Consider the following 117,072-nt stretch of genomic DNA (forward strand, 5'->3'; position numbering starts at 1 on the left):
TTTTAAAGATTTGTTTTGGGCTTTTCTGCTTTTATTGATAGTTTCAAGTGAAGATTGATTGATTGAGAGAAGGGGAGAGACAATAATATGCAGCAAAGGTCGTCATGAACAGGACTCGAACACGCAACGCAACGCAACGCAACGTCAGGCCAGAGCCTATGCTGGCATGCACCTGGACCACTAGACTAGGCCACCGGGCGCCCCCACCTCCCTCTCTTTTTCTTCTGAGCACAGAAAAGAAATTCGAAACCTGCAGTATGACAAAGTTGATTCTTATTTTTACAAGAGTACTAGATTACACAGCCTGGACATGATGTACAAGTAAACCCCCTGCCCACATGACACTAGTATTATGTCCCAGGGACATATCTATCCAACCCTTGATGCTGAGTGCCAATGCCAAGGAGGCATTGGGTATCATTTTTATAATCTTTGGTATGTTTCCGACTCGGCCATGGAATGAATCCTATAACCTCATGGTCACAGATATTCTAAGTTCCAGTGAGCTGTTGTCAAATCAGCTCCTTCCACAATGAAGCACTGTCTCTGTTATTACGAGGCAGGATTCCTTGCATTTCCGTAACATAAGACACAATACGATATTTATCATCAACAGTGTTCATTTCGTCAACCAAAACTCTGACGGAAAATAGTCAGTGACTACTATAGCTTTTTTTTAAATGACAAACTAAATTAAAACTAAGCCATGCTGACTAAATCTAAGACTAAATATATTGTCAATTTCTTCAACAAATAAAATTAGACTAAAATGTTAAGGAGCTACTATAGTGGAGAAGAGATCCAGTAGAACTAAGAGACAATTTAATGTTTGCTTGGGTGTATAGTTGATCTACATTCTAATCTACATGCGCTGCAAGACATGCTATTTTCAGCATGCTACCAAGTGTAAAATCTTCCACTGTCTACAACTCTACAACAACATCAATGCCTGCCAAAATACATTTGATTTTAGTCAACAAAATCAACTGTAGATTTAGTAGACTAAAATATGACAAATCAAAGGGTACACACACACACACACACACACACACACACACACACACACACCCACCCACCCACCCCTGTGGCCTAGATATATACCTCCCTATGAAAATAGCTGAGTTGCCAGAGTCACAAGATGGTCATTATTCACTGGAGTGGGACTAGTTAGTATCTCCAGGGGCATCTGAGCCCCACATGAGGCCCCCTATAGCGCTGAGACATGTCAGAACACAACAAGAATGGTGCAAGAAGTGCTCACTTTTTAGTTCACATGCTAGCTTCAAGAAACTTATAGATTCTGTCTGCATTTAAGTTGCAACACCCAAGCTTTCTTTGACAGCTCAGTCATCATCTTGTCTGATCGTATGAAGACATGATGGGGGTATACCGGGGGTCCGCAGCAAAATGTGTTAATATTTGTTTGTCATGTTTATTTCGAATATGCCAATAAAACAGAAACAATTCCTTGCATTTCACAAGGAAAAACAATTTAAATAAAATATAAAATATAAATAAAATATAAAAATAGCAGCAAGAAGAAATAAAAGGAAAATTAAAAAAAAGAAAGAAATCTAAGCATATCCGAAAAGGAGTGAGAAGATATAGCATCACAATCATTTTATTGCCCATATTTTAGGGTAAATTCAAGAAAGTCGCACCTGTACGTAACGCTCGGATAGATTACATACAATACATGCTCGGATGGATTACATAACAAAACAGCCACTGTTGTGTTATGAGCTGTCTGTAAACTCAGTGGCAGAGATGATTTGTTTGTGCTCATAAGTCTGCCAGCACACGTAAATCTCTCCACGTGCTGCATATGTGCCGTTTAGAAAACAGGTGGTAGGAACATGTTGAGTGATTAACAATGAGTACATGCTTCCAGACGCATATTGGAACACAAACAAAAGCATGACTAGTCTGTCACTAGTCTGTCACTAGTCTGTCACTAGTCTGTAACTAGTCTGTCAGTCACTAGTCTGTCACTAGTCTGTCAGTCACTGGTCTGTTACTATAGTCTGTCACTAGTCTGTCACTAGTCTGTCACTAGTCTGTCAGTCACTGGTCTGTTACTATAGTCTGTCACTAGTCTGTCACTAGTCTGTCAGTCACTGGTCTGTCACTAGTCTGTCAGTCACTGGTCTGTCACTAGTCTGTCACTAGTCTGTCACTAGTCTGTCACTGAGTTGAGTTTGACAGAAAGGTGCTCATAACATTACATCAGTGATACGTTGTTTTAAAACAGTTTTAACAGACAAATGTAATGTGCAATATTGGTGAATTTACCACTGTGTAATTATACAATCATGGGACCTTCCTGTGTCATGAATGGGCTGTGAATGGAGGGTGTTGTTCCATGGACTCCACAAGAGAAGATCTCTTGCACAATGCTTCCCAAAGATTCTCCCAAAATATAAAAAAATGTCAGATCAAAACAGCTAGCCCCTCCTATATACAGATTTAATGTTTGCTTTTAGGTCAATGTTTGTTTTAAAAACGCCATTGACAATGAAGGGAAAATGTACGTCATCTTGTCCCTAACACAAACATTAATAAATGCCATTAACAAATAAAGATAATTTTATGTTTGTTTTGACACTGTTTGTTTCACATCATCATTACATCACCTAATCATAGCAACATGAGTTAGACTTTAATTATTAATAGATTAATAGATGTTGCAAGATGATAAGAGTGTCCCTCACTTCACACGGGTGTGATTTTTCTGCTATAATTAATTTAGCTAGGGACCCCCTGGAACTGCCTCAGGGACCCCCTGGTTGTTCTAGTTCAAGTTACTTTACTGCAGTACTGTCTGTTAAGTAGGCTATCACAGTATGTTGAAACAGCAGTCAGTCTCTCAGCAGTCAGCACAGCCCTGCTGTGCTGCTGTGTTAATTTGAGTGTGCATGTAAAAGGTGTTAATCATGGCACAGCAGGCAGATTGCAGACCCCCTGTGCATTGCAAGCAAGGGTGTGTTGTGTTCAAGGGTCTTGTTGTAGCAGAGCGGCTGAAAACCTCAGCCCGATGACCTAAAACGTCTAATATCTCCCCTGAGTCATATGGAATTCCTTCGCTTAGTGGTTAAGAAAGATGTTGGTATAGAGCTGTCGCCTCACAGCTAGGAGGTCCTGTGGGCGTGTTCTCTCTCATATTATGAGAAATACAGCATCTAATATGCAACATGACATGACATGACATGCAGGAGGAGAGAGAGCAGGCAGGAATGTGAGGAATTGGAATGAGGCTCTCAGTCGGACAGTCCAGCCTGCTTGATTCCTCCAGACTCGCATCTATCTAATGTACGTGCGAGTTGAGGATTTGTTTTTTGCTTTATATAAGTAACGTTTAAATAAAGTATTATCTGAGTGTTATGTTGCAGGATGAACATGTTACAGTATGTGTAAAATGTATACAAATACAAACTGGATCTATCATCTAAACACCCTGGATCTAAAAGGCTTAATCTAAGCAGCCGTGGCACAGTAGCTGAATGAACCTTTAGACTATGGGTTCTGTTGGCCTTGGCTGAACGTGCTGCTGAGAGAAATACACGTGCCCATTCAACACGCTTAAACCCTGGCATTCAACACGCTTAAACCCTGGCATTCAACACGCTTAAACCCTGGCATTCAACACGCTTAAAACCTGGCATTCAACACGCTTAAACCCTGGCATCCGTGTTCATTCAACACGCTTAAACCCTGGCATTCAACACGCTTAAACCCTGGCATTCAACACTCTTAAACCCTGGCATTCAACACTCTTAAACCCTGGCATTCAACACGCTTAAACCCTGGCATTCAACACTCTTAAACCCTGGCATTCAACACGCTTAAACCCTGGCATTCAACACTCTTAAACCCTGGCATTCAACACGCTTAAACCCTGGCATTCAACACGCTTAAACCCTGCCCATTCAACACGCTTAAACCCTGGCACCCGTGTTCATTCAACACGCTTAAACCCTGCCCATTCAACACGCTTAAACCCTGGCACCCGTGTTCATTCAACACGCTTAAACCCTGGAATTCAACACGCTTAAACCCTGGCACCCGTGTTCATTCAACACGCTTAAACCCTGGCATTCAACACGCTTAAACCCTGGCATTCAACACACTTAAACCCTGGCATTCAACACGCTTAAACCCTGGCATTCAACACGCTTAAACCCTGGCATCCGTGTTCATTCAACACGCTTAAACCCTGGCATGATTCAACACGCTTAAACCCTGGCATCCATGTTTTGGGTATAAAAATAGCAAAGTAAATTGCAGATTTACAAGCAGACACAAGAAGAGCGTGCAATGTGATCTGCTAATTTTGCTATTCAGGAGAACTTGACCGTTGCTGTCGGGCAGAAACCTCATTTTCCATATTTCAACTTTTGGTGTTTTTCCTGTAAATTGGTTTCCGTAATTTAACCCAGAGCCTTAGATATAGACAGAGTTACACAAACTGCGTTCACTTCATGGGGCTTCAGTCCAATGGAGGCTCTCCTACATAGACTTCTATTGAGAATGGGGACAACCAACTGGGAGAAGTCCTGGACCGGGAGTAGGCAGAAATGCCTTGGACTCAGGCAACAGCCCAGCTTTAATGATCTTAAATCCCTTTATTTTAGATTGTTTTGTAGTGAAAAATAGTACAACATAAACATTAAAGAGACTGTAGTTGTTACTGTACAATACTTTAAAACAGTTGTCATGTTTGCACACATGCTTAAAATAGCTCTTATTTGCGCCGCCCTCGTTGAAAACAATGTATTTCCAACTCCAGCTTGTCTCAGTTCAGGCTGCATTAGAACAGAGCTCGAGCACTCCGTTTCCGCCCCCTCAATGTCGTAACTCTTCTATTCGATGGCTCTGATTTAACCCAACTTGATCATACTGCAGCGTCACACCAAAGCATCAAAAGTAGCAGATCTGCCAGCTCAAAACGTGATGCGAATTGGCGTGTTTCGAGCTAGTAGATCTGTAATCTGAGTTCCCAGAAGTTTTATTTTTCGCCACTAGGCGGGCGAGAAAAAAGGAACTTCTGGTAAAAAAGGAACGTATCCCTGTGAGGGAAGTACGTTGCACTCAGAATCTGAGCGGACACTCCCCTTTCCGGTCTGAGGCACTGTGCATACCATGAAAATAGTCCGAAGGGAATCCAATTCCAAATTGAATTGTAGTAGGCCACCACCGCTCAAGGAGCAATTGTTTCCCTTCCGTCTTATTTAGATGTAGCGCCCACTCCATGTGGAACCCGCCCCTGTCTTTGATTCGCATTTCATTTGAAACGCAACGCACTGGGCCACGCCCCTGCTGCACAGGATCTGAGGCCAATTTTCCTAGACTAGTAGATCTGCTACTTCTGCTGTTTTATTTGAATTTATTTGAATCCTGAAAAGTAACAGTTTTGGACATAATGAGGTTTCCACCTGACAGATGTGTTGTTTGTATGTGCAAACGTATTCAAATATTAATCTTTAAAAAATAGCAAAGGAAATTGCAGATTTTACCAGCAGATACAAGAAGAACGTGCAATGTGATCTGCTAATTTTGCTATTCAGGAGAACTTGACCCATTTCCAGTGGCCGTGTGGTTAGAGTGTACGCCCCGGAGACTGCGGGAGGTCGGGTCGGGCCATACCAAAGGCTATAAAAACGAGACCCAAAGCCTCTGTGCTAAGTGCCTGTTATCAAAGGTTATAGATTAGGAAGTCCCTGTGACATACAGTACAGTACAGTATAGGAGGTGTCCTGGTACATGCATCAAGCCGCCTCACTCTACAGAAACAGGAGATAGGCTCCTGTCTGTCTCTACTCACCCTGTGCACCTCTTTGGTGGGCTGTGATGGACAGTTTAGAAACCTACATAGTGCCTAGCTCTGGTCCATAGCTCTAATGCGTTTCATTTAGAGCTGTGTTACTCTCAACTTCTGCCGCTCGCATGAATGCAGACCAGCCTCTACTCTTTAGCGTAAATAAAAAGAACGTTTTTGCTACTCACCAAAACAAAGGCTAGTTGTGTCATTAGAAAGCCTACTTTCCTTAGTGGACGCACTCTGAGCCCCCCCCCCCCACCACACGTATAAACTGTACTTTTTGGGCAGAAAGGGATTTTTTTTCACCGGAGGAAAAATATTCTCAGTTCTCTGGGCAATATCGGTAGAAGGCGCAGCGGAGTAACTAACAGTATTTTTTTCCCGGTGGAAACAAAATCCCCTTTTGGCCAAAAAGTACAGTTTATACGTGTGGTGGGGGGGGGGGGTGGGGGGCTCAGAGTGCGTCCACTATAAGGAAAGTAGGCTTTCTAATGACACAACTCGCCTTTGTTTTGGTCAGTAGCAAAAACGTTCTTTTTATTTACGCTAAAGAGTAGAGGCTGGTCTGTATTTATGCGAGCGGTGGAAAGTTGAGAGTAACACAGCTCTAAATGAAACGCATTAGAGCTATGGACCAGAGCTACATAGTGCCTACCATTGCTACCGATGTCATCATCAATGGGGATTCCAAACACGATGGTGTCGAGCTTGTAGATCGTTTCTAGTATGAACTAACCACCTTTTTTGAAGGAGAAATGCTGTCTGCAACCGTCCATGATAAGTACATCTAAAGAGTTATGTCTTAACCCATTCTGACCTGAGATCAGATTCATAACGAGGTTTCCACTGGACACACACTGGTCTGATGAACCCATTCTGACCTGAGATCAGATTCTAAAAATGTCAGTCTTTCTTCGATTTTTCAAAAATAAGCAGACCTACAAGCTCGTAGCGCGCCACTCGGTGGCGCGCTATGAGCTTGTAGATCTGCTATTTTTCAATAGCTAAAGCATAACATGATGCTGACACCAAAAGGGGTTCCCGTTCAGAATGGAATAAAAAGGCCACACACACTGATAGCCAAAGTGCAGATTATTTATTAGGATGCAGAGTAGAATAGAAACCAACGTTCATCCAAATAAATAATCGGCACTTTGGCTATCAGTGTGTACGTGCGGCCACTCTTTTGTCTTTTTAAGACATAACTCTTTAGATGTTTCTGCCGTGAGCTGGCACCACTACCTGCAAGACTGGTGTGCGTTTAGCATCCTCCTGCAGCATGATGAGTGCATAACAAATATACCTGAAATATATCAAATTTTTATAAACCTCCTCCCCCACCTGTCAGCTCTGCTCCCTGGGAGGGAAACGACTGCTTGCCCTTGAGTCACCTGGAGTCTCACTGCTGGACACCAACTCACTTATTTATTCATTGCAGTATATTAACAGACCAGCTGTCTTTATGAAATGATACTCATGAATGAATGAATGCAATGTAGTTAGGTAATAATAGGTTTAACTCGTTAAAACCCGGGAAAGCGTCAGTGTCATTTTAGATCATAACCGATATACCGTTAACCATTGTTTTATGCTTTGGCTATTCAAAAATAGCACTGTATATACAAGCTCACACAGTACAGCACACTTTTAGATCTGCTATTTTCGAAAATCGTGAAAATGTGCGCACGTCTTTGAAAATAATAAGTATTTTATTAATATGAATACAATACTTTTTATAGATGGGGGGTCATATCATTTTGGGGCTCCTTTTATTGACATGAAAAGGTTTGAGAATCACTGACATTTTGAGAAAACAGTTTAGAAGGCATTTGTAGAATGGGCCTCAGCTCTCAATGGGTTAATATTGTGTTTTGGTGGGCAGAAGAGGAGGGGGGATGTTCAGGTGCTACTCAGGTGGTAGTCGGGTCTATAAATAGACCTTTTGTGTAAAGAAATGGGAAACTGTCATAATGTTTACCATTAAGCTAATAGAGCATGATAGATCCTGTGTCTATAGGGATCAGCGAGACGAAATACAACCACCTCAATATATTGTATTAACATAGGCTATACTCTACCATACTGACCAGCTCAGTGGCCTTGTGGTTAGAGTGTCCGCCCTGAGACTGGGAGGTCGGGGTTCGATCCCCGGCCGGGTCATACCAAAGACTCAAGCATCAAGGGTTGGATTAGGGGTATAAGTCCCTGCGACATACTAGCGTCATGTCCACGGGGTGTACGTGTACTTGTACATCAAGCTACTTGTACATCACGCTACAGAAACAGGAGATAGGCTTTGGGCCCCATGGCTCGGCAAGGCTACTTACTACTACTTACTATAAAAAAGTGACATAGTGCTTTGATGTATGAAAAGGGCAGTGCCTTTTTTTTAAGGCCTCCTAGTGTGAACGCTTTTATGCAAAAGGTTAATGGTTGAATAACCCTGTTGCCTTCACTATATTAGTGCAGTTACATGAGTGACCCAAATGTGCGGTGCTGGTGGTGATGCCACAGATCCCATGAGGTGTCATGCGTACAACACTAGGCGCTTGTGTTTAAACGTTCAACCAGCAGGAACCAGCAATGCGGAACATTGTATGTTTTGTATATATATCGGTGTGTTAGGCAGAAACCTTGTATACTGTATATATTATATATTTCAACTTTTTATGCTATTTCATAAATGTATGGCCTATGGCTGCCATACTATACACAGTGTCACACAAAAGTAGCCTCCATGTGTCACACAAATGTAGTACGATCAAGTAGGGCGTTAATTTAAGGAAAAACTCAAAGATTTTGTCCCAACAGCTACAAATTGGAAAACGGGTGTCGTTCACACCGTTCCCCCAATTTCCTGATAAGTAATGCTTTTGGACACCTGACAGCAATGATACTTATGTAAGCTAGTGTTTGGGTACAGTGAGTGTGTGTCTACAGAGCTAGTGTTTGGGTACAGTGAGTGTGTGTCTACAGAGCTAGTGTTTGGGTACAGTGAGTGTGTGTCTAGAGAGCCACTAGGGTGCTCCAGCAGGCTGTAAGCTAGTGTTTGGGTACAGTGAGTGTGTGTCTAGAGAGCCACTAGGGTGCTCCAGCAGGCTGTAAGCTAGTGTTTGGATACAGTGAGTGTGTCTACAGAGCCGACTGGGTGCTCCAGCAGGCATGGAGGTGACTCACTGTGATGAAATGGAGGAACATGGAAGTGACTGCACATGAACATGGAGGTGACTCAGTGTGATGAACTGTGACAGGGTGGGACAGGGTGCTCCAGCAGGCATGGAGGTGACTCAGTGTGATGAACTGGGACAGAGGGAACATGGAGGGAACATGGAGGTGACTCACTGTGATGAACTGGGACAGAGGGATCATCTCCTTTCCTTCTGTGATGGTGTAGAAGAGCAGGTCCTCGACGCCACATATCAGCGTATTTCTGTAAAGGCACAACACAAATATAACAAACGTCAAGTCACGGCGTGCGTGTGTGTATGTGTGTGCGTGAACCGTGAACCTCTCTTAAACGCTGTCTCATAACTTGGATATAAGTCCACCGACCGGGTGTTTATAGCTATCTAGCTATATATCTCGTGTTGTGTTTACAGCAGACTCCTCACTCAAATGTGCACTTTCAGTTTGGGCACATACACATTGCCCCAACATTTTATTTACCTGCCATAGTGTCAACCCCTCCTTACCCCTAGCTGTGTCGGATCGGTGGTTAGACTGGCATATTTGCAGATACCGATATGACCTGATATGACCAAATAAGGGCCGATCCGATACTTTTCCGATACCGATATCAGTATCGGGACATTCTCTAATTGAAACCATAAAGGAAACAGAATGCCCACAACAGTATAATGAAAGCACTCAGTAATGTCCTTTCATTGATTGATTTGCCTCACTCGGGACTCATGTAAAGGGTGTGTTTCCTCAGTGATCATGGTTAATTAAACCGTAGATTGATTTGTTTGCTGGTGCCAGGAATGCAAACGAAAAGAGTACGTATACATGTATGATTGGATGTGCCATAAGTCAGCACTAAGAGTCAGCGCCCAGCTTCAATCGGTAATGCTTAAAGCTGCTCGCGAGATACTCACTAGTAGCTAGTAGCTACCAACATCTAATATTCAGAGGAGGTGATGTCACTTAGGTGGAAGGTATAAAATACAGTATTCAAAGAGATTTTATTATACTACTAGCAGCAGTCTGTACCATATGGATATTATAAAACATAGTAGGCCTATCTAGGAGTATATCGAAACCTCATATGTCCACACTCTCTGATATTTTGAATATTCATATTGACCCCGATCCTGTACTAATTATTCTGGGTTTGTCAGACTCCATGCCTATATGTTGACGAGAGCACAGAAACAACTCTTCTCATATGGTCTGATTACAGCAACAACAAAAAAACTGAAAAAGGAGGAGGCTCCTGCATTTAAGCATTGGCTAAATTAAATTACTTAGTACACTTCATCTTGAGAGAATAAGGTATTTCCTGAGAAACAGGGAGAGATAATTTGATAAGGTTTGGCTGCCCCTTGTCCATTACTTGAGTAGAAACAATTAATAGACAGGATACCATTGATATGGTTGACTGTACGCCATTTTATTTTCAGATGTTTTCCATGAGCATTTCATATCATCTTACTATTTCATTCTATAGTATGCGGTGTCACTGAGCAGTATTGGTTTTTCTTTCCCTTTTTTGTTTTCTACAAAAGAAAAATGTATCTCATATCATAATGTTTGTGTAACAATTCATAATCTGTTCTCAATAAAAACCTATTTGACAATAAAGAAACCTCATATGAGGTTTTAGTAACAGTTTTGGACATATTGGGCTGTATTTTGCGTGTCTTAAGTACCTGGAGGCGTGATCAATGCCATTTGGCTATTCTGAGTGGCCAAAGAGCATTGACCACGCCTCCAGGTCTTTAGTTTACTCAAGTTAGGTAATAAGACCTGGTATACTTAAGACACGCAAAATACAGCCCATTATGTCCAAAACTGTTACTTTTCAGGATGCAAAGTCAACAGCATCAAAAGGAGCAGATCTATCCCACACACACGTCAATCTGCCAATCCATACAACCGAGAAGGGCTTTCAGCATCCCTCTCTGGGATGACCACACCCACCCCAATTTGTCTCCCCCCTTTCCCCTCAGCTCTCTCTTCCCACTCCTCTCCCCCTTTCCCCTCAGCTCTCTCTTCCCTCCTCTCCCCCTTTTCTCTCTTCCCCTATAGCTCTCTCCCAAAGCCCCCAGAACCGAAAGGAAGAACTGAAGCAACAACCTTCATGCCAGCTAGGACTCCAAGGTCAGTGACCCCATCCTCCTAAAACTGTCACTGTGTGTGTGTGTGTGTGTGTGTGTGTGTGTGTGTGTGTGTGTGTGTGTGTGTGTGTGGGTAGTCTATGTAAGTGTAGGCTATAGTAGTGTTTGTTCAGTATCAGGAGTCTCCTTGTCGATCCAGCTCTTTAGTAAAGTAAAGAGAATATACATTTTCGGGTCAGGTTAAGAATTGCATCCAGTCAGGAGAGAGATTAACTCACACAGAAGGAAACGGTATCCTGCTGCCCTACACAATAAACAAGTGATGACACAAAGAAATGATGAGCATGCAGACAACATTGGAATTAGAACAGGCCTTCAGCTCTACACTCGGTAGAATCTGCACCTGGCTCGCTCGCTGATAACAAACTATCTTTACACCTGGGAAAAACTGAATCCATTAATCTCTTTGGATCAAATAGTAATCTCAGCGAGGCAGATGGCTTCTTGGTTAGAGTGGGTGACAATATTATCACACGAAAAGATGAAATTAGCTACCTAGGTTTCATCCTGGAGGCTAATCTTTCCGGTGATAAAATGGCCACCAACGTAATCAAAAAAGTCAACCAAAGAACAAGATTCCTTTACAGGATCTCCTCACTGGTCAACAAAAACACATTGAAGACCCTAACAAGAGCCCTGGTACAAGGTTTCTTTGACTATGCATGCACCTCTTGGTACCACAGCACCTCCAAAGGCCCTTAAAACAAGGCTCCAGACTTCCCAAAACAAACTGGTCAGGCTCCTACTGGGCCTCACCCCCCGAACCCACCTCACCCCCCGAACCCACCTCACCCCTGCCCACTTTGAGAGGCTGGAATGGCTTAGGGTCAACGACAGAGTACAGCATCTTGCAATGGGTCTGGTCCACAAGATTCGATGCACCACCAAGATACCCAATTACCCATGTACCTGTAGATACTTCCTTAATGTCAACAAAGTCCACACCCACAACACCAGAGGGAGTGCAACCCAGTCCCCACAAAGGGCAAAATTATTTTCGCTCCTATGTGCCACCAAAATGTGGAACACCTACCAACAGTCATTAAGACATGCGTATCCCTTGAAACCGTGCTCAAAGGGCACCTACGGACGGCTGCAATTCAAAACTGGCCCCGTAAAATCTGACCCAGAACACTATTTCACTCCTTGGCCTGAACAATGTTGAAAAACAGGGTTTTTCATTTGAGTGACTGAAGTAAAACTGTTCATTTGAGGGACAGAAGTATGGCTCGTGTGGGACAAGTGGGATGGGGGGACCCCGTACGTCCCCGTCCCCCCATCCCACTTGTCCCACACAAGCGATACTGGAGTACCGGACTAGCAACTTACTACTTGAGTAATTGCTATTAAATGCCTTGATGTCATATTTGACCATAGGCATATTGGCTATCATTTATAAACTCCTCTGGTGTCTCACATTTTGTTTTAAAATCATGCTTTATTTTTATGCTATTTTAACAGGCTTAAAAACACATCTTGCAGGAAGAGACAATGAGAGAGCTTTACAACAGAAGGCCAACTATTAGGGGACTAAACTATTAGGGCATTTGAACACTGATGCCTGCCAGTCACAATAATGTGGGACAGGGTCTCAATTTGTGGGACGCCTGAAAAGTCTTGGAAACGATCGAGGGAGGGACTGTCCCACGCAAAGAGGGATCCGACATCTGCGGTCACCCATAGCTCTAAATCATCACAATAAAAAAAGCTTTCAATGTTTAACAACAAAAGTAGAAGATCCACCGAGCTTGTAGATCGCCTATACTTTTGACACTTTTCTGTGAGTGTACACACGGCTGTCGCTGTAGTAGGCTATGATCAAATAGGGGGTTAATTTATGGAAGACGTTAAGGACACAAAAAACTTAAATGGATATAGGTTTCTATATCCGATAGCAACTATATCAAACTGTAGGTCTAAGTGAAAAGTATCCCCAGCCTCCAGGTATTAAACCTACTTGTCGTCATCCATTTGATGTAAGCCTCTGTGTTGGCAGAGCAGCGATGCAACAGGTTGCTGCGTCCGGCCGCTGGACTTCACTGTGTTCTGCACCAGCTGGCGAATCCCCGCGTGGGTCGACCGTAAAGTTTTTAGACAGTGCATTTTAATAAAGTAAGACTGTAAAAGTCGACACTATAATAATAACGATAATTAATTGAAACTATACGTCAGTAAGTGAGTGAACCTCCTATTGCTTGTAATTGTTCGAGGACTTAGCAGAGTATGTCAGCTGGCTTCCCACTCCCTGCTCGTTCTTCGTTCAGATAGTCTACTACTGTAGCACCTGTCATGCTCGTCTCTAGGGGAGGAGCTGGCATGCAGTTACAGTTGAGTTCATATAGTGACAGTTAAGCTGATGATACTATCTCTGATTCTCCGACAATTCAAAACAAACAAAGTGGATCATCGATGACTCAGTCGGGGCCATGCAGGTAGGTTATGTTGTTGCGTATACGATTGCCATTACATTAATTAGCTTCAACCATGCAGTTTCACCCTAGTTTGTGTGACATCCTAGCCTAATATCCATCCTAGCCTAATATTTAGATTCTCGTAGAAGTATTTCTCGAGAATCTGCTCTCTACGCGTCAGAATCGAAAACACTCTACGAGAGTCTACATCTTGGGCTAGGCCTATCCCTGTTAGTGTTGCAACAACACAGTCCCCGACCCCAAACATATTTTACAAAAACCTCCACAGTTTAAAATGAAATTGCCCCTCCTCCTCTACATATTATTCAAAAAGAGCACATGTGACATCTATAAAGCTATATGTGCTTGTGGGTAGGGTATTTCCGAACAGCCACAGGCCACAAGTTGGCCTATATAGCCTACTGTAAGCAGTTAACAGAGGTTCACTAGTCACTATCAAAAATAGCTGCTATCAGCATGCTAATACGCTACTGTAGGTCTAATAATGCTACTGGTGAAATTATAATTGCACCAGACATCACATAATTACTATAGTGGGTAAGCATTTTTTTGTCTTGTTTCTGTTAACTGTATTGTCCTGTCTGTCTTTGTTTTTGTTTTATGTTATGTTTGTTTGTTTTTGTTTTGTTTTCTTGGTTTTTTTTCTCCCTTCTGTTTGCTTTGTTGTATTATCTTACCTATGCAAGCCATTTATTTTTTAGAAGGGTAGGCACGTAAGCTTAGGCTTCAGCCTACACAAAAAATAATAAAAGCACTGTATTGATATGTTATAATGACCAAAATAAATAAAACTCTACTCTACTCTAGATGCATATAAGCAAACATGTTTTGTGTTTTAAACGTCTTTCCCACCCAGGGGGTCGGTGGAGACGATATTGCAGTTTGCACAGAAGATATTCTTTTGGACACCACCTGCTGCCAGCTCTACAGCTGATCTACAGCGACATCTTGTGGTGAGTCAGTCCACCATGCAGTTATTAAAAGTCCACTGACTGTGCTTTCTGCCTGGCCGGAAGGGGGCGTCCTCACTCCAGAACATTAGCATTAAGAGGCTGTGATTCTCTTTCTTGTATTTCAGTTGCTGTTTGCCAAACAAATAATGCCTCTCCTTTCTCAGAAAGCCAGATATTGTATCAGTTCAGTTTGTATCGGTGTTACATGCAAGGTGACGTGACATTTTACGCACCACACAAAAATCAGTGACTATAATAGGATCTAAAGTTGTTCTAAAGTGATTAGGACATTCAAGTAAAATAGAGTGTTTGCACAAAGTAACAGGAGTCTCCACATCTCTCCAGTTTCTTTAGTAAACAGAAAATACTATGTTTTCAGGTCGAGGTATCAATTTCATCAAGAGAGAGAGATCAGGATAAACAAGTGAAATTGAAAGTGATTAAATGAAAAAAATTAGCGGACCAAATTGGAATTGAAGCCGATAATAATACTGACTGGTGAATTTGGTGAGCCACCTGGAAATGTATTTTCTGTATATTAAAGAGCTGGAGCAGATGTTACTGAACGAACACTATAGCAATGATTACTATCAGTATTGAAGAGATTTCACCTTTTAACAAAACAACTTTAAAAAAAAAAACCATCACTCTAACTTAATCTTCCACTCTTTCTGACTCGAGCCAACGTTTTGTAACTCAAATCTTTGCTTGTCCGTTTAGAAATCTCTCAGTATGTCTGTCTTGTAGCCCCTCTGCTAATACCGTAATTGTGTCTGAGTGGGGTGGGGTCTTCCTTTTTACGGCAATTTAAATTCTTTCGAGGGACATAGTCAAGGATGTCGGCACCCCGACTCACCTACGTATATCCTGGCATCATGGCTCACAGTCCACATCCATATCGTGTTTCTGAACATACAGATGGTAGCCATTCAAGTCCTGTCGGTGTCATCAGTGAAGTCTCTATAAGTGGGGTCTCTAAGTGGGGTCCGGGGACCCCCGGGGGCCCTCGGGAGGTTCCAGCAGGTCCCCAGCAGCAAAGTTAGGGACAGTGGGTTCAACCACTTTAAGCTGTGCATAATACAAAAGCAGGGCTTAAAGTTCTCAGTCCTGCATGGGGACTGATGTCAGTCCTGAGGATTTCATAGGGGTCATTTAATGAGATCAGTGCAGATTTGCAAAAACATCATTTTCAGTCTTGCGATTTTTTTTGTGGCTTTAAGCCGTGTACAAAGGTAGTGTTATGTAATGCCCACTTACACTGCAATTTGGTGTGATTATTCTCATGTTTCACAGTGTCTGTGTGTGCGGTGTGGGTTGGCGCATCAGTGTTCCTGTGGCCCCCTGGTTTGACTGTTGTCATGTCAGACCCCTGAACAGTGTCCCTGACATGTGGCCCCCTGGTTTAACTATTGTCATGTCGGACCCCTGAACAGTGTCCCTGTGGCCCCCTGGTTTGACTGTTGTCATGTCAGACCCCTGAGACCCTCTGAAAAAACACACAGACGTAATGCCTGCTAATGAGAGAGGGGGGGGGGGGTACTTGTGAAATGGGACCTTCAGCACTATGAATACTTTTACTTTTGGTACTGTAAGTACATTTTGATGGCAATACTTTTGTACTTTAACTCAATTCCGTACTTTAACTCAATTAGGACTTCTACTTGTAATGGAGTATATCTACCGTGCAGTATTGACACTTTTACTTAAAGTAAAGAATGTGAGTACTTTCTCCACCAGACCCCTGAACAGTGCTTGTGCCATGCAGGTTTGATGCCTCACATGTTATTTCTATGACGTCCACCATCAATTTTAATATACAGTATAGGATAGCAAAAAATACGGGGCACTGTGTGGTGCAGTCCATATAAACGTAGACACCCTTTCTGGCTCTGGAGCGTATGGCGTAAGGGAGGGCAAAACTTTCCCGAGATTCCTTGCGGAGCACCGCGGAAGCATCGTTCGTTCGTCCGTGTAGATCTACACAGGCAATCTGGACATCAGCCAAGAGGTGGTATCATCGTCCAGTTCAATTAGGCCGCTGACTCCGTGTGGTGGCTTGAAGATCGGGCATTCATCGATGATGTGTTCAACAGTCTGTGGTTTTAGATCGGGCATTCATCGATTATGTGTTCAACAGTCTGTGGTTTTAGATCGGGCATTCATCCATGATGTGTTCAACAGTCTGTGGTTTTAGATCGGGCATTCATCCATGATGTGTTCAACAGTCTGTGGTTTTAGATCGGGCATTCATCCATGATGTGTTCAACAGTCTGTGGTTTTAGATCGGGCATTCATCCATGATGTGTTCAACAGTCTGTGGTTTTAGATCGGGCATTCATCCATGATGTGTTCATCAGTCTGTGGTTTTAGATCGGGCATTCATCCATGATGTGTTCAACAGTCTGTGGTTTTAGATCGGGCATTCATCCATGATGTGTTCAACAGTCTGTGGTTTTAGATCGGGCATTCATCGATTATGTGTTCAACAGTCTGTGGTTTTAGATCGGGCATTCATCGATTATGTGTTCAACAGTCTGTGGTTTTAGATCGGGCATTCATCCATGATGTGTTCAACAGTCTGTGGTTTTAGATCGGGCATTCATCCATGATGTGTTCAACAGTCTGTGGTTTTAGATCGGGCATTCATCCATGATGTGTTCATCAGTCTGTGGTTTTAGATCGGGCATTCATCCATGATGTGTTCAACAGTCTGTGGTTTTAGATCGGGCATTCATCCATGATGTGTTCAACAGTCTGTGGTTTTAGATCGGGCATTCATCCATGATGTGTTCAACAGTCTGTGGTTTTAGATCGGGCATTCATCCATGATGTGTTCAACAGTCTGTGGTTTTAGATCGGGCATTCATCCATGATGTGTTCAACAGTCTGTGGTTTTAGATCGGGCATTCATCCATGATGTGTTCAACAGTGTGTGGTTTTAGATCGGGCATTCATCCATGATGTGTTCAACAGTGTGTGGTTTTAGATCGGGCATTCATCCATGATGTGTTCAACAGTCTGTGGTTTTAGATCGGGCATTCATCCATGATGTGTTCAACAGTCTGTGGTTTTAGATCGGGCATTCATCCATGATGTGTTCAACAGTCTGTGGTTTTAGATCGGGCTTTCATCCATGATGTGTTCAACAGTCTGTGGTTTTTAGATTCGGGCATTCATCCATGATGTGTTCAACAGTCTGTGGTTTTAGATCGGGCATTCATCCATGATGTGTTCAACAGTCTGTGGTTTTAGATCGGGCATTCATCCATGATGTGTTCAACAGTCTGTGGTTTTAGATCGGGCATTCATCCATGATGTGTTCAACAGTCTGTGGTTTTAGATCGGGCATTCATCCATGATGTGTTCAACAGTCTGTGGTTTTAGATCGGGCATTCATCCATGATGTGTTCAACAGTCTGTGGTTTTTACGCATTCGCAGAGATCAGTGGCAGACACTCCGATCATGTGCAGGTAGAGTTCGGTCTTAGCCGCTCCAGAGCCAAGTCTGGAGTAGCGGAAGCATGAACGACGTGCGTCACAGAGCGCATGTTCGCGTCTGTAAGTCCCGGAAAAGATGCGCTGTGATTGGCCAGTAATCACTTGAGTGGCAGCGTGACGTACAGTAACGTGCCTTCCAGAATCCACACTTCCGGCGTACTTCCTTCCCCATGTGTAAAAGTCTTCCGCCCCTCCTTCAACACACATCGCTCCAACAAACTGCATCTATTTTTTTAATATCTATGGTGCAGTCGGTAGCGCCTCACAGCTACAAGGTCCCGGGTTCGATTCCCGCCGGGGACACTGTGGGCGCTGGGGGTGTGTTCTCTCCTCCGTGTCATCAGCATGTTCTCTCCGTGTCCCCTATAGCAGCGTAGGTATACCCTCACAAAAAACATGCAGTGATCCTGGTCTCTAAACTGCCTCCCCCTGGCCAGCCGGGGCGTCTGATGGAGGGGAAAGGAACTGGTTCCTTCCACGCGTTGGGTGGAAGCTCCCCCCCTGTCAGGTGATAAGAAGCGGCCTGCTCACTCCTCACGCATTGAAGGAAGCATTAGCTCAGTTAGGGGCTCTCCCCAGTTTGAGTGTAGCACCCAGGATTACAGTTTAGGCAAAATGGCACTGGGTGAAAAAATCGTGGGGTAAAAGGTTATACACAGAAAAACTAAAACTCCCATGACATGACGCCAAATTGAAAGTGGTCCATGTCAAGGTCGAAGTCAGGTTCATTAGTACAGTATGTCAACTGGGCAATTCATCTTTCTATCACATTAGCCAGAAATAGCAGATCTACAAGCTTGTAGATCTGCTATTTTCTTTGAAGATGTTTGATGTACAGGGAAAAGAAGAGCAGACCAAACACCGAGCCAAAGCTCAAGTTCACAAAGTATTAAGGGTTTAAAGGAGAATGCCATACTAGAAGGCTTTCTTTATTTGTAGTTGTTGTCCCCACCAAAGAGGCCCAGGTGTTATTTTGTGCAAAAGTGCATTATTTCCCCTACCATAATCCCTCAATGGGGGTTGGGTTGTTGTGCTAATTCGCTTATTTCCATCTAAATAAGTAGTAAATTGTGCCGCTTGGGATACTATTTACATTATAAAGAGAGGATATATACAATTATTTTTTATTTTTGAGCGATGGAAATAAGCAAATTAGCACAACACCCCATAGCCCAATGCAATTCAATGCAATTTGTTGAGGGCTAATGTGCTTTTGCACAAAATAACACCTGGACCTCTTTGGTGGGGACGTAACGACTACAAATAAAGGTAAGAAAGCCTAGTATGGAATTCTCCTTTAATTAAGTGTTGAAATGTCTGAAAACACACATTTAACATGAATCCAGTATGTAGTGGGTCCCTGCATGCTTCATATCTCTCTCTCTAAGGGGTCCCTGCATGCTTCATATCTCTCTAAGGGGTCCCTGCATGCTTCATATCTCTCTCGGCTAAGGGGTCCTAGGCCTGAAAAGAGACCTTGAAGACCCCTGCTCTAAAGGTCACGTGTCTCCTCAGAAGGGTTACAGGGCAGGCTATATAACCCATGGCCTCTTCTCCAGTCGCTATACCTCCGCTCTGCCCCGGCTGGGTGTAGCTTCTCTGTTTTCAAGGAGAAAATGTTTTCCATTCCTGGGCTCAATGAATGCCAGCTTTGTCCCCCTTTCTGCCTCCATCTTGTGAGAAATCCCCCCCCCCCTCCTCAGTCGCCTCCTCCCCAGTCTCCTGCCGCCCCACACCATCCGGCCCGGGGCTGCACAAACTTTACCTCCCAACTCAACCCAACCCCACCCCACCCCACCCCACCCCACCTCACCCCACCTCAACCAGCCCACCCCACCCCACCCCACCCCACCTCAACCAGCCCACCCCCATTTCTGGTCTCACACAGGAAGAGAAACACAGCGGTTGGGTCTGGGAGGGTGGGCTTTGATTCGGCTCTGAAGAAATGCCTCGGCTTATCCCATTCTGACCGGGCACCCATTTTGGTGTTTGGCATCATGTTATGCTTTAGCTATTGAAAAATAGCAGATCTACAAGCTCATAGCGCGCCACCGAGTGGCGCGCTACGAGCTTGTAGGTCTGCTATTTTAGAAAAATCGAAGAGCGACTGACATTTTTAGAATCTGATCTCAGGTCAGAATTGGTTAATCAGAGCAGTGTGTGTCCGGTGGAAACCTCGTATGAATCTGATCTCAGGTCAGAATGGCTTATAGACCTAGTGGGGTTGGGGTTGTCAACTATACTGTTGTACATCCTACTATAAATGTGCCACGTCTCTGTGTGTGTGCGTGCGTACGTGCGTGCGTGCGTGCGTGTGTGCGTACGTACGTGTGTACGTGTGTGTACGGTTGTGATGCACGTAACTCGAGAACCGTTTGACCCACCGACTACTGCCAGGTATCGAGTCGGTTAGACCCACGGTTCTCCAGAACCACCGCAAAAGGCTCTGGCCAGGCTCTGCCAGTGGGCCTAATATGAGGCCAACTCCTTTCACCTGGTCAGGATCTGCCAGTGGGCCTAATCTAATGAGGCCAACTCCTTTCACCTGTGCAATTTCCAGCCTCTGCCTCAGCCAATTGAGGGTCAATCAATCAGGCTCTGCCAGTGGGCCCAATTGATTGCCAAGTACACTTTTCATTTTGCAGTCTTAACACACACACACACACACACACACACACACTCACACACTCACACACTCACACACTCACACACACACATACACAGATCTCCATGTGGGACACCGGCTGACAGTTAAAACGGGTGCTATGACAACGTATATCATTAGGTTCCCAAGTTGCATCGTTCCCACGTAGGCCGCTGGCCGACTGCGACGGGCACGTACAGGTCTAGGACACCAAAATGGAAACCAGTCCCCAGGACTTGTTTTGTGTTATCCTTTTAGCCATCCTTTCAACCACTTGAACCCCACATCTATATACTCTGGGGAGGGGAGGGGGGGAGTACCTGGAAATGTTACTTAAGTACAGTACATATACATGTACAGTACTTAGGGCCGATTCATACTCCTATTTTACCGCTAGTAGTGCCAAAATTATTTCGACTTGTCAGAAATTTACAGTAGCACCGAAGAGTCGACTTTAGGACGGTACCCGCACCACGGAACCTCAAATGACGTCACATTGTAGGCTCTACAGAGCCGAAGCGACTTTTATTCGGCTATAAAATAGGAGTATATGAATCGCGCCTTATAGTTACTTTACACCACTGAGCCTATATTATGTATATGAGCTGTTTGAACTTGTAAGATCTGTGTCGATTGATTGATATTCCCAAATAATAAGTGTGTCATTTCAATATGGGACACGCCTTTTACTTTCCAAATAAGGGATAATTATGTATTTCAAGGGACTAGACCACCTGTGCCTGTCGGCCACCGGCCTACTTGGAAACGATGCAAGTTGGGAACCTGTATGCGTTGTCATAGCACCCGTTTTAATCATCTCCCTTTTGTGCCCATATACTGTATATGGAGATCTCTGTATCTGTCTGTCTGCTTGTATCTGTCTGTCTGCTTGTATCTGTCTGTCAGCTTGTGTCTGTCTGTCTGCTTGTATCTGTCTGTCTGCTTGTATCTGTCTGTCAGCTTGTGTCTGTCTGTCTGCTTGTATCTGTCTGTCTGCTTGTATCTGTCTGTCTGCTTGTGTCTGAAGAGTGCAAACTGACTGGGATTTTAAGTAATCAAACGGCAGGTGTGAGGTTGCCATGGCAATCAATTGACTGAGGCAGGCAAAAAAAATCACACCTGTGTGAAGTAAGGGGCGCTCTTATCATCATACATCATAATTCATCATCTCATTCGGGCCTCATTATGATTTGCGTCCTCACCTTCGTCTTCGATGTTTGTGTTTACGCAATGTTTGTGTTTACGCAAACACTCAGAGCTGGCCATTCATTGTCAATGACATTTAATTTTTGTGTTGGGACAGTGACGTAAAACTGGCCATTCATTATAAATGGCATTTAATGTTTGTGTTAGGACAATGTTTGTGTTTACACACACCCTCAAAGCTGGACATAGATGGGGCTAGTGCCCCTCAAAAAAACAATTAGATGTCTCATTGGCCGCTGCAGTTAATTGGATCCATGTGTGTCGACGGGTGGAAGTGTGGAAGGCACGCTACGCCATTTATTTTTATTTTTTATTTAACCTTTATTCAACCAGTAAAATCACATTGAGACATGCTGCCACTCAAGTGACTACTGGCCAATCAGCGGGTCATTTCTGGGTCAGACCAGAACATCCGCTCTGTGACGCACAGCTCATGCTTCCACTATATATGCTTCGTAAGGAATCCCGTGAAAGCTTTGCCCCTTCCCGAGAACACACGCCCCAGCGCGTATGTCTATGGAGGCAGAGGCTGGGAATTCACCTGTAGAATTATCTGGCCAGGCTGTGGCACGCTCAAATTTAGAGATAGACCAAAGATAGAGATACCATTTGATTCCAGACGACCTCAGGTTTCTATTTCTATTTGTCATGCCTACATTTTCCATCCATCACTTCAATGTGAATGGAAATGGGTTACATGCCACATTTATGCCAATCTCATGCAGTTTTGGGCAAGAACCATGCAGTTTTAATTTATACATGCAGTACACATGTGTAATTTCCGCCTATTGTAAAAATGAGACAACTTTATTGTATCTATAGCTGCATGAGACCACTGTACTGTTTCTATACCACTGTACTTTATCCATCTGTAGGAGACCACTGTTCTGCATCTAGATATCACTGTACTGTATAGACCACTGTACTGTATATATGCCACTGTACTTCATCTATCTGTAGGAGACCACTGTGAATCTAGACTACTGTGCTGCATCTATAGACCTCTGTACTGTATCTATAAACCACTGTACTGTATATAATATAGAACATTAGATGCAGTACGCATCTACAGACTCCATACATATATAGACCACTGTACTGTAAATAGATCACTGTACTGCATCTCTACTAAACTCAACACGACATATATTTATAAAAGCACATTTAAAATAACCAGGTCACCCAAAGTACTGTACGGGTTAGAATACAATTGAAATAGAAACCAAACCAAAATATTGGCATCTGTAAATGAAGATCATGGACTGCCAGGATCAATTTATACGTTGTATGAGCTAAGTTTGTAATATATCACACACACACACACACACACACACACACACACACACACCGCACACACACAAGAAAAACATCTTAATGTGCTCAGTTTCCAGTTTCAGTCGAGTCTACGAAACTTTAGATTGCCTTTATGGTGATCAGATTCTATTGAGCAGAGCTGCAGTGCGCTGAATGGTGACTGCAGAAGCCCTTATTAGCCACAGTTAAATCCATTTCAGAGATTTAATGCATCATTTAATACATGAGTAAGTATAAGTATAGCCTTGCCGAGCCATGAGGCCCATAGGGGCAGGAGCCTATCTCCTGTTTCTGTAGCGTGAGGCAGCTTGATGTACAAGTACACCCCCTGGACATGACGCTAGTATGTCGCAGGGACTTACCCCCAATCCAACCCTTGATGCTGAATGCCAAGCAGGGAAGCATTGGGTCCCATTTTTACAGTCTTTGGTATGACCCGGTCGGGGATGGAACCCCAACCTCCCAGTCTCAGGGCAGACACTCTTAATACACATTTAATAAGAAAAGGCTACAGGCCATTGGCTATGTATGTGTCACTGAGGCTAAATGAAAAGGCTACAGCCCATTGGCTATGTGTCACTGAGGCTAAATGAAAAGGCTACAGGCCATTGGCTATGTATGTGTCACTGAGGCTAAATGAAAAGGCTAAAGCCCATTGGCTATGTGTCACTGAGGCTAAATGAAAAGGCTACAGCCCATTGGCTATGTGTCACTGAGGCTAAATGAAAAGGCTACAGGCCATTGGCTATGTGTCACTGAGGCTAAATGAAAAGGCTACAGCCCATTGGCTATGTGTCACTGAGGCTAAATGAAAAGGCTACAGCTCATTGGCCGTGTGTCACTGAGGCTAAATGAAAAGGCTACAGCCCATTGGCTATGTGTCACTGAGGCTAAATGAAAAGGCTACAGCCCATTGGCCATGTGTCACTGAGGCTAAATGAAAAGGCTACAGCCCATTGGCTATGTGTCACTGAGGCTAAATGGAATTCCTCCCTCTTTGCCAAATTGACGCTCATTCACATTCCTCCATTTCGGTGACACTGTGACACGACCCTGGCAGGGACTAGAGATACATCACACACGCACGGACGGACGGACACACACACATACACACACACACACAAAGGCCTTTGAATTGAATTGAATTGAGTTGAGTTTGGGGAGGACGACGACAGAATGATATTATAGTATAGCTTTGGAATGATGTACAGTATCTGGTGAGAGGACGTTGAAGTGTACAGTATAATTCTGGGTACACTATAATGATGTACAGTATCTGGTGAGAGGGCATTGAAGTGTACAGTATAATTCTGGGTACACTATAATGATGTACAGTATCTGGTGAGAGGGCATTGAAGTGTACAGTAGAATTCTGGGTACACTAATGGAGGTCATTAAGGCAGCTAGCTGATCATTGCTACTTTCTTCAGTCAGTGACACTCATAGTGTTGCCGTCGGGCAGAAACCTCTTATATCCATATTCTAACTGTGTGTGTGTGTGTGTGTGTGTGTGTGTGTGTGTGTGTGTGTGTGTGTGTGTGTGTGTGTGTGTGTGCGCGAAATCAATGCCCTATACTTAGCTATAGGGCAACTATACGAGCTTGTAGGTCTGCTACTTTTGCTGTTCTTGAATTAGAATCCTGACCTGTTTTGGACATATTGGTTTCCACCCGACAGAGACAGGAAACCTCATAACTCCATTTTTGCGTTTTTTTATTTTTTTTTCCATAAATCAGTGCTATTGAACACCCTTTACGTCTGTGTGTTGTTTCGAAAATATTGAACCAATGGAAAGTAGTAAAAAACGCATTGGACAAAACCTCTTAACTCCATTGGACCCTCAAACTGTCTGCTAAAACTCCACCACCTTTCTCCTTCTCATGAAAGTAATTGACAATATCTGAAGTCACAACACCAACTTTGATGAGGCAGTATTGCATCGTTTAAAAAAAAATAAGGTTTTATAAATTTCCTTTAAAAACTTTTTCATTTCCTCAAAAATGAACATTTTGAAGTTATGATGTTTCCTCCGGACAGCAGAGATATCATACATTTAACCATTTAGTGCAGCAAATGGACTACAGAACAATACTTGGTTCTGATGGCCAAGCATCAGAACCATGAGAGTGGGCTCAAAGCCAGACAGTAGCTGTGTGGGCTCTAATAGCTCTATGCACAGCAGCCATATTGGGAAGAAATGGGCCTCTTCCTTCACAGGTGTTACCAATGATACTAATGAAGGCTCTGCCTCTGTTCCATTTAGTGTATCGTAGTAGTTATCAAACCTTTATTTTTATTTCAAGGACCTCCATTGCTCTGAGAGTGTACAAATGGATTCCGTTCATACACAGAGGGGAACCCCCTCTGTATGGTGACAAACTTATTAAGCCATCGAGAGGCTAAAAGCGGAGAAATGTACTGCCAGAACTCACTTCTCCGTTTTGTTCATTTATTAAGCAGGGTATATTAAAACGATTGATTTAGCGACATCATGCCAAACCAAAGTGCCTTACGGTTCCTTTAGAAGAGAGTGTTGGTGACAGGTTAGACAGCTCGATGAGTTGCTATGGTTACTATATGGTCACGTGGTGTTGGGTGGTACGTCGTCAGACAGGTAGTAAAGTCAGCTGTTCACCCGGTGGCGTTTCATGAAGGAGAGGGGGGGTGAACGACGGGGAAGACACACACTGTGTGTCTGTGTCAAGGTTATAATAGTTAACTAAAACTAACTGAAAAACGAGACGAAGGCCTGCGCGTTTCGGCTCGCAGGCCTTCGTCAGTGTCAAATTGACACTGACGATGGTATGACTGCTGCTGCGGAGCACTATCTTTATTAATAAAGACTCTTACTCGACTGGAAGTGCGGATTTAACTCATTTTCTATGTGTTCTTTTGGAATCTGCACCCGCAGCACACGCCTGAAACTATATAAAACTGTCCTGAGTAGAGCGGGCCTTTTCCCCTGAATAGGGCTATGGGTCAGACAGACACCACTGTGTGTCTGTAATATAGTCTGTGTGGACGTACGGCAGACCAGGCGGACACTGTGCCCAAAACCTAGACACCCTCTAGACCCCTGGAGCCTCGTACAGTCCACAAACCCCCTCCCTCTCTCTCTGTCTCTCTCTCTGTCCCTCTCTCTCTCTCTCTTCGTCACCATCTCTTCCCATTCCCCCGACCCCCTGACCACCGCCAACCCCCCACCCATCCCCCCCATACCTTCCCCCCCCCCCCCCCCCCCTCCTCATCACCCACCCAGTGTGGCGGTCGGTCAGTCGGGGCTGGGCGGGGCGGGCTATCCCGGCTGCCCCTGCCCTGCCATCTCGCAGCATTCCAAGGGCCCTCTGCTCGGCTCCGCTGCACACAGAGGCCTATTGTGTGACTCTGTTCTACTGGGAGATGGTTGGGAAGCTAGGAGCTCCTCTACTACGCTAAAATAAAACCTGTAGTAGAATGGATAGTGTATAGTGGTGGGATAAGTGCTCCCGTTGTTGGACTTGAGTAAAAGTAGCCGATACCGCAATGTATAAGGCTTGGTAAATAAAGTTCTGTATTCAAAGTTTTTTTAACTTGATACAAAAGCATTGGTGTCGAAATGTATATACTACTAAATGCTGGATATGAAGGTAGCCTACTGGGGGCTCATAGGCTCAATATGTCAGTTTGACACAGTCAGTATAGATCTCGTGATCTTTTGTGGCCAGATGTAATTTCTTGGGGTCTAGTAGGACTATAGTAAATAATAAAAAAAGAAATCGCTATACAATGTTGTAAAAAAATACATATTTAGCCCCATGCTCTAATGCCCCCCTGTCAAAAACAGCTAAAATCCCTAAAACGAAAGAAAGCAGCAAATGAAAAAAACAACAACACTCATCTTTTACTTTCTCTAATAACAACCTAAAGCATGAACCTTGGTTGAAAAAAACTAAAGTTGTCCTTTAAAGTAACAAAAGTACTCAATTATATTGCAGAATGTCCCAATTACGATTATCTCAAATAATTGTGATTATAGACGATTATGTAGCTAATAACTGTGACAGGCCTAAGAACCAGTGGTATATTATAAAGTACAGTGTACATATTGTGATAGTCTTCAGATTATAACATCAAACATCGAGTCAGGATTTATTTAGCTCCTCCACTTCCTTCATTATACTGCTGTTCTCTCTCCATCCGTGTTTCCTTTGGAGAAGTGCCATGGTCATATTATAGTCACTTTATACATAGTCATAAGCGTATACTTCTTCCTTATGATTTCAGGTGCATGGCTTAAAATAGATGTTATGAATTTGAAGAAGTTTGGCCAAAGTGCAATAGGCCTACAAGGTCAAAATTAAAAAATTAAAAAAGGACAAACGGATAACACAACAAGGCATACAAGAGGCAATCATGCATTACAAAACAGAAATATAAAGGGCTATAATAGAAACATCATGGCCAGGGTTTACACAAACTGGGTCAAAGGCCAATGTGGAAAAAATAGTCTCCTCGGAGCACAGGTCTCCGTCCAGGTCACCACTCAGTTCACACGGGTGTGATTTTATATAATCTACAGTATATAATCAATTTTTTTTAATGCTGATTTCATTTTTTTGGTGCAACCACTCCCTTACGGAGCTGTGTGTGCTGTTCTATCATGTGACATTCGGTGCAGAGCAGGCTGCTTGATGGTGAATTAGTATTGTAACGTTCTCCTTGGCTTTTAACGCTTCAGACACAACATCTTCCATATACAGCCACAGTAGACTACTAACTTACACAAAACATCTTCCATCTACAGCCACAGTAGACTACTAACTTACACACAACATCTTCCATATACAGCCACAGTAGACTACTAACTTAGACACAACATCTTCCATATACAGCCACAGTAGACTACTAACTTAGACACAACATCTTCCATATACAGCCACAGTAGACTACTAACTTACTACAGAACATCTTCCATATACAGCCACAGTAGACTACTAACAGAACATCTTCCATATACAGCCACAGTAGACTACTAACTTACTACAGAACATCTTCCATAAATACAGCCACAGTAGACTACTAACTTACACAGAACATCTGTCATATACAGCTACAGTAGACTACTAACTTACACTGAACATCTTCCATATACAGCCTCAGTAGACTACTAACTTACACACAACATCTTCCATATACAGCCACAGTAGACTACTAACTTAGACAGAACATCTTCCATATACAACCACAGTAGACTACTAACTTACACAGAACATCTGTCATATACAGCCACAGTAGACTACTAACTTACACACAACATCTTCCATATACAGCCTCAGTAGACTACTAACTTACTACAGAACATCTTCCATATACAGCCACAGTAGACTACTAACAGACAGAACATCTTCCATATACAGCCACAGTAGACTACTAACAGACAGAACATCTTCCATACAGCCACAGTAGACTACCAACTTACACAGAACATCTTCCATATACAGCCACAGTAGACTACTAACTTACTACAGAACATCTTCCATATACAGCCACAGTAGACTACTAACTTACTACAGAACATCTTCCATATACAGCCACAGTAGACTACTAACTTACACACAACATCTTCCATATACAGTCACAGTAGACTACTAACTTACACAGAACATCTTCCATATACAGCCACAGTAGACTACTAACTTACTACAGAACATCTTCCATATACAGCCACAGTAGACTACTAACTTACTACAGAACATCTTCCATATACAGCCACAGTAGACTACTAACTTACTACAGAACATCTTCCATATACAGCCACAGTAGACTACTAACTTACACAGAACATCTTCCATATACAGCCACAGTAGACTACTAACTTACTACAGAACATCTTCCATATACAGCCACAGTAGACTACTAACAGAACATCTTCCATATACAGCCACAGTAGACTACTAACTTACTACAGAACATCTTCCATATACAGCCACAGTAGACTACTAACTTACACAGAACATCTTCCATATACAGCCACAGTAGACTACTAACTTACTACAGAACATCTTCCATATACAGCCACAGTAGACTACTAACTTACACACAACATCTTCCATATACAGTCACAGTAGACTACTAACTTACACAGAACATCTTCCATATACAGCCACAGTAGACTACTAACTTACTACAGAACATCTTCCATATACAGCCACAGTAGACTACTAACTTACTACAGAACATCTTCCATATACAGCCACAGTAGACTACTAACTTACTACAGAACATCTTCCATATACAGCCACAGTAGACTACTAACTTACTACAGAACATCTTCCATATACAGCCACAGTAGACTACTAACTTACTACAGAACATCTTCCATATACAGTCACAGTAGACTACTAACAGAACATCTTCCATATACAGCCACAGTAGACTACTAACTTACTACAGAACATCTTCCATATACAGCCACAGTAGACTACTAACTTACACAGAACATCTTCCATATACAGCCACAGTAGACTACTAACTTACTACAGAACATCTTCCATATACAGCCACAGTAGACTACTAACTTACACATAACATCTTCCATATACAGCCACAGTAGACTACTAACTTACACAGAACATCTGTCATATACAGCCACAGTAGACTACTAACTTACTACAGAACATCTTCCATATACAGCCACAGTAGACTACTAACTTACACAGAACATATTCCATATACAGCCACAGTAGACTACTAACTTACACAGAACATCTTCCATATACAGCCACAGTAGACTACTAACTTACTACAGAACATATTCCATTTACAGCCACAGTAGACTACTAACTTACTACAGAACATCTTCCATATACAGCCACAGTAGACTACTAACTTAGACAGAACATCTTCCATATACAGCCACAGTAGACTACTAACTTACACAGAACATCTTCCATATACAGCCACAGTAGACTACTAACAGAACATCTTCCATACAGCCACAGTAGACTACTAACTTACTACAGAACATCTTCCATATACAGCCACAGTAGACTACTAACTTACTACAGAACATATTCCATATACAGCCACAGTAGACTACTAACTTACTACAGAACATATTCCATTTACAGTCACAGTAGACTACTAACTTACTACAGAACATATTCCATTTACAGTCACAGTAGACTACTAACTTACTACAGAACATCTTCCATATACAGCCACAGTAGACTACTAACTTACTACAGAACATCTTCCATATACAGCCACAGTAGACTACTAACTTACTACAGAACATCTTCCATATACAGCCACAGTAGACTACTAACTTACTACATAACATCTTCCATATACAGCCACAGTAGACTACTAACTTACACAGAACATCTTCCATATACAGCCACAGTAGACTACTAACTTACACACAACATCTTCCATATACAGCCACAGTAGACTACTAACAGACAGAACATCTTCCATATACAGCCACAGTAGACTACTAACTTACTACATAACATCTTCCATATACAGCCACAGTACACTACTAACTTACACACAACATATTCCATATAAAGTCACAGTAGACTACTAACAGACAGAACTTCTTCCATATACAGTCACAGTAGACTACTAACAGAACATCTTCCATATACAGCCACAGTAGACTACTAACAGAACATCTTCCATATACAGCCACAGTAGACTACTAACTACTAACCACTAGAAAAAAGGACAGGTGTCTTTGATGAAGCTATCATGGTTAAAAGGGAGTTTGAAGTTGGAGCAAGTTGAAGCAATGGGTTTGTAATAAGGGGACGGGGCAGCTAAAATGTATATCAAATATCTAAATACTGAATTGAGCAACTTAAAAACTGTCTGTTTGTGTCCAAATAAGCCTGAGTAGACGATAAAATGACAAAAAAAATGAAAGTGAAATATCCCTTTAAGAATATTTTGATACCAATACTTAGTAAAATAGTAATTTTTGAATTCTGGACTTTATACAGGACCCCTATAGAGCGTCGCAGTCCCGCCCCCCGCTCGAGAGACCCGGAAAATAAATCCCCGTTCATTTTCCTCATAGACTAGAAAGTATTTATTTAAAGACGTTTACGCCGCGGACAAAGCCAACTGTTGTCTAAAAGAATTAGAAAGTAGAAAAAAACGGCAAGGTTACAACACTTTTTTTTCGTTGTTTTTCTTCTTTGTAATTATTTGTTTGGTCCAAAATATTGTGTGTGTCGTCATGATTAATTGTCACGACAAGAGTTGGCTTAAAAGGTCTTTAAATAAATACGTTTTTAAATGTCTATGGGGGGAAAATGCATTGGGATTCATTTCCTGGGCCTGGCGTCGTCATGAAAGGGGGCGGGACTGCGACGCTCTATACAGGACTAGAGGCTGCAGTCATGTGTCTCTAATGGGGATCCTTCAATAAACATAAACATATACTTGCAACAGAGTATTTTTTACATACAGTATTGATATTTTAAGTAACCAAATTGAATACTTGCTCCACCACTGAATGTCAACATGAATGACCAGAGAGGGGATATCAAAAGACCCCCCCCTTCCCCCACACCCCCTCCCCTCCCTCCCTCCCCCCAGCAGCCAATCCCACCCTGTGTGTGCTGTTAATTAACCCCGTGTGGACTGGCTGGCACCCCGTATTGGTACAGCTGGGTTTGCTGCTGTAGTGTAAATTCCTGGTGGTTTTGTCAGTGGGGGTGGTCGGCATATCAGGAGTGTTGGTTCAGCTCTAACTAACGGAGGCATGCGGGATTCAAACCCCTGGCCTGAGCACACGTTTGACCAAGAAGAACACATTGTTGTCTCCGACAGCAGCTGTCCTCCCTCACTCTAAGGTCACTATCCTGTCCATAACTAGCCTAGCCCCCCACTCACTCCTTTAGGACAGTGGTTCCCAAAGTGGGGACCCCCAGGGGTACCTGAGGGAGTTCCAGGGGGTCCCCAGCTAAATGATAGTTTGGAACCAAATGGACCCTTATGGGTCTGTAACTCAGAGAGTGTACAAATGGAACCCATTTGGTTCCATTTGTACACTCTGAGTTTAATTAGCATTGATTTTACAATATAAATTGGGGGTCCCAGAGATAGAAATGCTATTAATTAGTGGTCTGTAGACTAATGCACGTCAAACTGGGGGTCCTTGAAATGAAACGGGTTGAGAATCACTGCTAGAGCTGTAAAAGTCTTCTCTTATGGCATGTCTTTTCAAATGGGGGTCCGTGGGATAATTAGTGTTGGGGGTACTTGACATGAAAAAGTTTGGGAACCCCTGCTTTAGGATGCTTCACAGCTTCTCTTAAGTTCTGAGTCCCCTAGGTTCATAGTTTTACACTGGCCCCTGGGCGCAGTCCGAAGAAAGAGAAAAGAAAAACATCGGACAAGGCAAACAAGACTAGACTAGGACGATAACTCAGTCACTCTGTCAGTCAGTCACAACAGGAGTCAGGAGGGAGTAGAAACTAAACACACAATCCACAAAAACACAAAACAACAAGTGACTTTTGAAAGGTCACTCAATCAATAAATCAATGCTTTGACTAATTTGATGTACATTAGCCGAAATGTATTTCAGTGTTCATTTTGACAGCAAATGTTGATAGTCTATTAAATAAAATTCCATTTGGTTTTAGTCATGATTAGTCTATTGAATGAAATTCCATTTTGTTTTAGTCAGTCTTTTGAATTAAATTCATATTTTAGTAATCTGATTCAACTAAATCTGCAGTCATCATAGGTCAGTTGTAACACATTGAATGAAATTACACACCCTGAAGAAGCCGATATGTTATGGTGTATTTTAATGTCTCTAGTCCAAACCCACCTGGACCTGGATTCATATGCCTTTGATCATCATTTTTCCCTCTCTCCAAAGACTAAACTTTTTATGGCAGTCAACACAAGTGAAAAAGGAACAAACACTGCAGTCTTCAATAGCAGTGACCAACTTTTAGGAAAAACAGCAACGTTTGGGCCTATGCGGCCTTCATCAGGCTACCTTTATGTTGGGCACCGTACCCTCTCCTATGCACCTGGTGCCTGTAGGTGTGCAAAAGCCTTGCTTTTTATAGTCAACACAAGTGAAAATGAACAAAACAAAAACAACATCAGAATGAATCACAGAAACAGAAAAAGAAGTGTGATCTTTATTGAATCGTGGCCCAAGAATGGTGATAAAGAATGGTGATAAAGGTGATGTGATGATTCCAACCGCTAACCCCAAAGAATAGTGAATCTAGACACTCTTAGAATAGTGAATCTAGCCACTCTTAAGCCCCATTCAGACCGAAGAAGCAGAAGCTAGCTTCTGCTTCTTCGGTCTGAATGGGGCTTTACAAGCTCACAACGGACATCACATTTTGATGCACTGTGAGGTTAGGTTGTATAGGTCAGATTCTTCGCTGTGAATCGTTATAACCGATTCTTCCCGCGTATCTGTTCTCTCTCCCGCTGAACGAGAACGCTGACCCAACACAGAACTGACCTGGGATCTGTTTGTTGCTGCTTGGGAGTTGAGCAGGAAAAGGCTTCAAAAAGGTTCTTTCCTGTACGTGTGAAGGAATGGAGGAGCTGTGCAGAAGGTCACGACCCTCTGGAATGACTGTGCATTGCTGCATGACAAAGATCTCCTTTCATCTCACTGGACTGTGGTTCTATCTGTGGTCATGCATCGCAGAGACGCATGACCACACAAAGTAGCAATACCACAATGTAGAAATATTATGTGACGACAACAAGTCCACATATTTAACATTTGGCTTTAGTAGAAAAGTTAAGCGCAGTAAAACGGACCGGGGTTGCAGTGGTTTCTCAAAATTCAACCCAGAATTGCACTTTTCAATGACTTCTGTATACGGTCTTACAATTATTCGGCGCATTCGTGACAATCGTCTTTAGTGCTTTTGTATAAGTACTCTAGTCTAGTGAGTTAGTATAGAGCACACTATTTATCTAACTTAACCCTTTCCTCATGTGCAGTGATATTCTCGGGTTTACGTTTTGCAACCATGCTCTACAGCAGGGGGGTTTTTGGCCCGGGGACCCCCGGAAATGCTTTGGCAACGTCTCGGGGACCCCCCTCCCCCCCTTGCCCGCCCCCTCCCGAACCCCAATATAAATGGACTGCTACAATAACCTTAATAATTATAGAGACAATACACCATAAATATATTGAAACCAGATATAATCATTAGGTGCATGCATGTACTAGTATGTGTACTATATGTAAACTCTTCATTTACATTTTCCAGCCATTCAGTTGCAAAAATAAACTTTTTTTTTTAAATAATTTGGGGACCCCCCCAAAATAATTTGGCGTCGTGACCCACGGGTTGAGAGCCCCTGCTCTACAGCAGTGGTCTGCAACCTTTTTGACAAGTATGTTTTTATTAGTCAGTGTCAGTGTGCCATATTATCAACATTACATTTAACTAGAAAATAATGCTCCTGAAGAAACAGTGTGGGCTTGAGTAGCTGATGATGATGTAATGTATTGACCCACATGGCGACACATCCTATTGGTTGACCCACATGACATCACAGCCCAGAGGGAAAACCGCCCCGGGAATAATTTTGATAACAACGGTTGTTCAGACATGCTGTCAGGCTGGCATTGAACATTGAACCGGACCCACCACGCCGGTGGCCCGCTCCAAATTATGATGATTTTAACCCATTCTGACCTGAGATCAGATTCATACGAGGTTTCCATTGGACACACACTGGTCTGATTAACCCATTCTGACCTGAGATCAGATTCTAAAAAATGTCAGTCGTTCTAAGATTTTTCAAAAATAGCAGACCTACAAGCTCGTAGCGCGCCGCTCGTATGAGCACGTATGAGCTTGTAGATCTGCTATTTTTCAATAGCTAAAGCATAACATGATAACACCAAAACGGGTTCCCGTTCAGAATGGGTTAATAGCAGAGACCTCCACCGTCAATAGACATACAGTACATGCATGAACTATGATGATTCTAATAGTGGATAGACCTCCATACTGTAGTGTACTGTACACAACTGTCCACAGCCCACCTGACGGAGTGAATAGACAGAAATGATGTCATAATGAGCATTAGTGAGCACCAATTGGTTGAAAATGGGTGAAGTGCTCCTTTTTGACATGAACATCTAATAAAAACTAATTGCTGTGATGTTTATTCTCCCGTTGGACTGCTTCTCACAGCACTGTGTTAACCAGGCCCTGTCTAAACAGGGACACAGCTGAAAGTACATTTACTTAAGTACTCTACTTTATTAACCCATTCTGACCTGAGATCAGATTCAAAAAATGTCTTCACCATCAGACAGTTTTCTGAAAAAGCTATGTTTCTATGTCAGTCATTCTTCGATTTTTCAAAAACAGCAGACCTACAAGCTCGTAGCGCGCCACTCGGTGGCGCGCTATGAGCTTGTAGATCAGAGTATTTCTACATTGCAGTATTGACACTTTTACTTAAGTAAGACCAGAGTAATCTAGTAAGAGAGTGGCGACACGATCTCAACGCAAAGCGGGTGCTATGGGCTTATTGGGCTATACACTTTTTTGACTTGAGAGCTACTTTCAAAATGACCAGCTCAACAAGATCTGTTTAGAGCCTTTTTTTTATCACTGGACATTTTGAAACATGCATTATTTTGTATCTTAAACAATTATCAATTGAGTGATCCATCGATGTCACAGCACGGTTAAAAGTGATCATTCTTATTCATGTAGGCTTCCCCAATTAAAAGAAAGTAAACATTTAAAATAAAGAATGGAGAATTAAAACATGAAATGACAAATAGAAAGGAACATAAAATGCATGAAAATAACACCAGGTTAAACTGTGTCATTTTAGTTTAGAAGTAGCCTACTACATAAAAGTACTTAGGCTATATTTAAAAGTAACATTTAGTATAATACAATAAAAAAGGTAGAGCTTTCCGGGCATTTGCTAGATAAGTCTGTTATTGTGGCTGCTGATTGATTGATTGATTGATTGATTGAATTATATATTAACAGTTTGCAGAATTACAGTACATTTCAAGCACAAAACTCAATACAAAGACTGTTAACTGTGAGTGGACGACCCAATAATGAAGCATTACACTTGTTTACAAGAGGGGGTCCACCATGTTCAATTCATCAAAACATTAAGAGACGTACAAATAGACACTTCAATACAGTCAAAGAACAGAACAGGAATTCATCATATTCATCATTATTCATCATGCTGATGCTCAACACAGCAATTACCTACAGAAGCTGTATTTAATTTGGCCGGTAATAACTCTACAGCCAAAGGCTTATACACTCCACACTCCTGTAGTGGCCGTATACCTAAGCAGAGATATAATTTACTAACTTTCTACACTCCACACTCCTGTAGTGGCCGTATACCTAAGCAGAGATATAATTCACTAACTTTCTACACTCCACACTCCTGTAGTGGCCGTATACCTAAGCAGAGATATCATTTACTAACTTTATACACTCCACACTCCTGTAGTGGCCGTATACCTAAGCAGAGATATAATTCACTAACTTTCTACACTCCACACTCCTGTAGTGGCCGTATACCTAAGCAGAGATATAATTTACTGACTTTATAACGGCTAATTTGTGTGCATCTCTCTGTGGTCGTCCTCGTTCCAAACTGTGGTCCATGCCTTGCTGCACCGTTCACTAGATTTGTCACGTGAGCCAGTGGTTCACAAAGTGGGGTTCAGGGACCTCCAGGGGTCCTTGAGGTGTTCCAGGGGGTCCCCAGTGAAATGAGAAATAGCTGTGAAACTGTTAAAAGCTGAAAAGTTTAAGCTCTAATTTCAGTGTTGATTTCGTAGACTAAAATGATGCCGGAAAATGTTTGTCGACTATCGTTCGTCGACTTTTTCCACTGACGAAATAGAAATAAAAATGAAATAAAAACTAAGCTATGATGACCAAAAATATGACTATTGAGACTATTGGGACCATTGGGTATAGTCTCAATCCAATAAGAGATCCAGTAGAACTAAAAGACGAGTCATTTTATGTTTGGTTGTGCTCAGGCATTGCGCTCTGAAAATAGCAGAACTACAAGCTCACAACGTGTAGGCTACAGTAGATTGTCTATACCTTATGACTGTCAAAAACACTGCTCTATGTTATTGTTCAGCTATTGGAAAACATGTCTGCACCGTCCCCCTTGGCCCGTTCCATAACCCATCCCTGGTGAAAACATGTCTGCACCGTCCCCCTTGGCCCGTTCCATAACCCATCCCTGGTGAAAACATGTCTGCACCGTCCCCCTTGGCCCGTTCCATAACCCATCCCTGGTGCCATGGATCTACTATACCTTTTGATTAGTAGTTCCTGGATCACTTTAACCCATTCTGACCTGAGATCAGATTCATACGAGGTTTCCACTGGACAACACACTGGTCTTGATTAACCCATTCTGACCTGAGATCAGATTCTAAAAAATGTCAGTCGTTCTTCGATTTTTCAAAAATCGCAGACCTACAAGCTCGTATCGCGCCACCGAGTGGCGCGATATGAGCTTGTAGATCTGCTATTTTTCAATAGGTAAAGCATAACATGATGCTAACACCAAAATGGGTGCCCGGTCAGAATGGGTTAAGACGTCTTCCCTAGTGTAAATGTTCATAGTGTATTGTCACATTACAAACAGAGTGCTTTTGCTTTACTGCCCCGAACACAGGGGCAAAAGAATAATAATTCTATATCTATTATCTATATATTATAACAGAGACGGACAACTTACGGCATCAACTTATTTATTAGCACATAAATAAGTGCTAATAAATAAGTTTGATGCAGTAAGTTGTCCGTCTCTGTTCCCTGGAGTGTGCGGTCCCTTCCTTGGAAGGTTTTTCTCTTTTTGATGTCTATGTCTGCTAACTAGACGTGCACCTCCCACGGGTCTTTTTGGATGTGCATGAGTCCCTTTTTTGTCTATATATTTTTGTCTATATATATATATATATATATATATTATAAGTATTTTTGGGTAAGCGAGGCCTTGCAGGTCAGGGGGGGAAGGGTCCTGGGAGAAAAGCATCCCCCACAGATGTAACAGAACAGTGGGGCTGAGGTGGGTGGGTAGGTGGGTGCCGGGTGGTGGGATGGGCAGAGGAGGAGGAGGAGGAGGAGGACGGGGATCCGGTTCAGGTTTCACCTCCACTGGGGGTCTAGGGGGACGGCCTGCTATAGTTCCCAATATACGAACAACCATAGGAGGTAGGGTGGACATAAAACCGCGCTGAGTTGCCCTGACGCGGTGGGTGCAGAGTGCTGGCAGTTTGGGGGCCCCGCGTTTTTGGATTCCACTGAAGATCCTGGGAGGGTTTTTTTTTTGACTGCATGGTTCTGTCAAGTCTCTGATATCCGGGGAAGAACGACCATCTCATCTCACCACCACCTCCTCTCCTCTCACACACCACTGCAGCAACCCACTGAGTTGAGACTCAGTTTATTTCTTCACCCCAAAGGCACCCTGTGCATGTCTAGCATCTAGACATGTTCAGCTTTGTGGATTCAAGGACTGTCCTGCTGCTCATAGCGTCCCAGGTGGTTTTACTAGCCGTTGTCAGATGTCAGGAGGAGGATGACCGTAAGTTTGATACACATTAATGACTCTTCAATTTTTCACTTTGCAAAAGAAAAGAGGGTCTGGGGATTTGTCATTTACAAAGTTTTTACCAGTTTAATTGATTCCCCCCCCCCCCCCCCAGAACAATAGTGGAACAATTGATCAAAAGCAAGTGGCTTTGGTGTAAATATATGACGGAAATGGATTTGCTTTGGTTTTCTTTTGGTTTTTTATTCTTATGACGAGCAAACAAAAACAGCTGCTGGGAATGTCTTGTTTCATTATGACCTTGTATTATTTAAAGGCTATTTCATGCATTTAAAAAACCCATATATATCTTCTGTTAATGTTCAGAAGCATAATGAACAGGTTGTTGTTGTAGAGGACATGCCTCGGTCCTGACAGGAGCAAAGGTGAGGCTGTCAGGGTCCATCTGTGAGGAATGGAGCACCAGGTAGAGGTGAACAAGCATCCTTTTGTTCACCTGGTGCGTCTGGCTCTGCTTGGTTTTCTGCTTGCTGGTTTGAAAACTTCTATTCTACTTTCACTGACAGTCTGTAGACTAGAGGACAAATCATTATGGGTTTTAGGGTCAAGAAACCAGTGATCTTTAGCCACTTATACTTTTAGGGTCAAGAAACCAGTGATCTTTAGCCACTTATACTTAGTTGACCGAAGTTGACCGATGTCCTTCAGGGTTAACCCCTCCTGTTTTCCCTCGACAACAAATAATAGCTGAAATTAGCCAATCTACAAGCTCACAACGTCTGCGCTTGTTTTTATTTTTTGCCAAATGTTTGCCCCTATAAACAGGGGACACTTGGGTTCATATATCTTTTTCTTGCACATTTCATAAATGATGCTTTTTTGGGATTTGAAACGAGGGCTTTGTTGTTAATTAATTGCAGTCTAGGGCTAAACCAGAGTCACGGGTTGTGGCTCTAATAAGAGTTGGGGTTTCCTAATGCGAGGTGATGGGGTCAGACATTGCTTGACCTTTTAGACTAGCAGGCTCAAAGGGAACAGCCAGAGGAGTGGCGAGTTTATAATTCCATCACGGCAGAAACCAAAGGCAACACAGCAGAAAAGATTATATGGAAGATGGACGTTTAGAAAGAGCTTCACAAACCTTGTTTGATGAAGCTGCACTTTCAGCACATTATTCTGCCTTTTCTGCATTTTGGGCACATTTTATGCCATCCCCGGTATACATTAGCTTCTATCAATGCATGGCATCCCAAATTAAATTACAAGTACGTTGGGAAACAGGGGAGAACAAGGGAACTCTTGGCCCAAAGCCACTGCTTGCCTGCTGTGCAGAGCGCTAGGTTAAACAAGATCTTGTAACATGTACATGCTAAGAATCAATTTCACATAAACGCTCAAAAAACAAATAGCATGGCATTTAGAGTATATAGGCTGGGGACCGCCGGGACCAGAAATACACACACACACACACACACACACAACACAAGCTGGCCATTCTTAAATATGCCCCCGTGTGTTTGAACTGGCTCTTGACACAGTCTCCGACATCCAGATGCCGGAGAATTTTGAGAAGGAGCTCCTTGTTGACATAAGGCAGCAGCTTGTCAATTGTGCACAGTCTCTCCTCTGGCTGTGAGAGAGCTTCATTCATGGAGCTCCGCAGGGCCCAGCAGGTTAAACACACAGCCTGGAATACCTTGAATAGCCCCCACACTTTAACCACTTGAGCCCCTCGCGGCCCTTACTCTGTGAGGCAAACATTTGGTGAAAATGACAGATGTACAGCAAAAGCTCAAAACTTGTCGCAAATCGGGCTATTTTCAGCTACGCTTCTTTAGTGTCGAAAGGGGGAAAGGCAGGGGGACTTTGAATAGACCTCTATGTTTGGGTTTAAGTGGTTTTACTGTAAATGCATCTCTTGTTGGTATAACACCAACGATACACTGCTATGGAATTATTTGTAAAGGCTATAGGGACCTGAAATTCAACTCAATTCTTAAAATATTTATTTTTGTTTGGTTCCTCATTTAAGCTTTAGGGCAAAGTGGAATAGAATAGTATGGTTACTGTTTTGCTAGAAAATAGGACTATATAGTTGTTTTATTAGGTACTCAACTCGATACAAGGAAGGGCTCTAAGCTCTTAGTCAGGGGGTTCAGCAAAAGTATCTACAAACGACACAACATGACACATTATGCATTGACGACAACTCTCTTGAAATGTTGTTTTGCTCAGGAAGCAATATGAACGCTAAAAGGTTCTCCGCTTCAATCAATGTTTGTTATGTTGTGTTGGTTTGTAATATATGTGATATGATATGACATTATGGTATGATGTGATGTGATACCTCCTATTCATACAGGTGTCCAAAAAAAATGTAATATCACGGAAAAGTTAGTCTAGAAAACATAATTTAATTTTCAAAAATGTATTTTATAGTATTTTAAAGTGAGTGGCAAATCGAGTGGCAAAAGTTAAATGAAAAGTGTGTTTAAATGTTGTTTAACGTGGTTTAATGCAACCAGACAGGACTTTTCTGTTTGGATGTACGGTATGCGCTTATGTACGGTTATGTACGGTATGCGCTGTCGAGGCCAGAAAGTAGTTTTTTTTGCCACTCACTCAGTAGGCATTCCCACATAACTTCCGGGTATGATCATGATGATGATGATGGGAATTAACCCTTTCTGACCTGAGATCAGATTCATACGATGGTTTCCACTGGGGACACACTGGTCTGATTAACCCATTCTGACCTGAGATCAGATTTTTTTTTAAATCAGTCGTTCTTCGATTTTTCAAAAATAGCAGACCTACAAGCTCGTATCGCGCCACTCGGTGGCGCGATATGAGCTTGTAGATCTGCTATTTTTCAATAGGTAAAGCATAACATGATGCTAACACCAAAATGGGTGCCCGGTCAGAATGGGTTAAGGAGCTTTACAAGTGGACTTTTGAGATACTGGATTTAGATTTTCATGAGTTGAAATCATCAAGATAAAATAAGGCTTGACATATTTCACTTTGTGTAAAAGGATCTACCGGTAGAATACACAAAAGTTTTTCTTTTTGAATCACATTAGGCCTACAGAAATAAATGAACTTTTCCACGATATTACTTTTTTTCTCCACAAGCACCCGTATTATGCTTTGTGTGTGCAGCTGGCTTAATTTGCAGAAAGATAACATATCTTTCTCTCTCTCTCTTCCCACGTATTACATTTCATCCCTCTCTTAAACCACACCCACCTCCATGTCCCCACCCACTTTATATGACTCCTCCTACTTCCTCATTTTACCCTCCAACCTCAATCTTCATCTTCAACAACCATTTATGCCGTGTCACTAAACTACTTTTCCCCCCCCAACACTTTCTCATCCCAACCTTCCCTGCACTTTGCTGTCTGTCTGTCTGTCTGCCTTCTGCCCGCTTGTTACACTGCCCCCCCTGGTGGTCACGACACAAACCACAGAGGATACAGCGGGAGGCTGCATCCAAGATGGCCACCACTATAACGATAAGGATGTGTGGAAGCCGGAGCCGTGTCGCATCTGCGTGTGCGACAGCGGGTCGGTTCTGTGCGACGAGATCATCTGCGAGGAGATGAAAGAGTGCGCCAACCCTATCTTCTCGTCCGGAGAGTGCTGCCCCATCTGCCCCGCTGACGCCACCGCTCCCATCGGTTGTGATTTATTTATTACCTCTCCATATAAATAAATTACTTCTGTTTAACTTTGCATCTCACCCTGGCGGGCAGCTATAACACTTTGGATGGTGGAACTTTAACTGTCCCGAGGACAGCTAGGGCCTCGACCTCCTCCCTGAGGCCTAGCCTGTCAATGACACTTGGTCGACACAGTCAAATCCTGGACGTTAATTCAACTTTGAGAGAGTATACAAACTCCCAAAGTGTGCGCGACTGAAAATGGACGTTTGGTTCCTTGGCTTAGAGTTGGAGACCTTTTCCTGGTCCATTATTTGTTCACTCCCATAGTTAAACTATAACCCTCAGGATTTGACTGTGTGTTTGTTCAAGACATGAGGTTCCCATTCATTCCAAAGTGGCCCTTTTTTTCCTGCGTGCTTACACATTGAAATATGCCACTATATATAAGGGCTAATTTTACCGATATTAATCTGGAAGACGTGATGAATGTCGTCATGGTTTTCACATGAAAATCAGTTATAGCACCAAAGTATAAATTAGGTTTAAGAAGCTGTGTTCCTCTGAGATCTCAATTGTTGATGACAGAGATGAAGTAGATGGATCCTACAGCCTTGTACCAAGACTGACAGACTGTCTTTTGTTTTATTGATTCTGACATTTATGTCACAATCGAGGGAAATAAATCTCTCTCGGTCTTGGTCCAAGGCTGGTTGGGTGCTTTGCATCAGTGAGTCAAAGATTGGTAGATTTGTATATTGATTGATAGATTGGTGAATGTGAGCCCAGAGTCAATCCAACTATATCTTTAATGACTTCATCTCACCACTCAGTTGGTCAAGGTGTCAAAAGGCTTTTAGCCTAATGTATACTCTAGTCTACAGTGCGACAGCTGTCGCCTGCCGACACCTTGGTATGATGGAGTACGCAGTAGGCTCTGGGCCTTTTGACGGACCACTGTTATCACGGTGGTATCTTTAGAAGCGCTATAGTTTCTCACGTGACAGGATGTCAATCATGTCACAACGTGACACTTCCTGGCACGGAAGTCTAGATAGACATTGCATTCATTTGGTTTCTAATGTATACATTAATTCACTTATCTCGTGCTTTTAGCTGAAGGCTTAGATCATTTTATAACTGACTTTCAATCTGGTGTCTCTATTTTGGGTATGCCATCATAGGTGAGAATTTGCCATAAATCGCGAACTTATAGCAGATATATACAAGCTCACAGTGTGTCATGCTGTGACACGCTGTGAGCTGGTATATTGACTGCATGACACCATAGTTCAACAAAAATAGGGATTGAGTGATTGATTAAGCTGTCAAAGATACAACATTTGGTATATAATAATAGACCTCATTTACATATCAGCTGCTACTTTGCTTGAATTTATATTCACTTTTTTTTTTGCGATACTGAATTGACTCAAATGCTTTCTAATCTACCCAGCCCCGCCCATATTAAGGTTATAATCTGTTTAACCACCCGGTCTCTTTCACAGCTTGGTCTCTGCTGGCTTTCTGCTTCAACCCACTAAATTGCAGAGCTTTTCATTAAATAGGCCTACATCTGGACGGGTTAAATAGGCCTACATCTGGATGGGTTAAATAGGCCTACATCTGGAGGGGTTCATTAAATAGGCCTACATCTGGATGGGTTAAATAGGCCTACATCTGGATGGGTTCATTAAATAGGCCTACATCTGGACGGGTTCATTAAATAGGCCTACATCTGGATGGGTTAATTAAATAGGCCTACATCTGGACGGGTTCATTAAATAGGCCTACATCTGGAGGGGTTCATTAAATAGGCCTACATCTGGATGGGTTAAATAGGCCTACATCTGGATGGGTTCATTAAATAGGCCTACATCTGGACGGGTTCATTAAATAGGCCTACATCTGGATGGGTTAATTAAATAGGCCTACATCTGGACGGGTTCATTAAATAGGCCTACATCTGGAGGGGTTCATTAAATAGGCCTACATCTGGACGGGTTAATTAAATAGGCCTACATCTGGAGGGGTTCATTAAACAGGCCTACATCTGGATGGGTTAAATAGGCCTACATCTGGAGGGGTTCATTAAATAGGCCTACATCTGGATGGGTTAAATAGGCCTACATCTGGAGGGGTTCATTAAATAGGCCTACATCTGGAGGGGTTCATTAAATATGCCTACATCTGGACGCGTTAAATAGGCCCACATCTGGATGGGTTCCATACATTTGGGATTGGTGAATGATCTTTGAGTGGTCAGAATATGTGGTGAACATTCAGTGAAAATAACCAAATATAGCCGATCTACAAGCTCACAATGCGTTGCTATGCAACACGGTTTGTGCTTGGCTGTAGAGGTGTAGAAGTAAATGAATTATATGGTTTAAATCACTTCCAACCTGCGCACCATGTGTTTTTATATGAAGCACACTGAGTATGTAGATCTGCTATTTTTGAAAATCTGCTGAAAATATAAAATGGTTATAGTTATTATCAAACGTGAAAGCAGAACACTCTACCAATTTACCAATTTTAACGTTGTTCTTTATCTCCCATCATCCATTCATCCACAACATCAGAGATGTCGATCGGTGCCCAGGTGAGACAATACACTCATATCCACCCACACACTGGCAAATATAACAATGAACCAAGTTGTGAATTATTGAAGCCATTTTTGTGCAAATACTTGTACTCTGTAGCACTTTTATGATTTGCCTCAAATTATGTTTGTATTATTATTATTATTATTATTATTATTATTGTTAGAATTGAATATTAGAAAGTCAAGTGAATTAATTTGTGGAGGTACGTCTCTCATGCTGTTGATGTCTTTTCTGAATCAGGGACAGAAAGGTGAACCAGGAGATATTGCCGATGTAAGTATGACTGTTTCAATCAATAAATGAATCAACCCTATAGCATTCTATGCTGGGGCAAACATCAGGCGAAGACAATGCTCATACAGTATATTCACTTAAAAACATTTATTTTATACTTAAGCTACAGTACATTAAATCACGTTCATGCTCCTTTTGTTTTCATGCCGCAGTGTCACATTTTTTATTGCTATTTTTATGCGTATTATTTTCTGCTATGCATTATGTCCTGGCAGACCTTTTTATGCACGTTAAAATAACAGATTTAAAGCAGCTGTAGCTGCTAAACTCTGAATGTACAACCAACTTTCGTTAATGGGTTAATTTAGGCCAATTTCTCATTTCATTCCCATGTCTTTATGCTTCATTGTACAACGGTGTGGAAATAGAAGATCTATACGCTTGCAACGCGTCACATCCACAACGCATGGCAAGCTTATAGATCTAATATTTCTGGGTATACCGGTAGCCTTATTTCCGATAAGGGCTTAGCTGGAAGAAACCCTGCATTCCTTAGACATAATCAACCCACACAAATCCTCCTAATACCCATTAGTTACTTTCTTGTGAGTCTCCTGCACGGCCTGTGAACAAAGCCCTACCTAATGGAGCTGATGTTTTGATCTAAACTTAAATCCTGTCAAATTGACATCCGCGTCACGCTGCGCTTTTTCCTTTACTTTTCACTGGAAGAGAAGAAATGTCCTTGAATGAATGAATGAATGTTCAAAAACCTGACATGATTTTAGTCTTTTATATCAGCCCCTCAAAACAATTTAACTAAGCCTTCTTTTCTCCTCCCTTGTGTAGGTTGTAGGACCTAGAGGACCAGGAGGCCCAATGGTAATTATTAATCACAACTATTTTTACACTTTATGACACTTTCTTTGTGATTTTGGACAGATTGCCTATTATGTCGCGGCTGGATGCATCTTCCACAATTCATACCTGGGCTGTGTGTACTTCAATGATGCGCCATGTATTTTATTCTGAGTAGCAGGTTTATATAAATTATTATTATCTGTCTGAGACAACATTTGTTTTGTTTTTTGTTAGGGGCCCTCGGGAGAGCAGGGAGGACGCGGAGAAGCCGGCGCAAAGGGTGATAAGGTGAGGAACAAACGACACAAGTAATTCACCTTTTTTCCCAAATGTATTCATTTGGTAACCATGTGGACCACTTGGTCAGGGGTGCACATGGACTCTTATTAACCCATTCTGACCGGGAACCCGTTTTGGTGTTAGCATCATGTTATGCTTTAGCTATTTAAAAATAGCAGATCTACAAGCTCATAGCGCGCCACCGAGTGGCGCGCTATGAGCTTGTTTTTCTTCTTCTTCTTCTTCTTCCGCCAAAAATAGCAGTTCTGGCTTCATCGGTTTTCATAAAACTTGGCAATATGGTAGAGGGCTGTGCCAAACAGGGCCGAACAACTTTCGTGTTCTGACTTTTGACCTCTGACCTTTAGATCACCCACCATTCTGAATTATTATGAAAAACAGTTCAAATCTATCTCCTCCCGGGATCTTTGTACAATTTGTAGGTTTTATGAGAATTCTTCTTTGCCCCTAATACATACATGCAGCGTCACATGTTTATGAAACTTTACAGTATGGTAGAGACTAGAGAGGGTCATGCCAAATAGCACCGAAACCAGTCTTACTACAATTGGCCAAAAGGGGGCGCTATAGCAATCGTTTGAAAATGAAACCATGGAACGGGCATAACTCATGCCTGGTTTGGCCAAAAGCCGTGGCACTTGTTTCCACATGTGCCTTGAGTCATGGGGAACACATCTGTCACTTTGACCAGTAAGCTCTGCCCTCAGATTCTCACCATTTTGAGCAGTTACTAAAAGGTTGATTTTTGAGGAATTTGCGTGAAATGTTCTATACACAATCTATGGACCATTACCTGAAATCGCAGTTGAACAGAGGTTTGTAAGTGAACAAACATAATATAGCAGCAAGCAACAGGCACTCTGCATGTTTGGGATTCGAACAGCTGCAATACCACTGGGTGATCTAAAGTGGCACTGTTGAGCAGCCTAAAAGGGCTTATTGCTTGGTCCCGTCTTATCACTGCTTGCAGCTATTTTGGGTCTTTACGTTTGAGAGTTAAATAAACACTGGGTTGCAGTTTTTACGTATACCAGGTTTAATGTTTGTCTTTAGTTAAAGTTTATTTAGTAAACACATTGGATATAAATGGAAAATTTACATCATACTGTGTTGTTTACGTCATATTGTCTCTTTATTGTTAATGGCGTTTAATGTTTATGTTGGCACCATTTGTTTTACATCACCTAATCAACATGAGTTAGACTTTAATATATTAGCGCCCCTCACTTCACACAGGTGTGATTTTTACTTTTTGTGTCACAAAAGCATCAAAAGTAGCAGATCTACAAGCTTTATAACGTGACGCGAAGTGACATGTTTGGAGCTTTTGTAGATCTGCTGCTTTTGATATTATTTTTTAATTTGAAACGGCGCCATCTGTTGGAGGACTCTTGCCGCAAAAAAAAGTGCATTTTCAACAGGGAGCACCTTTATTGAAAGCCAGTTTGACCGGAACAGCAGCAGCTTTACCTCTTCATTAAATATTAGCAACCCTTCATGGGGTGCGCCCGCTTTTCCGACACACCGAAGATCCGAAGCGGGGGGACATGCGATGCGATGCGAAAAAGCGATGGTCCGACATGCGCTGCTCCCGTGCTTGCGGTTAGGGTTAGGTTAGGATTGAGGTTTCGGATCAATAGTATGTCGGAACTAAAGCCCAACAATTCTACCTTCTCACAACTAGCAGTTCTCATTCTGTTATTGAGTGACTCTCTCACTCGGCAGTTAACATATTCATTTGGATTTGAATTTGCAATGCCTTTGATGTGAGGATTGGAGATGCACTGCTTATTTAATCTGTCAAAATACTTAATATTAACATTGACTTTATCTTGTTGGATTCATTCCACATACATAATGCTTCATAATTATACAACCACCACGGAATCGATTTAATTAGGCCAGCCGCCAATATCAAAACAAGGGGCAAAATGATCCATCGATCGCTTTGTAACTCCAAGTAAGTTTCATTCATTGTAGTTTGTGTAGTTTATGGCTTTGATCTGAAATCATAGTTGATGCAGACACATGGTAATCCACACGGCAGTAGAAAACATAAGGTTAATAAATAATACTGATCCATGCCAGGCTGCCCAGAATTACGTTTTTGGTTGTGGTGGTGATGTCATGATGATTTGGTCTAGGACCATACTGTATGCACGGCAGCCATATTGGCATGACATTAACCATTGAAGGCTCTGTTCCATTTAGTTTAACAGAGCTTTTCAAAGTGAGCCGGCATTCACAATATCAGTACCCTGACTCATTTTTGACCAGAATGGAACACAACCTTAATTAGTATCATTGGTAAGACCTATAGTAACATACAGTCCAATGTCATGTCAATATGGCTACCGTGCCCGTGCGTAGGACCTGTTGGTTTGAGCCATATTCACCATGGAGGATTCAAACTAAACCTTTTTTCCATTGAACTCAATGGGCTGCAAAATAGTCTGTCTGGTTCTGATAACTATTAATAAATATTATATCTGTAAAAAAGCATCCTCAAAAATTCAGCCGGTTAGAACTGGATCAGTTTAATATTGAAACCCATCATATCATATCTAATATGCAAAGAATGTTCTATCATTATTCAATGTTGAAACAATAGATTCACCAACATCAACTATCAGACTATCAATGGTTCCCACAACTTTTAGCTCAGGAACCAAACTAGTAAAAAATAGCATAATCTACAAGCTCACAATGCAGTTCCCTAGTTCTTAAACACTTTCAATTGAAAAGTGAAAGTCTTTTTGAAATTACAATTTATGACAAAATATATAGGAAACAAAAAATAGAGGGATATTCACTCAGGAACCACGGAAATGGATCTGCGACGCGCAAATGGGTCCCGACTCCCGACCCACCGTTTGCGGAAGTGCAACCGAGCGCGGAGCACTCAATGTTAAACCCAAGCTGTGTTACGGATGATACTAATGAAGGCTCTGTTCCATTCTGGTCAAACAGAGTCAGGGTACTGTCTCCAACACAGTAGATACTAATGAAGGCTCTGTTCCATTCTGGTCAAACAGAGTCAGGGTACTGTCTCCAACACAGTAGATACTAATGAAGGCTCTGTTCCATTCTGGTCAAACAGAGTCAGGGTACTGTCTCCCACACAGTAGATACTAATGAAGGCTCTGTTCCATTCTGGTCAAACAGAGTCAGGGTACTGTCTCCCACACAGTAGATACTAATGAAGGCTCTGTTCCATTCTGGTCAAACAGAGTCAGGGTACTGTCTCCCACACAGTAGATGCTAATGAAGGCTCTGTTCCATTCTGGTCAAACAGAGTCAGGGTACTGTCTCCCACACAGTAGATACTAATGAAGGCTCTGTTCCATTCTGGTCAAACAGAGTCAGGGTACTGTCTCCCACACAGTAGATACTAATGAAGGCTCTGTTCCATTCTGGTCAAACAGAGTCAGGGTACTGTCTCCCACACAGTAGATACTAATGAAGGCTCTGTTCCATTCTGGTCAAACAGAGTCAGGGTACTGTCTCCCACACAGTAGATACTAATGAAGGCTCTGTTCCATTCTGGTCAAACAGAGTCAGGGTACTGTCTCCCACACAGTAGATACTAATGAAGGCTCTGTTCCATTCTGGTCAAACAGAGTCAGGGTACTGTCTCCCACACAGTAGATACTAATGAAGGCTCTGTTCCATTCTGGTCAAACAGAGTCAGGGTACTGTCTCCCACACAGTAGACACTAATGAAGGCTCTGTTCCATTCTGGTCAAACAGAGTCAGGGTACTGTCTCCCACACAGTAGATACTAATGAAGGCTCTGTTCCATTCTGGTCAAACAGAGTCAGGGTACTGTCTCCCACACAGTAGAGTCACGGAGATGCATTATCATTTCCACCCGCCAGCTGTTTAAAAAACAGGAAGTGACTCCTGCTCTTAGCTGCATCTTGCATCCTCGTGACGCGACTGTCTGGGAGTACGGTCTGGGTGCTGCTATTGGTCATGTCGGTTCACTGGAAACACTATTGTGTCCTTGACCTTGAGTGGGTTCCAAATGGCTCCGCACGGGTTTCCATTTGTACACATAATTGCAATTCTTTGAGATAATCACAATTTATTTTCTCATCACTTCCATGTTGAAAAAAAAACACACCCCGTCACGATGTTAGCTTGCAGATCAGCTTTTCCGACTATTCATGTTTTGTTCTATTAACAAAGTATAATACTATTAACTTAAGTTATTCGTCATTCTGCCCTGTTGTTTACAGAACCTGAAAGCCAAACAGAAATGTAATTTTTATTCACAATAATTATTCCAATGTTGTTCAACAATATCAAGCCTCAACGTCTTGCTCTCTTTTCCCTAGGGAAATATTGGACCTCGAGGCAGAGATGGTGAGCCCGGCACCCCGGGGAACCCAGGACCCCACGGACCAGCAGGACCCCCTGGAACCCCAGGACTTGGAGGGGTGAGTCAGTAGTTTAGGGGACAGGAACCACAAAAACATTCTTCTCCAGTTTTCTGAAATAAATATTTTCACGATTTTAGCTAAATCATAACATAATGTTTAAAAATACCAAAAGGGGTTCCCACCCAAAATGATTTAAACAACATTCGGAAGCAAGCCCAAAATAAGCGACTATACACTGTTTTTCGAAAAAATCCCCCCCAAAATACAACCCACAACAACCCATATTTATAAAGCGACGTTACAGAAAGAACAATCCCAAAGTTTCTGGTACTCTGTTTCTGGACAGAGTTGTTTATAACGGATTGTTACATTTTAGCTAAGAAATATAATCTATGCACGTCGCTCTAATCATTTATAGCACAGTTAGTTTAAAACGTTATCAATATTCCCTTCTTCCATACAATACTCAGTTACAACACTGATGTAGAGAGTTTAGTTCAGCAGCAGATTCTGGTTGGCTGTGCTCTGTCTAGACGCCACACAGCAGCAGATTCTGGTTGGCTGCCAAGTCTGTCTAGTCACTACACAGAAGCAGCTTCTGGTTGGCTGTCGCTCTGTCTAGTCACTACACAGAAGCAGCTTCTGGTTGGCTGTCGCTCTGTCTAGTACACTACACAGAAGCAGCTTCTGGTTGGAGCCTGTCGCTCTGTTTAGTCGTTTTAGTTTGCTTTGCTGGTGTGAATTATTTGGCGTAAGTAGGATTTCATTAACCACATGGAAAGATGTTATCAGATCCGTTCATAGGGAACGAATAGCTATGAATAGGTGGCTAAATCTATAAGAAGTGTCAAGAAAACCTATTCAGCTGACCTATTAGATCCATTTGGTAGGACATTTGCTACGGCCCAAATATCTCATGTGATGAAAAAGATAAATAATACATCCTTAATTGTACTAGGAAATTGGAGATTATGTTAAACAAACAATTGAATCATGTTTATTGTGGTAGAGAATGATTCAGTTACCATGAAAACAGTGATTAAGTTAATATTGTTCTTTGTTGAAATGTAATGCCACACTAGGACACTTTGGGTCAACCAGGGGACCGGTAAACCTCTTAAACTGTGTCCCGTTAAAGTGATTAACGGGACTCCCAGCCAGGGTCTATCCTTGTCTCCTCAAATTTTTCACCAAATCAATTTGCTGAAAATCGATCTATTTCTGCCAAATGTTCACCTATTTTAGCTGGATTCATGCATACTCGGGAGAATTTAAAAGTCCACAGCCAAAAAGTTTGAGAATCGCACTGAACTAAACTATATTGAGCCAATCTGTGAAGCTTATGGATTTGGGGTTGGCCAATCAGGGAAGCCGACACAGAAATAGACAGAGACAAACATTTGTTGATTTTCGATTCTGGACAACCACCGGTCAGAACGAATTCCCACTCGGCATCTGGGCATGACGCTAGTATGACTTACCCCAATCTAACCCTCGATGCTGAGTGCCAAGCAGGGAGGCATTTGTAGTCTTTGGTATGACCCGGCCGGGGATTGAACCCAGGTCCCAGTCCCAGGCCGGACACAATTCATGGCGATTCGATTCAATGATTTAAAAAATGATACAGTATCTATTTAGCAAAAACAATCAGTCTGAAACATGTGGCTATTGCAGGTTTTTTAAGGGAAGATTTATTATTATGGAAATAAATACGTAAACAGCGATTCTCTTGGTAAATACATGGACATTGTATTTGAAAACATGGACAAACCTGTACCTTGACATGAGCATAGAGATTACACCCATTTATCGATAGACTTTGGGCCGATTCATACTCCTATTTTAGAGCCGAATAAAAGTCGGTTCGGTGCTGTAGAGCCTACAATTTGACGTCATTTGAGGTTCTAAAGTCGGCTCTTCGGTGCTACTGAAAATTTCTGACGAGCCGAAATAATTTCGGCACTACAGCGCCGAAACGGCGGTAAAATAGGAGTATGAATCGGCCCCAAATGTATAGCGATATGGAATGGGAAAATAATATTCTTTTGAATTTTTTAAATGTATAAATACAACACACAAGTACTTAGTATCGATACAACCAGATACTTTTACGATTCAATACGATACATAGTCAATGATACGATATGTTGTTGTGTGCATATTGATACAGTTGAATTGAGTAAATTTAAATCGATGCAGTTACTGTTTCGTTACACCTCTATAGTGTAAAGGCATTCGTTCAGATGGTGGACGAGTTATGCCCAGGACAGACAGACACACACACACACACACACACACACACACACACACACACACACAGGTTTCTGAAATGTATACATAGATTTATTAGATATGATATGCCCAGAGTAGGCATGCTATAGTGCTCCTGTGGTTTATAGATTGAATAACATTTTTGTGTTTATATATATTTTTCCCCCCTATAGAACTTTGCTGCTCAGATGGCTGGTGGCTTCGATGAGAAAGCTGGAGGCGCGCAGATGGGAGTGATGCAAGGACCAATGGTATGTGCTCTTCATTCCATGTACTGATGCAAGGACCAATGGTATGTGCTCTTCATTCCATGTTGTACACAGCAACACTTGCAATATATACTTATTTTTTAAATATACGTATATTTGAAAGAACATTTGAATGAAATCTCAGAAACATTACTTAATGTTTGGTAAATTAACACTTAGCTTTTCTGCAAGTATTTGATTTGATTTGATTTATTTGATATATTCATGATACAATTCATAGAAGAGCAGTACAGAATTATCAGGATTGCACAAAAAGTCAGAGGACTTATTTCCATTGTGATCCAAATAAATAAATAGTTACAGCATATGATAAGAAGAACATGTGTACTAACATTACAATACTAATGACATTTACAACCGGCCATCATAGATCAATAAACTAAAAACAATAAATAGATATATAAATAGTACCCAATAGTACCCAAAAATAATGCCATAAAAATAGATAGCAGGCCAGCGGTGAACAGATAGAAACACTGCCACCTCGTGGACGTATAGTGTACCTGCACTCCCATGATTACATACAGTACACAGTTAGTATTCATTGAAGTGCACAAAGAGTGGTATTGTATAAGGTTATGTGTGCTATTATAAGCTTATATGTGCTTACATTGTCTAATAATGAACTATTTGCTCAATGGTTAAATGTTTTTGAAGTTGTAAATGTAAACAGTACAGTAAAGTACAATATATGCAAGCAATAATGTAAAGAAAGTCGTGACATGGCTTGTTTCCTTTGTGGTCTTAATAATTCCCGTCTTTTCTCTATTTTTACGCGTGTTATTTAAGGTTATGATAATGATATGACATTTTCTCAATGTCCATTTGGTTAAAAATGATGGTTTACACATTAATAATTCTATAATTCATTCATATTCATAATTCATGTCTTCTCTCTCTCTCTTCCAGGGCCCTATGGGTCCCCGTGGGCCTCCTGGCCCATCTGGAGCTCCTGTAAGTACAGTAGAACACACATTTCACAACAACACACACCATATTGTCTAATTTCAGTGAGTATACAATGCCAGTATTGTATTGTAACGGTTTCCTCAGTAGCTTGGGGTGCCAGGCAGGTGTGTACCTACCAGAGAGGACTTAGCCTCTCCTTTTTTTATGTAGCCAGGTGGTTTCAAGGAAACTGACAAATGACTCAAATAAAATATAAGGAATCCTTAAATGTGATGGATTAGAACAGGATTTATATTGAAACCAGGGGTTATGGTGACTCTGGCCGTCACAGTATACTGGCATTGTATATTGTGCCTCTATACAGGCTTGTATATCTGATATTTTTGATAGTTTTTATATAGTAACAGTTCTGGACATATTTAGGTTTCTGCCCGACTGTGACGACATCAAATTAATAATATAAGAACATAACAGATGGCATGATACTTTAAGAACTTTAGTTTTATAGTTTAGTTGACTGGGGTCACCCAGGCCTCTATTCAAGGCCCCCCTCTCTTTCCCCCTCTGAACCAAATGTCGTCACTGAAAATAGCCAATCTACAAGCTCACAATCAGCACAATACTCACATTGCAGTGCATTGTGAGTTTGTAGATCTGCCAAGTTTTTGCTGAATGTTTTAAATAACAATTCTTCTTTAAAGTATTATTATAAGCCTAATATTGAACCAGTTCAGAATGTTTCCACTGAAAATGGATTGGTTCAGAACCCTAAAGCCCAATTAACCCATTCTGACCGGGCACCCGTTTTGGTGTTAGCATCATGTTATGCTTTAGCTATTGAAAAATAGCAGATCTACAAGCTCATATCGCGCCACCGAGTGGCGCGATACAAGCTTGTAGGTCTGCTATTTTTGAAAAATCGAAGAACGACTGTGACATTTTTAGAATCTGATCTCAGGTCAGAATGGGTTGATCAGACCCAGTGTGTGTCCAGTGGAAACCTCGTATGAATCTGATCTCAGGTCAGAATGGGTTGATCAGACCAGTGTGTGTCCAGTGGAAACCTGGTATGAATCTGATCTCAGGTCAGAATGGGTTAAACCACACCAATCCTGTTGCACGTCGGCGCATGGTGGCGCATGTCGACGCAAGTGATTCAATTGGTTAAATTCAATGGTTGCAACTACATGCGTCCACATGTGTCTAGAGTTGGCATGGCGACCCATTAGTGTGGTTTCGGTTTAAAGTTGGTTCGGAAATTGGACCAAAAGATGTCCACCGGTTCGGTGTACCAGGGTTCCTATAGAATCTAGAACAGAACCAGTTCTAGAACCACAGTTATTTTGGTGGAAAAAGGGGCCATATTGACATTAGCGTGATACTTGAATGGAGGACGTTTTTCTGTTCAAGGACCCCATAGCTGAGAGAGAGAGAGAGATGAAGCAAGGACCCCACTAGCCACTACATATTGTATACAACTGTGTTGCAGATTAGATCTTTTCAAAAGATTTCATAGAGTTTCATAGACTTGTTTAACAACATATAATGTTAACGTATATGTTCGGACATTTAAGCACTTAAACCGTCAATAATTAGTAAACTTGACATTTGGCTCTGTACTTGGTTAAATGAAATGTCTTTTTCCCTCTCTGCGCCAAACCACTTTGCCGATCTATAAGCTCACAGCGCGAGGCGCATTTAGATCGGCTATTTTGGGCTAAAGTTGTCCTCAGAATAGGGATGCTGGGCAGCTGGGATTGAAGAAGACCCCCTGCTTTAATGGACGCCTGCTGCCTCTTAAGCGATCATGTGATTTCTTGTGATGATGTATTTATTATCTTGTGAAAGCAGGCAGCAGAACTCCTGCTGGGATATTATTCACCAAATGAGTAAATGCCTCTCACTTTGTTCTGTTCTCTCTCTCTCTCTCTCTCTCTCCCAAAGGGCCCACAAGGTTTCCAAGGTAACCCAGGAGAGACTGGAGAGCCTGGCGCAGCAGTAAGTTTCAGCTGCAAATGATTAGAATGAAACTAATGTACCTCTTATGTGTTAATTATCTCTGGTGGTACAATACATCCAGATCAATGTACAGTAGGCAAGGTAATCACACGGGAATACAATGACATTCAGGGTATATCAGGGTGTCCCTCTTGTTAAATGTACTGTACATCGCACCTTCGTGATTTAATTAGCACTCGTATATACACTTATAAAGGTTATGTCTGAGTCGATGTTGTTTCTAAATACTCTAAAATAAAAGAGAACTTCAGCCATTTTCAACCTCATATCTTCATATGATTGGTCCTCACTAATATAATAGTCATTATAAGATGGAACCATTTCTGTCAACTCACTCTGTGTCTCATTGGTAAGCTGCATGTGGACAGTTCAGAAACCTGCCCACCATAAGTGACATCATCAATGGGGATTACAAGATAATATAAACTACAGACTTTCTCTTCCTGGAAAATGTGTGAAATAGAAGCTTTTGTTCTTGCATTCATTTGAATTATTGTCTGAAATGTCACTTGTGTGCAGGTTTAGACAGAAATGGGTTCCATCTTAGGATGAGCATTGGTGAGGACCAATGATATGTATGGAAGATAAAGGCTAAAGTGGTGGTCCGTTAATTGAATACTTGATCATGGTATTTTACATGAGTCTCGAAGCAGTTCAGTGGATAGTGTGTGTGTGTGTGTGTGTGTGTGTGTGTGTGTGTGTGTGTGTGTGTGTGTGTGTGTGTGTGTGTGTGTGTGTGTGTGTGTGTGTGTGTGTGTGTGTGTGTGTGTGTGCGTGTGCGTGTGCGTGTGCGTGTGCGTGTGCGTGTGCGCGTGTGCGTGCGTACGCTCGCATAAACACGAATGCACAAACATCAGTGTTAATGTATGGTTCTTGTCTTTCGTTAACAGGGAGCTATTGGACCTCGCGGGCCATCCGGACCATCTGGGAAACCAGGAAGTGATGTACGTATTACGTATTTAACCCATTCTGTACAGGAACCCCTTTTGGTGTTTTATAACTATTGAAAAATAGCAGATCTACAAGCTCATAGCGCGCCACCGAGTGGCGCGCTACGAGCTTGTAGGTCTGCTATTTTTTTTAAAATCTTAAAAATGCGGCACACATCTTTGAATATATATTCTTTCAGGAGACTTTTTTTTATTTTATTTTTCGACGTCAGGCCTAAATGGGATTAATCACTTTTGTTGTGTTGGGACCACCAGACAAACACACACACATAAAAGCCAACTTTAAACACAACCACATCGTAACGATGTCCCACTAAACAAAACAGAACACAGTTTTCATCGATGCAACATTATTTTTTTTAAGTCATTGATTTTATTCGGTGATTGTGCATAAATAAGTTCTTGTTGTACATTAGGACTGTTGCGATGATACAGTCGGTGTCATCATCATCAAAGACGAAAACACAATAAAGCCACAGGAGGCTTACCGTACTTACATTATGGTGATAATCTGATCATAAAAACACCACACAACGTGACGTACAACAATACAATATTAAAAAATAATGCCAATCCCAAATGTACCCAAATCCTTGTTTTATTTATTTAAGCTTTATTTAACCAGTAAAATCCACATTGAGACTAAAGTGTGAACTGGCCAAGCGAGGAGGCAAATAATGTCACACAGCTCTGCCAGTACCAAGAAATACAGGACAACACATTTAGCCATTTACAGTACCCACTACCTAGGAAGCTCAAGGAAATAATATATCAAGGAATATCTATCAAAATGACCAATAAAACGAATATAAAGACTAAACAATGTTTGCTACTAAACTAATATATGACTAGACTCATGACTAGAGCAAACATTTCCTCTGCGTTGTATGTAATAGTATTCCCCTACATTTTCAAAAATGCATAAACATCAGAAAAAAAAGACAAAACGACGTAATATCGGCAGCAGAGCAGTAGAGCTATACATAAATTAATCACTTAAAATTAAAACCTAAAATTGGAACTTAAATCAATACAATAGTTTTGTAGTCGGTTCTTAATAATCAGTAATCAGAGAAGCACTTGTTTTTGTATTTTCTTTGATAATATCATTTTCCTCCTTTAGTCCTTTTATATTTGCAACTATCAATACTTTTCTTAGCAATTATTCTCTCAATTATTTGTTTTATAATTTTGTAATATAGATGTTTACAGTATTTGTTACCTTCTCTATTTTATACATCTCCCACTGTGTTGCACTATTTTGGTAAACCCTTTTTTCTTTTTTTTTAATGTTTTATAATGTCTATTCAATCGATTAGTTTGATTGGTTTTGCACCAGATTATTTCCAACTGTTGCACCCCATAGATGACAGTAGGTCTTATTCCAACACATAAACCAGTCTCGAGAATCACTTAACAATGTTATGTCTGTTTATTGAATTGAAAGGTATGATTTAGCCTTACATATACATGTTACATGTATTTCCCACCAGGGGGCACTGTCCGTCTCCCAACAACAGATAAAGAGCAGAGCTATTCTAATCACATCACAGACGGCAGTACGATATTTATAGTAGTGGACAAATTACTCAACCCAAAATATTACTCAGCAGATCTACAAGCTCACTACAGATCACAAAGCAATGTCATTGTTACTGTCCAACACGGCCTACTGTCTTAAAACACAACATTGGATAAAAGTCTTTCAAGTTTCAACGTAATCAACAATAAACTGATAGAGTGAAGAGCTTCTTTATATCGAATTATCCATTGTGTGGAATTAATATTTGTTCTCATGTTATTGTAAGTTGTCCTACACCTGGACATGCATGTCTAGTGGATGTGTATATGGTGCACCACTGTCTCTTAAGCCATCAATCAAATCATTTCAAATGCCCTAAAATCATTGTGTTCTCTGTTCATTTCCAGGGAGATGCTGGCAAACCTGGAAAGGCTGGTGAGCGTGGAGCTGCAGGGCCTCAGGTGAGCCAATAAATAATTCACCTTCTCATTCATTCATTCTTCACTGAAATGAATTAACTGACAGTTATTGCTTCATGATTACAACCTTACAGGTGTGTGACTATAAACTAAACCCGTCTTTGGTCACACTCAGGTTGACCATTACTAGCCCATTTTGGGCTAGTAGTTTATGCTATGCTATATGCTTTAGCTAAAGCATTATGCTATGCTTTAGCTATTGAAAAATAGCAGACCTACAAGCTCATACGAGCTTGTAGGTCTGCTATTTTTGGAAAAATCGAAGAACGACTGACATAGCTTTTTCAGAAAACTGTCAGGATGTAGAAGACATTTTTAGACATCTGATCTCAGGTCAGAATGGGCTAGAATGATACATTGAGAGGAAGAATAATATGTCTGGACTGATGATTTAATCTCACATTAATGTCTCTTTATCTGCAGGGCGCTCGAGGATTCCCCGGAACGCCTGGTCTTCCCGGTATCAAAGGACACAGAGTGAGTGATTGTTCCACATGCAAAACAGTATAGAGTTAGACAGTTAATTAGTGGTTCCTATAATGATGATTAGACAGTTAATTAGTGGTTCCTATAATTAACGATGGTTTGTTTTGTCTCTGTAGGGTCACCCCGGTCTGGATGGAGCTAAAGGAGAGACCGGAGCTGCAGGAGCCAAGGTAGGAGAGTTGATTGATTGATTGATTGATTGATTGATTGATTGATTGATTGATGTTTTGATTGATAGAAATGCACATATCTGATGAAACAAACACGAAACAGGATTATACACATGATGAGAGCTTATTATTTGACAGATTTAGGGAAGGGGGAGGAGGGGGTATTACATAAAAAGAAAATCAATAATAAATACATTGATACAATTTCAACGATAATTTAGTTATAGCAAAGAACAACATGGGTTCTTAAAGCCCAAACCACACCAAATGGTCGCGTCGGGACAAAACGGTTTTACGGTAAACCACACCAATTCCACTCACTGAGTTGCAAGGAGTTGCATTGGTGTGGTTATGACCTTAAAAACTGTTTTGTGCCGACTCGACCCTTTGGTGTGGTTTGAGCTTTGAAAGGAGCCTATAGCTGTTACAACTCAACTAATGGATATAGTTACTTTTAATAAGGTCCAGCTGTTATTATTCAGCTTCTTATGGAACACTTGAAGTTAACAATGTTATGTTCCTGATATGGCATTTAGAGCTCCTGTTTTTTTGTAATTATTATTCTTTTTTTTAAATGTTTGAATAGTTTATTAACAGTGTGTAGAAAGTGATGCTACAAGAAACACAAAGCCAGGGGGCTTGTTTCCATTGTGGTCATGTGTATTCAATTCATCAAGACATATATAAGGACATACAATACTATATACTAATTTATGTTCAGTTATGACGTCAGTCACTATAATGCTACTCAGTGGCGTGCACAGACATTTAGAGGGGCAGGTGCTCAAGTGAAAAAAGGGCACCTTGTGCAGCGCGTGGATCCGGCCGGTTGCCTTAATAGTTTATATATGTTGGGGCATGAATAATATATTAGAACCTCTTTTTTATCAAGAATTGATCAATGTCACCATGGTCCACATACTGTACAACACTGTACGTACGTACGGAAGGGGAAAAAAAGAAAAGGGCACATTGCTGTCCAGAGGGCGAGGGCAGGTGGTGCTCTAGCACCCCCTGGTGTCTATCTGTGCACGCCACTGATGCTACTGGCCAAGGCTCTGATCCATATAGTCTGTCATTGACTTAACATAATATGAACGGATATATTAATAGTATTGAAAGTGGTATTCATTGAATCTAAACTGTCTGTTCTCTTCTGTTACAGGGAGAGGGAGGTAACGCTGGAGAGAACGGCGCACCCGGACCCATGGTAAGTTGTTAATGTGGTTAGAAACATATGGCTTTTTCAGAAAACTGTCAGGATGTAGAAGAATTTTGGTATAACAATTTACACATACATTTTAGGCACTAGGCAGACATTTATGATCCTAGTAGGCTACAGAGAAAATAAAACAAATGGGATGCTTCAAAGAAACTATAGGATAGCAGGTGAACAATGAACTTTAGCATCTGTCTAAAAAACACAGTGCTATCTGCATAACGTTGCAAGTTGCATAATGACGACGCAATTCGAACATTCCTTAGAATACCCATAGGGGGGCAGTGCTTAGTCAGATGTTTGTCACTGCAGGAGTGAGGACTTTTAATTAAAGCACTTCTTCTAATAAAAATCATGTTCAAGTTCATGCAATGGCTGGAGGTACAGTATCTTGTGGCGCTCTCTAGCCCCATAATGAGCTAAGGACGAACTGGCTGAATTGCCTGAATTGAATTACCTCCTGTGGCTCAGGAGGTAGAGCAGGTCGTCCAATGATCCCTGGGTCGGCGGTTCGAATCCTGGCTCCTCCTCCTCCTGTCCACATGTCGAAGTGTCCTTCATGGGCAAGACACTGAACCCTACATTGCCTCCAATGAGTCGGTCGGTGTGCATTGCATTGCATTCTGTACTTTAGAAACTATATAGCATGTCAGGTAAACAATAATGAACCTAGCATCTGTTTATATCTCTCTATTCCGTTGTATAAGTAACTGACTGAGGTGTGTGTTGTGTACAGTATAAGTAACTGACTGAGGTGTGTGTTGTGTTCTTTAAGGTCCAGTTGTATAAGTGACTGACTGAGGTGTGTGTTGTGTTCTTTAGGGTCCACGTGGTCTTCCCGGTGAGAGGGGGCGTCCCGGTGCTGCCGGTTCTGCTGTGAGTATCAGTTATGACATCTCATCATGTTTCACTTCATAGATAATGCATTATACTGTTTGTACGGTAGGCTCTCTTCACTTTAATATGGTCTATTATATGGGTTAAAATGGGTGAAATTGCATTTAACCCATTTTTGGTGTTTCAAGCATTCTGTTATACTTTAGCTATTGAAAAATAGCAGATCTACATGGCTTGTAGGTTGCTTGTAGGTCTGCTCTTTCAGAGCGAACGTTTTTTTTTATTTCGACGTCAGGCCTAAATGGGTTAAGTACAGTACACGAGGAAATGTACTTACGGTTGTGTAATATTACTTTTACAGTACTAATGTGGTATGTTTTGTACAGGGTGACATTGTACTTTTCACTTTACATTATATACAGTACTAATGTGGTGTATGTTTCCTACAGGGTGCTCGTGGTAATGATGGTCTGCCTGGTCCCGCTGGTCCCCCTGTAAGTATATTCTACTTCCATTATCATAACCATAAAGTGTACGGTAGAGTATGTTAGGTAAGCTAAGGGGTAATAGGCTATTGCCGCGCCAATAGTTAAATAACAACATTTGGTATTTTCTTGCTTTTGGTAAATGAAAGTATTCCATAAGTGTAGAAGCTGGCCTGTCCTCCCAGTGCAACACGCCTCGCCTCGGATAACAAGCAAGGGTTGATGAAATAGAATACATTTTGGCTTTATACTGTATTATTGTCTATTTCTCACTTCAAACGTTTTCAAAGTCATTCTTGAGAGCAACGTTTAGTAGTAAGTTGTAAATGACATTGTTTGTTTACATGGCTGTCATGTTGGATGCAGCATAAGATTCAAGCAGCGCAGCCAGCAGGTGCTCTGGGGCTTTGATTAGACAGAAATATCACACCACTTGAATCAAGCATTCTATATTGTTTATTTGTTTATTTGGTCGGGACAGTGTACATTGATGAACATTACATTAAAAATGCAGTGTAAATATACCAGATTTAGCAAAATTAGCTAATTTCCATCTGCAGTCCCCAGACATCAAACATCAAACAATACAAATTCAACCAAGCTGTCTAATAATACAATACAACAACTGTTGTTGTTGCATGGTCAACCAATTGGTCGGGTAGGACGCCTACTTTATTAGCTCAACATAAAACAAATGGCGTGCAGATTGCGGGTATATGAGTCGTATGACATGACAGTTATGAATTGAAACTTTAAACAATGTTATCCTTTAAAGAGATTGAAACTAGAGAGTGATACGATGTGTACGATAATAACCCGTACCTTATACCCGTACCTTATACGTACGGGTTTATAGATGGGTACGATGTGGATTCTAACCTGGAACCTTCTGTGTTTTCCAGGGCCCTGTTGGCCCCGCCGGAGCCCCCGGTTTCCCAGGATCCCCAGGATCCAAGGTTGGTTTTCTCTCTCTCTATACGTTAATCTTTATCTTTATCTTTAAGGTTTGTTTTCTCTCTCTCTATCTTTTTCTTTTCTTTTCTTTTTATGTCATTTACGATTATGTGTCCAGTGCTGTCACCCAATGTGTTCGTTCGCTCGTTTTCTCTCTGTATGGACATGTACAATTAAGCTATTTAGCACTTACCAGACGTTCTTAACTTCTTATGCAGAGTAAAGGTCATTACAAACTGGCGAATTAGCGACGCGATGCGAATAAGCGATCTGAAAATGTGAAATATTGCATGTTGCAGTTCGCCTGCGAATCTCTGCAAAATACGACACCAGAGCGAACAAATAAAGAGTGAAAACGGTCGCATTTTCGCACATTCGCACATTCGCCACTGATGTGGAAGCTTGCATGGACTTCAATTGGTTTTTTTTAAATGCGAATTATTCGCACGAATATATCGCGTCGCTAATTCGCCAGTGTGTAATGACCTTAACTTACAAGTGTGAAATCAGAATAAGCAAATTGAGCTCATTCGATAATATGTTACTGTGAGAGTGAGGTCTAAGCCAACACCAATTCGGGATTCCTGGATCGCTGCCCTCCACAATGTCCTATCCAACATCAGGTTGATACAGATACACAACAGATACAAAGCAATCTGAGTAACAACAAGTATAGGCCTACAGTACATAATTATGTGCTGCATAACACTAATATCTATCAAAAAAATCACATGATATCCTTTATCTCTTATGCCGCCAACCATTAGTAATCACTTGTGATGGAAGTGAGAAGGTTCTTCAGAGGTCCCCAAACGTTTTGGCCATGCACCCCCTGTTACCTCCTGACCTAGCTGACACACCCCCCAACACTCCAAAGTCTTGTTGTATTTTGCCGAAAATGATATATTTCATATGATTATGCCAAATAATCACAGAATGTCACTGAGAGACACACAGCTGCTGTATAGTATACTCCAGCAGCTGCTCTACAGCTCTATACATCTCCTTACAACGGTGTTTACCGGATTTTGTGCTGAATAACGCCATTACCCTTTGTAATGTCACGCACCCCCGGGCCTAGACCTAGAGGGTGTTCGCGCACCACAAGGGGTGCATGCACCACAGTTTGGGAACCCCTGGATGTCTAAACTATTTTATGATGTTAAAATAATATATGATCATCAACAAAAACCAACCAAACAAAGAGACAAGATATCAAAATAGTTTCTAAATTCATTACCATTACAGGTATCCATCACATTATAATTGCACATGTATAGATTAGGCTGTAGATTACATTTCTGATTTCTGATTGTACTTTGACCTATTTAGATATCATGTGTTGGTTTTTAATTTCGCACCTTTACAGCGATTTGAATCATCATTTAATTCAGCTACATAGCACTGCTATTGCTTTTATACAGCAGTTCTAATATAAATTATTGATAAAATAGCTAGAAAAAACAGTCTATGCTTTTCATTTTTGTTCATTCTGCCTCGTCAACAAATCTAGTGCTTTTAGGCCTTAAAGCCCTATAACATACTTTGTCAAAATGTTTAAACAATTTTAATTGTTAATGTGGTTAACATACAGTACATATTTTAATTAAATTATTAAATAGTGATTATATGCAGCATACATACAGTATCAAACATAACAGACTATATTTCCCAAAAGGAAATGCATGTATTTATTTAATTAATTATAAGCAGAAGCAGAGATTTAAAAAAAAATATCCCCACCGGACATAAACATTAATCACGTGATGTGGAGGTATCAAAAACAAAGGTATGGATTTAGCACCTCTCGCCCTGATCAGCACTCAGGGAATGCCTCTCTCTCGTCCATCACATTTCTCCACCAGAACTAATTGAACTAATTGGCCCAAAGCTAATTGTACAATTACAACGTACAATTGTAGGCATTTAGCAGATATGCTCTTATCCAGAGTGATATAGATATGATATGATAATAGTACTTTATTGTCAGTTCACACTGAAATTTGTCTTGCGACACAGCAGCCAAGTATGCAGAATCCATATACACACATTTGACATAACACAAAGATCAAGACAATTTACATACATAAAGACATGAAGACAAGAGCAATATCCACCGCTTAGATTATCCTGTGGCTACTACAACTCCTGATTAAGCCGAGTGTAAGAGTGACTTACAAGTACCATATTAGAGTAGGCAGAGTAAACATGAAGTCTAGTCGACAACGATATATAGGCACATATTTACAAAGAAACCATTGGTTTAGCAGGTAAACGATGAACCTACTGTATGGCAACTGTCTAAATATCATGCTATCTAAATAACATTTGTGCCCATCCAAGATATATCCGCAGGTTAAACTATAATCTAAAAGAATGGGTGCAGATAAGCGAGAGAAGTGGTATGATAATAATGAATAATAATCGTATGTCCTGTTCAGGGAGAGGCTGGACCTACTGGCGCCCGTGGATCTGAAGGCGCACAAGGACCCCGTGGAGAGGCTGGTACCCCTGGATCTCCCGGACCCGCAGGAGCGTCTGTAAGTTACTTAGAGCATCAATCTGATCATCTATCTCATGTAGATATCGTCATATCTGTATTGATCATCTGTCTCATGTAGATATCGTCATTCTGATCATCTATCTCATGTAGATATCGTCATTCTGATCATCATATCTCATGTAGATATCGTCATTCTGATCATCTATCTCATGTAGATATCGTCATATCTGTATTGTATCATATACTGATGTCTATCTCATTGTAGGGAAACCCCGGTACTGATGGAATCCCTGGATCCAAAGGTTCTGCTGTAAGTATTCTCTTATCCATTTACAATGTAGACATTTAGCAGACTAAATCCAGAGCGACTTACATTAAGCATAAGGTCAACGCGTACAGTATATCAGATGCTTAGAGACAGTGTAGTCACTGTAGTGCCTCAGTAATCTATAGGATCACAGGTAAACCAAGTCTAAACATTATAATAATATTGACAAATAAATAATCTGTACATTGAAACTATACACACTATAGGACGCCAGGTCGACAAATGAACCTAGCATCATGTTAGTCAACATAACATGCTATCTGAATTACAATTTAACCCTTTGTATTAGCCTGCAAGGTCTGAACTGAACCCGTCTCTCTGCCTCCCCCTGTAGGGCTCTGCTGGTATTGCTGGCGCCCCCGGATTCCCAGGCCCCCGCGGCCCACCCGGACCTCAGGGAGCGACCGGTCCTCTGGGACCCAAGGGACAGTCGGTAAGTCACCCTATGGGTGTCATACGACCAGACTTCTTCTGTGATATCAGGTCGTTGCATTGGTGCCAACATGTGATATCATTCATGGTACCAACATGTGATGTCATTCATGGTACCAACATGTGATATCATTCATGGTACCAACATGTGATATCATTCATGGTACCAACATGTGATGTCATTCATGGTACCAACATGTGATATCATTCATGGTACCAGCATGTGATATCATCCATGGTACCAACATGTGATATCATTCATGGTACCAACATGTGATGTCATCCATGGTACCAACATGTGATATCATTCATGGTACCAACATGTGATATCATAATATTGGTACCAACATGTGATATCATTCATGGTACCAACATGTGATGTCATTCATGGTACCAACATGTGATGTCATTCATGGTACCAACATGTGATGTCATTCATGGTACCAACATGTGATGTCATTCATGGTACCAACATGTGATGCCATTCATGGTACCAACATGTGATGTCATTCATGGTACCAACATGTGATGCCATTCATGGTACCAACATGTGATGTCATTCATGGTACCAACATGTGATATAATTCATGGTACCAACATGTGATATCATATCATTCATGGTACCAGCATGTGATATCATTACAGGCCGTTGCATTGGTACCAACATGTGATATTCCAGGTCGTTGCATTGGTACCAACATGTGATATCATAATAATTGTTCATTTTTTTATCTTCACCTTCTCTAGGGAGACCCTGGTATTCCTGGATTCAAAGGAGAGGCTGGACCCAAGGGAGAGCTGGTGAGTTTGATTAAGTTGGTCTTTAAGTTGATTATGGGCAAACATGCCCTAATAACTAGCATTATGAGCTGTGCTCACTGCTATTAATGTACTTCAACTTTAAACATCTTCATCTTGTGCTGCTCTATAGGGAGTCGCTGGTCCCCAAGGTGCGCCCGGACCATCTGGCGAGGAGGGCAAGAGAGGACCGAGAGGAGAGCCCGGTGCTGCTGGACCCCTCGGACCTCCTGGAGAGAGAGTACGACATAATCTGAATAATCTGAACCCAGAACATTAGGGTTGTCCCGATCCCGATCCCATCACGTGACCCATTTCGGTTATTCGGTTATTTTCAAATGATCCGAATCGGAAACAGGAGAAAAGAAATGTGATCAGGACATTCCTATAGTATCAATATAATTATCCATATCATGATTTTAGACTGGATATCGTCTGTGATTTTGGATATTCTACTATTGTGATCATATGGCATAAGTGTTCTATAAAAATATAAATAATCGATCGGGGAAAATCGGTATCGGATCGGGAGCAAAAGAAACGTGATCGGGACATCCCTACATAACGTTATACGATATTGATCACCTCATACGAAGTGATCTGAAGGTTTGTCTGACTGTGGAAACGTCTGTTTTCTCTCCGTTGTCCTGCAGGGAGCTCCTGGTAACCGTGGTTTCCCCGGCCAGGATGGTCTTGCTGGTGCTAAGGTGGGTTTCCGCTTCTTTCATCATGGAATATAATTCAATTCATATCATAAACTAACTAACTACCACTGTATAGTACAGTGAAACTATCTGTGATATTGTCTCTGTCTCGTTGGAAACCTCATGTGTCCAAAACTGTTAGTTTTTCAGGATTCAAATTCAAAAGCTGCAGATCTACAAGCTCGAAACACGTGACTTACAGATCTGCTACTTTTTATCCTTTTGTTGTGACACTGTAGTGTGATCAAGTAGGGCGTTTACTTTACAAAAAAACTAACTAACCATTAAACTATGATAAGAGATAAGAGGTTCCTGCCTGACAGCAACGATATCCTTTACCAGATATGACAGGACATCATTTACCAGATGGAACAGAAAGACATACAGTAATTAAAAAATTGACTTATTTTCCTTGTCTTGCAGGGAGCTGTTGGTGACCGTGGTGTGCCTGGTGCCGCTGGGCCTAAGGGTGGTACCGGAGACCCCGGACGCACAGGAGAGTCTGGCCTCCCCGGAGCCAGAGTGAGTACTCTCTACCCTACTACTAATCATCACCCCAAAAACCAACCTTATCTCTTCATTAGAGAACCAACAGAGCCCTGTTAGTGATGACTCTGTCTGTCCCACACATTGTATTCTTACTTCTCCTGACCACTTGGGCAGGAGACCTTTCTGACCTGTCCAGACATACGATTAGAATGGGCAATTATAGTGACTTACAGTTACATTAAGTCACTGTAGTCAACAAACAACAACAAGGCAAATAGTCAGAAGTGGAGTGAAGAGAGAACAATGTCGTGTGTCATAATTATAGGATAACAGCTATTGTTAACATAGGCTATCTAGTTCTAATTTCAGCCCATGTTTAGTTTCAGAGTTGAATGTCTGAATGTTATTACATCATGCTAGTGTTATGACAGATATACTGAATATATTTTTGAGGGTAAGGTAGCTTAACAGGGGTTTGTGTGTGGGTAAAATGTTCACGTAAATAACACCGCCCGAATGTTCTGAATGTCTCTTGCAGGGTCTTACTGGTCGCCCCGGAGATGCTGGTCCCCAAGGCAAAGTTGGACCCGGTGTAAGTAGCCTACCTCTAAACCCAATCTCCTTCCTCCTTTCATGGTTGTGAACAAATGCAACATTTCAGTCCAAGCATAATGTAAGATAAAAGTAAAAAATATGAGTACTTCTTCCACCACTGGGAGGGAGTAATCTACTAAGGTCGTCACATTATATGTCTGCACCCTGTTATAAATAAAATGTACTGGGACCATGCAGCCTGAATTGGTCTTGCGGTGAGAGTGACACCCCTTAGTTCCTGACTTTTAACTTTAGTCTCTGTTGAGCACCCAGTTGTCCTCTTCCCTGTTTTTATTTTATTTTACATTGTAACTTTTCAGTTTTACAGTTTTCATTAAGCATAGAAGAGGAGGGTATGGACAGGAAAAAATGCAGTACAAAATGTTATGCTTCTTTTTCTATTTTTGTACAGTACATACAATTACATAGACAGAAAACAGACAGGAAACAGGACGGTTCTGCTACTACATGGACAGAATAGTTTTTGAGTTGATTTGAGTGGTTACAAAACTGAAACTAAACTAAAACTAAACAAAACTAAACGAAAGACAAGACGAAGCTTAAGAGAAGAGAAGAGAGATATGAGAAGTTATATAAGTTAGTAAGTTATATTGTAACTTTAAGGTTTTCCTCTGGGCTGTAGTGTTGATGTCCTGCCCTCTTGTTATTTTAGGGTGCTGCTGGTGAGGATGGTCGTCCCGGACCCCCAGGGCCTCAGGGAGCTCGTGGTCAGCCAGGAGTGATGGGATTCCCCGGACCAAAGGGAGCCAATGTAAGTATCTGTAGTAGTAGGTTGTGATGAAATGACATCTGACAAAATAGCTGATCTACAAGCTCACACGACAACACACCAAGATGTGGTGCGTTGTTGTGGAGCTTGTATTGTTCGCCTAATGTTCATGCTAGGGTTCATGTGGTTAAAGATTAGTTAGAAGGTCACAATAAACGTTGGATCTAATGTAATTTATTTTCCTCAACAGGGTGAACCTGGAAAGCCAGGAGAGAAGGGTCTTCTGGGTCGTACTGGTCTCAGAGTAAGTACACGTTTATAAATATTGTTGTAATAAATACGTAGTGAAATATATTTATATTTTTTGGTGGTAGTGTAGATGATCCCAATATTAAAGGACTTCTCCTTGTGTTTCTCAACAGGGTCTGTCTGGAAAGGATGGTGAGACTGGCGCTAGTGGACCTCCTGGGCCCGCTGTGAGTATTATTATTATTCTCTTGATTCTGAAAACTGGATCCATACTGGTGTCACGCACGAGAAATAGTCCATCAATTATTATAAATAGTAGATTTATAGTAGAGTGTGTCACCGCATGCAATGAAGTTTATAGAGTGAACCATCACATGCCAACCTGGCCTTACCCTAGTTACTTACAGTACTTTACTGACAAATCTAAAAGCCATGAGTAAAAACATTAACAGTTACTATACATTAAAACACATTCAGCCCCTAAAATAGCCGTGACATTACCTGGTATGATAACAATCATTTCACGCTTGTTTGTAATACCATTGTTGAGTGACCTCTGAGTGACCTCTGAGTGACCTCTGAGTGACCTCTACAGTGTTCTTAACATGGTTTCTGTCCTTTTAGGGACCTGCTGGAGAGAGAGGAGAGCAAGGACAACCGGGACCATCTGGTTTCCAGGTGAGGTTTACGTTACGTTACTGTATCGAATATCAAATATAGTAGTTCAAACCCTGAACCAATGAGGTGAGGTTACGTTACCGTATCGAATATCAAATATAGTCGTCATACCCTGAACCAACGAGGTGAGGTTACGTTACCTTATCGAATATCAAATATCAAATATAGTAGTCATACCCTGAACCAATGAGGTGAGGTTACGTTACCGTATCGAATATCAAATATCAAATATAGTAGTCATACCCTGAACCAATGAGGTGAGGTTATGTTACCGTATCGAATATCAAATATAGTAGTCATACCATGAACCAATGAGGTGAGGTTATGTTACCGTATCGAATATCAAATATCAAATATAGTAGTCATACCATGAACCAAGTCCAGTAAAACATCACGTTATCATTACGTTACCGTATCGAATATCGAATATCAAATATAGTAGTCATACCCTGAACCAATGAGGTGAGGTTACGTTACCGTATCGAATATCGAATATCAAATATAGTAGTCATACCCTGAACCAATGAGGTGAGGTTACGTTACCGTATCGAATATCAAATATCAAATATAGTAGTCATACCCTGAACCAATGAGGTGAGGATACGTTACCGTATCGAATATCAAATATAGTAGTCATACCATGAACCAATCAGGTGAGGTTATGTTACCGTATCAAATATCAAATATAGTAGTCATACCCTGAACCAAGTCCAGTAAAACATCAAAGAAATAGAATGCAAGAGAGAAACCACACTAAGCGCTGGAGAGCATTAGTCAGACACTGGGATATTTGCATAATGAAAATCATTTCTCAAGGGCGAAATAGCACGCCTCTAAGCAGAGGGATCAAATAATCTCGAGTCCCAAGTCAGCACAAGTCTCAAGTCAAATCCCGAACCTAAATATTAAAAGTCAAGTGAAGCCAGAACAAATGATGAGTTGAGCGCAGAACCGTTCTTATCTTAATATCTCAGTACAAACACCCTCTTCGGTGCATGTGGCATTGGGACTTTTACGGGATATCCAGATATTCCAGTCAAGAAGGCATTTATTAGTCAAAGTGTTCCAAGTTAATAAGTCACTCAAAGTTCCTGCCCACCACAGCAGAGACCATAGAGTTATGATATCACAGATAAGCACCCGGAAGAACGCTCTACTTCCTATTTTTCTTGATTTGAGCACCAATTCTGGTGTCCCACATTTGACCACCAGGCGGCAGCAACTTCACTGTTAATACTGCGGTTCTGGCCTGTGGCTTGGTCCATATAGCAGAACTGCACCAGTACCTCCTACAGGTTGGTCTGGGCAACTGGCAGCAGAGCTGTTGAACAGGGTGTCTCTCCACACCCTACATCCTCCCGCTGAGGCTCCTTACTGGCAGGGTGTCTCTCCACACCCTACATCCTCCCGCTGAGGCTCCTTAAGCGTTATTCATAGTCTGGATTTTCGGTGGTGAGGTGACCACCGAAAAACTACAACATGACGTCACGAGCCGCGGTGAAGAGCAAACCACCGCCCCAGCCCTCTCTGTTTTTACTCACCACCGCTCAACGTTATTTCAGCTCCGGTGGTCACCTCACCACCGGAGCGGTGGTCACCTCACCACCGGAGCGGTGGTCACCTCACCACCGGAGCGGTGGTCACCTCACCACCGGAGCGGTGGTCACCTCACCACCAAAAATACAGACTATGAATGAGCCTTTACTGTCCTCACAGTGAGGCTCCTAACTGTCAGGGTGTCCTCCTTAAGGCTCATACATAGTCTGGATTTTCGGTGGTTAGGTGACCACCAAACTACAACATGACGTCACGAGCCGCGGTGAAGAGCAAACCACCACCACCGCTCCAGCCCTTCTCTCTGTTTTTACTCACCACCGCGCAACGTTATTTCAGCTCCGGTGGTCAGCTCACCACCGGAGCGGTGGTCACCTCATCACCGGAGCGGTGGTCACCTCATCACCGAAAATCCAGACTATGAATAGGCCTTCAGGGTGTCCTCCTTAAGGCCTATAGTCTGGATTTTCGGTGGTGAGGTGACCACCGAACTACAACATGACGTCACAAGCCGCGGTGAAGAGCAAACCACCGCCACCGCTCCAGCCCTTCTCTCTGGTCGCGGTGGTCAGCTCACCACCGAAAATCCAGACTATGAATAGGCCTTTACTGGCAGGGTGTCTTCACGGTGAGGCTCCTTACTAGTGGAAAATTTTGACCCATTCCGAAAAACAGCTTTGTCCGTCACTGGCTTTGTCCCTGAGGGTATGGTCTATGTATGGTATGTTTTTTTTTTCCAGCAAGGCTTTGTAAAACAATGCTCATTTCACTGCTGTGACTGTCACCTCCCATATGATGTGACAAGGGTTCCCAAACACAGATGACATTCCAACTTCCTGGTGGCATTACTACTTTATTGTAGTAGTTAAAGAAAATAATTGGCAGAAATAAAAAACTAAATCAATTCACTATAATCCAAATGTAGTCAAGTCTCAGGTAATTATCTTCATACAAATCAAGTCAGATATCAAATAAATTAATTCACACTCAATTCACAGCTCAAGTTATGTGATTCCTATGCCTTTAAGCAGTAACCATGTCAGACATTAAGGATATGATACAGTATATAAGATGGAGCCTAACCCTTACGCTGGGTTTAAGAAGATGACCTTTTAAATGACCTTTTGTTGTTGTTTTGCAGGGTCTTCCTGGACCTGCTGGGCCCCCAGGAGAGGGAGGAAAGCCTGGTGACATGGGTGTTTCTGGAGAAGCTGGAGCTGCTGGCGCTACAGGACCCAGAGTGAGTGTCCATGTTCAGGACCGGTTCTTTACAAGACCACGTTACGTCACTGCTTCCCAAACAATGCCACATCTTTATGGGTCCTCTTTTACTTTATCTCCCGTTCATTGTCCAGAACCACTGCATTAGATGGTACTGTATGTACAGTACCTCCCTCTCATTGTGTTGTTTCCTGACAGGGTGAGCGTGGCTTCCCTGGCGAGAGGGGTGGTGCCGGACCTCAGGGTCTCCAGGGACCTCGCGGACTTCCGGGAACGCCAGGAACCGACGGACCCAAGGTCAGTACTGTGAACGCGAGACGTCCGAAACCACGGAGCCACACGAGATACGCTTCTGTCCGAACCACGGAGCCACACGAGATCCGCTTCCGTCCGAACCACGGAGCCACACGAGATCCGTCTCCGTCCACAGTCCATTATCGACCGTGTATCAGCGTCTTGTCCGGGGGTTTCGTTTGTCCTCCATACTCAGACTGTCAGCCAAATCACATTTGTGTCCTATCCAGATTATAATCCAGATTATAATCCAGATTGGAATCAGACCGGTTTTGATCAAGTCTGAACAGCATGATAACACATGAATAACAGTCGGTCCTAAAGATTACATTTAATAACAGTGTGGACAGTCAGTCCTAAATATCACATTTAATAACAGTGTGGACAGTCGGTCCTAAAGATCTCATTTAATAACAGTGTGGACAGTCGGTCCTAAAGGTCACATTTAATAACAGTGTGTGGACAGTCGGTCCTAAAGATTACATTTAATAACAGTGTGGACAGTCGGTCCTAAAGATTACATTTAATAACAGTGTGGACAGTCGGTCCTAAAGATTACATTTAATAACAGTGTGGACAGTCGGTCCTAAAGATTACATTTAATAACAGTGTGGACAGTCGGTCCTAAAGATTACATTTAATAACAGTGTGGACAGTCGGTCCTAAAGATCTCATTTAATAACAGTGTGGACAGTCTGTCCTAAAGATCACATTTAATAACAGTGTGGACAGTCGGTCCTAAAGATTACATTTAATAACAGTGTGGACAGTCGGTCTTAAAGATTACATTTAATAACAGTGTGCACAGTTGGTCCTAAAGATTACATTTAATAACAGTGTGGACAGTCGGTCCTAAATATCACATTTAATAACAGTGTGGACAGTCGGTCCTAAAGATTACATTTAATAACAGTGTGGACAGTCGGTCCTAAATATCACATTTAATAACAGTGTGGACAGTCTGTCCTAAAGATCACATTTAATAACAGTGTGGAGAGTCAGTCCTAAAGTAAGTAGGTCGGGAGTGGCTTATTGTCAGTATCAGCTGGTTACACGTGGGAGACTGTCCCTGTTACAATGCGCGCTAGACCTCTGGGAGATGGAGTCTGTCCCTGTTACAATACGCTAGACCTCTGGGAGATGGAGTCTGTCCCTGTTACAATGCGCTATAGACCTCTGGGAGATGGAGTCTGTCCCTGTTACAATGCGCTATAGAATCCTGGGAGATGGAGTCTGTCCCTGTTACAATGCACTAGACCTCTGGGAGATGGAGTCTGTCCCTGTTACAATGCGCTAGACCTCTGGGAGATGGAGTCTGTCCCTGTTACAATGCGCTAGACCTCTGGGAGATGGAGTCTGTCCCTGTTACAATGCACTAGACCTCTGGGAGATGGAGTCTGTCCCTGTTACAATGCGCTAGACCTCTGGGAGATGGAGTCTGTCCCTGTTACAATGCGCTAGACCTCTGGGAGATGGAGTCTGTCCCTGTTACAATGCGCTAGACCTCTGGGAGATGGAGTCTGTCCCTGTTACAATGCGCTAGACCTCTGGGAGATGGAGTCTGTCCCTGTTACAATGCGCTATAGACTCCTGGGAGATGAGTCTGTCCCCGTTACAATGCGCTATAGACTCCTGGGAGATGGAGTCTGTCCTTGTTACAATGCGCTATAGACCCCTGGGAGATGGAGTCTGTCCCCGTTACAAAGCCCTATAGACCCCTGGGAGATGGAGTCTGTCCTTGTTACAATGCGCTATAGACTCCTGGGAGATGGAGTCTGTCCCTGTTACAATGCGCTATAGACTCCTGGGAGATGGAGTCTGTCCCTGTTACAATGCCCTATAGACCCCTGGGAGATGGAGTCTGTCCCTGTTACAATGCGCTATAGACCCCTGGGAGATGGAGTCTGTCCCTGTTACAATGCGCTATAGACTCCTGGGAGATGGATGCTGGGATGGAGCGCCACACCTACCATCAACTCCCAGTACTTACCGCACGACTTGCCACACTCAAACCGTGCTACTCCTTCGATTGAGTATGAACCCATGAACTTGTGGTCCAAAGGCGAGAGCTCTACCGACTGAGCTACCCAGACACAACATAAAGACCACATTTAATAACAGTGTGGACAGTCACATTTGAGAAACAACTCCCACCAACGCCTTTCATTGTCATCTTAGTAATAATAATAAATATTAATAATAAGACAATACATCCATACTCATCCAGAAGCACCTCTTTCTCTTCCACCCTGCAGGGAGCGATCGGACCGGCCGGCTCTCAGGGAGCCCAGGGCCCACCCGGCCTCCAGGGCATGCCAGGAGAGAGAGGAGCTGGTGGTATCCCCGGAGCCAAGGGAGACAGGGTGAGTAACGTTAGAGTTCATTCACCATGCGGAAGGCATGGCAATTCAAAGTTATTCCCTGATAACTTATTAGAATTGCCAAAACATTCAGTAATAATGTTGATATCCTCTCTGTCTAACAGGGTGACAACGGAGAGAAGGGACCTGAAGGAGCTGCTGGAAAGGACGGTGGTAGAGTGAGTACCTTAATTAAACCACTTAACCAATATACATATTGTATATTTAGTCTATAGACTCTGAGGAGTCTATAGACTAAATATATAGTCTATAGACTCTGAGGAGCGTAACCATCTCTTCAAAGAGCTGCAGAACAACCTGCTGGAAGGTTCCAGACAGATTCTCGGTGTGATGTTGATGCTTCAATGACAGATGATCTGATCACTCAATAACTTGTCTCTTTGTGTATCTTCTCTCCTGTCCATCCATGTTCCTCCATGTGATCTCCTCAGGGTTTGACCGGTCCCATTGGTCCTCCCGGGCCTGCTGGTCCTAACGGTGCCAAGGTGAGAACAGCCATATCACATTTTATTGGCGGTTTGATCAACTTTGTATTCAGATCCACATAGTTTGAATATTGATATTAATGTGTGTTTGTTCCCTTCCCAGGGTGAGACTGGACCTTCTGGACCAACTGGTGCTGCTGGTGCCCGTGGTGCTCCTGTAAGTCGTTAATTTCATCTACTAGATGTAGTGAGTTTGTTTGCATATTAATGTTGTTGTCTTTTATAAAGGAATGATTTTGTTCCCGAAGGTCAAAGGCCGCTCTCGTTCGAAACACACAAGCAACTCTTAAAAAACAGTGTTGTGTGCCCTAATGAGTTTGACAAAACCCCACAAAGATCGGCCAAATCAATAGAAGAAGCACCTTTTGTTTTCACCTCCAACACACTCATGTGACATTGATTCCCTTCCCCTATATTCACACATACTATGGTGTGACGTCACTGTAGCTAAAGAAATAGCATAACAAACAAGCTAAAAAAAAATAGAATGTCGTGCACGTACAGTAGTGTAAATGGCCATCCACACCAAGAATTATAACTAGTGGATAATTACCATTATTGGATCATCATCATTATTGTTATTATTATTATTATCATCCCATAATCTTGCCAGCAGGACGTTATTGAAAACGAGCACTTCCAAACTCTTGACACTTGGAAAGATAATCACCTGCACGAACTTTCTTGACAGAAAGTAGCTCATGAGATGTCTATGGTGGATTATTATTAAACCAAATCTTTGTGCATACAGAGGATATTAAATTCAGGCTTTTCGTTCACCTGCAATGTTGGTGAGTTTAATGTTGTTTAATGCAATCAGATGGACTTTAATGAATGGGCTGTCAAAGGCAGAAAGTAGTTTTTTGCCACTCAGTAGGCGATCCCGCATGACTTCTGGGTACAATGATGTCACGCGCCATGGATGCTAGTTATAGGGTCCATGTTGTTCATATTTCATATGTGGATCTATAAGCTTGTCTTGACTGTCCTGTGTTGCTGTGGTAGGGTGACCATGGGTTCATATTTCATATTTGGATCTATAAGCTTGTCTTGACTGTCCTGTGTTGCTGTGGTACTGTAGGGTGACCGAGGGGAGAACGGACCTCCTGGACCTGCTGGCTTCGCTGGACCCCCTGTGAGTAAAACTACAATCCTCAGTGTTATCTGTTCAAAACTGTTCATGCAAATCAACATGTCAGCTCCGCTCCGAATGCTGTGAGAGCTGTGAGATAGCAGATCTTTGACGGCATTTTTATCTGCATTTATGTATTTGAGATCATTGAAATAAGTATGTATAATAAAACTATTGTCAGATTCCAATGTGTGACACATCATATGAAAGCTTACATTACAACCTTCAATTTCATAACCTGAGATCAAATGTAAAAAATGGCCATGCCATACTATACCACATTTGTTATCACACACTGTCACTCACATACAGTACACTATAAATAGTAATCACACATTTATGCTATACTGTCTTTAATCGTCTTTAATTGTGTACCTTCTAGGGTGCAGATGGACAGCCTGGTGCCAAGGGAGAGCTTGGAGAGGGTGGACAGAAGGGTGATGGTGGAGCACCTGGCCCCCAGGGACCTTCAGGGGCCCCTGGACCTGTGGTGGGTACTCAGCATGTCAGGCAGACCTGATTTAAGCAATGCATTTAGGCATTTAGCAGATGCTCTTAATCCAGTCTGCCAGGACCTTTAACCTTAAAAAACATGTCAACTCAATTTCATTGTAACCAAGATATTCAATAGAATTTAGAAATTCATATTTTTTTAATGCCAAATTTGGCCAAAAACTGCTAGCCTAGCCATCAGCAGCAACAGCTGATTTGTATTATCTTTCAAAGCGTTCCCAAGTGGCAGTGACTGGTGTTAAACGGACACAAATATGTTATTAATTATAGTTATGTCTTTGTTTTTCAGGGACCCACTGGTGTTTCTGGAATCAAAGGAGCGCGTGGTGCTCAGGGCGCTCCTGTAAGTCACTGTTGTTTTATTTCCTGCTCATGTCTAGTTGTCTACACAGGGAACAGATGTTAAGCCTAGTGTTATACTTAGTTAGTTCAGTTGCATGCCAATGTTGTGTACCGAAAATACCAACTCACATTGTGTTGTGATGAGACTTGTGAGTTTGCAGATCAGCTAATGTTCTCCAGACCTTATATATTCCAAATTTACCAAACAATGTATGATGCTAAATACTGTACTGTACTGTACTGTACTGTACTGTACACTGTACTGTGTACTGTACATACTTTATGGCTACAACAATCCCAACTGTCATTGGTATGATTCGGACTCTTAATTGGTATAAATATGACTGTCAATAGTATAATTTAGACTCTTGTTGGTACTGTATCATCTGAATTGTAGTTGGTAACATTTGGACCTTCATGTCATTGACAGGGTGCTACTGGTTTCCCTGGTGCTGCTGGACGAGTTGGAACTCCTGGTCCCAACGTGAGTAATACTATTAATATATCACACACCATATCTGAGTAATACTGAGTATTAATATCTGATTACCACACACCATATCTGAGTAATACTGAGTATTAATATCTGATTACCACACATCCTAACTGAGTAATACTGAGTAGAGTATTATCTGATCATCATGACACAGTTATAACTCATTTCTGTTTCTCCATCTCTCTGTGTGTGTGTGTTGCAGGGTAACCCCGGTGCTGCTGGCCCTAGCGGTCCCTCTGGTAAAGACGGCCCTAAGGGTGTTCGCGGAGACGCCGGAACCCACGGCAGAGCTGGAGACGCTGGGCTGCGTGGACCCGCCGGGTCCCCCGGAGAGAAGGGAGACGCTGGAGAGGACGGTCCCGCTGTGAGTCCCACTGACTGACTGTATCATGTACATCAACTGTTTCAGTTCATTATAAATTACATTACTGTACTATACTAGCAAGCTAACTTAAAGCTACAAAACGTGTAGCATGTGGTGTTGACCTGGCATGTGTGCGTGTGTGTCTCTACAGGGTCCAGATGGTCCCGGAGGCCCTGCTGGTCTGGCTGGATCTCGTGGTATTGTTGGTCTGCCTGGTCAGCGTGGAGAGAGAGGTTTCCCTGGACTCCCTGGACCTTCTGTAAGTCTACTTCCAACGGTTCTCAAACCCCACAATTCTTTAAACTGGGGACCCCTCAAAAGTAGGACATTTTTTAATGTAAGAGTCACTTATAGGACCTGTAGAGATTGTAGGCATTACATCTACTTTGACTCGCCGAACTACAAGCTCACCATATCAATATAATGCCCATGCATTGCCCAGCAGTCCTATTGTATACTGTATGATATTCAGTTATATGAATAAAGATATATCTGTTGGTCTCAGTGTGAATTAGACTTGACACAAACACTCAGTTAGACTAACTAACACTCACAGGATAGTGTATCTGTTTATCTGTTCAATCTAGTCATATCACAATATTTGGCTATACAGACAGACAGTGAGGGCTATGTAAGAATTGTGTTATGAAAACTCATGTGATACGACCATAATCTTACAGTAAGCTTTGACTTGCAAAACTAGCTAAATCTCCACCTTTAGCTGGATTATACAAACATTGATCCTATTACAAGTTTTTGTTGGATCAAACCAGAACATAAATGCATTATTCCATTCAGTCTGAGCAGAAGCAGGAATAAAAGATCCCCACCAGACATAAACGATAATGACCAGAGGAGGGGTGTCAACCCATTTAATAACCAGGTGGACAGTCAGTCCTAAACATCACATTTGAGAAGCTATATGTGAAGAGAAATATTTGAGAATATTTGCCTGCATTCTATAACCAAACCTGAGTGTGAATCAGAGTTGTGTATTTCCTGTGTTTCAGTGTGATTTATGCATTTGACTGATCAGTGTGTGTTATGGTGTGTTTCAGGGAGAGCCCGGTAAGCAGGGATCTACTGGTTCTGATCAGTGTGTATTGTGGTGTGTTTCAGGGAGAGCCCGGTAAGCAGGGATCTACTGGTTCTGCTGGCGACCGTGGAGCCCCTGGGCCCGTAGGACCCCCTGGACTGTCAGGACCTCTTGGAGAGCCTGGTAGAGAGGTAAGAAAGCAACACCAACAGTCAGAAATACCGTAGACACAACTAAATGTAAAAAAGAATACGTTTTAGCAGGACGATGAGACCGAGGCAACAGTACATCCACGTTTATTTGTCAAATGAGTTGAGCAGAGGAGCCAAAAACCATGCTGTAATTAATAAATGTGTTGTTACTTTCAAAATGATAATGATTCAAGTAGAAGTGGAAAGATCTGCTTAAGTATTGAGTCACTTCACACAATCTGATCGTTTATCTATCACTATGCAAAATACTGTATACTTGCTGATATCTTTAATAATAATACATGTACTGAATTCATTCCATTGAAAAGGATGAACAAGTTGCATAATTTATGATGACGAAACGTGTAGCATGTGGTGTTGACCTGGCATTTCATTGTGTGTGTGTGTGTGTGTGTGTGTGTGTGTGTGTGTGTGTGTGTGTGTGTGTGTGTGTGTGTGTGTGTGTGTGTGTGTGTGTGTGTGTGCGTGTGCGTGTGCGTGTGTGTGCGTTACAGGGTAATGCTGGAGCAGATGGTCCTCCTGGCAGGGATGGATCTGCAGGAGTCAAGGTGATTACACACCGAACTGATCCCAGTTCAGCCAGGCTGCATATCAGCATATTATTTGACATTCACAGATGGCAGTATAGCCTCTAGAGTCTAAATGTTGTGCTCGCTGTGTAGATTATTTGTTGGTTATACCTGCTGACCTGACAAGGAGAAGGCTGAACTGAACAGTTATTTGTCATAATGAAGATTTATTTGTCCGTCCGTCCGCCCCCAACCCCCCGACCTGTCCCTGTCCCGTCCCACCAAATTCATGTTCCTTGTTTTCACCCGTAGTCGGCAGGCAATTTAACAGAGCCAAAAGCTTTATTAGAACAAAATATGTTTGTGCCAGTGATTTGATTCCAATGACATGAGAGTCATGTCATTGGAACGTCACGCCAGCTCCCGCTAGAATCAAGAGCATTTACACGAGAATTGATAACATAACTAGAAGCCAAAGCCTTATTGGATTCCCACTCTCAACAACTTCGGAATCGATTGAATGACTGTTTCTCGACCACCATCCCTAACCCATGGGCCTGTGACCCCCGTTCCTAACCCATGGTTCTGTGTCTTCACCCCCGTCCCTAACCCATGGTTCTGTGTCTTCACCCCCGTCCCTAACCCATGGTTCTGTGTCTTCCTGTAGGGAGAGCGCGGTAACACCGGACCCGCTGGTGCACCTGGAGCTCCAGGATCCCCCGGAGCCCCTGGGCCCGTCGGACCTCTGGGCAAGCAGGGAGACAGAGGAGATGGTGTAAGTATAGCATGTAGCATGTTACAACCACACACACACATGCTGTGCTGCTCAACTAACATGACACATTTATAGTGACATGCCCAATATTCTGTATGAAGTGATTAATTGAGAGAACAAACACTTGTATTTCAGGGTGCTCAAGGACCCGCAGGACCCGCCGGACCAGCTGGAGCTAGAGGCATGGCTGTGAGTAATAATCACACGAGGAAGAGTGCTGTTATACTGTGTTATATATACAGTATATAACAGACCAGAGTGCTGTTATACACTGTAGGACAGTGTTATATGTACAGTATATAACAGACCAGAGTGCTGACAGACTAGCACTACAGTACTATAATGCACAGGTGCCATTTGATGCATGGCTGAATCCTTTTTTCATGGCTGAATGTGTATTTTCCAGGGACCCCAAGGACCACGTGGAGACAAGGGAGAGGCCGGCGAGACAGGAGAGAGGGGACAGAAGGGTCACCGTGGTTTCACTGGCCTGCAGGGTCTTCCCGGACCCCCAGTAAGTCAATTTACAATTACAATTTACAATTACAATTTAGGCATTTAGCAGACGCTCTTAATCCAGAGCGATTTACATTAAGTCACACACTCGCTCGCTCACAGCGGCAGCGCCCACATTTTGGGGCTACGTGAGGTTACATATCTAGTGTAGCGCATGATGATCATATACATACAGTATCTGTATCTGTAGCGGTTCTGCCGAGTTTTAACTTAACATTTGTGCCCAACAGGGTCCCGCTGGTGACGCCGGTGCTTCCGGACTTGCCGGACCTTCCGGAGCCAAGGTGAGTTCGCCAGGATTCAGTTCAAGTCTTTGTTGTAGTGTTCTAGTAATGCTTCTAGTAACACTATAGGGTACAGCTAATAAACCACAACCACATAAAGAGTGTTCTAGTAATACTTCTAGTAACGCTATAGGGTACAGTAGTGTTCTAGTAATGCTTCTAGTAACACTATAGGGTACAGCTAATAAACCGCAACCACATAAAGAGTGTTCTAGTAATACTTCTAGTAACGCTATAGGGTACAGTAGTGTTCTAGTAATGCTTCTAGTAACACTATAGGGTACAGCTAATAAACCGCAACCACATAAAGAGTGTTCTAGTAATGCTTCTAGTAACACTATAGGGTACAGCTAATAAACCACAACCACATAAACAGTGACAACACAGTACACGTGAAAACAACATGACAATCCTAGGGGGAAAAACAAAAGAACAACACCAGCAAGACAGTGTACTGTTCTGTGTTAGTCATCGATCAATCGACCGATCATCGCTGTCCTTGTTATAGTTAGGAGAATAAAAAATCCCCCAGGCTTGTCTGTCTTGCCCTGGTTGATATTTACAGTGTAGACTGTAGTGTAGAGAGACAGGAAGCTAAGGAGAGAGAGAGTCAGGGAGTGACATGTAGCAAAAGGTCTGCCAGGAAAGTACAGACAATGAAAGCCAGTGTGTGTTTAATTAGCCACCGCTGTGATAAGGGCGGCGGACAGCTGTAATTAATTACCTTCCATGACGACAGAAGAAGACAGAGCGCTATCTCAGGCTGGAATGAGCTCAGCGGCATACTGTACGTCGTAATGAAAAGGATGGAAAGATAATAGCGTCATGTATTGTATTTTTGTATTTATTTATTCAGCACAGTTTAAAAACAACACAGGGAACATATAAAATATAAGAAGGGTAAAGTGCTAGGCTGAGGCAAAGAAAAGCCCAAGGGGCGGGGCTTATACGAGGCCTCTACCTATATGAATTATAATGAAATATTGTACATATATAGATATAGAATATCCAGAAAACATGATTGCAGTATATAAAACATGATCAAAACAACAAAACAAAAACACAACAAGAACATATTATTGTTGTATGTGTGCAGGGACCCCCTATCCTAATGTATTATTGTTGTATGTGTGCAGGGACCCCCTAACATCATGTATTATTGTTGTATGTGTGCAGGGACCCCCTATCCTAATGTATTATTGTTGTATGTGTGCAGGGACCCCCTGATCCTAATGTATTATTGCTGTATGTGTGCAGGGACCCCCTGATCATAATGTATTATTGCTGTATGTGTGCAGGGACCCCCTTAACATAATGTGTTATTGCTGTATGTGTGCAGGGACCCCCTGGACCACTTGGACCTGCAGGTAAAGACGGAAGCAACGGAACGCCTGGACCCATCGGACCCGCTGGACCACGTGGACGTTCTGGAGAGTCTGGACCTGCTGTGAGTTGGCACGCATCATCATAAGCACTGTTGTAGGCCTACTGTAAAAACATCATCATAAACACTGTTGTAGGCCTACTGTAAAAACATCATCATAAGCACTGTTGTAGGCCTACTGTAAAAACATCATCATAAGCACTGTTGTAGGCCTACTGTAAAAAACATCATCATAAACACTGTTGTAGGCCTACTGTAAAAACATCATCATAAGCACTGTTGTAGGCCTACTGTAAAAACATCATCATAAACACTGTTGTAGGGCTACTGTAAAAACATCATCATAAACACTGTTGTAGGCCTACTGTAAAAACACCATCATAAGCACTATTATAGGCCTACTGTAAAAAAACATCATCATAAACACTGTTGTAGGCCTACTGTAAAAACATCATCATAAGCACTGTTGTAGGCCTACTGTAAAAAACACCATCATAAGCACTATTATAGGCCTACTGTAAAAAAAAACATCATCATAAACACTGTTGTAGGCCTACTGTAAAAAAACATCATCATAAACACTGTTGTAGGCCTACTGTAAAAAACATCATCATAAGCACTGTTGTAGGCCTACTGTAAAAACATCGTCATAAGCACTGTTGTAGGCCTACTGTAAAAAACATCATCATAAACACTGTTGTAGGCCTACTGTAAAAACATCATCATAAACACTGTTGTAGGCCTACTGTAAAAAACATCATCATAAACACTGTTGTAGGCCTACTGTAAAAAACATCATCATAAGCACTGTTGTAGGCCTACTGTAAAAAACATCATCATAAGCACTGTTGTAGGCCTACTGTAAAAACACCATCATAAACACTGTTGTAGGCCTACTGTAAAAACACCATCATAAACACTGTTGTAGGCCTACTGTAAAAACACCATCATAAACACTGTTGTAGGCCTACTGTAAAAACATCATCATAAACACTGTTGTAGGCCTACTGTAAAAACATCATAAGCACTGTAATAGGCCTACTGTAAAAACATCATCATAAACGCTGTTGTAGGCCTACTGTAAAAAACATCATCATAAACACTGTTGTAGGCCTACTGTAAAAACATCATCATAAGCACTGTTGTAGGCCTGCTGTAAAAACATCATCATAAGCACTGTTGTAGGCCTACTGTAAAAACATCATCATAAACACTGTTGTAGGCCTACTGTAAAAAACATCATCATAAACACTGTTGTAGGCCTACTGTAAAAACATCATCATAAACACTGTTGTAGGCCTACTGTAAAAAACATCATCATAAGCACGGTTGTAGGCCTACTGTAAAAACATCATCATAAGCACTGTTGTAGGCCTACTGTAAAAACATCATCATAAACACTGTTGTAGGCCTACTGTAAAAACATCATCATAAACACTGTAATAGGCCTACTGTAACTTTTATTTATTTATTTTATTTAACCTTTATTTAACCAGTAAAATCACATTGAGACTGCGTCTCTTAAACAAAGTGGGAACTGGCCAAGAGGCAGAAATAGAAATTACACTTCAATACCACATCGTCAATGTTACATTTTGAACCAAATACAACATCCATAATACACCTTAAAGTACCTGTGCATAAATACAACAAGTCACCTGTCCTACTTTTTAGTAGCAGGGCCAAATACACAATCTACCTACACGATCTGAGCCGATATCCAAACATGTGCAGGTGTTGGATCGTACATCAAAGATGATCCTTTTGAAACTTCTCAAGGGAACTTTCAAAGCCAACTGTACTGTACTGTACAAACAATGCTATTGTCTTGACACCACAACCCTTCTGTCCACTCCTGAAACCTCTTTAGGGTCCTCCCGGTAACTCCGGACCCCCCGGACCCCCAGGACCTCCCGGCCCCGGCATCGACATGTCGGCCTTCGCGGGCCTGTCCCAGACGGAGAAGTCCCCGGACCCCCTGCGCTACATGAGAGCCGACGAGGCGTCCAGCTCACTGAGGCAGCACGACGTGGAGGTGGACTCCACGCTCAAGTCCATCAACAACCAGATCGAGAACATCCGCAGCCCCGACGGCTCGCAGAAGAACCCCGCGCGCACCTGCAGAGACCTCAAGCTGTGCCACCCCACGTGGAAGAGCGGTGAGTTCGTTAGTTAGTTAGTTAGTTAGTTAGTCAGTTAGTTAGTTAATGACACCATGGTCCCAACTGACTTGTATCCCCGCGTCAAACCAGTCCTCAGTGACTACTGGTCTGAAAACCAGATTTGGGTTGAAAGAAATCCATATTAGTGCTTTAGAGATAGACTAAGCAGAGTGCAAAAAAACAAACAAAATTGTGGTTATTTTGCCTATAATGTGATATGCCCAAAATAGGCACGCCAGATTGAAAAGAGAGACATATATCGGCTGCATAATTGCTTACACACCTAAAACGGATATACAGTTTGGGTGTGGCTCTATATATACCTTTATTGAAAGGATAAGCGCCTTGAGATGTCACATCTCATTTTAGAGGGGGTCCTCAGCACAGATACATTGTACAATACAGTTCACAAAACAATACAACAGTACAACCATACATACAGACAGACAGGACAAAACAAAACAGAACAAATAGTGGAGAGATAGATGTTGGCCTGCCCCAGCCTGTATGATTTATTTTGATTGATTTAATTTATTTGATTGATTAGATTTTTTTTGAAAATAAAAGCCTGGGTACTAGATAGATAGTCTGAAGGGAATCATGGAGAATCATGGACACATCCTGAACACTCTTGTCTGTCGTTGCTGTGCAGGTGACTACTGGGTCGACCCCAACATGGGCAGCATCGCCGACGCCATCAAGGTCTTCTGCAACATGGAGTCGGGCGAGACCTGCGTCTACCCCAGCATCGGCCAGGTGCCGCGCAAGAACTGGTGGACCAGCAAGGGCAAGGAGCGCAAGCACGTCTGGTTCGGAGAGACCATGAACGGAGGCTTCCACGTAGGTTCACATTTGTGCTATACGCTGTCTAGTTTATCTCCTCCTCTCTGCTGTTCTGAAATGATCCGTCCATTCACCGTGTTGGATTTCTACCGTTTAACAGTCGATCAATTGATATGAATGAGACCATCTAGTCCAGTGGTTCCCAAACCTGAAAACGACGAGGGGACCCAGTGAATGGGTCCCGACCCAGTAGTGTTTGGGAACCAGTGATCTAGTAGATCTGAATATGACTTGGCATCAATTCTTTATGATGGCGGGCGGCAGTGGCTCAGGGGTTGAGTGGCCAGTAGAGAGGCTGGACGGATTGGATGGCAACCGTGAGGTTCCCGGTTCAATCCCGGGCTTCCCCCAGAGTCAGTGTCGAAGTGTCCTAGAGCAAGACTCTAAAACCCCTGATTGCTCCCGGTGTGCACGTTGGTGCCTCCAATCTATGTAAAGCGCTTTGGATAAAAGCACTATATAAATTATAAATGCTCCATTTACAATTCATGAACGTGGTTATATCGATGATTAAACCCCATCCGATTGGTTCTTCTCTTCGCCCCCGCCCCCAACAGTTCAACTACGCTCAGGAGGGCCCCGCCGCCAACGCCGCCAGCGTCCAGCTGGTGTTCCTGAGGCTGCTGTCCACGGAGGCGTCCCAGAACATCACGTACCACTGTAAGAACAGCGTGGCCTACATGGAGCACAGCACGGGCAACCTGAAGAAGGCCCTCCTGCTGCAGGGCTCCAACGACGTCAGCATCCGCGCCGAGGGCAACAGCCGCTTCACCTACGGCGTGCTGGAGGACGGCTGCAAGGTGAGGAGAACACGCCCGCCACGGCACCAACATGCGGGAACATAACATGTTCACTTAGCCTAAAATACAGCTCAGTGGCATTGTGGGTAGAGTGTCCACCCTGAGACTGGGAGGTCGGGGTTCCATCCCCGGCCGGGTCATACCAAAGACTGTAAAAATGGGACCCAGTGACACTCAGCATCAAGGGTTGGATTGGGGGGTAAGTCCCTGCGACATACTAGCGTCATGTCCAGGGGGTGTACTTGTACATCAAGCTGCCTCACGCTACAGAAACAGGAGATAGGCTCCTGCCCCTATGGGCCTCATGGCTCGGCAAGGCTACTTACTTAGCCTAAAATACACTACAGATCATGTCTCTTTAGCTTTGAGTATTATGTATGTGTGTCTTGGACGTTGTTTAAAGGTAGTGTGACATTTTAAGTTAAGTGCTAGTAGTAGTAGTAGTAGTACGGGTATGGGCTTTAGTTCAGACATGCTATTGGTCTGACTGTCATTATTAGACAGACAACCTATACCTCAAAACCTAACCTAACCATAACCGCAAGCACGGGAGTATAGCGCATGTTCGAGCGATAGTCCAACCGTTGTTCCTGCATGTCGTAGCTTTGGTGTGTCGGATCTGCGTGTGCATCCCAGTAGTAGTAGTAGTAGCAGTAGCAGCACTAGTTGTTTTGTAATAATTGTAAAACAACAAATCAGATTTGTCTCTTGAATCTTGTGTAACATATTCCTCTTGCTCTCCAACCCACAGAAACACACAGGCCAGTGGGGCAAGACTGTCTTCGAGTACAAGACCCAGAAGACGTCCCGTCTGCCCATCGTGGACATTGCTCCCATGGACATTGGTGCTGCGGATCAGGAGTTCGGCGTGGAAGTAGGAGCCGTCTGCTTCTTGTAAAAAAAACAACAAAAAAACATTGGAATATCCATCAGTGGCCATCAACAACAAAACAAGTTTAAAAAAGAAACTACGAAACATTTATCACACAACTTCCACAATAAAGAAGACATGGAAATTATAAGAAACGGAGAAAAAAAAGAAAGAAAATTGATACTTTTTTCTCTCAACACAAAGAAGTAGTGCTGTTCCAAGTTTTTTGTACTCCCTTGGATGTTCAGCACTGAAAGGGCACCGGCAATATCCTTTTTTTTTTGTACGCAACGACACAAGCAAGCGTTCCCTGTCTGATGACCCCCCCCACCCCCCCCCCCCCCCCCCCCCCGCCCCCGCGTTCCTGAGATCCAGTCATGTTTCCACACACATGTATAGAGACGGGGGAATCCTTTCCGAGCCAGGAGGAGAACCGGGAGATGGACCGACCCGACCCGATCGAGTGAAAACCAAAGTGATGGAGACACAACAAGAAGAAACATGACTCGATGTCACTTATTTATTTTTGTCTTAAAACCTTGAAACGGGTGGCGGGGTTGAGGTAGGACTGGGGCGGGTTTTTTTTTTTTTCTTTTCTTTTTTTTATAGAAGACGAGGCCCCTCCCACTACAGAACCAAGCCACACCCTCTTCTCGTCTCAGTCCTACGCCATCTCCTGTCCCGCCGTCTCGTCTCGCTCTCCTCCCGTCCCCGAACTAAAACACGGCATTTTTTTTAATCCATGTAGACCAAAAATAAACAGTACAATTAAAAAAAAAAAAAAAAAAAAAAAAGTTCCAGCCCGCTCCAGACTTTATCCATCCACATTACGGGAGCGGAGAGGTTTTGTTTTTTTTGGTGTGTATTATAAATGCTTGGTTCTATTGTCGTAAAAAGTCTGTGTTTATACAACCAGATGGTTATATATATATATATATATATATATACACTGTATATATATATATATATATATTTCCACATTCCGTGTACATACATGTGTCTGTATGCGCACCAACACTTTCTACAAAAAGTGAGGTTTCATTTGCGATGTATGTTTCATTTGTCATCTACCCCCCCTTTGACTGCCCCCATTAGATTAGAAGTTGTTTTTTACCCAGTTTAGTATCCCTCCTCCCCCCCCCCAAAAAAAAACCTTGACAAATTTAAGGGAATAATTAGTTTTGCTTTTATTTTAGTCATCCTGATTGTTTATAAAAGCTACCTCACGCTGAAAAAACAAAGTGAAAATGTGTGACCTTTTATCCGACCACACAGATGGGGCTGAGCAGGCTATCTTAACTTGGGGCTTCTCTAATCTTCACAACAAGGTGCTATCTATGACTTAAAGAATCCATTGTTCCCCAGCCCCCCCCCCCCCTCCCCAATTCCCACTAACCTCACACACCACACACACCCCCCACCCTGGAGGGACTGGTGCAGAAGGCCAGGCCGGCCAACATTTTGGGGAGAAAAAAGGGTCTTTATAAGGCGTGGCCTAGCTCCTCTGAATTCTTTTTGCCCCCCAAACCTTGAACCATGGGACTCCAATAAGGAAAGCCACTCAAAAAAAAAAAGAAGAAAAAAGAAAAGAAGAACAATCAGGGTGGGTTGTCTCTGTGTGTGTGAGGGTGTGTATATTTTTTATTTTTTTTGTTTGTATTATTAATTTTATTATGATGATCACAATCTTTTTATTTTGTTTTTTTGTTTATTTTGTTACACTTTTTAATTGATGTAAATTGGAAATAAAAGGAAAAAAAAACAAGTAACAAATTAAGCTGTTTTTTTTTTTTTTTTTTTAATTGAGCTTTTGAATAAAAACAGAACTGGAGTGGGAGGATGCGTTTGTTTTTTTGTATTCCTTTCAACAACCAAACCTTTCATGTGTAGTTCGTTGAATTTGTCTTTGTTTTTTTTTCTTTTTGCGATAGCTGTTTGTTGTCAGTTAATCTTGTACGTGAGTGCACAGTGTTTGCGCGTGTGTGTGTGTGTGTGTGTGTGTGTGTGTGTGTGTGTGTGTGTGTGTGTGTGTGTGTGTGTGTGTGTGTGCGTGCGTGTGTGTGTGTGGTGTGTGTGTATGTGTACTGCATGTGTTTTGAGAGAATGTGCAATGCAGTGTGTATTTTCCTGAGACTCAACAACAGAATTGAAAGTACTGTATACTGCACGGGTTTCAGGGTTTGTTTGAACTATAGGCATAAATAAATAAAGGAAAGGAAATGATAACAGTGAAGTATTTTGTACTGTAATGATTGAGTAAACGGCCCCAAGATCAGTATTAAACGGTGTTATCATGACAATATTGAGTTTCGATTATACAACCAATGTATATGTAAAGACAGGACATTATGTTTCTTTGAAGTAATATACCTACTGTACATGTTAGGAATGCACCAGTAATAAAAAGAAAAAACAATTCATTAACAACAATAGAATTATAGACTTTTCATTTCTTTGTTTATACTAGGGTTGAATGCTTAATATATACTCTAAGGTTGAATGGCACTTCTGCAATAATTCAGAATGAACCTGAATGGCGTTCCTGACATAGTGTCGGCTTTGTCATACAAAAGAAACCAGAAGACTTTACAAACAACAAAATTAAAAGAAAAGGAAAGAAATTAAGAAAAATTACAAAAACCTTTTTAATGTCACAATCCCTTTAAGAGGTCAATTATTGTTAAACACCGGCATACGGCTACTTAATTTACAAGGAGTCTACACAATTAGAGCATGATAAATTAGTCTTATGTTGATCAACGTTTCCCTGTTATCTCTCTTATGGTGCAAAATCTCATCAAATGCTGAACAAATACTGGGACTTGAATCACTTGATATGAAGAAGTTTGAAAACACTAGACCAATGACACTAGAGGGCAGCATCCCCCTGTACTCAACAGGGTGGGGGTGGGCTTTTGGCCCCTGTTTGTTTGAACTATAGGCATAAATAAAGGAAAGAAAATGATAACAGTGAGTGGAATTGTGAAGTATTTTGTTGTACTGTATAACGATTGAGTAAACAGCCCAAGATCAGTATTAAACAGTGTTATCATGACAATATTGAGTTTTGATTACAACCACCAATGTATGTAAAGACAGGACTTTTCATTGCTTTGTTTATAGGGTTGAATGGCGACATAGTGTCTTTGTCATACAAAACAAACCACAACTAAATTAAAAGAAAAGGAAAGAAAAAGAACCGACCCACTCGTAGCAGATGAATATGGCTGGATAATGGATATGTTCTGGAATGGGGCTGTTTATGATGTAGTTCTACATGGAACTATATGTACTGTTACTGTATAGCAATGCCTTCAGTTCAGTGGCAATGGCAGACGGGATTTCTCCTAAACTCGTCCAGGTAGATCGAAGACAATAGACCTATACAACAAGTCAAATAAGTAGTAAAGCATCAAGGCTGAAACCTTGGCCAAATAAAGGGAAATTGTTACAGGACAAAAATGTGATACAAAAGACAATACTCAGACTGTAGGAGCCATTAGAAGAGAGGTATTATTTGTATTATTATTATTACCAGTATTATTTTTGACCACCTGGTGGCGGGCTTGAGAAACACAGCTTATAGAAGGTGACCACTTATAAAGGAGACACAGGGGCACTAGGAAGGAACTAGACACAGGGAACCAGGGAGCAAACCGTTCTTACCAGTAGCAGCAGCACAGCAGCAGCAGAACAGACTAACTTGTAAACATCTACTAAAAACATCACTGGTATGTTCATGCTCAATTTAATTTCTGATAAATAAATAACACTCAAACTGGATCAAAGACTGGACATCCATCTGTTACAATTTTCTGTGTGTGTACTGCGTAGGATCACTCCCATACCTGTGAGGTAACTGCTAAGGAGACTGGAAAGTGGAAAAATGGCAGTTACACAGACAACAATACACAAGACACCTTCACATAATACTAATTACCATTGTACCATTGTAGAATACTACAGAAGCACCTGGAAGTAAGAAAGTGACTCTGGTGATGCGAGGTTAATCACCACTGCAGCCCTTTTGTCTCCACCACTAGTGGTGGAAAGTACACAAAAGTGTACTTTTTTGAGGTATTTACTTCACTAGAAGTGTAGGAGCCGATCTACAATAGGCCATCACATCATGTATGTGCCATCATGCCATGTCTGACATTCCTGTTAGTGTGCTTTGTCACCCTCTACAGACATGGCAGAGAGGACATACATACCTGGACATCAGAGGGCCAGGTGTAGTTGATTGGAGGTTCACAGCTCTGTTTTTTGTTGCTCCTATCCACACTTTTCCTGGGCTGTGTGTGCTCCAGTTCCTGACTGTTGATTTCATTGGATATCATTGGTCATCTGACCAGTTTCATTGGCTTTCATTGGATCAAATTGACAGGAACTGGAGCACACACAGCCCAGGAAAAGTGTGGATACCATCCTTCTATTCTAAGTTACAGTTTATATGCTTTATTTTGTTTTCAACTTGGATGAAATAAACCTTTTGAGTTCAACTTTAACTTTCCGTCTGGACATTCCTCATTTCCCTGTTTTGGTCACGTTTGCTGCACAAAGCCATGCAGTCAGTTAGAAAAAGGTACTCTCAATCAACCACCACAAGAACAAAAGGTCTCTACTCTACAAGAAGTATCTCAGAGGCAAATATTGTAGCCTATACTTTTTACTCTAGTACAATGATTTGACAGCTTATATAGTTACTGACTGTTACTTTGCATATTTGGATTATTAAGACAAAGGAAATATTTGCACATCCACTTTGTTCAGATGCAGGTCAGGTGCATTATTGGATCTTTAAGACAAAACATACATTTACAATGTCGGCAATGTGTGAGGTGTCCAATTGTCCCTGAGCAAGGCACTGAGCAATTAAGGGCTTATATTTCTTGCTTATTTTGTTTTGTTTCATGTCAAGGACCCACAAATTCATATTACTAGACGTGTGTGCCCATCGACCACTGGCCTACTTGGGAACGATGCAAGTTGGGGGAGGGAACCAGTATGCAATACCCGTTGTAATAGAACCCGTTTTAACTGCCTGTCTGTGTCCCTTTTGTGCCAGATCTCTGTATGGGTATAGGCCTACTACTATTCCCACACGAAGATGCAAGATGCAGCTTACAGCAGGCGTGCGTCTTCCGTTTTCTTAAACAGCTGGTGGATGGAAAATGAAGCTTATTGTACCCGGCTGCAACTTGCAGCGTTGACCCAGAAAACCGGAAACGCTTCTTTGGCCATGCTGCACGTTGCAGCCTCACACGAGCTTCATTTTCCATCCACCAGCTGTTTAAAAACCCGGAAGAGATGGCTGCTGTAAGCTGCATCTTGCATCGTGTTGAACTAAGCGACTGTCTGGAAGCGGCTATAATCTGTCTGTCTGCCTGTGTCTGAGTACAAACTGACAGTAGGCTACACCCAGACATAGGCAACTATAGGCAAGACAAAACAATCGCTCGCGGCAGGAGTCTCTTCCTGGTTTTTAGACAGCTGGTGGATGGAAATGAACAAAGCGTTACCTGTTTTCTGGCCGACGCAGCTTTTTCCCGTGTGGGTGGAGCTTCAATTTCCATCCACCAGCTGTCTAAAAACCTAGGAAAATCGCACCATAAACATTGTACTATTCTCTTTTTTTTAATATATCCTTTTTATTATTTCAGTTCAGGGTCAGCAACTCTCATGCACCTCTAGCTGCAGCTCTGCTGGAACACTCCATCATCGCAGTTCCTGTTTACACTGAGCATGTGCAAACCTCCCGGCAGGAGACCGGGCCACACCTCCGTGCACCTTCCTCTTTATTTTTCCTATAGCTAAAAACTGGGAAGAGACTCCTGACATGCCTAATGCCTATAGTCGCCTAGGTCTGGGTGTACTGTGACTGTGAAAAGTGGACTGGTTAAGTCATCAAACAGCAGGTGTGGGGTTGCCATGGCAATCAATTGGCCGAGGAAGAGACTGGGCATTCTACAGTTGAGGAAACTTAGGCTAGTAATTAGGTCCACTGGCAGAGCCTGACCACAGCCTTTTGTGGCTGTGGTCCCACTCCTCCACACCCCTGGCTGCCGGACTATTAGAGCTGGTTGCTTGTTTCTCTCGTAAAATCTGCTTAAAAGCACTCAGCCAGCCGGTTGAAGCTGAGAACTGGATTTCCCCTGGCTGTGGGATAGAAGGACTAATTAAAATGTTATGAGACAGCAACCGAAATGGTGGCATGAGCATCAGTGAGGAGGACCAATTATATTAGTGGTTCTATTTCCGTGGCCCCTCATCTAGCTGTAGCTGTGGCAGAGAACATTTAGTTTAACATTTTTTTTAAAAGATCTTTAAAGTAGCAGATCTACAAGCTCACAGGACGTCACATTACGGTGCGTTGTGAGCTTGTATAGCCTATCGTCCTTTTTCAAATAACCGGGTTATAGTGTTTTCAATAACCCTATTTAACTGGGGACCACCTGGAAGACCCTCAAGGACCCCTGAGGGTTCACGGATCCCCTGTGAGAACAACTGAATTATATGAAGAATGATTGATTGATTGATTGATTGATTGAATTAACAGTTTGCAAAAAGTACAGATTGTTTATTATTATTGTTTATTTATTATTATTACAGACTGTTATACATTAATGCCAAAACGATAACACAAAAAGAAAAGCTTCCATTGTGGTCCTGTGTATTCAATGAATTCATCAAAAAGATGATGGGTCCCCCTTGAAAATGAGATGCTGTTATCTGTCAAGGGGCTATGATGATTATTAATCCCTTCAAAAAAAATCTGAATCTGAAAAATCTCAGGGGTCGAAAAATAGACGAAGTGCTCCTTTAAAACCCGAGGCAAACGGGGGCGGGGTTAACCAACTACGCAACACGGGTTGAAAGGTCAAAGTGTGTATGTGTGGTGGATTTGAGTGTGTCCATTGTGTGTGTTAGCACAGCAGCAGGAGAGTGGAGCCCGACCGAGCAGCCGAGTTTCTCTTCCCTCTTCCCCCGGATCCTCTCTGCACTTCCCACCCCGAACCCTCACCCTCTCCACCCCGGTACCCTCTACCCTCCCCCTGGGACGCCACAGAGACACGGGACGGTCCTGGTAAGAACCGATCCGGGCCCTCTTTTAACGCTTAAAATCCGAACCACAGTGAGTGAAGGACGGGGGGGATGGATGGCTCCGGCACGGTGGGATCTAGTAGGCCGCAGGTTTAGGAATGGAGCAGTGTTGCCATGTCCGCTTATTGTAAGCGACTGTAAATATTGGTCGTTTTTTGTCTTTTTTTCCATTGGATTTAATTGTAAAAATAATATACATTGTGCCAAAAACACATTTGACTTTTTGTGTGATTGTTTCCAAAATATAAGTTGCTTATAACCCCCGTCTGAAAATGTTTAGTGCGAAGTACCACTGTACCAGATTTGTGTTGTTTAAATTATTCCAAAATTTTCCACAATTATTTGAAGATTGTTAATGCATTTGCAGATAGCAGATGTACAAGCTCACAATCTAATGTGGTCTGTTTTCATTAATATCATAGACCTGGTTGCTCGTTTCTCGCACAACATCTGGCAACAGTGGGAATGGAGCCTGACTAGTTCCTGGAGCGATGCTAAGCTAACCCCCACCACAATGCTAATATGGAATAATAATAATATACGGGTGTTATTGTTCGCTTCCAACCTGTATCGGCCTCCAATTATGATATTTATAATTGTTACAGCTGTCTTAAATATACGCGCCACTTGTGTTTGGGGTAGTTTATGTTTTTTCTTTTTTTTTTAATCGGGATTTCCAACTTTGCCTACTAAGCTAAATGCAGCTAACGTTGGGATGCTCCCAGTTGGACTAGTGGCGACGTTAGCTTTATCTAATATCTTGCTGTGCTATTCGCACATAGTTTATTTTTATCGAATCAATGCTGTGTTTATGTTGGTACTAGTCGTGTTTGTTTTTGTAATGGATCCAAGACGCGGATCATCAGACAGACTTTGAGCGTCTCTTTCGTTCGGTACCGGTTTAGTAGGAACTACCAAAGCCGGACGGACATAAATAACATGTAGTACATCATCATGAGACAAGTGGATCATTGTGCTATAAATGCAAAGCTGGGATCTGACACGATCGGTGCTGTTGTCAGTGGCCCCAATTCTTTATTGTGTGTGTGTATAATGTTATATATATATATAAATAAAAGTAATCTCTGAGACCCCATTATATACACTGCAATGTGTTAGATTAACTCTTGACAGCTTACAAATGGACCACAACAGGTCAATGTGTTAGCTCTTGGAGTTACAGACCCCTAAGGGTCAATTTGGTTCCTTTCAAATAAAGTATTTTAATCAGACTTTACCAAACCTGCAGAAACGGTCCTATAAATGATCTATTTGTCATTTAGAATGGGACCCCTTGAAACCACAGAAACCCCATTTGATAATTATCTTCCTGTTGCCCTAATCCAAACAGATGTTTCATATATCGTTGGATATGATTTGGTGGCTAGTACAGACAACCCTCAGCCATTCTTTATTATATTCACTAAATGTATTTTCTTGTAAGTTGAACTATATAGGCTATAAATAATGTAACTAATCACAATGTCCCTAGAACGGGTATCTTCAACAGGGGGTCTGCCACATCTTTGTGTGATAGGAGTTTTTGTTAAGCTATTCTATATTAAATAACGTCACTGCCAAATGCATTTTGCCCCCGTTCTCCCCTTGCCAGGCTTTATGCCTTTCAGCATTTTGAAATATATGAACATTTTTAATCAATAATTTAATGTAGTGGGACATCTCTCTCTCTCTCTCTGAGCTAAGGCGTCCTTGGCCTGACAAACGTTGAAGACCCCTGTCCTGAAAATAAACGGTTCGATATTTTTATCTGGCCTGGCTGCAGTGTGCACAACAACAGTTCCCAATATCGATGGATTTCCTTAAATAAACAGCTCGTGATTGTATGAAGAAATAAAGTAGTGTAAATATAACACAAACTGGGCCCTTTGTGCAATTTCTTACTGTAAAAAAACCCCAGATATCCATGTTGACTTGCACAGATGACTCCCACTACAAGGCAAAAACAAACATCCACAAATCAATAAACTCAGTCTCCGTCCACCTCCGAAATCTAAGTGTCCAATTCATCAATGAGAGGAAGATGAAGCAGAACTAACGACTCTTAACTCATTACTTTATAATAATGCATTAAAGTGGAGTCAACAAACTAGGAGCTGCCTGCTACATGCAGATAGATACAGCACCAAATTAATGGAGAGAACCACACAGATTATTTATTTGATAAATTACAGTACTACCAGTTTCTTTTAATCGAGTATAGTTTTGATTAGCCTATTAACCGCTGCTCCCTTCTCGTCCAGATCGTACTCCTGTGACCAAAGATTTTCCGTCTTGGCCTGTGTAATCTCGTTTGGAATCTGCCGCAGCTATGGACACTGGTGTGGTTGAAGGAGGACTTAATGTCACCTTGACCATCAGGCTACTCATGCATGGAAAGGTGAGTGTGTCTTAATGACGGTACTTCTCAAATGTCATATAATTCACTAATGTTGGTGAAATCTGGAACACCACTCTGGTGGAGCTGTTGCCCCCGCGACCCGACTATGGGATAAGCGGTTGAAGATGGATGGACAAATGGGTCAATTTGGTTGTGGAACCTGAGGGTCAATAGAAAAAGGCTACCTGCATATTTAAATGATCTACACTGGTATCGCAGAACATTTTCAATTACTTTTGGTTTGGTTTGGTTTATTTGACATGAATCACTTTAACCTGGTGTCTCTATTTTGGGTATTATATCGTTATAGGCCAAATATCTGTTTAAAATAAATGGCAGAACTACAAGCTCTGTGTTGGGTGACCTTGTAGATCAGCCTATATTTGCGGGACACAGTCGAATGCTGAAATAATGGGCTAAAAGGATAACACAACAAAGTCCTTGGTGGTCCTATTCTTAGTATAGTATTTTACTTCCATGCTGTTTACACTTTTAACTAATAAAGGTTTCAATCAGTGTAAAATGTTATTTCTACTTGGTAAAACAATGTTCTTTTTCTTTTTAATCTGTAGGAGGTTGGGAGCATTATTGGCAAGGTAAGCCTTTGTTTTCACTTCCAAGATAATCCTGGAATCCTTTCCACGGCTGTTTGTTAATCTGTTTGTTTTGCTTCGTCTGCAGAAAGGAGAGTCTGTGAAGAAGATGAGAGAGGAGGTACGTTTTGGTCCAGATTATGGTCGATTCATGCTCCTACTTTTAACCCATTCTGACCTGAGATCAGATTCATACGAGGTTTCCACTGGACACACACTTGGTCTGATTAACATATTCTGACCTGAGATCAGATTCTAAAAAATGTCAGTCGTTCTTCGATTTTTCAAAAATAGCAGACCTACAAGCTCGTAGCGCGCCACTCGGTGGCGCGCTATGAGCTTGTAGATCTGCTATTTTTCAATAGCTAAAGCATAACATGATGCTAACACCAAAATGGGTTCCCGTTCAGAATGGGTTAAAGCCGAATTTAAGTCTGATCGGCTTCTCTGGACTACAAATTGTCATACAGAGGTGCCGACAAAATGTTGTGACATTCCCAACTAATTTGGGCGTTCCAGCAGTGTTTTCCTTATTCATTCAGCCCAGCTTTTGAGTTCAATTTGTCGACACAACAAACAGGACTTCTGGCACCTCGGCTGGCTGGAGGACGGACCCCGGCCGGTGAGCGAGGGCCAGTGACAGTCAGATATGTATCCAACTGTCCACAAACATATTCATGTCAAGGACCTCCAATATTTACAAGCGACTTCACTTCGGACCTTTTTTATAGAGCCGAAGTCGTGTCGGGGACTCATCCCGAACAGACTTAATTTCTCTTATGAATCGACCCTTATGCACTATTTACAATATAGGCATTAAAGGGACACTTCACCCTTTTTGCAAAAAAATATATGTTAATGACGTTTAGAAGCTTTAGATCACTTTCCTGGGGGTATTTATGTGTGTAATATGTGGTTTTAGATTGTAGCAGTGAGCCTGTTGTCTCTGTTGTCATGGACACTGGGCTCACTTCCTTCCTGGACTACATGTTGTCTCAGTAAGACAGCTCTCCCCCTATATCCACAAGGAGGAGCAGTGCACCAAAGAATTATGGGAATTGTAGTCCAGGAAGGTAGTGAGACCAGTGTCCATGACATCAGAGACAACAGGCTCACTGCTACAATCTAAAATATCTAAAACCACATATTACACACACAAATACCCCCAGGAAAGTGATCTAAAGCTTCTAAATGTCATTAACATATATTTTTTAGCAAAAAGGGTGAAGTGTCCCTTTAAGACACTCTTATCTGAGCGATTTACAGTAAACGAGCTAAACACAATGTGTAGTCTGTAGTGCCTCAGTAATCTAGGGTCACAGGTAATCTAAGAACCTAACCTAAACACACTGTGTAGTCTGTAGTGCCTCAGTAATCTAGGGTCACAGGTAATCTAAGAACCGAACATCAGCAGAGATTAAAATTGCCTGCGTTTTGCGTCCCCAAAGCGCAGTTTATAGTTATGGGCCCCAATACACCATCAACCTCTGCATCCACGGGATGCACTACTGTACTCGGCATGTACAGTAATAATAAAAAATATATCGCGAAACAGAATTGCGGTAAAACAATAATCCATGGACAAGATCATTTTTTCATGACCTCATCCTACGTAAAATCCACGTAGGAATCGTTGTAGAGCCACTAGTTTTGTAAATAATAACACTGACGGGCGACGCCATCTTGCTCAGAGACGAGCGGTGAGCGGAGCCCAGCCTGGAGACCAGAACCGTTTAGAGAGAGAGTGACGACAACATACCGTTCAGTGACTCATGAATAGTCTCCAGGAATAAACGGTAAACGAAGTTGTCGCAACTCTCTCATCTAAACAGCTCTGCCTCCGAAACATTTTTGAGCAAGACAGAGTAGACCCGGTTGAATGGGAAAACACACAACGTGTAACAAACGCTGACACTGTTGTATGTTTGACCGGTGTGTATGTTGGACCGGTGCCACCACACACATTAAAATGCACCCCCAAAAGGTCAAACTGCAGGACAACAGAAAATATTAGCAACCCTATTAGTATTTTCTAAACCTAAACCCAAGTCATCTTCTAATGATGTTGTGTGCACAGCCTACCTCCTCCATGACTGCTTCTGCTTAATTTCCAGGGTTGTTTTGTATTTTTTATAAAATCGTGTAATGAAAACAACAAAGATTTATTAATTAACAGTTAAAACTGGCAGAATAATTATAGATTTCATATAGCCAAAATAATATGAAATATGTAGAGCTTTCTTTTTTTTTAAATAATTTATTTAGCTAGCTTTAGTTATAATAATAATTTTCTTCTCCATTTTCTACATGAATATAACCATATGAAATGGGAGTTAAATGCTGCAATTTGTACAAATGGCAAAATATGACTCCTATAACGTTGTTGAAGTGGGACTCGTAAAATGTCCCTGGGACTCATCTAAAAGACCACCATATAACTCAAATCTTTGCTTCTGGGGGGGGTCCCTGCAACAACATATTTTCAGATGTGGATCGGTGGCCAATTACATATATTTTTGGGTGTCCTTGACATGAAATATTGAGCACCACTGATACAGAAACATGAGGTTTTTCAGAAAACTGTCAGGATTATGAAGACATTTTCTAATGGGCCTTTATGGATTAAGCCTCAATCTGTGTTTTCTTCAACTGGTTGGCTGTATGTCTAACGCCTGGGATTTGAACCCCGGTCTGCCGTATGGAAACCCCAGCATCTTAACCACTAGCCTAAAGGGGAATTCCCCCTTGGTCTGGGGTTATATTAAGACATTTTTTGACCAGGCAGAGTCTCTGTAGAGTAGCAATAGCATGGGTTTAGAATGATGATACCAATACATCATAGTTTGTACGGATGCACCGGTCATCATATTGGCATTAGCAGTATCGGTATAATCAAAATTATATTGAATATTTGTATTTGAATCTGAAGCTGGAAAAGCCTTTTGTGACAAGCTACGGATGCAAAAAGAAAATCTGCCGACTTTCAAAAGTCGAAAAAATGTTTTAACAGAATACGCCTGAGCTGTGCACACCAAGTTTCCAGCAATGAGGTTTTTATTTATTTATTTGAGTGGTGCAACCACTCCAAGGAACAGCAATGTCTGTGTTCACCTACCTATGTGTAGTTAATGAGCACCAGTATGACTATTAGTACCAGTAGGGGGCGCTGTTGTGCCAGAAACAGAGAGAGAGAGATAGTGCTGCACATGCTGCACTGTTGCCTGCTAATGAGAGAGAGAGAGAGAGAGAGCTGTATGGGTGACTCAGACCTCACATGGTGATGAATGTGGAGCTGACTGTCTGATGGGTGTGTAATTTCCTCTCCTCCATTTTGTTCAGAGCGGAGCCAGAATCAACATCTCGGAGGGGAACTGTCCAGAACGCATCATCACCCTGGCAGGGCCCACCACCGCCATCTTTAAGGCCTTCTCCATGATCATTGAGAAACTGGAAGAGGTTTGGAGCTGCTTTTCCTAATAATGTCTCAAAACCAGTGACCTTCTGATTCTCTCAAGAGCTGTTAGATTCATGGTCCATCCACACAAGTTTAATATAGCTGTTCTATGACTAATGCTATGCTTCATGTTATGACAGAGACTTGCCGACAAACGGATTACAAGTCGCTCACTGAAAATGGCGTTGACATGTTAAGAGCTTGTAGATCGCGGCCAGTGATCTCGTAGAAGTGGTCCAAGTGCAGAGCCAACTTGGGTCCAGTTCACTAAGACCAGAGCACCGTTTCCCCAACACTTAAAAATGTTTAACAAGTAGTGAAAATAGCAGATCTACAAGCTCATAACGAGTGGTTAATCGTCCAACACAATGTCTTAACCTGTCTCCTCTGGCTGTGCAGGACATCAATGTCTTAACCTGTCTCCTTCTCTCTCTACAGGACATCAGCAGCTCCATGACCAACAGCACGGCCACCAGCAAACCGCCGGTCACTCTGCGCATCGTCGTGCCGGCTAGCCAGTGTGGCTCGCTCATTGGCAAGGGTGGCTGCAAGATCAAAGAAATACGAGAGGTTTGTCTAATAATGAAACGCTTTTTATTATCATAATCAACTTTAAAAACAAAAGGTGACAACAAAAGCCTTTCAGGCTGAAGCTCCCACACTTTGGAATGCTCTTACACAGGTCTGCACTCTGAAGCATCTGTTGACATTTTTAAGTGCCTTGGACTGAGAACTCTGTCGTTTAAGAACAACCTTAAAACGCTACTATTCTGCTGTCCTGCTGGAGATAAATTTTTCAGGCCACATTGTGAGATCTTAGATCTCTGAGAAGTGCAATATACATTAAATGTACGTACTTTTATTCTAGTGGTTCTGGAATAAAGGAGCATTTATTTATACATCGACGTACCGTGCTGTGCATGGCATGGTCTGAAACTGGAAAAAATGTATTTCCAAGGGGCGGTTATACAAACCGATTCCAACATCACAGCAAAACAAAAAGTCTCACTTTGAATAGTGGGCTCTGATTGGGTCACCCACAACGATGGGGTGAGCGAAAATGTAATTCAAACTGAGGAGTGCCAGAGCAATCTCCTCAGGGATTTGTCTTTTTCTTTTTCGTCTGGTTCACACTAGGCTAGGACGCAAGTACTGTAAGTAGCCTTGCCGAGCCATGAGGCCCATAGGGGACAGGAGCCTATCTCCTGTTTCTGTAGCGTGAGGCAGCTTGATGTACAAGTACACCCCAGGGACTTCTACCCCCAATCCAACCCTTGATGCTGAGTGTCAAGCAGGGAGGCACTGGCCCTTTTTTGAAACTAGCCATAAATAATAGAGACGGCCCTGGGATTCACCTCCCATCCAGTGCCCTTTCTATGATTTATATATCTATGCTCAAACCGAGTGGAAGTGTGTAGGGCAAGTGGCAAGGAGATAGTTTCAAAAAGGGGGGACTGGGTCCCATTTTTAGAGTCTTTGGTAGGTTAGGACGTACGGGTGCAGGCTTTAGTTCCGACATACTATTGATCCGAAACCTCAATCCTAACCTAACCCTAACCGCAAGCACGGGAGTACCGCATGTCGGACCATCGCTTTTTCGCATCGCATCGCATGTCCCCCCCCCCCCCCCCCCGCTTTGGATCTTCGGTGTGTCGGAAAAAGCGTGCGCACCCCGGACGTAACCTCCATGTAAGATGTCTAATACGTGTGTGTGTGTGTGTGTGTGTGTGTGTGTGTGTGTGTGTGTGTGTGTGCAGTCGACAGGAGCTCAGGTACAGGTGGCCGGGGACATGCTGCCTAACTCTAAATGTCTAATACGTGTGTGTGTGTGTGTGTGTGTGTGTGTGTGCAGTCGACAGGAGCTCAGGTACAGGTGGCCGGAGACATGCTGCCTAACTCTACAGAGCGTGCCATCACCATTGCAGGGACACCGCAGTCCATCATCGAGTGTGTTAAGCAGATCTGCGTCGTCATGCTCGAGGTAACGGTAACCCAGCCAGACCTTTACATTCCTGGTGTACATCTCTGCTGTCTGTCTGTCTGGCTGGCTGTCTGAAACACACTGTGTCCAAAATATTATCTTTTCAGGGAATGAAAAAAACAAATACCCTCATCAAAGTTGGTATTGTCACTTTATACATAGTCATAACCTTGCATGGGTCTTTATATTATCATGTTTTTAACCATTTATAACATGTCTGTCATTGATCAGAAGGGCAAAGTCGGTGTGACAGACGGTTTATCTTTACCTCTGCAGCTGCTCTGTCAGTGTGCTGCACCATGCTTTTCATTGGTTCAGTATTTGTAAAAGCCACGGATTTATTAGCACTGATTTATTAAAGAAAATGTTGAAATTCAGGAACGGTATATAGGAGGTTTGCACCCAACACTGACTACTATATCATGCAAGGTTTCCACCAGATGGCAACCATATTCAGAGTGTCTTCAGAGTGTCTTCCTGTTTGATTTGTTCTGTGTTTCTGTCTTCTCTTCTCTTCATCGTCCTTACTGTAATTACTGTAATATTGTTGGAAAGTACATTTACTCAAGTACTGTACTTGAGTAACATTTTGAGGCACTTTTCCATCGTTGCCGACTCGGTGCTCTACAGCCGGGCACTGCTCTAGTTATTACAAAATATACATTATCCAATTAATTTATAAATGTGGAGGGATATCAATGCGTCGCATGCATCACGCATTGTGAGCTTGTAGATCCGCTATTTTCAAAAGATTTTAATATATTTGAAAACTTGAAATGGGCGATTCTGCACAGCATAAGGAGTACTTTATACTTGTGGTACTTTTAAGTACATTTAGTTTTTGCTCACAATTTTACAAAACAATGCGAGTGCTTTCTTCCACCACTGGAGCGATCTCCACATCACTTCCAGCTGTGTAGTTGATTGTTGTTTGCATTTCTCCTTGTCTTTCCTAGTCTCCACCCAAGGGAGTGACGATCCCTTACAGACCCAAACCCTCAGGATCTCCTGTCATCTTTGCAGGTGGTCAGGTAAACATCACAGACATAAAGAATGTTCCCTTTCAGACCCAAACCCTGGTAAACATCACAGACATAAAGACTAGATATGACGACCGTTCTGACATGCCGCAGTCAGCTGTTTTCATGGGTTTTGTTACTTTTTTTTGTCATTTAGATGGCATGTTATTTAACACATTTTTGGCTGTAGCACTTTTATATCAAAACCATGGGGTGCCTTGGATGTGTATAGGTGTCATTTGGTCTTTTTTATTGATAATATATTTTTTTAAATAAAAGTATTAAATATATACAATAATAATTGCAATTGATTTGCGCATGCGCACTGCCGTTCACTTCCTTTCTGCTCGAAAGAATCGTATCTCCTAATCTAGGGTTTTGACCAGATGGGCAATGTTCTGTTCTGTCTTCATTTCTGACTTCAAACTTCGTTTGGAATTATTAACGCTTCTAGAGAGACTTTAGCGTGACCAGCGCGAGGTAAGCATGGAAGATTAGATTATGCCTGCTGGCACTCTAGCGCCAATATTTAGAAAACCTCTGGCGCATTCTAAGTGTTAACACCCTGAGCGCTCAGGACGACGTTCTCCGCCCTTTCAATTATTAGCGCTCAGGACGGAGATTGATCAAAAGGACGGATATTATTCATATCAAAACCGATCGCATCGCTCCACAGGCTGGGAGCGTCTGTTGCGCAACATTCAATGTTATTTACCGGTAGGACGTCGTCAAAATGCCCCCCCCCCCATTTTAGCCACTGAGATCGCAAATCTTGAAACGTGAATAACTAAATCATTCTGTCCAATTCTAAAAATATTTTGTGTTAGACGGCCCACCGCCGTCCCGTCGCGTTAGAATTAATCATACCTCTCGTTGTTGTCGATCGCCTCGAGAGTGTTTTGGCTACTTCAGCTACATCCGGGATAACATCCGGTCCGTCGCTAAATGTGTTCCACTGCTATGAATCGCTGGGCGCTCTGATCCCTGTTTCTGAGCTAAACTTATAATTAATAATAAGCCATTTCATGACGTCTCTAACGTGCTGTTCTCCCTCTGCTTGCAGGCCTATGCTGTCCAAGGGCAGCACGCCATTCCACAGCCAGATGTAAGTGAAGGGCCCTCTGTAAGTGATCCCCGATATTTTCACAACTCGCTCCTCCTGGGTAGCCATGACAACACCTTCTCTGACTCCTCCCATGCCTGTGACTCCACCCCCACCACATCCACATTTCATCCTGAGAAGCCACACAACGTTTGCCTGTTTTTCAAAAACTTATTTCTTTTTAGCTTTCAGAATAATAATGTCCCCATCTTTTCATTTCATATCTTCTAACATTATCACTACTGTGACGGTTGATAGTTTAAAGGGGAATTTCATTTCACCACTTAACCCTATAATGTCGTCTCTGTCGGGTGGAAACCTCGTGTCCAAAACTGTCACTTTCCAGGTTAAGAAAGATCTTTTCGAGCTTATAGATCTGCTTTTTATATATTTTTTGTGCTATTTTTGTGTACTGTTTATCCGTAAATGAATGTCCTACTATCCTAAAAGTAAAAATACAGAGATGAGAGGATTCTGCCTGACAGCAACGATATTGTTTCTTAACCGGGGGTCTTTTCTTGGGGCCCCTCACGTTTTTCCCCCACTTCACCAAATCTCTTTTCTGAAAATAGCCGATCTACAAGCTCGCCTCTCAGCATGCCGCGAGCTTGTAGATTTGGCGATTCACCCCCAGAATAGGGACGCTAGGTTTCATGTGGTTCGTTGAATGTAATTATTCAACCGCTGTTTTGTGTTAAGTTGTGTCAGTGCTCCTTCATATCACACAGGCTAATTTGTGTGCCCAAGACGTCCACAGATGTCCTGGGAATTACCGCTATGTGGTGCCCAGGACGTCTTTGGGGGGAAAAAATACATTATTTTTTATAAAATAATGTCGAATAACATTGGGCACCTTGGGTCACTATTTTGTAAATGTTGAAAGGGCACACGTATATATTACGTTATCTGCCGGCTACGTTATCAGTGCTCTTGACCCATTTTGGACTAATGGCGATTAAAAAAAAGGCTTCTAAATCCTAATAGTTTTCTGAAAACCCATGTTTCTATGTCAGTGGTGCTCAACCTTTTTCATGTCAAGGACCCCCTCTATTGGGCCACGGACCCCCATCTCAAAATATGTAGTTCCAGGGACCCCCCAGAAGCCAATATTTTAGTTAAAAATGTTCGCTCTGAAATATATATTCAAAGATTTTGCACCACATTTTAACGACTTTTCAAAAATGGCAGACCTACAAGCTCGTAAGCTTTGAGCTTGTAGATCTGCTATTTTTCAATAGCTAAAGTATAACGTAACGCTTAAAACACCAAAAGGGGTTCCCGCCCCAAAATTGGTTAAGAACTATATATATTTCCCTGTATTTGTGTTTTATTTGGTTTCTTGTGTCGACAGCTCACCAAACTTCACCAGCTAGCCATGCAGCAGAGTCCCTTCCCCATCGCACCTAGCAACCAGGGCTTCCAAGGTACGTACCTAGCAACCAGGCACCTAGCAACCAGGGCTTCCAGGGTACGTATCACACCTAGCAACCATCGCACCTAGCAACCAGGGCTTCCAGGGTACGTACCTAGCAACCAGGCACCTAGCAACCAGGGCTTCCAGGGTACGTATCACACCTAGCAACCATCACACCTAGCAACCAGGGCTTCCAGGGTACGTACCCTGACGCCAAACACTGACACCTGCATGGATTAAAGTTCTCAGTCATTTTGGAATTCCTTGGAAGCATGTCACTCACCGAAAATAACTAATGCCCGAAAATAGACAATCTACAAGTTTACAACGCACCTGCAATGTGTTGTAAGCATACAGATTAGCCTATTTCTGATTCTATCCTATTTCCGGTTATTAGTTTTAAGATTTAAAAAGTATTTGAAGTGGTCAAACTAGCCATAGAATCTAGTTAATCATTAATCTACCAGCAACCCCCTAACTAGCTCGGTTATCTGCAATTCATTCAGCTGGCTGGTTGTGTGGCTACTAAAACATGATCATTATTTTACTTTGGGGGGGTGCTTTCACTCAGTTTCAAGAGAGATTTTATTTTGCCTTAATTCATGCATATAGCTTTTGACGTTTAATTTTCTTTTCTGTAGGTGGGATGGATGCTTCTGCACAAACCGGCTCCCACGAGCTAACCATTCCAAATGATGTAAGTCTGAACCATTTGTATCTGTTTGCTGCTGGTTCTCAACCAGTGGTACTTGAGGGGGTTCCAGGATGTCCCCATGCTAAATAATGGAATATTGGTAGGGGTGCATACTTAGTTTAGACTAGTCATTGGTTAGACATGGGTTAGGTTTAGGTGTGCTGCCCTGTGGGAGGTTGGGTTTAGGGTGAGGGTTTGAGATAGGTTGTAGTTGTAGGACTAATGACTGGTCTAACCAATGACTAGTCTAAACCAAGATCTTTAACACTTGAGAGTATAAAATGGATCCATTTGGTTTCATTTTACACTCGAGTGTTAAATTATTGTTCATCTGTATTTAATTTACAAGAATTCTACACAATTACAGAATTCTGAAGAACTGTTATTTTCATCTTCGGTACGGTATTATACCTCTGCAGATCTTTGCTGTCACTCGCCAACTGTTTGCAACGTGCAGCCTAGCAAGAGAGCCATGCTGCAAGTTGTGTGTTTTTAACGTGGAGTATCTTCTCTCTCTCTCTGGCAGCTGATTGGCTGCATCATCGGCCGTCAGGGCGCTAAGATCAACGAGATCCGCCAGATGTCAGGGGCTCAGATAAAGATCGCCAACCCTGTGGAAGGTTCCACTGACAGACAGGTCACCATCACTGGATCCCCCGCCAGCATCAGCCTGGCTGAGTACCTGATCAATGCCCGGTGAGTACCTGATCAATGCCCGGTGAGTACCCGATCAATGCCCGGTGAGTACCTGATCAATGCCCGGTGAGTACCTGATCAATGTCCGGTAAAGCCCAGCACACACCGGGTGCGCAGAGACACGGCACAGGCGTTTGCCGCGCGGCAACGCCTGGAAAATAGAACGGTGGCGTATCGGAGCGTCAGGCGAGGCGTGAACGCGCGTCGGACACCGCCGGTGTGCGATAGGTTCATTGAAAATAACGGAGGCTTCTGTTTTGACGCGCGGCGTTCGCAGACTGTGTGTGTAGGGCTTAAGACAGACAGAGACACACACACACGGCGGTGGCTCAGGGCTAGGGTGGCCGGATGGTAACCGCAAGGTTGCCAGTTCGATCCCTGTGGGCTCCTCCCCCAGAGTTGGTGTCAAAGTGTCCTTGAGCAAGACTCTGAACCCCTAATTGCTCCTGATGTGCTGGTTGGTGCCTTGCATGGTTTCCACCGCCATCGGTGTCTGAATGTGTGAAACACAATCTATGTAAAGGGCCTTGGATAAAGGGTGATATATAAATGCACCATTTACACAACACACTGTAGCAAATGTAACTTTAATCGTGCGATAAGAGTCTCACGTTACCGCAGCACGTTTAGATAGATAGATAGATAGATAGATGGATAGATGGGCTGTGTGGACAGTTCAGAAACCTCCGTCGCCTAATGACACACAATGCGTTCTGTGTCCTCTCCATCCAGGCTGTCTTCTGAGGCCACTGGGTTGGCAGCCAACTGACCAGGACCCCTCCTCCTCCCATCAGCACCTAACGTAACCCCCTCCCCAGACTTTTTACCGAGAGGTCCCTTATACTGAAATTAATGCAAAAACCAAGTATTCTCAAACTTATACCGTTTTCCTCCTCCTCTCCTTGGTTCCTTGGTTAAAAAACGCCTACTCCCGCTGTAACAGTTACATCAACCAGTGTATTGGTATTTTATTTATTATGTTTTGAAAATTCCCTTTTGCATATAGTTTTTAAAAGATATTTCCTTCAGTTGTAATTTTTTTCTCTTATTTTTTTTTTTGCTGTATGTCTTGTAATGATGAACTTATATTGCTACATAGCTGAAGTTTTTTGGAAAAATCTGAGACGGCATAAATACTGTTTTTTATGTCAGATTTTTCTTAGAAAATGTATAAAATGAAGAAGAAAAAAAAACAAGACCCAATAATAACATTATAGACGGACTGTTCCTACCTACCTACCCTTCATTTAAATGTTTGTATTTATTTTTTATTTAAATACACCCAGCTCCTTGTGTTTATAGAATTCATTGACCTTCCTTTTTTGCCATTCTCTATCTAAAGATGAACTTCCTGAAATGAGGCATTGTGGGTTATGTAGTTTATACCCTGGGCGTGAGTGATGTACACTTGAAGATGTATTGAGGAAGAAAAAATAATGATAAAAAACCTTTAGTCAGAAAGTTGACCACTCGAACCCTAGTTCTGGTGGGGCGAACGTTTGCTCGAAAATGGCAGATCTACAAGCTTTGAACTTGTAGATCGGCTATTTTCAGCAATGTATATTTGGTGTCGAGGGCGACAGATATTTTATAGGGGGAAATAATTTAGACCCCTGGAGTGACTCCGGTCAAACTTAAGTATAAAAAGGGTTCGAGTGTTTAATTTTAACCTTGTTTTTTTGAAGTTGGAGTATTTTAAGCTCGCCTCTCATTTGCTGTATAATTTCTTTTATCGTCATTCCTGTGTTTCCATCCTTTTTTTTTTTTTTTTTCTCGATCAGGACTTTTGAGCGTTTGTTGTGTTTTTGGATTCTGATAGGGTGGGGCTGGGGTGGAGGGGCGGGGCTTGGTCTAACCTGGAGAGGGTCCGACTGAGCAAAGGGTCATACTTGCGTTTTCTCTGAAAATTACTAAGATTAATGATGATGATGATGATGATAACATTGAGATGTTTGTTTTAAATAGAGAATATTTTTTTTAACTGCAGGGCTGGGGGATTGCTGCGACAGGGGGCAAAAAAAAAAAAGACATTTATTTGTCTTGATATTCTAAGTCTATCATGCTGAGGTTACTAAGATTTAACTAGAAGGAGAGTTATAGAAAATAATAACACTAGTTTTTCCTGCTATCCTTTTTGCCTGGGGTCAGAATTTTATTTTTTATTATTCTTTGCAGGATGAAGAAGAAACTCACGTTTTTTGTGCACGTTTTCAAAAACTATTGTAGATTTGGGTGCAATTGAAGAAACTTAAATACATAAATAAAAAGATGTGAAATGCTGAAACTAATCCTTGGTTTAACTTGTGATGTTTTCATTTCTACCTTTTGGTTGGTTTATTACCCGAGGACAAAGCTCCACACATCCCAGACTCTTCTCTGATTCAGAAACGGGTCTCATGGTCGTAGGCAACGTATTTCCTGTAGGCGGAGACGACATATCTGCGATTTAAACCCGCACCCCTTCTACTACAGTGAATGGAAAAGTGACTGATGTTAGTCTGCCTCAAACGTTACTCTTTTACCTGCGTTTTACTAACTAACATTACAAAAGATACCCAGAACATCGGGATGAACCTGTGTAGTTTATGGCTGCTCCAACAGTAACATAAAAAAAAAAAAAAAAAACTATTATCAATATCTACCGCGGTGGCTGAGACCAGAGCTCCAGTGATCAAAGATTATTGGACGATTGTACAGGTTGGAACATTGCTAAGTGAGTTAGGAGATGGGTGCATTTCTATTCTGGCTGTCTGCTTTAAAGTAGCTATAAGCAATTATATGTCAACATTTTTAAATATCTCTTTTTTCTGGTATTCAGACAGCCAGCAATGAGTAAAATGCGCCCCAAAAAAAAAATCTGTGTCACAATCTGGATTAAAAGATTTTCCTAGAAGCTTTGTCATTGGTCTGGAAAAAAAAACGACCAATGACAAAGCTAGGAAAATCTTTGAATGCAAATTGCGGCCCCTAGATTTGTCACAGAGGCTAATCTTTTTGGGAACATTTTATCCATGCATTGCTGGCTGTCTGAATACCCAAAAAAAAGGTCATATTTTTGACATTCATGCAATATTTGTATTTTTAAACAAACTTCATACGCTGTTTTTTTTTTACCAATACATTATTTATTGTTGCTCACATTTTGATTTTGATATAATTCCTATGTTACAGATACAATGTGCAATGCTGTATAAAAACAACTATGTAATTCAAACCATACCATATTTGACCACCAGAGAGCAGTATTTCATTCTCTGCTGTAATCAAAAGGATTAAAGGATGCTTAAAGGAGTGGTTCACCCATTTTCAACCATATCTTCATATAATTGGTCCTCTTCACTAATGCTCAATATAAAGATAACATTTTGTACTTTCTCTCTCTCAGAAGTGACTTGTGGACAGTTCAGAAACCTACCGGTAGGCAGGTTTGTCGTTCCAGTTAAGACTTAATGGGCTCTATGTACAGTTGTACACACCATTTTGTTAAGAACTTTGGGACCCTAACCCCCTTCCTTCACAGGAGTTGCCGCCGATGATACTAAAGACCTATTCATAGTCTGGATTTTCGGTGGTGAGGTGACCACCGGAGCTGAAATAACGTTGAGCGGTGGTGAGTAAAAACAGAGAGAAGGGCTGGAGCGGTGGCGGCTGGTTTGCTCTTCACCGCGGCTCAGTGACGTCATGTTGTAGTTCGGTGGTCACCTCGCCACCGAAAATCCAGACTATGTAAGTATGAGCCTTAATGAAGGCTCTGTTCCATTTTGGTCAAACAGAGTCAGGGTGAGTGTTGGTGTTGGCTCACTGGAAACACTCTGCTACCCCAGTGGGTCTCAAAGTGTCCTTGAGTGTGTGGGTTCCATCATCCATGGCCCCATACGAGAGTGTAACTGAGAGTGCACATATATGGTTCCATTTGTACACTCAGACCCAACCGGTTCAGTTCTTTGTGATTCTTCTTAGTCCATGAGCCAGGGCTCCAAAATTGGAACGTTAATGTGTTAATCGAGTGGGCAAAACCATACCTATATTAAATTGTTGTCGCCATGAAACCTCCCCAGTTGATTACTTACACGAAGACAATGATTTATTGTATTAAAAAAATCTATTTTGTTTAAAAGGCAAATGAGGCATTATATATGAAAAAGCTACTATTGTGGCAGGGTTTATCATATACTCATTTACTTATATTTATCCTATAAACAATTTAATATAGGTATAGTAGGTTGAAAAGCGGTCTCAGAGTTATGGGGTCATTGCAGTTCAAAAGTTTGAGAACCAAATGGAACAGAGCCTTAAATAGAGAGTATGCACATGCATGATGTTCCCATCAGGACACGCCCCCCTCATCTAGACTGAGTGGCAACACATTGAGCAGCATGTTGGAGTGTTGGAGTTTGGAAGCGCTCGTTGGAAATCACTCAACCGTCCTGCATACCACCTGTTTCTAAATGTCACATAATGCAGGAGGCAGCAAAATGTTGTGTTATTGAAAACAAGCACTTCCAAACTCTGACAAACTCTGACACACAGAAAAATAATCAAATGCAGGGCATTTCTTGACAGAAAGTAGCTCATTACGTTTCTATGGTGGATTTTTATGAAACAAAGACTTTGCAGATATAGAAAGAGGATAATTCAAGCTTTTCGTACAGCTGCAATGTTGGTGAGTTTAACATTGTTTAATGCAATCAGACAGGACTTTTCTGTTTGGATGAATGGGCTGTTTCAAGGCCAGAAAGTAGTTTTTTGCCACTCAGTGGGCGTTCCCGCATAACTTCCAGGTACGATGATGTCATGTGCATACCCTCTATAGTATCATCGGTAACACCTGTGAAGGAAGTAGGGAGCGGCCCTGAAGTAGGAAGAGTTATTCTGTGTATACAGCCCATTGTTTAAGAGTTATTCTGTGTATACAGCCCATTGTTTGTTTATTTTTTATTTTTGTATAATGCAAGAACGATGGCTTCTATTTCAGCTATGCTAACTGTCCAGGAATAGAGAGGCTGTGGTTTCTGTTAACTTGGATGATGTCACTGTCACAGTGCCCACCTCTGAAACACAGTGGGTGAGTAAATGTGTATGTAGGCTATTGTGCCATGAATGAACATTAGTGAGGACCGGTTAAATTGAGTGAAGTGGTACTTTAAAAGAAGTGGTTTTAAAGAAGCCTGTCTGATTTATTATGGGTCAAATATTTTTGCACACTTTGAGTTACACGTGTAAGGGGCCATTTGGAACCCCCTCAAGGAACCATGACGGTGTTGTTATCATTAAGTTGGCAACGCTAGAGCAAGTCAATGTTGGGCTGAAATTGGATCAGAAAACAGAATCGCATGCAGCACCACCACCACAAAACACCACCACAAAACTACGATAGGCTTCTTGAAAACCCTTGACGGTCTTTTTAAAGCGCAGTGAATTGTTATATATCATATCATCGTTGTGGCTGGCGGGCAGAAGCCAATATCTCCATGTTCTGACTCGGGGCATGTCTTAAAGTACCAGGTCTTATGTGATATGGACAACTTTTAAAGGTATATTCAGTGATTTCACTGGGGTGCTTGCGCTTAGGGTTAGGTTAGGATTGAGGTTTCGGATCAATAGTATGTCGGAACTAAAGCCTGCACCCGATTTCACTTAATTCAAATATATATATATTTTTAAATTCGCATCCTGAAAAAAGGATAAATAAATAAAAAATAAGGGTTTTGGACATTAGATTTTAATTGTATATAGACACCTTGCCATGATGTAAACCCCAAATATTGGCGAGATAATTTTCCCCATTGATTAGAATAAACCAAACTAGTCTCATCAGTGACTTAAGTCTCAAAGAAGCTTTTTATTTTTTTGTTTTTTGTTACTTACTCTGCACTGCACCTGGCAGTCATTCTTGTTTTTAACCTGAACCGGAAAACACAGAACTACAAAACGTGCCTTTTAAGCATCATGTTTGATGTTTACGTGAGCAGTTCATTACACTTTGACATCATTTATGTTTTTCTTTTTCTCTCTTTTTTTTAGTGTCAACATCAATATTTATTTAAAACAAATAGTGAAGTAATACTTTCAGGATTTAAAAAAGTGTAAACTTTCTCACAAAATATAAAACGGACACATCCCAACCATAAATAATAAACATGTATGTATAGTCATGCACTTTGTTTGTAGGGCTGCATACCATTTACTATTTTTAATTATATATTTTTTTTTATCTTACACATAAAATAAATTTTAATATTTCTTCACGTTGGTATTTAATGAATATTTACATTATTATTTATTAGTATCTGAACGCATTAAGTGTTTGGAACATCAGGCTGTCTCCCACTGTGTGTGTGTGTGTGTGTGTGTGTGTGTGTGTGTGTGTGTGCGCGTGTGGGGGAGATCTTTTAGTAATTTTTTTGCTAAACTGGAGCAGTGGCTAAAGGTAAAAGTGTAAAAAGTCTAATTCATACTTTTGTCACATGACGTTGTTGCTCAACACCGCCCTGCGTCGAGGTATAGCGCCCTACACAACCCATTCTGACCTGAGATCAGATTCATAAGAGGTTTCTACTGGACACACACTGGTCTGATTAACCCATTCTGACCTGAGATCAGATTCAGATTCGATTTTTCAAAAATAGCAGACCTACAAGCTCGTAGCGCGCCACCGAGTGGCGCGCTATGAGCTTGTAGATCTGCTATTTTTCAATAGCTAAAGCATAACATGATGCTAACACCAAAACGGGTTCCCGGTCAGAATGGGTTAAGAGTTGGCCTAATTAACACACAGACTATGAAACTTAAAAAAGGCTTCGTCCAATACACACCACAGGCAAACCCCACTGATCCAATATACACCATCCTTTAGGTCGTTATATAGGACTGAGATTTGGAGCTGGCGGGCGATGTGGCACGTTAAGCCGAAGACATCTTCTTTATACCATGATGTCACAATTATTAAGCTGCCAAAAAGATCAGATGGGAACTCTCGTCGTGACAAATATTCTATTATGCTGTCTGATGTGGTGGGACGTCCCAGGGTTCCATTTGCGTTGGGGTGGTGGGCGGCGGGCATGCCTCTGCTTTTGATATCTCCCCCCCCCCCCCCCCCATGGTCATTCAGTTGTATGTCCGGCCACCCCCCCGCCCTCACACACACACACACACAATTCTAAAATAGCACATCCACAACTTTGCAATAGAGCCGCATCGTGATGAGCTGAGAGCTTGTAGATATGCTACTTTGCTATTCGACAAAGTATAGAGTTAAGAAAAGGACCCCCACCTCCATTTTTTTCTTGTTTTTTCTTTCTTTCTTTCTTTTTTTACTTTTTACAAATAGAACCCTGCGGCGTGCTCTACTACGACACACCCATGAGACGCACGTCAACTCGTCATGAACGTGAAAACACACAGAAAAATAAACGGTTCTTATATGGTTCTTTTTAAAAGGCTAAAGAAAGAATGGTTCTTTATGTTCCTCTCAATGGTTCTAGAGAACCTTTTTTTTAATTATTTTTTTGTCCGGTGAGGTACCAGACATGGTTCC

At 42.1% G+C, this 117,072-nt stretch overlaps 3 protein-coding genes across 6 annotated transcripts in view; 2 read left to right on the forward strand and 1 right to left on the reverse strand.

Annotated features, from left to right (window-relative positions):
• gls2a (glutaminase 2a (liver, mitochondrial)) overlaps window positions 1-13,412 on the reverse strand; it is a 42,123-nt gene extending 28,711 nt beyond the window's left edge. For both annotated transcript variants that reach the window (XM_080764641.1, XM_080764640.1), the window contains exons 1-2: window positions 13,115-13,412; window positions 9,161-9,248 (exon numbers count right to left, since the gene is read on the reverse strand). In XM_080764641.1, coding sequence (XP_080620767.1) covers window positions 9,161-9,248; window positions 13,115-13,260 — 234 coding nt within the window. In that variant the 5' untranslated portion in view covers window positions 13,261-13,412. The remainder of the gene's footprint in view (window positions 1-9,160; window positions 9,249-13,114) is intronic.
• Window positions 13,413-38,435: 25,023 nt separating this feature from the next.
• Window positions 38,436-90,917, forward strand: col2a1a (collagen, type II, alpha 1a). Of its 2 annotated transcripts, XM_080764638.1 has the most exons (53): window positions 38,436-38,807; window positions 42,248-42,457; window positions 45,025-45,044; window positions 45,292-45,324; window positions 46,135-46,167; window positions 46,381-46,434; window positions 50,787-50,888; window positions 53,276-53,353; window positions 54,281-54,325; window positions 56,225-56,278; window positions 57,190-57,243; window positions 59,179-59,232; window positions 59,674-59,727; window positions 59,853-59,906; window positions 61,072-61,116; window positions 61,948-62,001; window positions 62,412-62,456; window positions 63,350-63,403; window positions 65,843-65,941; window positions 66,170-66,214; window positions 66,567-66,665; window positions 67,412-67,465; window positions 67,596-67,703; window positions 68,116-68,169; window positions 68,590-68,688; window positions 69,194-69,247; window positions 69,923-70,021; window positions 70,230-70,283; window positions 70,402-70,455; window positions 70,853-70,906; window positions 73,602-73,700; window positions 73,880-73,978; window positions 76,231-76,338; window positions 76,461-76,514; window positions 76,788-76,841; window positions 76,945-76,998; window positions 77,923-77,976; window positions 78,356-78,463; window positions 78,776-78,829; window positions 79,259-79,312; window positions 79,527-79,688; window positions 79,840-79,947; window positions 80,808-80,915; window positions 81,431-81,484; window positions 82,113-82,220; window positions 82,356-82,409; window positions 82,627-82,734; window positions 82,967-83,020; window positions 84,360-84,467; window positions 86,275-86,563; window positions 87,219-87,406; window positions 87,967-88,209; window positions 88,961-90,917. In XM_080764638.1, exons 1-53 carry the CDS (start codon window positions 38,714-38,716, stop codon window positions 89,105-89,107), a joined length of 4,479 nt encoding a protein of 1,492 aa, XP_080620764.1. In that variant the 5' UTR covers window positions 38,436-38,713; the 3' UTR covers window positions 89,108-90,917. The 2 variants fall into 2 exon arrangements, with proteins under 2 accessions (XP_080620764.1, XP_080620765.1); XM_080764639.1 differs by lacking the exon at window positions 42,248-42,457.
• Window positions 90,918-95,984: 5,067 nt separating this feature from the next.
• On the forward strand, window positions 95,985-111,823 carry pcbp2 (poly(rC) binding protein 2). 2 transcript variants are annotated; one of them, XM_080764053.1, is made up of 13 exons: window positions 95,985-96,167; window positions 98,446-98,582; window positions 99,155-99,178; window positions 99,264-99,296; window positions 102,515-102,631; window positions 103,068-103,199; window positions 104,482-104,610; window positions 105,567-105,641; window positions 106,693-106,752; window positions 108,083-108,155; window positions 108,787-108,842; window positions 109,366-109,535; window positions 110,268-111,823. In XM_080764053.1, exons 2-13 carry the CDS (start codon window positions 98,514-98,516, stop codon window positions 110,302-110,304), a joined length of 975 nt encoding a protein of 324 aa, XP_080620179.1. In that variant the 5' UTR covers window positions 95,985-96,167; window positions 98,446-98,513; the 3' UTR covers window positions 110,305-111,823. The 2 variants fall into 2 exon arrangements, with proteins under 2 accessions (XP_080620179.1, XP_080620180.1); XM_080764054.1 differs by having other exon boundaries at window positions 106,693-106,734.
• The last annotated feature ends 5,249 nt before the right edge of the window (window positions 111,824-117,072 follow it).

The sequence above is a fragment of the Protomyctophum bolini genome (assembly GCF_963924005.1).
Source record: "Protomyctophum bolini genome assembly, chromosome: 5".
Taxonomy (NCBI): domain Eukaryota; kingdom Metazoa; phylum Chordata; class Actinopteri; order Myctophiformes; family Myctophidae; genus Protomyctophum; species Protomyctophum bolini.

What these genes read in the sequence shown, in the direction of transcription:
- col2a1a (XM_080764638.1), top strand. Translation starts at nt 38,714, where the DNA reads ATGTTCAGCTTTGTGGATTCAAGGACTGTCCTGCTGCTCATAGCGTCC. An exon ending in CCGGACCCGCAGGAGCGTCT is followed by an intron (nt 65,942 to 66,169) that starts GTAAGTTACTTA and finishes ATCTCATTGTAG; the next exon opens with GGAAACCCCGGTACTGATGG. An exon ending in TTGGAGAGCCTGGTAGAGAG is followed by an intron (nt 80,916 to 81,430) that starts GTAAGAAAGCAA and finishes TGTGCGTTACAG; the next exon opens with GGTAATGCTGGAGCAGATGG.
- pcbp2 (XM_080764053.1), top strand. Translation starts at nt 98,514, where the DNA reads ATGGACACTGGTGTGGTTGAAGGAGGACTTAATGTCACCTTGACCATC. An exon ending in GGCTACTCATGCATGGAAAG is followed by an intron (nt 98,583 to 99,154) that starts GTGAGTGTGTCT and finishes TTTAATCTGTAG; the next exon opens with GAGGTTGGGAGCATTATTGG. An exon ending in AGATCAAAGAAATACGAGAG is followed by an intron (nt 103,200 to 104,481) that starts GTTTGTCTAATA and finishes GTGTGTGTGCAG; the next exon opens with TCGACAGGAGCTCAGGTACA.